The 104,122-nt window shown below is 36.9% G+C and overlaps 10 protein-coding genes, 1 long non-coding RNA gene, 1 other non-coding gene and 1 pseudogene across 16 annotated transcripts; 7 read left to right on the forward strand and 6 right to left on the reverse strand.

Annotated features, from left to right (window-relative positions):
• Window positions 1-13,519: 13,519 nt before the first annotated feature.
• On the forward strand, window positions 13,520-16,524 carry LOC147569539 (sulfate transporter 1.3-like; annotated as a pseudogene). The gene is made up of 11 exons (XR_015231307.1): window positions 13,520-13,718; window positions 13,810-13,984; window positions 14,159-14,224; window positions 14,303-14,416; window positions 14,503-14,619; window positions 14,706-14,819; window positions 14,935-15,221; window positions 15,313-15,503; window positions 15,620-15,705; window positions 15,802-15,878; window positions 16,060-16,524. The product of XR_015231307.1 is annotated as a sulfate transporter 1.3-like (transcript).
• Window positions 16,525-17,615: 1,091 nt separating this feature from the next.
• LOC147569540 (uncharacterized) lies at window positions 17,616-21,837 on the reverse strand. Of its 2 annotated transcripts, XR_015231309.1 has the most exons (6): window positions 21,534-21,607; window positions 21,195-21,451; window positions 21,022-21,094; window positions 18,059-18,307; window positions 17,911-17,966; window positions 17,616-17,836 (listed from the first exon to the last, which is right to left on the reverse strand). It is a non-coding gene; the product is annotated as an uncharacterized LOC147569540 (long non-coding RNA). The 2 variants fall into 2 exon arrangements; XR_015231308.1 differs by having other exon boundaries at window positions 17,911-18,307; window positions 21,534-21,837.
• A 13,706-nt stretch (window positions 21,838-35,543) lies between these two features.
• On the reverse strand, window positions 35,544-36,308 carry LOC147569541 (18.1 kDa class I heat shock protein-like). The gene has a single exon (XM_086656026.1). The coding sequence runs from the start codon at window positions 36,204-36,206 to the stop codon at window positions 35,727-35,729; it is 480 nt and encodes a 159-aa protein (XP_086512152.1). The 5' UTR covers window positions 36,207-36,308; the 3' UTR covers window positions 35,544-35,726.
• Window positions 36,309-37,402: 1,094 nt separating this feature from the next.
• On the forward strand, window positions 37,403-38,396 carry LOC147569542 (17.8 kDa class I heat shock protein-like). Its single transcript, XM_086656025.1, has one exon. It carries the CDS (start codon window positions 37,669-37,671, stop codon window positions 38,152-38,154), a length of 486 nt encoding a protein of 161 aa, XP_086512151.1. The 5' UTR covers window positions 37,403-37,668; the 3' UTR covers window positions 38,155-38,396.
• A 4,122-nt stretch (window positions 38,397-42,518) lies between these two features.
• Window positions 42,519-62,491, forward strand: LOC147569543 (sulfate transporter 1.3-like). 3 transcript variants are annotated; one of them, XM_086656024.1, is made up of 14 exons: window positions 42,519-42,837; window positions 58,837-59,218; window positions 59,318-59,366; window positions 59,461-59,668; window positions 59,760-59,934; window positions 60,105-60,170; window positions 60,249-60,362; window positions 60,444-60,560; window positions 60,647-60,773; window positions 60,889-61,175; window positions 61,267-61,457; window positions 61,571-61,656; window positions 61,753-61,829; window positions 61,967-62,491. In XM_086656024.1, exons 2-14 carry the CDS (start codon window positions 58,877-58,879, stop codon window positions 62,108-62,110), a joined length of 1,983 nt encoding a protein of 660 aa, XP_086512150.1. In that variant the 5' UTR covers window positions 42,519-42,837; window positions 58,837-58,876; the 3' UTR covers window positions 62,111-62,491. The 3 variants fall into 3 exon arrangements, with proteins under 3 accessions (XP_086512150.1, XP_086512148.1, XP_086512149.1); XM_086656022.1 differs by lacking the exon at window positions 42,519-42,837 and adding an exon at window positions 43,305-43,454; XM_086656023.1 differs by lacking the exon at window positions 42,519-42,837 and adding an exon at window positions 57,342-57,427.
• LOC147569544 (uncharacterized) lies at window positions 52,500-53,216 on the reverse strand. The gene has a single exon (XM_086663002.1). The coding sequence runs from the start codon at window positions 53,214-53,216 to the stop codon at window positions 52,500-52,502; it is 717 nt and encodes a 238-aa protein (XP_086519128.1).
• On the reverse strand, window positions 53,990-55,898 carry LOC147569545 (uncharacterized). Its single transcript, XM_086663015.1, has 7 exons — window positions 55,847-55,898; window positions 55,591-55,707; window positions 55,079-55,195; window positions 54,825-54,905; window positions 54,584-54,664; window positions 54,237-54,465; window positions 53,990-54,067 (listed from the first exon to the last, which is right to left on the reverse strand). The coding sequence occupies exons 2-7, from the start codon at window positions 55,704-55,706 to the stop codon at window positions 53,990-53,992; spliced, it is 702 nt and encodes a 233-aa protein (XP_086519141.1). The 5' UTR covers window position 55,707; window positions 55,847-55,898.
• Window positions 62,492-69,098: 6,607 nt separating the features above from the next.
• Window positions 69,099-70,898, reverse strand: LOC147569546 (non-specific lipid transfer protein GPI-anchored 29-like). Its single transcript, XM_086656027.1, has 3 exons — window positions 70,451-70,898; window positions 70,287-70,310; window positions 69,099-69,478 (listed from the first exon to the last, which is right to left on the reverse strand). Exons 1-3 carry the CDS (start codon window positions 70,791-70,793, stop codon window positions 69,279-69,281), a joined length of 567 nt encoding a protein of 188 aa, XP_086512153.1. The 5' UTR covers window positions 70,794-70,898; the 3' UTR covers window positions 69,099-69,278.
• A 4,583-nt stretch (window positions 70,899-75,481) lies between these two features.
• On the reverse strand, window positions 75,482-78,017 carry LOC147569547 (uncharacterized). The gene is made up of 4 exons (XM_086656028.1): window positions 77,569-78,017; window positions 77,419-77,479; window positions 77,152-77,296; window positions 75,482-75,919 (listed from the first exon to the last, which is right to left on the reverse strand). Exons 1-4 carry the CDS (start codon window positions 77,828-77,830, stop codon window positions 75,665-75,667), a joined length of 723 nt encoding a protein of 240 aa, XP_086512154.1. The 5' UTR covers window positions 77,831-78,017; the 3' UTR covers window positions 75,482-75,664.
• A 4,346-nt stretch (window positions 78,018-82,363) lies between these two features.
• On the forward strand, window positions 82,364-84,558 carry LOC147569548 (major pollen allergen Lol p 11-like). The gene is made up of 2 exons (XM_086656029.1): window positions 82,364-82,847; window positions 83,965-84,558. Exons 1-2 carry the CDS (start codon window positions 82,688-82,690, stop codon window positions 84,306-84,308), a joined length of 504 nt encoding a protein of 167 aa, XP_086512155.1. The 5' UTR covers window positions 82,364-82,687; the 3' UTR covers window positions 84,309-84,558.
• Window positions 84,559-86,095: 1,537 nt separating this feature from the next.
• On the forward strand, window positions 86,096-90,056 carry LOC147569549 (2,3-bisphosphoglycerate-dependent phosphoglycerate mutase 1-like). The gene is made up of 9 exons (XM_086656030.1): window positions 86,096-86,487; window positions 87,172-87,437; window positions 87,548-87,771; window positions 88,298-88,416; window positions 88,505-88,661; window positions 88,779-88,880; window positions 88,963-89,082; window positions 89,592-89,657; window positions 89,773-90,056. The coding sequence occupies exons 2-8, from the start codon at window positions 87,173-87,175 to the stop codon at window positions 89,634-89,636; spliced, it is 1,032 nt and encodes a 343-aa protein (XP_086512156.1). The 5' UTR covers window positions 86,096-86,487; window position 87,172; the 3' UTR covers window positions 89,637-89,657; window positions 89,773-90,056.
• Window positions 90,057-90,983: 927 nt separating this feature from the next.
• On the forward strand, window positions 90,984-91,107 carry LOC147569550 (U6atac minor spliceosomal RNA). Its single transcript, XR_015231657.1, has one exon. It is a non-coding gene; the product is annotated as a U6atac minor spliceosomal RNA (small nuclear RNA).
• Window positions 91,108-92,199: 1,092 nt separating this feature from the next.
• LOC147569551 (uncharacterized) lies at window positions 92,200-95,655 on the forward strand. The gene is made up of 4 exons (XM_086656031.1): window positions 92,200-93,142; window positions 93,966-94,564; window positions 95,040-95,126; window positions 95,275-95,655. Exons 1-4 carry the CDS (start codon window positions 92,891-92,893, stop codon window positions 95,516-95,518), a joined length of 1,182 nt encoding a protein of 393 aa, XP_086512157.1. The 5' UTR covers window positions 92,200-92,890; the 3' UTR covers window positions 95,519-95,655.
• Window positions 95,656-104,122: the final 8,467 nt, after the last annotated feature.

Genomic DNA, 104,122 nt, shown 5'->3' on the forward strand with positions numbered 1-104,122 from the left:
TCCTTCATCAAAGCCACCTTCCTAAAACTTTTTGGCCAGAAGCATTTGACACCGCCTGTTTTCTAATCAATAGACTACCCACAATGGTTTTAAAGAATGCTTGTCCTTTCTTTCTTTTATTTAATCATCAACCTGACTACCATTTTCTTTGTGTCTTTGGGTGTAAATATTACCCCCTCCTAACCCCATATCGAAAGAACAAGCTTGAATATAAAAGTACTCCATGTATTTTTATAGGATATAGTGATTCACATAAAGGTTATCTTTGCTTTGAACCAAAAACTTCACGCACTTATGTTAGCCGTGATGTCGTCTTTGACGAAGCCCTTTTCCCGTTTTCACTCCCACAAGATCAAGAAATTTCTGATGAAATTAAAGCTAGCAAGAGTGCTAAATGGAGGGAAACTATGTCCGCTGAGTTTGATGCTCTTCTTCGTAATCAAACCTGGACTTTGGTTCCTCCACACCCTTCTATGAATATTGTTAGCAATAAATGGGTTTATAGAATTAAATCCAAAATTGATGGGACTATTGATCGTTATAAGGCCCGGTTGGTGACCAAAGGGTTTTCTCAACAAAATGGTCTTGATTATGATGAAACTTTTTCTCCGATAGTTAAACCTGTTACTATACGTTTGGTTTTGAGTTTGGCAGTCTCTTCTAACTGGTTAATCAAGCAACTTGATGTTAAAAACGCATTCCTTCATGGTCTTCTTGGCAAGGAAGTCTTTATGACTCAACCAACCGGATTTGTCGATCCCCAATTTTAAAATCATGTTTGTCGTCTTAATAAAGCCTTATATGGGCTAAAACGAACCCATCATGCCTGGTTCAATCAGTTTACTTCTTATTTGAGTGAAATTGGCTTTCAAGGATCCAAATAGGACACCTCTCTATTTATTTTTCAGACTTCGTCAATCACTACTATGTTACTTTTATATGTTGGCGATATCATAATTACAGGTTTCGACCCTCCTCACTTTGATTATTTTATTTCTCGATTGCACTCGACATTTGCTATGACTGATCTGGGTGACATTCATTATTTCTTGGGTATGGAGGTTAATCATTCCAAATCAGGTTTACATCTAACTCAGACTCGGTATACCTTGGATTTACTAAATTAATTGGACTTGGCCCAGTCCAAGCCTGTCTCTACTCCCTCACCTTGTGGAAAGAAGATGTCTTTAGCTGATGGCAGCCCAATTTCTGATGTTACCTTATACCGCTCTCTTGTTGGAGCCCTTCGGTATTTATCACTTACCCGACCTGATATCACTTACTCGGTCAATCAGGTATGCCAATTTTTGCATGCCCCAAGTGATATCCATTTTGCTGCCATTAAGAGGATTTTCCGTTACCTAAAAGATACTCTTGGTCGTGGTCTCTTTTTCTTTACGGTTACGCCTCCTAATAATCTAGCTCTCCATCATCAACTATTTGCTTATTCGGACGCTGATTGGGGTGGTGATTCAGACACTCGTCGTTCCATATTTGGTGGTTGCGTTATCTTGGCCCTTACCTTATTTCTTGGTTCTCCAAGAAACTACCAATCGTATCCCGATCTAGTACGTGTAGGGATTTAAACCCTTATACTAGTATTTATAGCGGAAATAAGACATCTAATGTCTACACTAGTATTCCCAGGATCACATGCAAAACTAGTAATTAAACTAATGGAGATAGTAGATTACCTTAATCGCTTTTCCCTCGAACTAGTTGAATTGATTGAAGAAGACCAAGAGCTTCAAGTGTAGCTCCTCTACTTGGGACACGAGCAATCAATTTGATCTCCCACCTTGTTGTATAGCTAGCACACCAATGGTGGTTGGATAGAAGAACACCTTCTTCTTTGACTAGATTGATAGTAATGGGAATTAGCTCACTTTCTCCTCTCTACTTGATGTGGTAGAGTAAGAAAGCTTAGAGAGAAATTCCACACCTTATTCTCTGCCCTAAGAGTGTTTATATAGAACCCTAATAAGAATCCACCTCCCTTTAGGTTTCCCAAAACACCCTTTAGAATAAGATTTAGGGAAATAGTCGAAAATAGCAACTATTGGTATTTTCTCAATTCCCTAAGGATATGACGTCCAAACCCAGCCAAAATTGGCAGATTTAATGTTCATAACATAAGGAAACGTCCCTCCAAAAATCAGCCCAATCCGGGCCCTAGAAGTGCCCGAATCGGCTAAGGCCCAAAAATCCTGTTTTTGGCCTTTTTGTACTATCTTTGCCTAATTCTTTTTTAGGCCTATGAGATATGTTTATGGGACACTCCCATGATTATATCTCACTCCCACTAGTCATATCCTAGATCAATTTGTCACTCTTATGTGTAACCCGTTGTAGGATCCGATCGAAGTTAGCCGCGAATTACTTCGTAATTCGACGATCGTAGTTGGTCTCTAGCTACAACTCTACGATCCCTAAATCAATCGGACTTGATGATCTTCCACATCAATTATCCTATCCGACAAATTGTTCGCATTGTCACCTTGGTCGAAGGACATCTCCTTCAACTCCTTCAGACTCCCACTTGGACTTAGAACAAGTGCAATGCCTCGATTCCCGTGTCAATTTAGTATCCCATCTGATACGTCACGTCATTCAGACTTTCTTGATATCCGAGTACAACTGTAAAAGACAAACGATTAACTTTTAATCCGTTTGAGCGCGGCCACGCATTTTCAGTTGCTACTCATCAAGTGGCCTTGAGACACTTTGTACCTAATGTGATTAGGGTGACACAATCCATTCTTGCGCTCCCACTTAACTTCATGTCTATCCTGTCCTTCCCATTATCCGTCTTTATAACCTCCTTTTACGGCGCGGCGTTTGACGGAACCAAAGTCGGACATTCCTTTCATAAGATGAGTGGAGCACTCATGTTTTGAGGAATCTCTCCAATTGTCTTTATGAGAAGTATTGACGTTCATCACGAGTGATGTACTTCTCATTTGAGGGTTATCCAGTGCATAAACCTTTTACACACCCACGTAGTCGAATAGAATATACTATTCCTATAGCCCATGAAACTGCGCTATCCCATCGACTCCCGTGCTAGTCTTCGTGAGTCATTGTTGTCCATGCAATGACCTGGACCGGGTTTTGATAATAAATATTCCAAGTTCACTTAATAGGGTTTCATTCATCAGATCACGTATCTGACAAACCTATTCGGAACGTTTTATTATCGATGGACTGTCGTTTAAATACTAAACCAAATTTAGACGACTTGTGAAATAACTCTATTATTTCCGATAACGAGAGTTGTAAATCTGAGCCTCTTCCGTAAAACTCTTTTACCCACTCAGTTTTACTCGTCGAGGTTTATTCCAAATTTACCTCATGCCTTAGACTGTGTATGAGTCTCATACTATGTCTTAGGTGACAGTTTAGTTTGACTACGTATGTAGTCCGTTTTAAACTTTGCTAATTATCAATTAATTTGAAGATTGCTTACTTCAACCTTGATAATTTCTAGTAACTTTTACTAGAGTTAAGGCTTTTAATTCTTTATGTAGTATTTGCAACAGTTCCCGGCTTAAAACACTTTTAGCCTACTTTCCTTCCATGTTTGGAAGTTTGCTACGATGACATGTTCAACTTTTGTACTACTTCATCCTTTAGCCTTCTAGGATGTTCTATGTAGTGTTTCGGTTTTCAAATCCGAATTTGGATATTCAAATGCTAATCATATCCAATATGATTGACTTTATGTATTCGAACATAAATCTCATTCTCATGCTTGTTTGCTACATCGGTGTCTTTTAAAACTCCGATTTAGCAACGCTCTTAGTCATGAGTTTTGGGTCGAAATTCTTTTAGACTTTCCGAGTCTTAGATTTTCTGTTTCGGATCTCAAGCATCTCAGCGTACTGAGTCTCTCTAATCCTATCATCCTTTTGATCTATGCTTATAGATCTTCAGATGCCCAAAATGGCATTTTATCCTTTTGTGTGTGGTCCTTTATTGAGTCAGTTCGTTACTGTTATACAATATCTTATGTCGTACTCAATCTTTTGTATGTACTCAGCATACGGACCCGGAAGGTTTGTTTCTCCCACTTACCTTTTTGAAACTCGTGATTCAAGATTTTCTTCATTCCTCAGGAATCAAACTTCTTTGATTGCCTTTTTGAATCGAAGATTCTAACTCTTGCGTGCTTTTAATCCGTTGATAGATTTCTGAAGCATGCTTATGGACATAACTTGATTAGAAGAATCTCATTCTTCTTGTCTAGTTTCGGGAAACATGAATGTTTCCATCCTTCTCAGTTTTCTATTTTGGAAAACCAATTTAGGTCTTCTGTTGACTTAAATTATCAAGCTTCATGTCTTGACGAGATATGGATTCCACGATGATTTTGGCTTCTTAGCAAAAATCTAGAGTCAGTTTCCGTTTCTGCGCAGGTCTTTTATCTCTTCAGAAATAACCTTTATTTTCTGAGTCTTTAAGATTTTATTTTGACCTTTCTAGGGCTTTTGAACAACAACTTGGAGTTATCTCAACTACTTTGAGATATTCCTTTACAGACACTTTCACTCGCTTTGAGAGTTCTCCTGCGAATGACATTCGCTTTTGTGCGGTGGGTTTACAAGATCATATCTTTAACCTTTCCTTTTCCGAGGAGCCGCAGTTTGTTGCTCTTGGTCGAATTTAATCGTCTTGTACAAGTTTTCATGATTGTTCTTCATGACTCTTCATGATTTTCTCATGATTGAATTAAATCGACTTGTACTTTTCTCCCACTTATTCTTGTAATAATTAGTGTTTTTCTCCCAGACTACTAGGTGCGCTAATTATTAGAAGAATACTATCATGAGCAACAAACACTTTGTTCTCTTGATTGGTTATGGAAGAAGCCCAAATTTCTTTCAAAAAGAAATTGCGTCAGATATTAGCTAGTTTTTGTAACGCTGTTACAAGTTTTAGCCTTTAAACGGACTTTGGTAAGTATGAAAACGATCGTTTCTAGAATATATCCCAAGGTATTCGGAAGACTAGCTTAAACCCATCATTTGATCGAATTATGCATAACAATGTTCGATTACTCCCACTGAATCCACCATCCCTCAGATGTGTTCCATGGAGCGAGTTGGGAAACGTTTTCTCAACTCCTTTGATGGTTATTTAGTATTTGACTCAAGTTTTTATCACTCCAATCTAATCGGATGACTTAAACTCTCTTGTCAAAATGATTCTTTTACTTCGGTTTGTACTTTGTTTGAACCTTTCAAACATTCCGACTTATACTTTATGATTTGTACGTTTCCATACTTCATGAAGTTGTCAGAGTACGTATTTGAAGTTTCTCTCGTTAGCTTCTGCAAGTAAACTTATAGGTCTGCATAACACTGTATGAGGCCTAATAGATTACCAGTCTCTATGCCTTTTGAAAAGGGTGACTTAGTCAATTCAGTCCTTAAGACCTAATTGACAATGCTGAAGTTTAATGAGTTTGAATCTCTTGATTTTAGCCATTATCAATGTTAACCTTCAGTTAATTTTACCACTGGTTTAAAACATCATGTGTTTCTAGAAGAACAAAATAATTACTATTAAGTTCTAAGCTAGATCAGTGTCTAAAAGAAGACTTTGATCCCTTTCAGCATCCCTAGCATTACTGCTTCTGCTCCCTCTTGGATCGTTACTTCTTTTAGTCAAGTATGTAATTCCCTTAAGCTCCCACTGAGCCGCTCATCTGGTCTTAAATACCTGATGAAGGAATTTTACGATACTTGTTTTTAACTTTGTTAGCAAGGATACGGAACCGGAATTCATAATTTCATTCCTTGTGTCCTCCAGGTGCTAAAGGTAGTTTCCTTTTAAATGGTATAGCCATTGTTTTAGAAACATTCACAGTAATGAGGAATACTCTTGATCATGTACTCGGCAAGTGCTTTTCTTTGATCAAATGTTTGTCTCACTTAACTGATCCTTTTGCCCTTTTGAATCTCAAGATCTCTTTCGTAGATTCTTTGTACCAAATCTCAAGAACCTTTCTTAGACTGGATATTCCCGTATGTTCTGCTCAGTTTGTTTGTAACAACCTGAGTGACTCATCTAAGGTCTTTATCAATCTTTGTTCAATCGAAATTGAATTGGGTGATAGATGTATTCTGTTGTCTTCCCTTAGGATGACTTTCAGATTGCCTTGGAGGTCTCGTACCTCTCCATTTATGACTTCTGTAGGAATTTCTTCCTTAGTTTGTCTTAATGGTTATGCTAGCATTCATTACTCTTCCAAAGAGAATGTTATACGATTGCTTGCAAATGGCTTTTGACCTTCTCTTGTATGAGTCAACATTGGGATTGGGTATTCTAGTGACCTTCCTTTTGAATCTGAGAACTATTCTCGGATTCATTCTAGGAAGTGGATCAGCACCTCCCATAGGTGTGATTCAATGTTGAAATCGTTTGTGTCATCTTAAAACTACATAAAGAAATGGCAAAGTTTTAAAACTCGTTATCGTTTTTGAAAAACTTAGTTTTCCCACATTATTCAATAAAAATCGTCCCCGATTGAATAAGTGATTCCAAGACCCCAGTTCTTCGGAGTAAAGCGGACGAAGGCCCTACCCTTTGACTCCGTCGTTCCGGGTGAGTGAACTACTTCACTGATCATACCTTATGACTCTTGGTTGATAGATTTCATTAATGAATGACTAATCTATCCTTTTGCCTCGAGTATCCAAGACTCTCTTGCTGATCTCGTTGAGTAGAACCATTTAGACGTGTAGGCCTCTTCTATAGACCTACCCGCATTGTCCCAAGGTAGAGGAGGTACTCTGCGAAGGCCGACCCACCTTCCTCGAACAAGGGCGCAACGAGTGTCTTAATCTGGATAGGCGATTACTCAAGATTACGTTTTGGGGACTTTTACGCTAGTCTGGCGTTTGTTATAGTGAACTATTTAGCCTAACTAACACCCACGACATAAAGCGTAAAAAGTAAGTAAATGTGCGCGAGAAAGTAAATCAAGCAGATATGGATCCTAGTATGGCCCCTAACCTAGAAGATCTAATCTCCTTTGGTTTTCTTCTTGTTTCGCCTTTTAGTTCGTCTTAGATCGCCATCTTTGAACCTCCATTGATTTCTCCCACTCGACTTTGAATTTCATCCTCGAGTTTCTTCAATGGACTTATAGACCCTTAAACTCTAATTACAAGACTCTAACGATTCGCAGATCGTATAAACTTGAAATTAAAATTAATTACAAAGCATGCACCCATCCGTGCTTAAAACAAGAATAAAGAAATAAATCTATGGCCATACTAGTTTCCCGCATTCTCATCACATGCAATTATATAATATATCAAGGCTAAGAACTATATATGCATGATTATCTTGGGAGATACTTTTGTTGACATCACATGTCACATTACGGACCTTAAGTCTAAATTTGAAGAATTCAACTAATGGTGCGTTCCGATTTTATCTTTTATGATTTCTAAAATCAACTTTAAGAAAAACTCCGTTTTGGGCTCGAGAAAGCCCGGGTCAATTTCGGAAAAAATATTGGTTCGATTCTTAATGATTTCATAAATCAATTTAAAGAGAAATCCGTTTTGGCCTTCTGGATGGCCCGGATTGATTTTGGAATTATTTGGTTGGAATCGGAAGAAATTTTGGCAAAAACTCCCACTCGAATGATGGTCCCTTTTTGTGGTCCGAAAAGCCTCGAAAAAGCCCGGGTCAAGTCCTAGACAAGTCCCGGCCCAAGCCCACAAAAGGGCTCGGACAAGGTCCGGACATAGCACGGCCCATAGGCCGGCATGTCCTGGCCGAGGCCTATCAAGGCCTGGTCTCGTCCTGGCCGGAGCCAGGACGCTAGTCCATGCACCGAACGCGTCCTAGACGTGTCTGGTGCTGGACCGGACCAGCACTAGGTGTCTCGGACTAGTCCGAGACACCCAGAACCTCCCAGACGCGTCTCCAAGACACGTCTGGTCGAGAGCTCTGGACGCGTCTCAGACGCGTCCAGGAAGCTACCAGTGCAGCTTCTGGTCGCGTTCTAGACGCTTCAGAGCTGCTCTGGACGCGTCTCCAAGACGCGTCCAGATGCTTCCATTACAGCTGGTGGTCGAGTCCTAGACTCGACCTGGACGAGTCTCCAAGACGCGTCCCAGCTGCTCTGGACGCGTCCTAGACGCGACCAGTGGCAATCTGGTTGCAGCTGCTGGACGCGTCTCCTGGACGTGTCTCAGCAGCTGCTCTGGACGCGTCCAGTGGACGCGACCAGCAGCTTCCTGGCCGGACACTAGGGTTTCTAAAACCCTAGTTTCCAAAATTTTTTTTTTTTTTTGTTGTGCAAATCTTATTTGCTAACTTCCAATTTTAAAACTCTTTCTAAATTTTGAAATCTTTTAGAACACTTCTAAAATTTTACAAAACTTGTAGAAACTTTTAAAATTTCCAAATTTTGTTTTGAGAGTTTCCTAAAACTCAAAACACTTCTTTTAGAACACTTCTAAAATTCCAAAATTTTGTTTTTCAAAAGTTTCCAAAACTTAAAAACAACTCTTAATCAAACCAATTTTGGATCAAAGTCTAGGTTTTTGAAATTTTTCAAAGAACAATTTTGAAATCAATTTTGAAAAATCTTTGAATCCAATTCAAAATTAATCAAATTTTATGTTTAAAATCTTTTTAAACATAACTATCAATTTAATCAAGCATGGATTAGTTTGAAATTCAATCAAATTGAGACTTTTAAAAGACTTTTAATCATCAATTTGATTCTCAATTTGAAATTCATTGAGTCCCATTCAATAATATCAAATTGTGAGTTTAAATAATTTTAAAACACTTTTAAAATACTTTTATAAATTCAATTTATCAAACTTATTAATCATATCTAATATGAACTAGTTCGATTCTTAGCAAAAACTAGTTCATTGCAAGAGGCTCTGACGCCACTGTAGGGATTTAAACCCTTATACTAGTATTTATAGCGGAAATAAGACATCTAATGTCGACACTAGTATTCCCAGGATCACATGCAAAACTAGTAATTAAACTAATGGAGATAGTAGATTACCTTAATCGCTTTTCCCTCGAACTAGTTGAATTGATTGAAGAAGACCAAGAGCTTCAAGTGTAGCTCCTCTACTTGGGACACGAGCAATCAATTTGATCTCCCACCTTGTTGTATAGCTAGCACACCAATGGTGGTTGGATAGAAGAACACCTTCTTCTTTGACTAGATTGATAGTAATGGGAATTAGCTCACTTTCTCCTCTCTACTTGATGTGGTAGAGTAAGAAAGCTTAGAGAGAAATTCCACACCTTATTCTCTGCCCTAAGAGTGTTTATATAGAACCCTAATAAGAATCCACCTCCCTTTAGGTTTCCCAAAACACCCTTTAGAATAAGATTTAGGGAAATAGTCGAAAATAGCAACTATTGGTATTTTCTCAATTCCCTAAGGATATGACGTCCAAACCCAGCCAAAATTGGCATATTTAATGTTCATAACATAAGGAAACGTCCCTCCAAAAATCAGCCCAATCCGGGCCCTAGAAGTGCCCGAATCGGCTAAGGCCCAAAAACCCTGTTTTTGGCCTTTTTGTACTATCTTTGCCTAATTCATTTTTGGGTTAATTCCGTTTTGGCCCCCGATTTGTGACCAACTGGCCGTTTTAGCCCCCATAAGTGTCCGGCAGTTCGTTTTGGCTCCAAAAATTTCCTAATTGGCCCCAAATTTTTTCCAACCTCCCAATTCTACCCCCATGGCATTTCTGTAATTTATTTTTTTTCTTTTTCTTTGTCCACCTCATATAACAATTATTACATCACCTCTGTCCACCTCACCTCTGTCCACCTCACCCTTCTTCTCCGGCGAAAGGTGGCCGGCCGGAATAAAAATTCCGGCCGGCCACCTTTAAAAAAAAAAAAAAAATTTCTCTTTCTTTCTCTCTCTTACTCTTCTTCTTCTTCTCTCTCTCTTACTCTTCTTCTTCTTCTTCTTTCTCTCTCTTTTCTTCTTCTTCTTTCTCTCTCTTTTCTTCTTCTTCTTTCTCTCTCTTTTCTTCTTCTTCTTCTTTCTCTCTCTCTTCCTCTTCTTTACTCTCTCCCTCTCTCTTTACAAGTCCGGCGAAGGGGAGGACCCCCTTCGCCGGACGTCTGGTTTCCAGACCTTCACGGTCTGGAAACCAGATTTTGAAGGCCTGGAAACCAGGCCGTGAAGGTCTGGTTTCCAGACCTTCGTCTGGATCTGGAACTTCAGATCCAGACGAATCTGGAAATGGAACTCCAGATTCGTCTGGATCTGGAGTTCCAGATCCAGACGAAGGTCTGGAAACCAGACCTTCACGGTCTGGAAACCAGACCTTCACGGTCTGGTTTCCAGGCCTTCAAAGTCTGGTTTCCAGACGAAGGTCTGGAAACCAGACCTTCACGGTCTGGTTTCCAGACCGTCACGGTCTGGAAACCAGACGTCCGGCGAAGGGGGTCCTCCCCTTCGCCGGACTTGTAAAGAGAGAGGGAGAGAGTAAAGAAGAGGAAGAGAGAGAGAAAGAAGAAGAAGAAGAAAAGAGAGAGGAAGAAGAAGAGTAAGAGAGAGAAAGAGAAATTTTTTTTTTTTAAAGGTGGCCGGCCGGAATTTTTTTTCCGGCCGACAACCTTTCGCCGGAGAAGAAGGGTGAGGTGGAGAGGAGGTGGTGAGATGGAGGAGAGATAAGGTGAAGTGGATGATAAAGAAAGGGGTGATGTGGCTTTTTTTTGTTTTTATCCTTTTTCAGAAATAATTCTGTTTTGGCCCCCGAGGATAATTTCGTCAAAAATTTGACCCTTGGGGCCAAAACGAACTGCCGGACACTTATGGGGGCTAAAACGGCCAGTTGGTCACAAATCGGGGGCCAAAACGGAATTAACCCTTCATTTTTAGGCCTATGAGATATGTTTATGGGACACTCCCATGATTATATCTCACTCCCGCTAGTCATATCCTAGATCAATTTGTCACTCTTATGTGTAACCCGTTGTAGGATCCGATCGAAGTTAGCCGCGAATTACTTCGTAATTCGACGATCGTAGTTGGTCTCTAGCTACAACTCTACGATCCCTAAATCAATCGGACTTGATGATCTTCCACATCAATTATCCTATCAGACAAATTGTTCGCATTGTCACCTTGGTCAAAGGACATCTCCTTCAACTCCTTCAGTACGGAGGTTGAGTATCGCTCTATGACCATCACTATTGTTGAAGTTGCTTGGATTTAGAATCTATTACGAGATTTAGGTGTTTGCACAAAGATGGTTCCTCACCTTCATTACGACAACATCAGTGCCACTTACTTAGCTCATAATCCAGTACTAAACTCTCGAACTAAACACATGGAACTTGATTATCATTTCGTTCGGGAGCGAGTGGCTCGGTCTTCTCTCCGTGTTACGTACATTCCAACTATCGATCAGACGGTGGATATCTTCACCAAATGTCTTGTGAAGTCGAGACATCAATATTTGTGTTCCAAGCTCTCACTTTTGGATACACCCGTTCGGCTTGAGGGGGGGTGATAAGACCAAATATCTCATATTGTTCATATTTTATCACAATCTTATATTTTCGATATTGCAATATTATATTTTTGATATTGCATCTTGTATATCTGTTAAGAATTATATTGTTGTCATGTAATACCGTTACCAATAATATATAAATTCACATTGATTTGCCTAAGAAAAGCAACCGAGACTTCTCAATTTTTCATTCCATACCTTCAGCTTGAGTGAGGGTAATGGAGTATGAATACTAAATTTATAATTGAAGTTGGACCACTCATGGCTACAGCAGTCTCACTTGATCAGTTATCGCTAGGGTTGTTATGTTAGTTGAGGTTGGATGGTTGTTTGTCCACTTGTATAGCATAGGATAATAATCACATTTGGTGGTTATTGTTAGTTAGAGTTGGTTATAATTTGTAATTGATCTCTCTATATAAACACTTGTAATCTGTTCATAATGGGAATTGATTTCACTACCTATTATTCATCAACATCTTGCATTTGCTAATTACATATACATAGTATTTGTTAGAATAGTTAGTACCACATTGTCCAATTAATAAAACTTTTCTCTTGTATTACTCCTTATAATGATCTTATGTAATTATGAAAATCAATACAAATCATTACAATTCTCTGTTGCTTTGTAAGAATAGAGAAATGTATTGCTTTATATTGATTTTCTAGCTATTACATAAGTTCTTTATAAAGAGTTACACCAGAGAGAAGTTTTATCAATTGGACAATGTGGGACTAACTATTCTAACATTCCCCCACGAACGAATGACTTTTGCTAGTGAAAAATTCATGAGTTTGCTAAATAAAAAAATTTAGATTTTGGACTTGGAGGCATCATTGTGAGGTTGCTAAGTTGTTGTTCTTTGTTGTTTTTCTTTTCTCCATTTGAAGAAAAGTTGGCGTCATTGCCAGGTATTTTCTCTATTTAAAGAGAAAGCGGACAATTATAATCCATTGTCCGGTTGTGGGCGGAGATATACTCTTTGCTTTCAATAGCTCTCACACATGATTATTATTCCATATAGAACGCAAACCCTTGATATTATGATTTTATCCTTTATCAAACACTAGCAATCACCATTCCTGATCTTTCCCACTTCAATTCTTCTTTATAATCATCTCTTATCTCCTCTTCTTTTGATCTTATGAAAACTAAGGAACAATAGTTTGAGAGTTCTCAACTTGAATACAAGAAGTATGAGCAAATCAACGAAGAGAATGAACTATTTTGCCATTAAAGAGCCCACAAACGTGTTCACAAAAACATCAAAAGAAACCCCTCTTTGAGAATAAGCTACATTTCTTGCACACATTTTACCAAACACTTGATGTGCATACTTTGGTAAATCAAAAAATTGGAAAACTAAAGTCTATGAACAAAAAAGATCTATGAACTCTTTTCCCCTCTCTAATAGCTTTCCAATTTTTCTTTGTTTAGACATCTCAAATAGAGCTTCATTTATATAACTATTGATCCATATAGATTTCATGTTGTGGAGAACTTGAGGCATATGAAATGCTTAGATCTTTCAAGAGATTATCTTAAGATGTCTTCAACAAATCACTCTTGTTTGATCTTTCTTCTTCTTGTGAATCTTCATCATTTTCAAATACTATTGAGAAAAGTATTGAAGAATGATTAGATAACAATAGAAGAGAATAACTCTGTATTGAAAAAAAACCCTAAACTTGAAACATAAAAGCTAAAAACCGATAAAAGTTTGGCGGATGGTAGCCATTAATGGAACTACCGCCGCAGGTAAGCGGAAGACTCTATTGACTAACCCAAGAAAGAAACCTAGAAGCTCTTATACTATGTAATAATAGATAAATGTATTGCGTTGTATTGATTTCCTAGCTATTACATAAGTTCTTTATAAAGAGTTACACAAGAGAAAAGTTTTATCAATTGGATAATGTGGGACTAACTATTCTAACAGTATTCTAATCGCCTATCTTGTTCGAGTAATGTTACAGTCTCTAGTTTTGTTCCGCCATTGATATATGCCTTTATGGGGAGTTCCAGAGATATTGCTATTGGACCAGTAGCCGTTGTATCTCTCTTGTTCAGAACTCTACTTCGTAACGAGATGATCCAGAAAAACATAAATTTGAGTACCAAAGACTAGCATTTACGGCTACATTTTTTGCCGGGATTACTCAATTCTCACTTGGGTTTCTTAGGTAATTGAGCTTTATAGATCGTATCTCCTAGTTTGTGGTTCTTGGTTTGTTGTGTCGATTTTATCTGAATCTTGGTTGGTTTTGGTTTCAGATTAGGATTCTTGATTGATTTCTTATCACATGCTGCAATTGTTGGGTTTATGGCTGGTGCTGCAGTCGCAATTGCCCTTCAACAACTTAAAGGATTACTTGGTATCGACAAGTTCACTAAAAAGAGCGATATTGTTTCTGCTATGCACTCAGTTTGGGGTTCGGTACATCATGGGGTAAGCATATTAGTTTCATAAACGTCTAAATCTGACTCATCCGTATCCGTCAACTCTCTTCACTTCGAAGATAATAGTAGTCTCGTGTAAAACCGAGCCAGATAGCTATCCCTCAACTCAGACTAAAGTAAGTTTAAAATGGCTCTAAACTCTCAAGTCTCTTTAATTGTGCAGTGGAACTGGCATACTGTACTGATAGGTTTGTCGTTCTTGGTGTTCTTGGTCTTGGCAAAGTACATAGTAAGTCTCATTTGTTCTCAACTCCCTTCAACTTTGATGGATCCGATATCTTGATTTTGATGTATACTTTGGAACCAGGGGAAGAAAAACAAGAAACTCTTTTGGGTGCCTGCAATTGCTCGTTTGATCTCTGTTATCGTCTCTACCTTTTTTGTATATATCCCTCGTGCCGATAAGGAAGGTGTTCAAATTGTAAGTGAATCTTTTGTAGAACACTTGTTCGAAATCAAAGAGAAATATGAACCAGGATAAAGTAATGAAACTTTTATTATATGAAGGTCAAACATATAGAGAAAGGTATAGATCCTTCATCAGTGAGACTAATTTACTTCAGTGGTGAATATCTCACTGTGGGTATTAGGGTTGGAGTCGTGGCTGGTATGATCGCTTTAACGGTAAGCTAATTTCGCATTAAGTTTTCATAATACATAATCAAGAGGTTGTTTCTTTACTCTGATGGCTTTCGGTTTGAGTTCATTAGGAAGCGGTAGCTATCGGACGAACATTTGCAGCCATGAAAGATTAAACAAAGAAATGGTGGCATTAGGAACAATGAATGTTGTTGGTTCAATGACATCTTGTTATGTTGCTACTGGTAAGAACACTACCACATTATGTAGCTTGGGCTAAGGACTCGGGCCTGGCTCGTTGTCCAGGCCCGAGCCTAACGATAGAGTCACTTAACTAAAAACTCGTCGCTTTCATTTCAGGTTCCTTCTCTCGCTCTGCCGTGAATTTCATGACCGGCTGCCAAACTGCTATGTTCAACATTGTTATGTCTTGTGTTGTTGTTCTAACTCTGTTTGTTCTAACACCCCTCTTTAAGTATACACCAAACGCCATTCTTTCTTCTATAATTATCTCATCCGTCATTGGTCTAATCGACTTTGAGACAGCAATTCTTATTTGGAAGATCGATAAATTTGATTTTGTTGCTTGCTTGGGAGCTTTTCTCGGTGTGGTTTTTGCTTCTGTTGAGATAGGTCTTTTAATAGCGGTAAGCATCGCTATTACAATAATCTCAAATTGATTTTCGAATCTAATCCAAAGAATTTATATCACTAAGAGCAAACTATTTGAAAGAACAGGTCACGATATCGTTCGCTAAAATCCTCCTACAAGTAACAAGACCAAGAACAGCATTACTCGGGAAAATCCCGAGGACAACTGTTTACAGGAACATAGAGCAATATCCAGAGGCGACAAAGGTCCCAGGTGTTTTGATCGTGAGAGTAGACTCGGCAATTTATTTTTCGAACTCCAACTATATTAAGGAAAGGTGTTGTTTCTTGAATCCTTTCAAATTTATTTTCATCTCAAATCGATTTGGTTATCTCTTGAAGCTAGCTTATGATTTAATATAAGGAATGGCATTTAAAGAAACTTATGTTGCAGGATCTTGAGGTGGTTGACTGATGAAGAAGAACTTATAAAAGCAAAAGATCTTCCAAGAATCGAATTCTTAATAGTTGAAATGTCACGTAAGTAAACCCACTTAGTTCGATGTTCATTTATATGTTTGACAAGTTCTGTTCTTGTTCGGTATGATTCTTACCACCTATTTATTTTTGTTGTAGCTGTTACTGACATCGATACCAGTGGCATCCATGCACTCGAGGATTTGTTTAAGAGCTTAAAAAAGCGAGACATTGAGGTACATTGACTATTACCCGTCGAAATAATATCATTTTTTAGGCGAGTCTCTTTGAAATTTCTGAACAGCCAATTCATGTAAGAAGGTTGTAGAAGTAGACACAAGTTACCCATCTATGCATACAGATTTTTCCTATTTCGTGTTCGTCTAATATTTATAATGAAAATATTTTCTTTTTCAGCTTATTCTAGCAAATCCCGGACCAGCAGTGATTGACAAGCTTCATGCATCGAATTTAGTTGACATGATTGGGCAAGACAAGATCTTCCTTACAGTAGGAGAGGCTGTTCTAACCTGCAATCCAAATACACTCGATGACTTATAAAACATCCAAAATGTTTCACCATCTTCATCTTTTCCACGGCGCTAACACGTACAGTTGTAGAACACAACTTGCAGAGAGACGGAATCACAGTTTAATGGAGTTTTTATACATAATGCAGTAAAAGAACAAATGGGTATCTTGTAGAGTAAAAAGTTGCAACAATGGTTGGGTATTCTTTCCCTTTTGTTGTATAGTAAAAAAGTCATAGAATGTTGCTTACTTCAACAACTATTTTTGCATTCTTCATTTATGTAATCTCTTACTTTTGTTATTATGTAACGTTTCCAGTCATTAAATCAAGAGATAAAAAGATAAAAAAAAGTTTGTTCGATTTAATGTTTCTTGTTCTAGACGGATATGTAGTGAAAGAAGTATGTGAGTCCAACCCTAGGTTCGAACTGACTTGATCCCTAACTAGGTGTATCCGTGTATGACTGGGCCAACTAGATGTCGATTCATACCAAGTGTTTTTACAAAATTTTCTTCTTACTTTCCTGACTAACACTTAACATCATAGCTCACATGAGTTGTTTCTCAAAAATATGCAGCTATATGCTCGTAGTACTCGTAGACACTTAACATAATAGTCTGAGGAATTAGATTACTTTATTTATATCTAAGTTCAATATTCTTAAATTTACACTTCCATGGGATCGAACCAGGGACCTCTGCATTGCAAATTATATGCATTGAGCAACTGGTCTACCAATGGTAGGCAAGAGCAAGTTGTGAACTTTTGTTTCTCGACGACAAAATGAGAATCCTTCAAGATATCTTACAACATGCTCATAGTGAAAATGCTGTTAGTTCGCATATCAGTACTTTTCCTTTCTTCTTCCATTACTTCGGTTGGCCTTCTCTCTCGTTCTAGACTTCTTATTGGTAGCCTTTTGAAGGGTAAGTTGTCATTTATATGAAGCTCATCCATGGATCAGTTTGGGCATGGATGATTCAATAGCAGTGTGTTTGGTTTTCACAAGCAACCGTGGGAATAGACAATGAGTGCAGTGTTGCACCAGAAGCCGAAGCGCTACAAGACGCCACCTAATGTATAAATACAAGATATTAACAAAATTTAAAGACTCCATTACAGAAATATATACGTTTAACCGTCAACAAAAAAATGAATAAAATGACAAAGTTGATAACATTCTCTTTGACAACTCATTCTTTTATCTTCTAATAATTACCAGGAGAAACTTTTTGTGATAACTTCAGTAGGTAATGATATAAATGAATTTTCGACTCCTATAACAGAAATTGATCTTCCAAATTTCCAAAGAACTCATACTTTTTAGTTACCACGTGCAAAGTAATATCGATGTCCTCAATTTCCTAAATGTTAAAATGGTAGAATGTCCGGTGAAGAGCATTGAAACTAAACACATATATATAACAACAGAGAATGTCACTGCAAGTCTGCAACTAGAGTGTGTATATATATATGTATAACCCAAAATCTTAGAAAACAATCACCCAAAATGGGTTTCTACAAAAATTGAGGATGGCAAGTTCATGTAATGTATTTTTACATCCTCAAGCACGCACCAATATCATCCAATTTGGCTCTAACTTTACTTGGTGGAACCACTGCCTAAGCGAAGTTGCTTTTGAACTCATTCTTCATAATACTCTGCAGAAAATAATGGAAGAATGATTGTGCTAATGTACAAACAATGGAAAGTTAACTCAGAGGGGATCAATTACCTTCAAACTTGATGTGGGTGTGCTGAACATTATCTCTTCTTCTTTTAGCTCCATAACTGCAATCGACGAGAGAAAATAATAATTAGCTTGAGAATTTTTTTTCCCATTTTCCTTTTTTCTTCAAGTAATTCCGAGTGGAAGAGTTTACCTTTCCCGAGGCACATTTAACCTTTCCCTGTTTAATGAAGGAAGATTGCAAGTTGACAAGTAATGTTTCGTAGGCCAGCAACAACTTTTTCAACTTGTACAAGCAAACATGGAAATACTGTCATTGATGGGTTAACAATATCTTCTTTCTTCCGGGTTGTTAGGAGGTTAATAAAAAAATTGTCGGTAAGTGCAACCATTGCACCAAAAGCCAAAGCTTAACATAAGCCCATTGCCTCTTCCATATCAACTGCCAAACATAACGTAATTGTAAGCACAAAATCTAATAAGTGGACCGTATGACTAGAGTCTGGGGAGAACCCAACCAAGTTAGCAACGACTACAATTGAGACAGGCCAGTCTAACTTCTGACTAGGGCAAGCCTAAGCTGCGTGAGAGAACATACTCGAGACAAAAGCTTAGACTAATTACAATGTATTTTAGATTCCATAAGATTACCCATCTAAGAGGGTGCTTGATTTTTGCACTCTAAACAGTATTAAGTGCCGGTCACTAGTTTTAAGGTGTTAGTTATTCACTCAACAAGTGACAATTTTTTGTAAGTGCAAAATTATTGGAGTGAGAACTAATAATTTTGCACTTACTTTGTCACCACTATAAAAGGCTACTTAGTTCTTAATCTACCAGGTTGAGTTATAACAAAGGGCTCAGACCTTCAGACACACACACACACACACACATATTTGGCAAGAATGTTTTCGTTAGACTTTTAGCTCATTTCAAATCTCAATGAAATCTCACACAAGGATCACAAACCAACGTTGGTCTCTCATGGTACGTAAGAGATTTACACATCGATCTGACGGTCTGGACATTTAGAATTTTTGTATATATAAACTAACTAGGGTCAACAAAACAAATGACAGAATCTTGGGCCATTACAGTCTCTGCCCTAAGCACAAATAAGGTTTACAATGTGAACATCAAATCGTCCCATGCCGAAGTGAACTCATAAGGGCTCTACGGATAAAGTAGATCATATTATTACTGTTGGTTGGTCTATTCATAAAAGCCGTTGTGTCTCTTGAGTTCCAAGTACTCCAAGAAATAGCGTGGAGAGTAGCTTTGCAAAATTATATGAATTAACCCCATTGTAACTAAAGATCTTCAACAATTTGGGCAAGGCCCAAGTTATTCCCAACGGCCTACGAAGAGCAGGATTCATACAGGCAAAGTTCAAAACTTTTCAAAGACTTTGTGTGTAATTGAGAGGCTTTGATGTCAGTAACTTTTTTTATTTACTTACAGGTTCCTTTGTGGACATATCATGTAAATACCTTTTTCATTTTAATAATCCATTTAAAGTTTCCAAAAAAGGAAGAGTGGCCAAATGCCAAAAGACATTCTGAGTTGCATCTATAAGGGGTGCGCCAATACCTATTCAAGCTGTCCAAACTTCCTAGGCACGGGTCTACGTAAGCTTGCACACCTCCCTCGGAGCTTCTTGTGTTTGATACAAGGACACTGAGTGGGGCAAGAAGTATACAATCTCAGTCACTGAAATTTCGTCTAAAGGAAACGTTCCACACAACTGTGCCATAGTATTCGAAAAACGGCACATCCTTGTAATTTTCCATATTCAAAGGGATAGGGAATTCAATGCACAAAGGCCTAGCCGTGCACCATTCGTGTTTTTAGAACATTAAATCTCTCTACTTTGTCAAGAGTGTGTGGTTCATCAATTTGAGATCTTTGATACCCAATCCTCCAAGAGGCGTTGGTTCGCAGATCTGCTCCGAAACCACCCTATGCAATCTCTTGGCTCCCTCCTGCGCCCACAAAAAAGTTTTATGACTCTTCTGCAGCAACAGCTTGTAAGGAAGGAACGAGTAGACATGTCTTCAATGATTAGCATTGTGTTGTAGCTATTCCTTCACCATTTACAGAAAGATGGAGTATGGAACTTGCAGAATGAACAAACCAAATAGCGAACTGCTGTAGCGTCTTTGCGTGTTGATGACGAACACATGAAAGTGTTTGGAAATCGTGTGAGAAAGATTCTTATGTCATCAGGGTCAACAACGTTTATGAAGATTGTCAACAAATGGAATACAACTCTTATAGGTAGTGCTATCTGTTCATGATTATATTCACCTTAATGAATACCCCTGGAACGCATCTCATATAAAAATGGTCCTAGAATTTTTATTTATTTATCAGTTATAGAAAGTGCTGATGGTTTTTGGTATCCTTGTTGGCAGGCCTACTGACCTATTTCCGTGAAGCCATTGTACATATACCCAGGAACTGCTAGATTTGCTGGTTAAATGTGAGAATAAGATTCAAACCCATATCAAGATTGGGCTGAACTCTTCCAAGCAGGTAAACACCTTTATTACTATGAGAGACTGTACCGAAAAATCTTAAGGTTGCAACCATTGTGCTAAAGTTTCTGGTAAATCGTTTTCTGCAGATTTTCCTCCTGTCATATTTTACACACCGAAGAAATTGGAGGACTCGGCATGTTATCGATGGGTCACATATTGATCCCATAGAGTGACCTCAGATACAGCCAACAAACGGGCGTTGGTATGACTCATTTTAGAAATGGTATGAGTCACGAAGAAGACCAGCGAATCCCTAATCAGAGTTTGGATTTCGCAGTCAGGGTCTTAAACTATTCATTTCCATTAGTTCAAACTTGAGGACTGAAAATCTGTTTTCAGGGAACTATTATGAACCTACATAGTTTTCGAAAATTATGAACCTACATAGATTCAAATTTTCATATTTACTTGAAGTACAAAAGAAACAAGACTGGTGAAGGAACATCTAGGAAGACGAAGACTCCAATTTAATGTATAGTACCAAGACGGTCTCAAATTTTCTATTAAAAGATCGATACAGAACACATTGTTCGACAAGAAATTCGCCAGGACAAACAAGAATGAAATAGAGATAGCACTACATCAAATGAAAAACTCAAAAGTATCATTCATATACCTTCTTTTCCTCTTCCAGCAGTTCTTGGCCAATATGCAGTAGCTATACAACCTATACCTATCTTCGAAAATGTCTGAAAAGGAAATTGAAGTGAAACTTCAAGAAATTGAATTTTTGTTAAGAAAAAAGTACTAAAATATAATAAGAGATTGAAAAAAAGGAAAGAAAATTACCATTCTTAGTCTTTTGGACCTTCTTTCCACTGTTTAATCATGTCTTTGTTGATTTTAATCAATTTGGTAACAGTTACCTCCAAATTGATTGCATGCTTCATCAGAAAATACAACCATTTAATCCATTTCCATATTATTTGAAAAGGAATCTTATGGATGATGCCAAAGACAGAATGTGATTGTTGTTCCGAAATTGGAATTGGATCGTCAGGCCTAACTTCAAGAATGTTTTCGTCACTGTCTTTGACATTTTCAGACTATATCCATAATTATGAACAAATCAGTTAAACAGAAAGTTTAAATCAAAGAAAACAATTGAAAACAGATAAAAGTTCTTACCTCTAATAGCGATTCATTTTCTGCCATGAAATCGGAGAGAGATTGATACGCTGAGAGAGAGAGAGATTTCTTGATAGAAATTGAGAGAGATTGCCAGATAGAAATTGAGAGAGAGACTGAGATCGCGAGCGCTAGGGTTTTGAAATTGGTTGGGGGTTTTTGAGATTGAGATTCCGTTACGGTAGTTCAACAAAAAAAAAAAAAAAATTCCGTTACGGTTATTAAGCTTCGGTAGTTCTGTTAGGACTTTGGTATAGGGACTTTTTTTTTTTTGATGAAGGTTGGTATAGGGACTTGTTTAGGTGTATTGGGATGTGAATTCCAAAGGGTCTTTTCGTGCGATTAATAATGTAGATATTGGTCAAGACGTGGTGGTCCACGCGGTTAACGTCTTCCATGTATCAATGTGTTGTAATGATTTTTGTTAGGAGTGGGAATCGGTCTGGGAAAGGTCGGTCAGGTTCATATCATTCGTCGAGTGGTGTCGGTTGGGGAAACTCTCTGTCCATTCGAGTTCTCAGACTTAATCGAAAGGTTTCTCAGTCAAGATGTGGTTGTCCAAATTATATTTCGAAATATTTTTTCGGTTGAAATGACAAAAATATTTATATTTTCATGCCTACCGAAAATTTCCATCGGAACTGAAATTTAGTTACGTTTTTGTTACCCTTTTTCAAAGGGCACCTCCAACAACGTGTATATATATATATATATATATATATATAGTTACGCTATACCAATAAGACACCATATAATTACAAATAGGGTTGGGGACACCTCTAAAAGCATTTTCGTTTAGGCGTTACGCCCCAAAATTCATTTTTCGTTCAAATAGTCGTGAAGTAGTTATCGTGCGAATCACATGCTCGATCTCTTACCAAAATACCCCCGTCCTAACTTTTAGTATATGACTCCCATTCATTTAACTATATTAGGACTACACCCCCAACCAAAATACTTTGTCCATTCGAATAGTTTATCCCGAGCCGATACCTTCCCATCTCACGATTGGTTGAATCACCCTAGTTACATGTCGAACCACTAACTCCGAGGTTCGCCCATAGACTGGGTCATGCTCACCCCCTAGCCAGAGGCCAGAGCTAGATCCAATCCACGAGTGACACCCCTTGGTTCACGCTTGTTACGTTCTCTGTCTCATAAGTCTAAGGTTCGACAATAGATTGGGTCATACTTTCCCCGAGCTAGAGCCAATCAACGAGTGACTATGGCCGAGGTGTCACTTGTACTCCGATGATAGTGTGGATCGTGTCTTTACTAGTCCGAGGTAGTTGTACCCAAGAATTACTTGTATGGGTCAAGTTCAAGTTATAATATCCACCAAACAGAACCCAAAAAAAGAATGGAAGAACAACTAGTAGTAGTAGTACCCAAAAATGGTGTAATTGGTTTCTAAAAGTCTCTATTTTATAATTGTTTCTCACAAAAATCTGATCTTGAATCTTTTAGTCATGTTTTAAGGAGTTGGTGTCCATTTCTTAGACATGGGTTTCAAAGAAAACATGAAATCTTATAAGGTTGTGCTAGAGAAGAATTGAAATCTAGAATAGAAGTTGAAGAAATTGAAGAAGAAGGAGAAGGTATCAAAGAAAAAGAAATCGAGGAAGGAATTCATCCATGTTAAATCGGTTTTCAGATTTTCCTTCAACAACTAACCAAGATTCAGAGCAAAAAACAGAACCCAAGTTGACCATGAAGAAGAGCAAAAACAAGAAATTGGTGAACTCCAGATTGAAACCAGAACCCATTTGCTTAGATTCAGCAGATCCACAAACTGAAGAAAAATCTGAATTTTATAGTGAAAATTTTAATATTAGAAACATCACTTATTCCACAAGAAGAAGAAGATACTACAGGTTGTGAAGTTGATGGTTGAGATGAAGAAGATACATGAGAAATAGGTGGTTGTGAAACTCCAAGTGGTATTTTGGTTGGAGGTGTAGTCCTAACATAGCTAAATAAATGGGGTTCATATACTAAAAATTAGAACGGGGGTATTTTGGTCAGTAGGCGAGCATGTGATTCGCACGACCACTACTTCACGACTATTTGAACGGGAAATGAGCTTTGGGGTTAACGTCTAAACGAAAATGTTTTTAGGGGTGTCCCCCTAATATAGCTAAATAAATGGGAGTCTTGGCTATATTAGGGGAGTCTGTTTGGTGTCCATTTCTTAGACATGGGTTTCGAAGAAAAGATGAAATCTTAGAAGGTTGTGCTAGAGAAGAATTGAAATCTAGAATAGAAGTAGAAGAAATTGAAGAAGAAGGAGAAGCAATCAAAGAAAAAGAAATCAAGGAAGGAATTCATCCATGTTAAATCGGTTTTCAGATTTTCCTTCAACAACTAACCAAGATTCAGAGCAAAAAACAGAACCCAAGTTGACCATGAAGAAGAGCAAAAACAAGAAATTGGTGACCTCTAGATTGAAACCAGAACCCATTTGCTTAGATTCAGCAAATCCACAAACTGAAGAAAAATCTGAATTTTATAGTGAAAATTTTAATATTGGAAACATCACTTATTCAACAAGAAGAAGAAGATACTACAGGTTGTGAAGTTGATGGTTGAGATGAAGAAAATACATGAGAAATAGGTGGTTGTGAAACTCCAAGTGGTATTTTGGTTGGAGGTGTAGTCCTAACATAGCTAAATAAATGGGGTTCATATACTAAAAATTAGAACGGGGGTATTTTGGTCAGTAGGCGAGCATGTGATTCGCACGACCACTACTTCACGACTATTTGAACGGAAAATGAGCTTTGGGGTTAACGTCTAAACGAAAATGTTTTTAGGGGTGTCCCCCTAATATAGCTAAATAAATGGGAGTCTTGGCCTAAAACCCCTAATTAATATAATATAGGTGTTAGTGTTAGCGCATTCCCTTTCTTGGTGGGTCAGTTGAGCTCGAGAGGGGCAGTTGGTCGTCTACTAGCCGACAAGGAAACTAAAGCTTCACACGGGTCCACTCGCAACTTACATGACTAAGTTCCAACTAGGTGTTGAGTTGAAAAGAGAAAATCCGCTATTAAGAAGACTTTAAACTGTTCCAATAGAAAGGAGCAATTCAAATGCGCCAAAGATAACTCCCTGTGTCTCGTTCCCACCCTTATTATTGGGGGATCGAATAGCGATTTGCGCTTCGCGTTTTAGATGCCTACAAACTACAACTGAACCTGTAAGCGACGCAGGGCAGGATGGACGATAAAAGTCGCGAGAAGGAGACAAACATAGGGGGGACGGGGGACCTGTTTCTATTGCCTTCCCTTTCTACTTCTAAAATCTAAAATGGGTCGTCCGTGGGACAACAAGCCAAGACCCGATTTGTTGATAACCTCCCACATTTTTGTTGAGGTGCCTCAATGGAGGACTTACTCTAATCAATTCAATTTGACCAAAACAATTTATAGTTGCCATTCACAAAGATTGTCCAGGAGAGCAAGCATACTCCTAGGTGTCGTTTGACAATACTAAAATAAGTAACTTTTTTGCTTATTTAAGTAGAAAAGTAAGAAAGTTAGTTTGGTAACGTGAAAATTTCTGACTTCATTTAAGTTAAAATTTGACTTTCTCTTGAAGTTAAAATTTTTAGCTTTTGACTTTAAAGTAAAGTAACTTATATACAACTCATACATAAATTTTACTTGACGAAATTTTTTTTCTTCGTCTACCTTTGCTTCACCACCACAACTAAACTTCTACCATTCCATTGTACCTTCACCACCACCACCTCAACAATTGCACCTCCAACCACCATCATACCTCAACCACCACCACCATACCTCAACCACTACCTTCGCACCTCCACCATCACCACCATACCTCCATCACTAACACCACTACCATACACCTCCATCACACCACACCTCAACTACAACCACATTTGTACCTCCACCATCACCGTACCTTCACCACCACCACCATACCTTCATCACTACCACCCACATATTTTATCCAACATCACCACCACTATACCACCACCACTACCACCACCAAATCTCCATCATTACCATCTACATATCTTATCCACCACCATACCTCTGTCACTACCAGTCACATACCTTATCCACCACCAGCATATGTCCACCGGCAGCACCACTACCACCGTATCTCAACCACCACACCACCACCAACACCATACTTCCACCACCATCACCATCATCATACCTCCACCACTACAATCACCATAGCTTTACCGCCACTGCCACCATCGTTCCTCTGCGACCACCATCATACCTCAATCACCACCAAACCCCATAACCATAACTTCAAGGCACCGCCACCACCACTACCACCAATATCACCACCACTTCGTATACAAGAATATTCGTGGAAATCATAAATAAATTCATTAAAATCAAGTATCTCTATGAGTAAACGAAAAATAAAATTATCAAAAGTAAATGGGATTACCAAACTAACTTTTTGATTTTTTTACTTATAAGTAACATTTTTGCCAAATATACTTTTGAAACCTTTTTACTTTTTTAAAGTAAAAGAACTTCTACTACAAGCAAAAGTACTTATACTTTTGGTTGCCAAACGACACCTTAGATTGGTTCTAGTCTGAGGTCTGGCTGAGGCCTCGGTCTAGATAGTCCAATACCGTCTGAAATTTTTCATATCATATAAACTCCATTATTAATTACAAATCATTTTAAAACCACTCTAGATGAATGACTGCCTTTAGTGAGATTACATTTAACAACTTCGCACATTACCTATAAAATCTCCCTCTTTGTGTCATTTCAACTAAATTGAGAAGTTGAACTAATGAACTACAATAAGAGTGGGGTCGAAGGATTGTGATAAGTGACCTCAATAGCCTTCTATAGTGAGGTTAGCTACTATTCACGTGGTAGCTGAGAAGATGAAAATGGAGTGTTACAAGGTAATACTTAACTCTTGTTTCGGTCAATTCAGTGATGTTCGAGGCACACGCTGAACAATTAAAAAAAAATTCAATGATGTGTTTGGGGCACCTAAAAGAGATGAGTAGTACTAGTGGGCCCCCATGTTGAGATAGTTATGGGGCACCTAAAGAGATGAGTAGTTCTCATCGAAAAAAACAGATGAGTAGTACTAGTAGGCCCCCATGTAGAGATAGTTATGGGATAGTTATGCGATGGTTTTTCATTTACGACCAGTTTCCATTGGACCCTCACCTTTTGTGAAACGGCCGTTCTACCATATGCCCTACGGGCACAAAAACACATGAAAATTTAGTAAATTCTTCATACGTTTAACAATTACAGTTCAGGTCTCTTATTTAATTGTAAATATTTCACAAAAATTAACTTTAAAATAAAAAGAATTTAGTCATATGTATTGTGAGAACACAAGATAGAACATCCTTTATGAAATTATAGTTTCACATATTTTACCAACTTTACTCTATCTCGTCTTCTATCTTTCATCTAATTCAACTTGCAAAAACAACGTAGTCTTTTTGGAGAATCTAGTGTAACCTTTTATTCACTAAGTTTCCATCCATTAACTGTTAATTTTTTTCACTTTCCAAGAGTGTTCTCTTTGCAGCTGTTTTCCTTTTCTCTATTGTTCTTCTGTCCAAACCTTTTTTTCTCTATCTTCATCACATCTCAACTTCATGGTTTCCCTTTACGTTCTCTATCTTCATCACATCTCAACTTCATGGTTTCCCTTTACGTTGAGATGTTACAATGACTGTTGATCGGTTTATCTATGAAAGCCGTTTTGTTTCTTGAGTTCCCAATACGGCAATACCCCAATGTAACTAAAGATCTTCAACAATTTGGGGTAAGACCCAAGTTACTCCTAAGAAGAGACCGTGATGGCAGTCAAGGAGCATAAATTTTTTTTCAAAGTAAGGAGCAAAACTCATACAGGCAAAGTTCAAAACACATTCTGAATTGTAACTACAAAGGATGCACCAAAGCCTCCTATTCAAGCTGCCCAGCATAGGAATCTTCCTAGGCACAGCAGCCCACCGAGAAAGTAATCATTAGATGAAGGTACTTGTATCGGCTTATCCTCCGACTGCTCAAAGTAAGTTCATAATATGTTCAATTCATTCTGAAATAGGGCTCGAACCTCCTAAAATCATATACATGTGAATAGTTTTAATAGAATTTTAATGGATTCGTGCAGCTATAGTGACATGGTAGCTAAATGGATGGGGCCTTCCTAGTCTTTGCTAGACTTTTGGGAAGTTGTCATTGATATGAAGCTCATCCATTGATCAGTTTGAACATCGTCTTTGCTAGACTTTTGGGAAGTTGTCATTGATATGAAGCTCATCCATTGATCAGTTTGAACATGCTTCAATAGCAGAGTGAGTTTGGACAAGCAAGCATGGAAATATACAGTAAGTGCGGTGTTGCATGAAAAGCTGAAGCGCTACAAGAGGCCACCTGCTGATTTAAGGCAGACTAGTCTAACTTAAGATCACGGCAAACATAAGTTGCGTGAACCGTGAACCCTAATTTTTTTTTTTAACTAAAATCACAAAAAAACCTAATGTATAAATACAAGATATTAACAAAATTTAAAGACTTCATTGGAGACCCAATATATAAAATTACTCATTGTTTGTATGACTTACAAGAGATATAAAAATAAACTACATGCCACTGTAAATAAATAATCAAACAATCTGTAGGTTGATTGGGTGAAAGGGATCCCAAAATTCAAGGAAGCCGAAGAGAATATTACCAACCCTAGCTATGAAGTTTGGGGTTGTGTTTCCACAGAGTTCATCTTCTAGTTGTTTTTGTTGTCTTTGGAGCTGATGTGCTTGCAATTTGTGATTTAGAACGCGTCTAGTTTTCATCATAATGTTGAATTTAATTTGCATAATTTGTCTAGTTTCACGAGCATGTTTGGGAAGAAGGTCTTTGTTTAGGTTTGAAGTAGGAATGTGCTTCAAACATGCCCATGCCATACGGCCTATGTGTTCTTGGGTAATCAAGGAATCCCTAATCTCATGAACCATCTCAGAATAATTGGCGGTGCCGTATTCTTTAGTGAAGAAGGTATCAGGATTCTCTGTTAGATATCTATCAATTTCTATTAATCTCTCTATCATACCTTGAGTTCGTAATACGGCTTGTTTGTACTTACCAAACATGAATTCCGCTGAGTATCCTTGCAGTGATTCTGCCATTGAAGAGAGATCGAAAAGATAACAGCTAGCAGAGAGATAAATCGAGGATGAGGGTTGATATTAGGGCTTTCTTATTTAGGGATTTATAAATTATAGTCTGAAGAAGGAAACATGTAATTTGAGTCCGAAACGGAATCCTAGGTTAACAAAGATAAATTAGTGGGTTATTCCGCATATAGTCCCTAATCTATCACTAGTTTATCGCCTACCCCCTAACTTTAACCTCATTCAATACAATTATCTTTTCTTAGGGCAAGTCCCAAATATGAATTCATTGAAACATTTCAATTTTGAAAGACAGAAAAACTAAATAAAGGACTAATTAATTGCAAGTAGAAGAAGAGAATTGAAGAGAAAAAATCGACTGAATTGGAATGGCGGTATGTTATGGACAAAACTCAATTGGGAAGTTGAACTAATAAACTACAATAAGAGAGGGGTGGGGGGGGGGGGGGGGGGGGGGGGGGGGATTGTGAGAAGTGACTTCAATGGCCTTCTATGGTGAGGTTAGCTACTATACACGAGGTAAGTGAGAAGATGAAAATGGGGTGTTACAAGGTAATATTTAACTCTCTTTTTTTTTTCTTAAGATCAATATTTAACAAAAAAAATATTTAACTCTTGTTTTGGTCAATTTAGTGATGTGTTTGGGGCACCTAAAAGTGATGAGTAGTACATGTAGGCTAATCCCCATGTTGAGATAGTTATGGGATAGTTTTTCATTTATGACTAGTTCCCGTTGGACTCTCTGCTTTTGTGAAACGGTCCTTCTACCATATGTCCTACGCGCACAAAAACACATACAAAGTTACTAAGTTTTTTATACGTTTAACAATTACAGTTCAGATCTCTTCGTTAATCGCAAATATTTCGAAAAGATTAACTTAAAACTAAAAAGAATTTACTCTCGAGGACACAAGATAGAACGTCCTTTATGAAATTATAGTTTCACATATTTTACCAACTTCCCTCACTGTGAAATTTGTAACTAGGGCTAGCCCCAGCTTTCCCCTATCTCGTCTTGTATCTTTCGTCTAATTCAACTTGCAAAAATAACCTAGGGTTAATCTCTAGCTTGGTGTTGTTTATGACAATCTTCCCACTAAACCCTTTTATTTTTGGATTTTTGAGGGAGAGGACCAAAAAAAGGGGTGCATATGTGGGTAAGATCCAGGGTTATCCGGATATAAGGTTTAGGTCCAAATATTAATGGTTTTGGTGGGCCCGAGATAAAGGTACAGCAGGGAATTGTGCCTAACTAGTTTAATACCCCTAATACCCTTTTTATCTTTATCTTCTTTACATCTCTCTTTCTCCAAAAAATTTATACAGCTCTAATTTTCTTTAAAACATCTCTCTCTCTCTCTCTCTCTAAAAATCTCTTTTTCTCTCTCTCTCTATAAAACATTTCTACACACTTTTTTTTTGGATCTTTCCTATCTCGGTAGAAACCCTAAATCCAGCAGAGATCTGGAAGCAACAAATCTGGATTTAGGGTTTAAAATACAAAATGTTGGCTCTCTTTTCTACATGGATATAGTGAAGAATGATGTTTTTGAAAGAAAAAATTAACGGTGAAGAAATCAAACCTAAGGTTATTGTTTCTGGAATAATTTGATTTTTTGGACAGGTTTTGGTGAAAGCTTAATGGTGAAGAAATATTGAAAAAAATCTGACGTTGAATTTTTTTGGAAAAGTCAGATTCAGTGAAAATTTAATGAGGAATAAATCATTTTCTTGAACAGGGATTCATGGGTTTGGGAGAAATTCATCTTTGGGTTCAGAAACAAAGCTTCTAGTGAATATAGTGAACAATGAAAATTTGATTTACATTTAATGGTGAAGAAATCAGATCTGGAGTTATCCTTAACTTGATCTGCTTTAACTATATTTGCTTTTTTACTTCACAAATTTGTTCTGGGAATATTAAAATGTTGAGTGCATAGAATGGTGCACTGAACATCTCCAGGTTCTCTTAGATATTGTCCCAATTTTTGTTATATTTAACGTCATAGATATACGTTTACGTGTTGGAATGTAGTGTAAATTCCTCAGTTCCCGTCACATTTTACCGTTCGCAATCCGTTCCCACGATTCGTTGTTATGTGGAAGTTCACTGTACTTTTTTTAGTTTCATTCGTCTTATATTTCTATCTTTTTTCTTATTTTGTGAAGGTTGCAACGTGAAATATTTTTCTTGAACATAGCTTATAGTGAAGAATGAAGATTTGATAAACATTTAATAGTGAAGAAATCAGATCTGGAGTTATCCTTAACTTGATCTGGTTTGACTATTTTATTTTTCTAGTGTCTAGTACATAACCAAATATCTCGTACTTTCGAACATGTCCCGTACATTCACAAATGTCCTGTACATTTTAAAATTCATGGTTCATGTTAAGAAGGCAGAGTACATAAAAAGTTATACTATGCCCAGTACATGAAAATCAGATTCAGTGAAAATTTAATGTACAATACAAAGAAAAATGTCCCATAAATTTCCTTTGAAAGTAATTTACGTTTTGGAAGGAATGTCTTATAAACTCTCCATCATATAAGGAGAAAATGTTTGAGAGAAGGAAAGAAGTTAAGATTGGAGAGAGAAAATATATTTAAAAAAAATATAGAGATAGAATCAAATCAATGGGAAACTACCAAAAAATATATGGAAACAAACTAATGAAAAACTACCAAGAATGAGAAAAAATTCTCTTTGTACAGTTTGTTATCAAGACGTAATTGTTACTAAACCAGAAAAAAATTTAGAAGTAATATCTATTACATATTTCCAAAAAAGAAAAGAACTTTTAGATTTTAAGAAAAAACTATCCTTAAAGTTTCCCGGTGGACAAGAAAATTTTCGGTACACAAGAAAATTCCCGGTATCTAACATCTTAAAGTTTTCTTCGAATATTTTTCTAGTGTCTAGTACATAACCAAATGTCCCGTACAATCGAACATGTCTAGTACATTCACAAATGTCCTGTACATTTAAAAATTTCTGGTTCATGTTAAGAAGGCAGAGTACATAAAAAGTTATAATATGCCCAGTACATAAAATAATTTCCGGTACACAAGAAAATTTCTAGTACAAAAAGTGTCTAATACATAACTAAATGAGTGGTACATAAAACAATTCCTGGAGCACAAAAATATTCCCAGAACAAAAATTTCTCGTACATAACCATATGCCTAGTACAGGAAAAAAATTCCTAGTACACAAGAAAAATCCCAATACAAAGTGTCTAGTACATAACCAGATGGTCATTACATAAAATAATTCCCGCTAAACAAGAAAATTCCCGGTGCAAAAGACAATTCCTGGTACAAAAGTGTCCAGTAAATAAAAAAATGTACAGTACAAAGAAAAATGTCCCATAAATTTTCTTTGAAAGTAATTTACGTTTTGGAAGGAATGTCCTATAAACTCTCCATCATATAAGGATAAAATGTTTGAAAGAAGGAAAGAAGTTAAGATTGGAGAGAGAAAATATATTTTAAAAAAATATAGAGATAGAATCAAATCAATGGGAAACTACCAAAAATATATGAAAACAAACTAATGAAAAACTACCAAGAATGAGAAAAATTTCTCTTTGTACAGTTTGTTATCAAAACGTAATTGTTACTAAACCAGAAAAAAATTTAGAAGTAATATCTATTACATATTTCCAAAAAAGAAAAGAACTTTCAGATTTTAAGAAAAAACTATACTTAAAACAAAAGAAAAAAAATCACAAAGATATAAAGTATTTGAAGAGGAAGAGAAAATATTTGTAGAAAGAGAAAAAAATTAGTTTAGATTTGTGAGAGAGAGAGAGATGGAGAGGATGGCATTAATGTAGAGAGAGAAACGTGGAGGACATAGTGTAGAGAGAGAAACGTGAAACACGAGATTTATTAATGGCATTTCTGTAATTTCGGGTGGCAATCTATGTAAATAAGAATAAAAATTTGGTTATTGTTGTAATTTCCTCCAATTGTGTGACTAGTGGACCTGCCCCTCATTCTTTGTGGGCAGTGGGCCTGCTTCTTGTTTGGGAGAAACAAACGGACCTTTTGCCCAACCCCTCTTTGTTTTATGAAGTAGGCATGCATGTCAGAGAAGGATCAGAAATCACGCTAGCTCCTCCTGTCCCGTCACTTCTTATGTCTTTTTCCTTTTTCATTTTTTATAATAATAATAAAAAGAAAAGTGTTTGTTTGGTAATTGGTAGTCTTTCTTCTTCTTCTTCTTCTTCTTCTTCTTCTTCTTCTTCTTCTTCTTCTTCTTCTTCTTCTTCTTCTTCTTCTTCTTCTTCTTCTTCTTCTTCTTCTTCTTCTTCTTCTTCTTCTTCTTCTTCTTCTTCTTCTTCTTCTTCTTCTTCTTCTTCTTCTTCTTCTTCTTCTTCTTCTTCTTCTTCTTCTTCTTCTTCTTCTTCTTCTTCTTCTTCTTCTTCTTCTTCTTCTTCTTCTTCTTCTTCTTCTTCTTCTTCTTCTTCTTCTTCTTCTTCTTCTTCTTCTTCTTCTTCTTCTTCTTCTTCTTCTTCTTCTTCTTCTTCTTCTTCTTCTTCTTCTTCTTCTTCTTCTTCTTCTTCTTCTTCTTCTTCTATCTTCTTTTTAAGTAACATGGCTAGCTAGCTACCTAGCATTTCATCAAAAAAACCTAGCTACCTAGCTGTCTGACTCACTCCTCATCCAACACAAACAAATAATACCAACACAAACTAAGTTTCCTTCTTTTCAATAAAAAAAAATTGGTTTAAAGAAAATTCCATTAGACAAAACGAAATCCCAAAGGATTACTTGGGTTGTCAATCACTAATAATTTTCTTTAAAATTAATATGATCATTTTGGGTGTAATCAACATTTGGGCCCACATATACTTTCATTTTTTTTTTTTTTTTTTTTTTTTTTGAATAAACCTTTCCTTCATCAAAGAACAATGTCCACAATTAGTAACATTACATCAAGGATTACATAATAATTGAACTTGAAAGGGGCAAAAACACATGTTGCCGATATTTTGGACTTATGTTGAATGTGCTAAGTCAAAACGCGTCAGTGGTGCTTGCTCTTCTGGTGAATTGAATGGTAATTGAAGGCCTAGATTCTCTTAACGCTTGGTTTCATTCCCTTATCTCCGAGGGATGTTGTATATGCTGTCTGAGGAAGAAAATACCAAATCTTTGGAGTCAGACTTCAAAATATCTCTTGAATTCCTTGATCCTATTTTAAATCTAACCCCAAACTCCACCGAATTTTGGAGTTCAATAGAAAAGAAAAGAGATTCTAAGAATTACAAGATAGCAACAATAAAGCAACAATAAAGTAACAAAACCCTAAAGGTTACGAATCAAGGACCCTAAAGGTCACGAATTAAGGATCATATAAGATCAACAATAATAAAATTATACTAAATAAGTAGTAATATGACGATACTAGAATGAATGCCATCCGACACAGAGATTATGATGTCGATTCTCTTCTCGTGATTTTATTCTTGAAACACAGATCTTCGTTATTTTTCATACACAATATGTGCCTCTTTTGATAGATCTATTTTCTCTCTCTAGGAGTACAATCTCAATTCTCAATTAGAGAGATTTACCACAATCTTCTAAAGTTCATCTTCATCTTCGTTCAACACTGATGCAAAAATCGATTCTCTTTTACTGGATCTAACCTTTGATGGAGAGTTGTCGATTTGGAACTTATTTATGTTGAATCATGAAGTTTAAAGTGAATATTAACTGAGAAGATGTATAGAAATGGAAGACCAGGGATAGATTTTGGAGTCGGTTTGAGGAATTGTAGGGAGAAAATCAAAGATTCAAACGAAAAACCGCCAATAACTGCTCCGGGAGAGGAATTAGGAGGTTGCGCCACCAACCCCTAAAATCCCTCCTCTGCAGAGGCTTATGTTGTTGTTTCAGATTCATAATAACATGGACTTGGGCTTTATTGTTGTAGTGGCACGCAGGAGTATGATTAACTCATTTACGACTGAGTTAATGGAGGACGCCTCTATTACAACGCCATGGTTTTTACGTTTCCCTTCCAAGGTGTGGAGCTTTAGTAATTGGGCCTTATGAAAGCGTAAGCCCATTACCAAGAAGAGGTCGTAACTGGATATAGGTATTTAGGGTAGGGGAAATTTTAAATGCACTTACCATTTTTCTTATTTACACTGACATGTAAGGTAATTTATTTTGAAGTCAAAGGAGATTTGAGTGTGGCAGGTAGAAATATATAACATTTATTATCTTAGGGAAGTAAGCGGCCTTATCGCTGTTAATGGCGTTCTTCTCACCATATAAGCCACCACACGAAATTTACCTGTAAGGAGGCGACTATTAGAGATCCTATCAACACCTATTGTCTTTCGTTGAGAAGTTTATAGGCACACCACACTTGTTATAGTTGGAAATCTCCCACCCTATTGAAATAGGGTTTTTAGAGGGGCAAGGCCCACCCCTAAATTCATATCCTTCTCTGTTTGATCTGTTATTTTGCTTTAATTTTCTGTGTAAAATGACTTGATGCCCAGCCCAATCTCGGCCAGTGTATATGTCTAGACAGTTTTACATTTTCTCAAAACCACGACCGGAGACATACTTCAGTTGCGATTCGGCCAGTCATTACAACTGTTTTTTTGTTCACTTTAATTGACAAAGAAGAGAGTGCAGGAGGAGTCGGGGGTTTGACCAGGTAACATAGGCACTCATAATTTGGTAAGACCAAGTTTGCCAAATACTATCTCTATTTTTTCAGATTATCTATAAGGTCAAAATTTGCTGATAAACATAATAGTAATACTCATCTCATGAACAAGGCAAAACAAGTGTGGCGTGCCTATAAACTTCTCAGAGAAACACACAAGTTTTTATTTTTAGTAACACCAACAAAATTTAGTGCATATGATTCATATCACACACTCAACCAACCACTCATAAAATTAACAAACACACACTCACAATACTTAACACATAACATAGAAACACACAAGATTATACTATATGAAAAATACTAGTAATTTGCTACTAGTTCTTCAGCCACTGATCTGAATGGCCTTGGGTTGGGGCTTCTTGATCTCCTCCTTAGGAATAGTGATCGTGAGAACACCATTATCCATTGTTGCTTTTACCTCTTCAACTTTTGCATTCTCTGGTAGAGAAAACTTCCTTATAAATTTCCCATGACTTCTCTCAACTCTATGCCACTTATCATTCTTATCTTCCTTGTCTTCATTTCTTTCCCCACTTATCTGAATAATTTTTCCATCTTCTACCTCCAATTTAACTTCTTCTTTCTTTAGTCCAGGAAGATCTGCTTTTATTATATGAGCTTCTTCTGTTTCTTTCCAATCAATACTAATAATACTCCCAATTGGTGGTGGTGGTTGTGGGTTTCTAATCATAACACTTAATGAACGGAGAGGATCCCATATCTCATTTGCAAATGGGTCTAGTAATAAGGAGGTGCTACTCATATTTGTTGAGTTACCAAACAAACTTGGGATTAGAGACATTCTTTTCAATTACTACTTGCTATAGGTAGTAGTAGTCTCATTGAAATCAAATATTTATAGTGTTCTTCTTCTTGAGGCTGGGGGATCTTGAAGTTTCGGGGGTCTTCTTTCTCTTACGTTGTGTGTTTCTTACTAGTGATATTTTATTGATCGAATTATAAGATGAGTCTGGAAAAAGAGAAGTTGATATGGGACCCATTGATAACACTTTTCCTTATCCAGAAACAACATGAAGATGGATTTTTTTGTGCCCCCCATCTGTGTGAGAGAAGGGTGCCTCTACAGGCACCTAACCCTTTTACTTTTGGCCCATCACTCTCTTCCCACTTTATGTGGGTCTCCTACTACTACTCCGTTCGAGGTTCACGGATTAGAACTGCCCGATTCTTAGTCTGTGTTGTTCTAGTCCAGTACGAATTAGGCTCAATTTCTTAGATTCAGAAAGAGAAAGAGGGCCAAGAGCAAAATGAAAGGATGCCTACCGATGCACCCTTGAGAGAAATAGAGGTGGTGTTAGTAGCGAGTATTGTGAAAATGAATTTTAGGTTTTCTTTTTTTTTTTTGAGAATTCGACTACGGTCTACGTTAGTCGTTACAAGGCATTGATGCATCATGGAGATGTAATGAGCACGATAACCGCCTAATTTAAACTGAGAATGAAAGAGGCCTAAAGACCGACAACGATAAGGCCTAAAGCCCGACAAATTATTACATTATTTATAGCCTAAATTACATAAGATAAATCTTGATGGCAACTGCTTCCACCGAAACTTGATCTCGCGACCTCATGGTCTTAAAAGGGGTGCCCAACCGTTACACCAAAGGATGGTGGACAAAATGCATTTTAGGTTGAATTATTAAACCAGGGCAAAAGATTCTAAAAGTAAATTACGATCCCACCGATCTTTTATCCGAATGACTCGTAGTGACTAAGTTAAAATCTCTTTGTCTCTTAACAAAAAAAAAAAAAAAAAGTTAAAATCTCTTTGTGCACTTCTCATTTCTCTTACAACTTCACAAAAAAAAAAAAAAAAAAAAAAAAAGGGAATGTATGGGTTTTAAAGGTGTGGGTCAAAAGATGTTATTTCTATCTAGGAGGAAAGTAGTAGAAGCTTGGAGTGAGATTAAATTGACATCTGAACCGTCCAAACTTTGATCAAATAAGGTTACCCCTTTGATGAATAGAAATAAGAGGTGTATCTTCTACACACAGTCTTCTTTCTTCTCGAACAATCTCGATTTTTTTTAAAGGAACAATCTCGATTTTTACATAGCTGCTAAACTAGGCACCCTCTCCTTGTTCTTCTATAAATTAGAGATCTGAGAGCAGAAAGAAACATCTCATCATCAAATAGCACAATACTACTCCCTAGAGTTCATCCAAAGCAACATCGAGTTTCTTCCCCAAAACCCTTAAAATTGTATTACTATCCTGTTTTAGCTACCTAGCAAAACCCTAGAAATGTCGATCATTCCAAGCTTTTTGGGCACCAGAAGAACAAACATCTTCGACCCTTTCTCCCTTGACGTCTGGGATCCTTTCCAGGACTTCCCTTTCTCCAACACTTCCCTCTCTGTTCCAAACTCTGAGATTTCGAAAGAAACTTCTCAATTGGCGAATACCCGTATCGATTGGAAGGAAACCCCAGAAGCCCATGTATTCAGAGCAGACATTCCTGGGATCAACAAGGAAGAAGTGAAGGTAGAGGTCGAAGAAGGGAGGGTACTTAAGATAAGTGGAGAGAGAAACAGAGAGAAAGAAGAGAAGAATGATAAGTGGCATAGAGTAGAACGTAGCAGTGGGAAATTTCTGAGGAAATTCAGATTGCCTGAGAACACGAAAGTTGATGAAGTGAAGGCGAGTATGGAGAATGGAGTTCTTACTGTGACTGTTCCAAAGGCAGAGGTGAAGAAACCAGAAGTTAAGGCCATTGATATCTCTGGTTGAGACTTTAAATAAACCCTCTCTATCTATTCTGAGGCAGACTCTATATGTGTGCGTGTGTGTGTGTTCTTCTTAATTCTCTGGTTTACCTAGTTTTTGTGTATGTTTGAGTGGAACCTTGAAAGGTAGTGGAGCAGTAATAAAGGTTGTGTAGATGTGAGTATAATGTTGAGTTTAAGTTTTTACGGTCTTACATCAATAGGTCGTGTGCTCCTATGGCTTTAAGTCTATTTCTTTTCATGTTTTGAAGTAAAATCTATTTCATTTCATGGAATGACATCATGTTTTCACACTTTGAAAGGGTTTGTTAGAATGATTTTGCTCGTACGTAGCCCGACTATGAGTTTCCCTCTGCGTTGAGGTAAAATCTGTTTCACAGAATGAGAGAACATCATGATTTCCCACGAACCTTCATAAAATAAATAAGGGGCATATTTCATACTTCGAGAGGGTACGAAAGAATGATTTTGCTCGCAGCCGTGCAATTTGGGACCTGAATATGGAATGAGACTCCAATTCAAACAAACTTAAAGTTTAAATTTTTATCTTTTTCAAGTTAGTTCAGACATTAAGCTAGTCAGGTCAACACAATCTAATCTAAAGGGTAGGTAGTTTGGTTGATGATTATCGAGATTACCCCAAATGCTAAAAGGTCATAATCGAGAGATTTGATTTAGTGCATAGAACTATTTGATTGATAAATAAACGTAACTATTGATTTGATGTCTTTTGTATACTACTATTATTTATGAAAAATATATGATGTGCATGAGAGATGGTGGAGATTTAATGTATAAATCAAGAGTTAATTCCTATATGGCCCCCTACTTTGTGACCAGCTTCCTTTATGGCCCCTTTTTTTTCGTAAATTCAAATATGGCCCCCTATTTTCATGGAAATGTCCTAACTATCCTTCCTTTAAATCTTTTTTTCAAAATAAAATAAAAAAAAACAAACATAATTCCACCTCACTTCCCTCTCCACCACTTATCTCTCTCCACCTCACATCTCTCCACCTCACCTCTCTTCCCAAATCATCTTTCTCTCTCCAACTCACCTCTCTCTCTCTCCAACTCACCTCTCTCTCTCTCCAACTCACCTCTCTCTCTCTCCACCTCACTCTATCTTCTCCGATGAAGGTCGCCGGCCGGAATATTTTCCGGCCGGCGACCTTCATCGGAGAAGATAGTGTGAGGTGGAGAGAGAAAAATGTGAGTTGGAGAGAGAGAAAGATGATTTGGAAAGAGAGGTGAGGTGGAGAGAGATAAGTGGTGGAGAGAGATAAGTGGTGGAGAGGGAAGTGAGGTGGAATTATGTTTGTTTTTTTTATTTTATTTTGAAAAAAGATTTAAAGGAAGGGTAGTTAGGACATTTCCATGAAAATAGGGGGCCATATTTGAATTTACGAAAAAAAGGGGGCCATAAAGGAAGCTGGTCACAAAGTAGGGGGCCATATAGGAATTAACTCATAAATCAATTCCTCCAAACAAATCAAAACAATCTCATATATAATAGAAAAAAATCATAAAAAAACCCGTAACTTTTTCCCCTGTCCTTTGTTACTTTTCTTTTTATCTCATAGTTTCACTTGTTATCGGTGATGCCCTTCTTCAACGACAATTCGTTTCTCCCTATGTTATTTCTCCAGTCTCCATGAGTCACTACTACAACATTACTTCGTCAACAAGTCTATAGTTCTTCGTATCCTCTTCCAAAAAATAGAATTGGGGCATGCCTGTGTGGTTGGGATAGTGGTGGGCCGTGGGTGTAAGGTCAATTTCCTTCTATTTTGAAGTCGTTAGGTGACTTGGTCAAATGACAGTCAATGTCTCAATAAAACCCATCGTATATTACCAAAATATCCTCTCTTTTTGTACTTCACACTATGGGTGCTTCTAAAGGCACCGGGCCAAAAGACTGTTAGCATCCGGAAATTTTATTGACATTCAATGGCCATTGATCCGAGTTCTCTATAAGCACCAGTTTTTAATGTTGGTGACGTTCACCTTCGTTTGCTTCTTCTATCTTCTTCTTCCAAAACAAAAGGAATCCCAATTAATTTTTCAAAAGGTTTCTCTCTATCACCATCCATGATCATCAAACTCATGACATTCAATTTGTACTGTTTTTAGTTTGTTTCAGTTTCCTCTCATGTCAAAAAGTAGAAAACTTCACCTTCTTATAACTGAACTAGAAACAAACTATCTTACCACTACAAGACTAACAACAACAAATTCTCCTGACTCTCAATCTGATGAACTCCAAGAAGAAGATAAACAAAAAGAGGAGGAAGAAGTTTTTGTGATTCATGAACTGTGGGCTAAGAATCATATATTTTGGTTTGCAGGTTAGGTGTGTGTACTGAAGTATCAACTGTTGCTATTTATTCATCTTTTCTTTCTTCCTTCTAAATCCAAGTCAGAGATGCTCACAGAGAAGAAGGGGATAATTGTGGCAAGGAACATATTTTATAATGTATACAGAAAAACTGTAAGAAAAAAAGAGAAGCTTCTTCCTCCCATTTGACTTGAAACATATTATTATTTAAATGCATACTTAAACTTGTACATTCTTTATATATTCCTGAATTTATTATGGAGGGGATTTCTTATGCTAAAATCTTGTGAGAAAAAATTCAGATTATTGATAGATGTATGGAGGGGATTTCTTATGCTAAAATCATTGAAAGAGCTATAATTTCTTATGCTAAGAAATCAATTCCAGGTTTATCGCGTTCGAATAGAAAACAATCATCAACAACTTCTTCTTCAACCGTTGGGATTTCTGGTTGGTTTTGTGAGAGATGGATGGAGGGGTTAGGGTTAACTGAGAAGGGACCGGTGCCTACATAGTTGGTTGGTGCTAATAGAGAAATGAGCGGTTGGGTCTGGTGCTAATAGAGATGGATGTTAACAGCCTTTTGGTCCGGTGCCTTTAGAAGCACCCTCACACTATTTGTTGTACATTCTACGGTCTTCATCGTATACAGCTATAACATAATCAGCATCCGTTGGATTAACTTGACATACTACTGTATATAGCTTTGTCGTACTACTTACTCCTTGTAGTAGTACACGTTTGACATTTAACTATCCTAAGAGACCTCCTCCTCCTCGTTATATCCATCCATCCAACTCTCAATTTGTAACCGACTCATTGTTTTGGCCTTCTTGGAGATGATAGTTTAACCTCTTTTTAGGATTAATTCCGTTTTAGCTCCCAATTTGTGACCGACTCATTGTTTTGGCCTCCATAAGTGTATGGAAGATCGATTTCGCGCTCCCAATGGCCAAATTCTTTACGAAATTATTCTTGGGGGCCAAAATGGAATTATTTCTGAAAAAAAAAATTAAAGGCATAAAAGCCACATCATGTCTTTCTTTCTCCTCCACTTCACCTTATCTCTCCTCCATCTCACCACCTCCTCTCCACCTCACCTTTCTTCTACGACGAATGGTCGCCGGTCGGAATAAAAAATTCGGGCCGGCCACCTTTAAACTAAAAGAAAAAAAAAGGGAGAATTTGACATACACCCCACTATTATATGAATATTAGGACTACACCCCCACTTTTTCAAAACTTTTGATATACACCCCCATTTGGACGGAAACCGTCAACTCAGAGTTAAGTTGGGTGTGTGCGAAACACACGCGCCAACCATGACAATTTTACCCTTTTGTAGTTGTTGAAATATTTTGAGCGATTTTGACATACACCCCCACTATTATATGAATTTTTGGACTACACCCCAATTTTTTTGAAAAAAACAAAAATTTTCAATTTGCCCTCCAACGATCATCTTTTACCTTTTGTCTTATAAACTTATTTATCTTAGACAAGCTAAAAGGTCAAAGCGAAAGAACTATTTAAGATATCAAACTATAGAAAAGATGGGAGGAACTATTTGGGATATCAAGCGAAAGAACTTATTTATCTTATATGGGAGGAACTTATTTATCTTATTTGACATATAAGATAAATAAGTTCTTTCGCTTTGATCTTTTAGCTTGTCTAAGATAAATAAGTTTATAAGAAAAGAGGTAAAAGATGATCGTTGGAGGGCAAATTGAAAAATTTTGTTTTTTCAAAAAATGGGGGTGTGGTCCAAAAATTCATATAATAGTGGGGGTGTATGTCAAAATCGCTCAAAATATTTCAACAACTACAAAAGGGTAAAATCGTCATGGTTGGCGCGTGTGTTTCACACACATCCAACTTAACTCTGAGTTGACGGTTTCCGTCCAGGTGGGGGTGTATATCAAAAAATTTCAAAAAGTGGGGGTGTAGTCCTAATATTCATATAATAGTGGGGGTGTATGTCAAATTCTCTTTTTCCTTTCTCTCTCTCTTTCTCTTTCTCTTCTTCTTCCTTTCTCTATCCTTTCTCTCTCTAAAACCTCCGGCGAATGGGTTTCCTTCGCCTGAGGTCTACTTCAACAGACCTTCGAAGGTTACTCCGAAGGACTTGAGGGGAGACAGTGATGGCAGACAAGGAGCAGAATTCATACAGGCAAAGTTCAAAACACATTCTGAATTGTAACTACAAAGGATGCACCAACCCCTCATATGCAAGCTGCCCAACAACATAGGAATCTTCCTAGGCACGGCAGCCCAAATAAAGAGATTCACCGAGGAAGTATCATTAGATGAATGTACCTATATCGGCTTATCCTCCCACTGCTCCAAGTAAGTTCATCATATGTTCAAGTCATTCTGAAATAGGGCTTGAACCTCCTCAAATCATATATTGTACATGTGAATAGTTTTAATAGAATTTTAATGGATTCGTGCAGCTATAGTGACATGGTAGCTAAATGGACGGGGCCTTCCTAGTCTTTGCTAGCCTTTTGGGAAGTTGTAAGTTGTCATTGATATGAAGCTCATCCATTGATCAGTTTGAACATGCTTCAATAGCAGAGTGAGTTTGGACTCAAGTTTTCACAAGCACGCGGTGGAAATATACAATGAGTGCAGTGTTGCATGAAAAGCTGAAGCGCTACAAGAGCCCAACTGCTGACTTAAGGCAGACTCGTCTAACTTAAGATAACGGCAAGCTTAAGTTGCGCGAACCCTAATTCTTTTTTTTTTTCAACTAAAATCACAAAAAAAACCTAATGTATAAATACAAGATATTAACAAAATTTAAAGACTTCATTGGAGACTCAGTATATACAATTACTCATTGTTTGTATCACTTACAAGAGATATAAAAATCAAACAACCTGTACGCTTATTGGGTGAAAGGGATCCCAAAATTCAAGGAAGCCAAAAAGAACATTCCCACCCCTAGCTATGAAGTTTGGGTTTGTGTTTCCACAGAGTTCATCTTCTAATTGTTGTTGTTGTCTTTGGAGCTGGTGTGCTTGCAATTTGTGATTTAGAACACGTCTAGTTTTCATCATAATATTGAATTTAATTTGCATAATTTGTCTAGTTTCACGAGCATGTTTAGGAAGGTCTTTGTTTATGTTTGAAGTAGGAATGTGCTTCAAACATGCCCATGCCATACGGCCTATGTGTTCTTGGGTAATCAAGGAATCCCTAATCTCATGCACCATCTCAGAATAAGTGGTGGTGCCGTACCCTTAGATTATTCAATTCTTTTCTGTTTAGGAAGAAGGTCTTTATTTAGGGGGGGTAGTGGAGCGGGACTTTCACAGACTTTCATAGACAAAATGTCCCGTAGACATTTCAAGACATTTCGGATGAGTTATTATAGACAACATGTGTTCATAGACATTTTCAAGACATTGAGAGTTTGTAGACAAAATGTCTTTATAGACATTTCAAGACATTTGATCCATAGACAAAATGTCCTGGGGACATTTTAAGATCTTGAGTCCATTGACAAAATGTGTAATGCATATTATATTTGTGCTAATCAAAAATATATTTTTCGACTTTTGTAGACATCTGTGAATATTTGTGGACATTGATGGACATTTGGTAGACATTTATTATTTTAATATTATTATTATTATTTAATCACATGAAATAATATATTAATACTAACATTTCAAAAATATATTTTTCGACTTTCGTAAACATCTGTGAATATTTGTGGACATTGATGGACATTTGGTAGATATTTATTATTTTAATATTATTATTATTTTTTAATTACATGAAATAATATATTTATACTAACATTTCAAAAATATATTTTTCGACTTTCGTAGACATCTGTAAATATTGTGGACATTGATGGACATTTGGTAGACATTTACTATTTTAATATTATTATTATTGTTTAATCACATGAAATAATATGTTTATACTAACATTTCAAAAATATATTTTTCGACTTTCGTAGACATCTGTGAATATTTGTGGACATTGATGGACATTTGGTAGACATTTATTATTTTAATATTATTACTATTGTTTAATCACATGAAATAATATATTTATACTAACATTTCAAAAATATATTTTTCGACTTTCGTAGACATCTGTGAATATTTGTGGACATTGATGGACATTTGGTAGACATTTATTATTTTAATATTATTATTGTTGTTTGATCACATGATGGACTTCAAATGTCTCTTGTTTTTTGAAAGACATTTTGGCTTCCAAATTTGTCCCAAATCCTTCACAAATTCATCAAACTATGAAGTCCACCAAAGTCTGGGACATATTTTGTCTACAATCGAATGCCTCGGACTTTCATAGACTCTCAAATGTCTGGATTTGAATGCCTCAGACTTTCGTGGACTCTCAAATGTCTGGATTTGAATGCCTCAGACTTTCGCGGACTCTCAAGAGTCCGCGAAAATCTTGCTCCACTACCCCCCCCCCCCCCCCCCTTAGGTTTGAAGTAGGAATGTGCTTCAAACATGCCCGCTAAGTAATTTTTTTTAGAGGCCTTGGGCAAACGGCCCAAAATCATGGGAAGAATGAGGACCGGGCCCAAGGCAGTCCGGAATTATGGATCAGGTCCAAATTGTCAGCCCCTTGAAAGTGGAAAACTAAAAAACCTTCGATTTCATTGATATTACGGATCTGCCATTCAAAAAAAAGCGCGAAATTGACGAACTTTTTGGCCAAAGTCTGACGTCAAGTCAGGTTTCGAATGACTCCTCCGCCCCAACGTCACTTCGTCATTACCTCGAGCCCACGCCTTTCAGTTTTGGAAACCGCTCAATCTCTCTCTCTCCATTACTCCTGATTATTCCTCATTCTTCGTCCATTACCCAAAAGAAACCGCTCACTCTCTCTCTCTAAAAACCAGTTCAAAAACTCAAGCTGTTCTTCATTCCTTCGAAATCTGAAGCTGTTCTTCATTCCTTCGAACGACTCAAGTTGTTCAAACACTCAAGCTGTTCTTCATTCCTTCGAAATCAGTAAAAGAAAAACTCTGAAAGAAAAACTCTGAAGCTGTTCTTCATAAAAGGTAAGTTTTCTTTAACAAAAAGAAAAAGGATTTTTGAGGGAAAAACCCTAAATCTAAAGAAAAACCCTAAATCTGACGAAAAACCCTAAATATTCCTTCGAAATCTGTTACAAATTTAACTTGGATCCTTACTGTTTGCAGATGGTGAAGAAAATCACAAAAACAACCTCACCAAAAAAAATCGCTACAGAGCCAGCAACCACAAGGTCGAGATCCGTGAAACAAAATAAGATGAAAGAAAAACAACCAACCAGGAGTAGTCCGAGGGGGAAGACGAAGGTACAAAAGTCCACACTCTTTTTAATTTCATGTACACGATCCAGTGATCTAGAAACTTTTTAGTTTCCATGCACAATTTCGTTTTACTTTTTCACAAAGCTTTGAAATATTTTACTGTCCTTTGGTCGAAACAGTAACCATGGTGGATGAAGTCAGTGAATTGTCAAATCTGCAGGTAAATGGGGTGTGAAAACAGAGAAATTCAGATAAAGATTTGATGCATCTTACTTCATTTCTCTGTTTTCACACCCCATTAACCTGCAGATTTCACAAATCACTGACTTCATCCTACCTTTTTTAGTTTCATGTACATGATCCAGATGTCTAGAAACTTTTTAGTTCCCATGCACAAAGCTTTGGTCAAGATCACTGTCAGTTTTATAACGTCCGTTTTGTAGTTTACTCTTAATAGATAGTTTACTGTCAGTTTTATAGTTTACTCTAAGTTTATTTGTTCCAAAAAAGACAAAGCATACCTTACTGTACAGTAGACATTACATAATGCACTGTCAGTTTTATAGTTTACTGTAAACTGATATGTTTCAAAACAAGCAAAGCATGGCATACTGTACACTATACATTACATAATGCACTGAAAGTTTTATAATTTACTGTAAATTGATTTCTTCCAAAAAACACAAAGCATAGCATATGATAAACAATACATTACAGTAAGCAATGTCAGTTTTATAGTTTACTGACAATTGATTTCTTCCAACACTCACAAAGCATATGATACTGTACACCATACATTACATAATGCACTGTCAGTTTTATAGTTTACTGTCGGTTTTTAAATTTACTGTAAACTTTTTTGTTCCCGCAGGAAGCTGAACCAAAAATTGTGAAGAATACAAAAGGAAAGAGGAAAGCATCCCAAGAACCGGAGGGTCCTCAACGGAAACAAAAGAAGCCAACAAAACCTCAAGGAGAGGGAAGTGAACAGGGGGGAAAAGAGATGAAAAATCGACCCGACAAACTGAATAGCAAACTCTCAAAGGCATACAAGTGGTCCCTTCGTAAAATTTGGGACCAAATGAAGACCACTTATTTTAAGTTGAGTGACAGACAGAAGGAGTTGTTGGATGAGACTCCTTTCAAATACCTGTTGAGAGCCTTCAATGAAAACAAGCTCGATATGGCAAATCCAGTTCGACCCAACAAAGCTATCTTCGAAATCCTCAGCCTTTACAATACAAAGACTGAAAGATTCACACTTGCAGGCAAAGAGCTTCAACTGACAGCAGAGGATGTGGCCCTCATCCTGGGCTTGCCAATGGAGGGGGAAATGGAAGATGTGATACCCAAAACCAAGGTATTAAGGCAACCACAGATTGACTTCTGTATGAAATATTTCGGAGAAATACCTGGTTATGTGACATGTCACTCGGTATCCGAGGCTCTAAACAAAGCCGTAGACGATGTAGATGTGGATGATATGGACATTGTTAAGCTGGTAATCTTATCCCTATCTGCTAATCTACTCTTTGCTTCGAGTACTGGTTACTCCATTCCCCCGATCTTCCTCAACTGCTTGGAATCAATGGAAACAATAAAAAAAGTATCGTGGGCAAGAGCAGTGCACGCGTACATGATGGACAGGATCAGTTGGCACCCACACGATCCAATCAAAGCTTCTGGATGCCTAATTGTCCTTCCTGTAAGTATTATTTTCTTCACGACACTTGGTATATTCAGTGACATTTTATTGGTTATGTAATTGTTTTTATCTCTGAGTAGATCTGGTTCTGCGAGCATACTCTATGCTACGATAGAATAAGCAAGGTGAAGGATGAAGTGCCTCGATTGGTGAGATGGTCTCTGCAAGAAATTGATAAGACATTCGACGACAAACTTCAAAATCTTATTGAGGACCAGGTATCATCTAATAGTTGAAACATATAAACTGTAGTAACAAATTTACAGTCTGTGTTTTAATGTATCAACAGGTTTATAATGTGCTGTCAGTGTGGTAATTAAGCGTCAGTTTTCTAATGTCTTGTCAGTTGTCTAATTTTCAGTAAGTTGTGTTACTTTCTGATGTATTTTTTAAAATCTTGCAGGTATATGAAAGAAGAATCTGGCCAGAAAATGATGTTGAAAGTAGAATTTTGTCAGAAGGAGAAAATCCAAAGAGCTTAACCAATTTGTTGAAGAGAATAGAGAACCAAGAAAGAGAAATCTTTCTTTTGAGACAGGAGCTGGCAAAAGCATGCGAGGAAAGAGACTCAGCTTTAAAAGCTTATTCAGATGTGCTGCAATCACAAGATAGAATGGAAACAACAACATATGAAGGGGGTCCAAGTCGAGAACAGCTAGAACCTGAGGGGGAACAAACTGGGCAAGCAGAAAGGGAGGAAGAACGAGAAGAAAATGTAAGTGAGAGTGATGGGAGGGAAGAGCAGGATAAAGGACAGGAAAATCTAGAAGTGGAGAAGGAACAAGAAAGAAGTGCAACTGAAAGTGGTGAAACTGAAAAACAAGAAGAGGGTCAGGATAAAAGTGAGACAGGAAAGGATGAGGAGAGGAATAAAGAAGGAAGTGAAACTGAAAGTGAGAGTGGAGAAGAAGAAGAAGAGGAGATAGAGAAAAATGAGGGGAACCAGGAAGGTAAGAGTGATAGTGAAAGTGAAAGTAGTGAAGAAGAAGAGGCAGTGAGAGGAGTAGAGAAAAAAGAGGTTAATAAGGCAGGTGAAAGTCAGATAAGTGAGAGTGACAGTGAGAGTAGTGAAGAAGAAGAGACAGTGAGAGTAGTGGAGAAAAGTGAAAGTGAGAGTAGTGAAGAAGAAGAGACAGTGAGAGTAGTGGAGAAAAGTGAAATTACTAAGGCCGGAAAAAGTCAGATAAGTGAGAGTGACACCGACAGTGAGAGTAGTGAAGAAGAACAGATGCAGATAGATGAGGGTAAGAAGGAAAGTGACAGTGAGAGTAGTGAAGAAGAAGAGACAGTGAGAGTAGTGGAGAAAAAAGAGATTAATAAGGCAGGAAAAATTCAGAAAAGTGAGAGTCAGACAGACAGTGATAGTAGTGAAGAAGAACAGATGCAGATAGATGAGGGTAAGAAGGAAACTGAAATAAAAGGAAAAAATGGAGAAGAAAGTAGTGAAAGTGATGAAGACAAGACTGAAAGTGAAGAAGAAACAGTGAAAGACGGTGAAGCAGAAAACAGTGACAGTGAAACAGATGATGATGATGAATCGTCCGAGTCAGAGGATCATGCAAAGAAGCAAAAGCATGCCGGCAAAGGAAAAGGCAATCTCTAATTTCCGATTACAGTCAAACTCATTTCAATCAAAGTTAAATAGTACTAAAGAGTAGTTAAGGATAGGATGTTTCATGACATGTTTAGTGTTAGTGGTTATCGTATTAAAATGGCTTGAACAAAGGTACTTTATGACATATTAGGTGGTTCCCTTTTAGTCAAGGTTTTTATGAGCTTATGTTTACTTTAACAGAACTTTAATTCATGTTATTCTGCATATCGTTTAACTAAATGTTACTAAACGGGTACCGGGATTGAGAAAACTTATCGGGAACTTTGCCATGCATCCTCAGTTTTTTTTTTACCAGTAAATTTGAGGATAACAATGACATATATTAATTCCCGATTACATAAAAACAGAGAAATACAAAGAGGACGGAGAGGATGAGAGAGATGACCTTGGGGGCAGGGACGTTAATCTATCGAGCGACGATGACTCCTGGCTTCAGAGAATTCATAAAAGAGAGGAAACACTCAAACTACAACAAAAAGATCAATTGTTAAAAGGTAAGATTCGCATATTTTTGTTTCAAATAGATGAAGTTTATGTTATTATAGTGATTATAAAATATTTAACAAACCTAAGCTCTAACATTGTATTAAATAGATGTAGAAAGTGAAGAGAAGGGCAGTACAATCAGCAACAACCAACTTACGCCACCAAGCTTTGATCTGGGAATTGACTGCACACAAATAGTGGTTTGGACACCACCAGAAGAGGGGATCAGCAAACATAATACTTCCGATATTCTGCAGACACCACCTAATTCTGATTTTGCAGATATAATCAAAATGGGCAAAGAGTCAGTCCAGGAAGTGCTAAAGAAAACTGTTTCCCCTCCAAAGAGGGTGGCAAGCAAAGGAGAATCAGGGTCAAAGCCTCTTCAGAACTCTCTTATAAGAAGGGTGAAGCAAAACCCACGTGTGCGGAAAGCGACTTTCAAGGCAGATAAGGGAAAGGAAATTGTGGATGTGGAACCCATGAATTTGAACAAAGAAGACAAAGAGAGCTCAGGGAACTGGAAAATAGGTGGGCTTTGGCCTTATGTGCTTCAGAAAGAAAGACCTCTACTGCTAGAGTTCTGCCAGAAAGGCTGGAAAAAGTAAGTTTCTTGTAAATATTTTAATTTATTACACATTTGAATGTGTCACGTACATTATTGAATGTCTTGTAAATTTTGAAATGTACGGTACAGACTGGAGGTGTGGAAGAAAGATAATGAACACCGTCTAACTGGAAAAGAGTTAGATGATCTAATGATGTATAGGGAGTGCGACTCTCAAATCATCGATTGGTTTGCAGACCACCTCCACAGCAGGCCAGATAACAAAAGCAAAGAGATCATATTCTTGTCAGCCTTGATCTACGTAAGATTGCTTCGAACTTTTTGTATTGTGTTACTGTCAAATATTTCTTAAAATGTATTATTGGTAATTTGCAGACGTTGATCAACCAGAAACGGCACCCCGATACAATAACTGCAAATTTGCAGACCAGAATTAAGGAGCAGTTTATCAAAGGCCATACCTCAGTGTTGTGTGTTCCAATTAACACACCATACACCAATGATGCATACTATGGTTACCACTGGACGCTTCTGGTGTATAGGTTCCATGAAAATGATTGGATATACTATAATTCACTAATCAATGATCCACAGCTCGCTCAAACGTGCAACAAGAATGCAAGGGAGTTTGCAATAGTCCTTGCAGGTGTGTTAAATGAATTGAACTGCGGACGAAAACGACTGAAGAAAAAGATCCCATTTTTAAGGGAAGAAGAATGTCCACAGCAAGGGAAAGAGTAAGTCCCATTCACTTTCCATTTTATAATGTCCGTTTTGTAGTTTACTGTCAGTTATAGAGTTTACTATAATATGATTTGTTCCAAAACAGTCAAAGCATACCTTACTGTACACTAGACATTACAGAATGCACTGTCAATTTTATAGTTTACTGTAAATTGATTTGTTCCAAAACACACAAAGCATAACTTACTGTCCAGTAGACATTACATAATGCACTAGCAGTTTTATAACTTACCGTACTCTAGACATTGAGTTGTTCTCTTCTTTACTTCTTCTAATGGCTACAACTTGGTATAATGAAAAATTTGTTTTTATCCTGCAGACCGGACTGCGGTCTTTTCGTAATGCTGCATCTGGAAAGAATATTCATACACAGTCAAGACTTTCGCATGCCAGACAGTTGCACGCAGCCCGAACAATTTACCGACAGAGCTAGAAGAATGAGAACGGAGGTGACGTACAAAATTTTAAGGGAGTCACAAAAGGCTTGGAGTAAGATGATGTAAAAGGACAGCTGATAATTGTAAAAAATGTTGTACAAATGTTATTAACTACTGTTGTACTGAAAAATACTTCTGTTTTGTATTATGTTTTGTATTATGCCAGAGCGGATAACTAAGTTAAGGTTTTTAATTTCAAAAACTTCGACCAAAGGTATTTTAGTTAGATAATGTATTGTCAGTTTTATACTTTACTGTCAATGTTTCTGTTCAAATGCACATTCAACTTACATCACAGGTAGAAGGCATTACATAATCTACTGCCAGTTTACTAATGTACAGTCAGTTTTATAATGTACTCCCCGTTTGGTGGTGGACATCAAACTTTTTGAAGGGTAAAAACTTGTACAACTTAGACTCATTCATTATGTACAATTTCGACCAAAGGACACAAGATGTGAAAGGTACTGTATGTGCTTAGAAAATATCAAATGCACATACAACTTACATCACAGGTACAAGGCATTACATAATCTACTGCCAGTTTAATAATGTACAGTCAGTTTTATAATGTACTGCCGTTTGGTGGTGGACATCAAACTTTTTGAAGGGTAAAAACTTGTACAACTTAGACTCATTCATTATGTACAATTTCGACCAAAGGACACAAGATGTGAAAGGTACTCAATGCTTAGAAAATATCAAATGCACATACAACTTACATTACAGGTACAAGGCATTACATAATCTACTTCCAGTTTTACAATGTACAGTCAGTTTTACAATGTACTGCCCGTTTGGTGGTGGACATCAAACTTTTTGAAGGGTAAAAACTTGTACAACTTAGACTCATTCATTATGTACAATTTCGACCAAAGGACACAAGATGTGAAAGGTACTCAATGCTTAGAAAATATCAAATGCACATACAACTTACATTACAGGTACAAGGCATTACATAATCTACTTCCAGTTTTACAATGTAAAGTCAGTTTTACAATGTACTGCCCGTTTGGTGGTGGACATCAAACTTTTTGAAATGTATTCTACATACAACAGTAGACAACAAAAAGAAACTTACATTTCAAAAGGAAGTGCTAACAAAATACTGGACACTTGAAGAAGTGCTAAACAAAATCATCCACATGAGTGCTAACCCATCACTATATTGGTTCGTTACAAGATGCACGATTATGGGTCGTCAGTTGATTACATCTGCCACACACCCTCTGTCTTTTGGGAAAATACCCGGCACTTTCAATTCGAGTGGTACGAGGTCTACCCGGACGTCGCTTTGTGAGAGGAGGAAGAATCATCGTGTCTGGGTCATATGATTTAGGCTCATCAAACGTAGGTACAGGCTTAACGGGATGACTGTACGTCTTACAATAGGCTTCGGTAGTGAAATTGGAATCAAAAAATGAAGAGGCATCGCCACCGTTCATTTTTATACACAGAATCGCATGCTCGCATGGTATGCCTTCTACTTGCCACTTGCGACAAGTGCAGGTCCGTAGCGCCAAATCAACTGAATGGGAGGGCATAGACAATACCTCGTATTGAGCTTCACCGGACTGGACGCACGTCCAACTACAAGCCACTTTGTAACGCAGTTGCATTTCTTTATCTACCTTCGGGCATAAGAAAGTAGACCAACTAGATGACTCCACTCGCCTCTCGTTCATCATATTCATGATCTTCATTCGCAGCATATCGAGCATGACTGTTACTGGCATAACTCTCTCGTCTCGGATCCATGAATTGAAGGACTCAGACAAGGAAGAGCAAATTAAACCGTACCTTTTCCCTGGAAAGAAGGCATCTGCCCAATGAACAGGGTCGACTGAGTTCAAAAAAGCTTCAGCTCCAGCCCCACCCATTACACAAATCTCCCCAGTGTATTTGCTAAAGTCCGAGGCAGTAAGTGCACGAGCCGCTTTGAACATCAATGACTGAAAATAATCTGACTTCTTGGCACCATTTCTAACTCGTAAATTCAAGTTGTTCCGCAAATGCCACACGCAGTAGGAGTGGTTGGCCGATGGGAATACATTCCGAACACCATTTAATATACCGTTATGCCTATCAGACATAAAAGTAAGTGATTCACCAATATCTATACACTTCTTCAAGTTCCCAAAAAACCAGAGCCAGTTGTGATCGTTTTCTACATCAACAACAGCATAGGCAAGAATGAAAAAACCTGCGTACAACACAATGATTGAGTATATACATTACTGTTTCTTGTAAATGTAAGCATGTCTCGGGAACTAACTAATGAACAGACAACTATATGGTTTTCGGACAATTACACAATGTACAGGGACAGTTTCAAGAGAAATAGAATAATTACCGTCGTTTCCATTCTTCGCAACTGCAGCAAGAATACATCCATTATACTTTGTTTTAGCAAACGTACCATCAACAAATATCAGAGGTCTACAATGCTTGTAACCTTCTATGCATGCTCCAAGAGCAATGAAAATTCTTACAAAACGATGCGACTCTTCATCAACTTCCAGATCGATATGACTGTTAGGATTAGATCGTGACAGAGCATCAACATACCAGGAGAGTTTTGCATAGGAATCAGCTTCATCACCAAATCCTATACAAATTGCCGCATTTCGAGCATGATATGAGTAGTAGTAACTCAGTTTAATACCATAATCTTTTTTGAAGGAACTAACAATATCCTTCGTGCTCTTGGTAGGGTTTTCTCTAATGTCTTCTGCAATCAATAAACTAACAGCTTCAGTCGATAGTCGAGGTTTCCGTACACCAGTGATGAAGTCTTCACAGGTGTGAACGGGGTTGTAGGCTTTCAGGATAAACATAGATCTCGACTTAAGAGGAGCAACCGCGTGTATTTTCCACTTGCACTTTGTACTTTTGCAAACACAGGTGACACGATCGCGGTCATTCTTCACAAACACATAATTGTAACCGTGTTTGATTGAGTATCGACTGAGAGCCTGGCGAAATGCAATCACACCGCCAGGAAATTCTTGACCCTCATGGGTGAATACTTCAGGCCAACTCTCAGACCGGAGAGGTTCTCTTCTGACAAGAGCAGTGGAACCATCACCATGGTTAGAAGGCGGGGGTAAGAAGAAATCACTGGGCGACCTACAAAAATACACAAAGTTTAAAACCAGGAACGGAAAAACTAACCTTACATTTAATTGGGAACCAGACTTTTTACAACTCCCAGTCAAAAAAAGGTATAACACACCAAGTACCGTACCGATTCAACTCTTGTGGAATCATTGAAGTGTATGATCGAGGCACAATTGAAGAATTAGGCATGACAAAACCACATTCCAACCTGCATAAGTTAACGAAATATATAGATATATAGGAAAAGGGAACTGAATAATGTACCGTCAACTATCAAACGACAAGGAAACAGGCGAACGGATCAGGAACTTAAATTTGTACAAAATACTTGACCAATATAATTGAAAATATAAGGAATGAAAATGTACCGATTCATTGCTTCTGTACTCATTGAGGGTGATGATCTTGACAAATTTGAAGCATTCGAAGGGAAGAATTCAAGTTCAAACCTGAATAATTACAGGAATAAGGTGAAGAGGTGAAGGAACATGTACAGAGGTGAAGGACACATGTACAGAAAACTGACCAAGTACAACACACCTTGTATAACTACGTGGGAACTACAACATGTACAACCAACTATAAAGCACAACTGGAATTACATACTGACTAATAAATATACCTATTCATTAAGGGTGGTGATCTTGAAGTACTTGATGGGTAGGGACTGCAGAATTCACGATCTGCTTCACGAATGGAATCTTCATTTGACTGGGACGCCATTTCTTCTCTGCTCATTCTGCATAAGAGAAGGTCGGGAACTTTAGAATGTTCTGTAAACTATCAAACCACGAGGGAACTAAATAACGGACAAGGAACGTAATAATGTACACTACAGTTGAACAATAAAAACGAAAGTATAAGGAATGAAAATATACCGATTCATTATGGGTGGTGATCTTGAGATACTTGATGGGTGGAGACTGAAGAATTGACGTTCTGGTTCACGAATGGACTCTTCATTACACTGGGACGACATTTCTTCTCTGTTCATTCTGCACAAGAGAATGTCGGGAACTTTAGAATGTTCCGTAAACTATCCAAAGACGAGGGAACGGGCTAACGGATAAGAAACGTAAAAATGTACGGTATAGTTGAACAATAAAAACGAAAGTATAAGGAATGAAAATATACCGATTCATTAAGGGTGGTGATCTTGAGATACTTGATGGGTGGAGACTGAAGAATTGACGTTCTGGTTCACGAATGGACTCTTCATTTGACTGGGACGACATTTCTTCTCTGTTCATTCTGCATAAGAGAAAGTCGGGAACTTTAGAATGTTCTGTAAACTATCCAACGAAGAAAAAACGGGTTAACGGATAAGGAACGGGAAAATGTACGGTATAGTTGAACAATAAAAACGAAAGTATAAGGAATGAAAATATACCGATTCAAAGTTGACGTGTTAAGATTAGAGATATGCAATCCGACCTGCAAAAGTTAACTAAACGAAAGTACAGACATATTGCAAAACGGGAACTGAACAATGTACGGTAAACTTGGCCACTGTATATAAACATGTACAGAAAACTGACCAAGAACAAACACTATATAACTAAGTAGAAACTAAAAAATGTACAATCAACTATAAAACAAAAAGGAAACTGTATACTGACTAGTAAATATACAAATTCATTAAGGGTGGTGTCTTGAAGTACTTGATTGGTGGGCAATGAACTAGTGTTACAGTAAATCATTAGTTTCGAAGGAGTTGTTCAAAGGATCCTAATATTCATCATTTTGGTGACCTTCTGTTGGAAGTACATCCATCAACTTGAAATTACTTCATTCAATGCAAGTAGATGAGTTTAAATGTTTTTGTTCTTGTTTAAGGAGTATTCAGGGCATAAACATGAAAGGGACAGTCAAGCAAAACAAATATGAATGAAATGTAGTGTCTAACTGTTTGTCTTTAAAGAGCAGTGGACCAAAAGAAACATTAAATGATAACATTGAAGGCTAAAAGATGAGATTTAAGAACATTAAAATGATAACATTAAATGATACCATTCAAGGCTAGAAGATGAGTTTAAATGCTTTTGTTTTTGTTTTTGTTTTTGTTTTTATTTTTGTTTTTGTTTGGGTCTAAGGAGTATTCATGGCAGAAGATGAGTGAGGCAAAACACTAGAGTTCCCTTCAAGCCAGGAAGATGATGAACATTAAAATCACTAACCTGATGTGGAAGAACAGTAACAGTTGGTCTTTCAAAAGATGATGAGCTTCTGTCTATAAATAGAGCTAGAAACAGTTGATAGATTTTGAGCGGGACAGAAAATTTCAACCCAAAAATTTGGATGAAAAAATGGCGCCATTACAGGAGAGAGAACAGAGGATAGAGAGAGAAAGAAGAAAATAAAGGAGAGATTTGGGCGGGGAGATAAGGGAAGGAAATCAGATTAGAGAGGGAAGGAAATAAAATTGGAGATATTTTCTCCTCATTTAATGCTCCGGATTTGACAATTTCGGCTCATTAATTGCCATGTCAATCGCCCATTAAGGCAGGTAAGGGAGAACCAGGCAGGGCAAAACGGGAAGGGAATAACCCTTAGAAACAGGAATTGTCAGATGGATCTGACATTTTGGACCTCTCCCGCAATTCGGACATGGGCTGGGGCGGAAGCTAATTTACCGGGCTAATTTTGGTCCTCTCCCTCAAAAATCCTTTTTTTTATTCAACTTCTTTTTTTCCAGTTTGGTGATGCAGGGCTAAACTTTATGTCCCATCACTTGTTTTAGATTATTCAATTCTTTTCTGTTTTCCTTTCCAATTTGAGCGGTCGATCATAGATGTCAATCTAATTGGGTCGTCATTACTTGCAGTTCAAAGTCACTAGAAAAAGTGAAGTCTTAAAAAGATATAAACATCAACTTGTCAACTAAATTTTTTATCGTTTTCATACTTACTAATAAGCTATCTTGACTGTGTGTTATGGAAAAATCATGGAGATTCATAATTTAGAGTTTATGGTGCGTTTGGTTGCAGGATTCATGAATCCACGGATTCATGAGTCCTTGGGATTCATGATTTCACGGATTCATGAATCCAAATGGTTTCTTTTGGTTTGTTTGGTAACCAATAAGAATTCTAAGATTCTTGATTTAAAATCCTTTGGTTTGTTTGTCTATTATATTTGGATTCTTACAAAATAAGATTCTAATTAAAATAATATCATTCAAATTCATGAATAATATCCAAAAACAAAATCTCATCCAAATATTGTCTCTGAGTAACTGAAATTTCATGAAAACTATTTTTTCCGGTAACTGAAATTTTATGAAACCTATTTTTTTCACGAAAATTTCAAAAATAGTTATTTCTTTCTACGAAATAATTATTTTAAAAATATTATTTTTTTCAAAATCATTATTTTTTTCCAAATCATTATTTTTTTCAAAAATTATTATTATTTTCAAAAAATAGTTATTCCTTCTACAAAATAATTATTTTTCAAAAATCAATATTCTTCAAAAATAATGATTTTTGAAAAAAAAAATAGTGATTTTTGAAAAAATAATGATTTTTGAAAAATTATTAATATTTAAAAAACTACTGATTTTTTTAAAAAATAATGATTTTTGAAAAAAAATGATTTTTGAAAAATATAATGAATTTTTTTAGAAAATAATGTTTTTTTAAAAAATAATGATTTTTAAAAGAAATATAATAATTTTAAAAAAAAAATAGTGATTTTTTAAGAAAATAATGATTTTTTAAGAAAATAATGCTTTTTAAGAAAAATAATGATTTTTGAAAAAAAAAAAATTTTGAAAAAAATAATGATTTTTGAAAAAATTAATATTTTTTAAAAAAATAATGATTTTTGAAAAAATAATTATTTTTTTAAAAGGAAATAAATTTTTATTGATTTTAAGTTTGAAATTTAGGTTTATTAATCCAAAATCCTAGCAAATTCTAAGGGGTAGGGTGGGATTTTGGTCCAATACAAATTTTGGAATTAAGAGTCCTATGATTCTTGGTAGTCAAACAGACCAAGGATTCATGATTCCTACCAAATCCCACTTTTGATAGGAATCCTAGTTAGGAATCCTGCAACCAAACGCACCATTAATGTAATTCTTCTATACCTATTTGGGTGGTTTCTATATAAGAATTGTATTTCTAGTTATCTCATAAGACAACCTTATGATACAATTCTCTACTTAGAAGAAAGTATAGTTTTTTTTTCTTGTTTTCATGGGATCATTACACTTATCATGAATTTATCGACACGAATTTAGTGGGTATAAAATTATATATGCTTGTTATAGACAGAACCTGTCACTTAACTTGGAGTTACATGATTAAATGGGACTCTGGAATCAGCATTTGGTATCTTTTGCTCACAATCATCTGTTTTTTGTTGCTTAATCTTCAGGTAAATATCAAACACTTTGATATAAAGTTTCGATATTTAAATGGGTCATTCGGTTCATTCCACCGACAATGAACATGACACTAACGAGACAGAAATGCCAAACATGTCGTTTCAAAGGCATGTCGGAAACGAACAATATGTTCATAAGGTGGGAGTACCGCCGAAGCAAAATTTATGGAAGCAATTAACAAATACAATCAAGGAAACATTTTTCTCGGATGATCCTTTTCGCCCTTTCAAGGATCAAACAAAATCAAGAAAGTTCGTACTCGGAATTCAAGCCATCTTTCCAATTCTTGAGTGGGGAAGACACTACAATTTTTCTAAATTTAAAGGAGATTTGATTGCTGGACTCACCATTGCAAGTCTTTGTATACCACAAGTAAGTACCACTTCGAAAGTGAAAAATAAATATGAAGTTGGGTACTAAGTTTCTTTGATCATCACAATTCTCTAAACTTTTCTCTTTCATCTAAAACAGGACATCGGTTATGCCAAGCTTGCAAATTTGGATCCACAGTTTGGGTTATGTAAGTTTCTATCATTCATCAACATCTTGCATTCACTAATTAAAAATATATTTATAGTATTCTAATCGCTTATGTTGTTCGAGTAATGTTACAGACTCTAGTTTTGTTCCACCATTGATATATGCCTTCATGGGAAGTTCAAGAGATATTGCCATTGGACCAGTAGCCGTTGTATCTCTCTTGTTGGGAACTCTACTTCGTAACGAGATTGATCCTGAAAAACATAAATTAGAGTACCAAAGACTAGCATTTACGGCTACATTTTTTGCGGGGATTACTCAATTGTCACTTGGGTTTCTTAGGTAATTGAGCTTTACAGATCATATCTTCTGGTTTATGGTTCCAGGTTTGTTGTGTCGATTTTATCTGAATCTTGGTTGGTTTTGGTTTTAGACTAGGCTTCTTGATTGATTTCTTATCACATGCCGCAATTGTTGGGTTTATGGCTGGTGCTGCAGTCACAATCGCCCTTCAACAACTTAAAGGATTACTTGGTATCGACAAGTTCACCAAAAAGAGCGATATTGTTTCTGTTATGCACTCAGTTTGGGGTTGGGTACATCATGGGGTAAGCATATTAATTTCATAAACATCTAAATCTGACTCATCTGAATCTGTTAACTCTCTTCGCTTTGAAGATAATAGTAGTCTAGTGTAAAACCGAGTCAGCTATCCCTCAACTCAGACTAAAGTAAGTTTAGAATGCTTCCGAACTCTCAACTGTCTTTGATTTTGCAGTGGAACTGGCATACTGTACTGATAGGTTTGTCGTTCTTGGTGTTCTTGATCTTGGCAAAGTACATAGTAAGTCTCATTTGTTCTCAACTCTCTTCAACTTTGATGAATTCAATATCTTGATTTTGATGTATATCTTGGAAACAGGGGAAGAAAAACAAGAAACTCTTTTGGGTGCCTGCAATTGCTCCTTTGATCTCTGTTATCGTCTCTACCTTTTTTGTATATATCACTCGTGCCGATAAGGAAGGTGTTCAAATTGTAAGTGAATCTTTTCTAGAACACTTGTTGGAAATCGAAGAGAAAAACCAGGATAATTAATGAAAATTTTATTATATCAAGGTCAAACATATAGAGAAAGGTATGAATCCTTCATCAGTGAGACTAATTTACTTCAGTGGTGAATATCTAACTGTGGGTATTAGGGTCGGAGTCGTGGCTGGTATGATCGCTTTAACGGTAAGCTAATTCTGCATTCAGTTTTCATAATACATAATGAAGAGGTTGTTTCTTTAGTCTAATCATTTTTTGTTTGAGTTCATTAGGAAGCTGTAGCTATCGGACGAACATTTGCAGCCATGAAAGATTATCAACTAGATGGAAACAAAGAAATGGTGGCATTAGGAACAATGAATGTTGTTGGTTCAATGACATCTTGTTATGTTGCTACTGGTAAGAACACTACCACATTATGTAGCTTGGGCTCAGGACTCGGGTCTGGCTCCTCGTCCAGGCCTGAGCCTAACGATAGAGTCACTTAACTAAAAACTCGTCGCTTTTATTTCAGGTTCCTTCTCTCGCTCTGCCGTGAATTTCATGTCCGGCTGCCAAACTGCTATGTCCAACATTGTTATGTCTTGTGTTGTTGTTCTAACTCTGTTAGTTCTAACACCCCTCTTTAAGTATACACCAAATGCCATTTTGTCTTCTATAATTATCTCGGCCGTCATTGGTCTAATCGACTTCGAGGCAGCAATTCTTATTTGGAAGATCGATAAATTTGATTTTGTTGCTTGCTTGGGAGCTTTTTTCGGTGTGGTTTTCGCTTCTGTTGAGATAGGGCTTTTAATAGCGGTAAGCATCGCTATTACAATAATCTCAAATTCTTTTTCTAATCTGACCCAAAGAAGTTATATCACAAAGACCAAACTATTGGAAAGAACAGGTCTCGATATCATTCGCTAAACTCCTCCTACAAGTAACAAGACCAAGAACCGCAGTACTCGGGAAAATCCCGAGAACGACAGTTTACAGGAACATAGAGCAATATCCGGAGGCGACAAAGGTCCCAGGCGTTTTGATCGTGAGGGTAGACTCAGCAATTTATTTTTCGAACTCCAACTATATTAGGGAAAGGTAGTGTTTCTAGAATCCTTGTAACTCTATTTCCATCTCAAATCGATTTGGTTGATCTCTTGAAGCTTATGATTTAATAGAAGGGATAGCATTTAAAGAAACTTTTGTTGCAGGATCTTGAGGTGGTTGACTGATGAACAAGAACTTATAAAAGCAAAAGATCTTCCAAGAATTGAGTTCTTAATCGTTGAAATGTCGCGTAAGTAACCCAACTTAGTTCGATGTTCGTTTATATGTTTAAGATGTTTTGTTCTTGTTAGATATGATTCGTACCGACTATTTATGCTTGTTGTAGCTGTTACTGACATCGATACTAGTGGCATTCAAGCACTCGAGGATTTGTTTAAAAGCTTAAGAAAGCGAGACATTGAGGTACGTTCACTATTAACCATCGAAATAATATCATTTTTTAGGCGGGTTGTACTAGACACAAGTTGCCCATCTGTTTAAACAAATTTTTCATATCTCATGTCCGGCAAATATTTATAGATGATAATACTTTTCCACAGCTTGTTCTAGCAAATCCCGGACCGGAAGTGATTGGCAAGCTTCACACATCAAATTTAGTTGACATGATTGGTCAAGACAAGATATTTCTTACAGTAGGAGAGGCTGTTCTAACCTGCAATCCAAATACACTCGATGACTTCTAAGAGATTCAAAGTGTTTTCACCATCTTCATCTTCTCCACGGCTCTAACATGTCCGAAAGAACACAACTTGAAGAGAGATGGAATCACAGTTTAATGAAGTTCTTATACATAATTCAATAAATGAGTAAGTAGGTAAGTTGTGGGGTGTAATGCTGCAGAAATTATTAGGTATTCTTTCTCTTTTGTTGTATCACTATTGTATGTAAATTTTGATCTTCTCAAAAAGATGTCAATATGTTGTTGTTGAGATAGTGTAATCTCTCGTAAAGTTTGGCTTTTATTGTCATCTTATAACAAGCTAGTAGCATTCGGAAGTTTGGTTTACATTGTCATCTTATAACAAGCTAGTGGCATTCGGTTCATAAGGACATGATGTATCTGATATCTCCACCTTTTACTGTTTTACTAGATAAAAAGTCGCATTTCACCATTTTTGCTCCTTAAGCCTCATCTGCTTTTTGAGATAGGAAGATGTTCGTTCTCTCTCTCTCTCTCTATGGTGCAAGAAGTTTTAGAAGTATTCTTCAAGAGAAAAACAATTTATATGGAGTGATGCTGTAAAAGAGAGAGTGGGATATAGAGAGGAACTGTGAGAGAGATGGAGATATAGATTGTGTGTGAGTGAGAGAGAGAGAGATAGACAGTGAGAAAGGGGGACAGTGAGTGAGAGAGATAGACAGTGTGGGAGAGAAAGCGAGAGAGGTGGACTGTGAGAGGGCGAGAGAGCTAGAGAGAGTGAGAAAGAGGAAGAGAGAGAACAACATGAAAGAGAGGGGGAGAAGTTAGAGAGGAGGAAGAAAAAAAGAACAGAAAATGGTGGTGGTGATGGTGGTCGGAGATGCTGGTCGGAATCGAAGAAGAAGTTTGTTTCTCTGGAAAATCTTCTCGTCGGCCCATATACTGCATAGTCCCATCTTCCAGCAACCCGGATAATATTCTCTAGTCTCGTCGGCCCATATATTGCATAATCCCATCTTCCAGCAACGGGCTTAGTTCCAGCAACCATTGCTTGCCCTAGAGGGATTTAATGTCTTCTCTGTCATACTGTGCAATTTATTTACGTTCTTTCTTTTGCTGACTGTTATAACTAAAAGTCGCGGAAGCTATCGAACCTATCTAGAAATTGATCCGATTATGAAGATTAATCGAAAAGCTAAGTCAAAATCAAATATGCGAACAGAATTTAACGAGGTTCGGCTTTAAAGCCTACGTCCTCGGGCGAACAAGAAATCTTTATTGAAGGATAGATGAAGACGACTAACACAACCCGCAAGTTCGTCCCAAGATGGTACCGTATAGAAATTAACCTTCTATACTAAATCTTCGACGACCGAGAAATTTAACACCGCTCAAAAACTATGAACAAAAAACTCTCTTACTTGCTCTCTCTCTCTAGCTCTCTAAAGAAGAGTTGTTGTTGCTTGTGTTGGTGTGTTGTTGATGTTGATCAATCCCCTATTTATATTATTATGAGGCGGTAGGAATTGAACCAAAATTGGAAACCAATTTGGTATGCATCCACCGACCTCAATTTTGGAAAGCTTAGCTTGGCGGTTTCTATCCAATTTAGAAACCAAATTGAATAGCTTTTAGAAACCAAAACCGCCTCTCACCTCTTCACCAAACCGCCTCTCACAATTCTCCACCTCGTACACAATTTGATATACTTCAAATTTTGGACGAACACCAGGATACTCCTTGTAAGATATATCTGCTTCTTGTAACTTCATCTGACTGCACCATATGACCATGGCTGCCTACGTACCCTTTTATAGGATCAAGCCCACCGTAGTTCTACCAATCCTTCACATAAAGATTACCTTGTCGCCATTACGCCCTTTCAGGCAACTTAACACGAGCCGATTTGCAGCAATTCCAGACAATGCTGAAACTTGCTACATGTCACCACTTTAGTCAACATGTCCGCGGGATTCTCATCTGTGTGTACCTTCATGAGAGAAACATCACCTTCCTCTATGACATCTCGTACAAAGTGATACCTGACATCGATATGCTTAGTGCGAGCATGATGAACCTGATTCTTCGCCAAGTGGATCGCACTTTGACTATCACACCATACCTCTACGCACTCCTGCTTAATCCCTAGATCATCCAGAAGACCCCACAACCACAATGCTTCCTTCACACCCTCGGCCATAGCCATATACTCGGCCTCCGTAGTAGATAACGCAACTGTAGATTGTAACATCGATCGCCAACTAACTGGAGCACCATGTACCCTAAATACATAACCAGTAGTAGATCGTCTTCTATCTAGATCGCCAGCATAATCTGAGTCAACATAACCGCTTACCTGACATGTGTCTCCACCAAAGCACAAACCCGTATCAACAGTACCCTTCAAGTACCTCAAGACCCACTTCACAGCTTCCCAATGTGTCTTCCCCGGGTTTGCCATAAACCTACTAACCACACTGACCGCCTGTGAAATATCTGGACGAGTGCACACCATAGCGTACATCAAACTGCCAACTGCACTAGCATACGGTACACGATCCATATGATCCTTCTCCACCGTAGTAGTGGGAGATTGTTTTCCCGAGAGCCTGAAGTGTGGTGCCAAAGGTGTTGACACCGCCTTCGCATTCTGCATCCCGAACCGAGAAACTACTCGTTCGATGTAGCCTTTCTGATTCAAGTACAGTTTCTTACTTGACCGCTCTCTCTTAATCTCCATTCCCAGTATCTTCTTTGCAGCGCCCATGTCTTTCATCTCAAACTCTTGACTGAGTTGAGATTTCAACTTATCTATCTCCACCATGCTTCGAGAAGCAATAAGCATGTCATCCACATACAAAAGGAGATAAATAAAGTCACCTTCGCGAAGCTTTTTGATGTATACACAACAATCATAGTCACTTCTGCGAAAACCATGCTTTAGCATGAAAAAATCAAATCGTTTGTACCATTGGCGAGGGGATTGTTTTAATCCGTAAAGAGATTTCCTCAAACGACATACTTGATTTTCTTTTCCCTCAACCTTGTATCCCTCAGGTTGAGCCATATAAATTTCTTCTTCCAAATCTCCGTGCAAGAAGGCAGTTTTAACATCGAGTTGTTCCAGCTCAAGATCACCGTGAGCAACAATACTCAATAGCACCCGAATAGAAGTATGTTTCACGACCGGTGAGAAAATCTCATTGTAGTCGACCCCTTCTTTCTGTGCATAACCCTTGGCCACTAGTCTTGCCTTATACCTTGTACCCTTGATCTCGGAAGAATCCTCTTTCTTCTTGTACACCCATTTACAACCAATAACAGACTTACCTTCGGGCAATGGGACAACCTCCCATGTCTGGTTCTTGTGAAGAGACTCCATCTCTTCTTGCATAGCAACCAACCAACTCTCTCTTTCCGCCGCGGTGATAGCTTGTTTGAAGGTGACCGGCTCGTCGTCTTCCACCGAGAGTGCATATTCAACAAGATTTGCCTGCCCATAATGCCTAAGAGGTTTGTCTGACCCTAACCTCTGTACCGGCTTATATAACCGTTTCGGCCTAGTGTGTACCGAAACATCCTGCTGTTGTTGTTGTAAAACTTGTGTACCTTCCCCTTGAACCTCCTCATGATCGGGTTCATCAATTTTCTCATCCTGAGTATTATCCTGATGCTCCACCTGATCATGATTCCTAGAAACCCGTTGGTCTTCGGCTTCTACTTCCACTACTTGAGCTTTAGTAGACCCAACATCACCACAACTAGGCACCGTAGCTTTCGCCATAGCTACAATAGATGACTCATCAAACACCACATCTCTGCTGATTACAAACTTCTTGTCTTCCGTACACCATAGCCGATAACCCTTGACTCCTGTAGCATATCCTAAGAAAATTGCCTTCTTTGCTCTATTGTCAAGTTTGTTACCTTTAACATGGTAATAGGCCGTACAACCGAAAACCTTAAGTCTCCCGTAATCTGCATGTTCACCTGACCACACCTCGTAAGGTATGCCGCCATCTAAAGAAGAATGTGGAGACCTGTTCACAATATAACAAGCTGTAGCAACAGATTCTGCCCACCATTCTACGCCTAGTCCCGAATTGGAGCGCATACATCTAGCCTTCTCAAGTAGTGTACGGTTCAATCTCTCTGCGACTCCATTCTGCTGAGGTGTGTTTACTACTGTCCAGTGCCTCACAATGCCTTCCTGATTACAAAACTCCTTGAATGCCCCATCCGTGTACTCGGTCCCATTATCCGACCTTAACGTCTTCAGCTTTCGACCAGTTTTGTTCTCAACCATTGCTTTCCACACCAGGAATGTGTTGAATACCTCATTCTTATGCTTCAGAAAATAAAGCCAGACAAATCTCGAATGATCATCAACGAACGTAACAAAATACCTGGAACCACCCTTGGAAGGTAACTTTGCCGGTCCCCAGACATCGGTGTGTACGTAGTCTAATACCTCTTTGCTCCTGTGCTTGCTTGTAGAGAACGTCACCCTGTGTGCCTTCCCGAACACACAATGCTCACAAAACTCCATGCAAGGCTTCTTCATGTCCTTCAACAAACCTTTCCCGCACATCAAAGATAGACCTTTTTCTGACATATGCCCAAGGCGCATATGCCAAAGCCTCGTACTAGCCGTTGGATCCCTTCCACTGATTCCTACTGCTACATCTCCCGTAACTGTTGTCCCCAAAAGTTTGTATAAATTACCGTAACGAGTACCTCTCATTACCACCAAAGAACCCTTAACGACTCTTATGGAGCCATTCTCTATAATTATCTTACAACCGTTCCGCTCCAACACACCAAGGGAAATTAGATTTTTCCGCAAATCGGGTATGTGTCTTACGTCCGTCAATGTTCTCACCACTCCATCGTGCATCTTGATCCGTATTGTTCCGAGTCCCACAGTTTTACATATACTATCATCACCCAGTATAACTGTACCACCATCTATACTCCTATAGGTAGTAAACATCTCCCTATTTGGGCACATATGGTGTGACGCCCCTGAATCAAGCATCCACTTATCGAAGATCTTCTCAGACACCTCTGTCACCGAGAAACATTCGTCCGCCTCTTCTGACACATATCCCGCCTCTTGCATCTCTTGTTTCTCCTTGTAGCCTTCGTTCTTTTGCTTCAACTTTCTCTTTGGACAAGCCGCTTTAAAGTGGCCAAGCTCACCACAACTAAAGCACGTTTTCTTGAAAGAGCCTCTAGATTTGGATCTAGATTTCCCGCCCTTTCCCTTTCCCCTTTCATTACTCCTCCCCCTCGTTACAAACAACCCTTGTGCTTGTTCTTTGTCTACTCCACCCGACGCCATACTGCTAGTAGCAACCTTACGAAGGTCATCCGCTAATAGCGAATTTCTCGTCTCTTCCATGCTTAGACTATCACCAACAAGCATCAAAGTTTGAACAAGGTTTTCATAGGATTTTGGCAATGAAAGTAACAATATGAGGGCTTGGTCCTCATCCTCAACCTTAACATCAATATCCTTCAAATCTGAGATAATCCTGTCAAACCTATTCACATATTCCTGAATAGAAGAACCCTCTTCCATTCTACATGTGAATAATTTGGATTTTAAGTAGACCCGATTCGTTAAAGTTTTCGTCATGAAACTGCTTTCTAGCTTTAACCACACACCCGCCGCCGTTGTTTCTCCGTCTACTAGGAACGCCACGTCCCTCTCAAGACACAACATAATGGTAGCCCGTGCTTCGAGATCTAACTCCTCCCAATCCTCATCTGACATATCTCCTGGTTTCTTTCCCGTCAACGTCTTGTGTAATTTCTGCGAGATTAACAGATTCTTCATCTGCATCTGCCAATAAGAAAAATCGTTTTTCCCATTGAACTTCTCTATCTCATATTTCCCTGCTTTGACCGTACCACTTCTCGATCCCATCTTCTCTTCGTTCAATTTCAACAAGGCTCTGGTACCAATTGTTATAACTAAAAGTCGCGGAAGCTATCGAACCTATCTAGAAATTGATCCGATTATGAAGATTAATCGAAAAGCTAAGTCAAAATCAAATATGCGAACAGAATTTAACGAGGTTCGGCTTTAAAGCCTACGTCCTCGGGCGAACAAGAAATCTTTATTGAAGGATAGATGAAGACGACTAACACAACCCGCAAGTTCGTCCCAAGATGGTACCGTATAGAAATTAACCTTCTATACTAAATCTTCGACGACCGAGAAATTTAACACCGCTCAAAAACTATGAACAAAAAACTCTCTTACTTGCTCTCTCTCTCTAGCTCTCTAAAGAAGAGTTGTTGTTGCTTGTGTTGGTGTGTTGTTGATGTTGATCAATCCCCTATTTATATTATTATGAGGCGGTAGGAATTGAACCAAAATTGGAAACCAATTTGGTATGCATCCACCGACCTCAATTTTGGAAAGCTTAGCTTGGCGGTTTCTATCCAATTTAGAAACCAAATTGAATAGCTTTTAGAAACCAAAACCGCCTCTCACCTCTTCACCAAACCGCCTCTCACACTGACTTAGAACGATATTTGTACTTGTGCATTGTGAACGACCCTATTTACCAGGTGACTTACCAGACATGACCTCTCTTCTAACTTCTAAGTGAATACTGGTGGCATAACTCGGAACTATGTTACATGTGAACCTTTGCAGTTTCCTTGGAGTATTGAGTTTCTACTTCTCATACCTACACTGCTATGAGTTGATTGGTGCACCGGTAGAATTTCTCTTAGCTTGGAAAGCTTTTACTACGACTTTGAGCTACCCATTCAGGATGGACTGCCAAAGTTCCAAAGTAGGGGAATAAAAAAAGTTGTTCAACAATGTTTTTGTATTTCTTCATTAATGTAATCTCATACGTTGTTATTACATAACGTTGCAGATGTTATTGGGTATTCTTTCATTTCTCTTGTATCACTCAGTTTTATTTAAATTCGGACTCCTTGTTCATGTACTATGGACTGCTTATATAATAAGCTTCAGGAACAAAATCATACTTAATTTACAACAGAAAAAATTAAAGAGCACTCTTATATATAACAAACCTGGAAAACAGAGTATATGATGTATCTAAAAACAAAAACTAAGTCATTAATCAGATTCATCCCCGCAACCAACCCCTAACATACGTATAAATATATATAGAGAGAGAAGAGACTAATAAGACTAACTAATATCCACCTAGATTCGAAATTTAGTACGAGTAAGAGAAGCAGGAAGCAACAACCAGACTAGCAAATAAGGTTAGGAACGAAACAGTCGAAGCAGATGATGCATGAGATTGGGCTGGAGCTGGAGATGGTGTTCCGTTTCCTGATTCCGGTGCTGGTGCTGGTGTTGGAGAACCTTGTTTGGATGATGTTGGAGACGGAGATGGTGCTTGCGGATATTGAGCTGAAAAAACAGAAAAAAGGAATAGATCAAACATAAAAGAACATGTAATCTTATTATATCACAGTTTATCAAGAATCCCACATTGACAGGGAACTGCAAAACCTATAAGATTTCAAACAACAATCGGCGATCATTACGTTTTGACATGGTAGGGACACTTGTTCAGCCCTAAAACCCTTAATGCAGGACTTCATGGACTAAATACACAAAAGAGGTACTTAAGTCGGTGTTCCTCTTCGAGTTCACCAATGAAGTTAATTACAAACAGACTAACCATAATCAAACCAAAGGAGATAAAATCTATCTTAAATTAGACCCAATATACATGCAGGATCCAATCAAACTAAATTCAATTAACTAAGAAATTGATTGAAGAACATGAATACTAACATTAACTCTTAGATGGTAGAGTCAAATGGGGGTTTGAACTCACAACATGGACTTGGAATTCAAGTCAAACTGTAAGTATTTTAGAGCAATACCATCCAAAATCAGGCCAAAAATCCAAAGAAAGATCCAATTTCCGATATACATGAAACAATGCAGGGGAAAATTTTGATATCTAACAACCCTTTCAAGATCTCAAAATAAGTCTAATGGCTTTGAGTACAAAATTAAAGAAATGTGCTTAGGGTTTCAAACTGATGAAACCCTTTTTGATTGAAGAACATAAAGGATCAATCTTTGCATGTATTACTTAAGCAGTTCAAGTAAAAAAAACCCAGTTTAATAAGATCAAAACTAGGTGATTCCAATCAAAGGAATAGACAAAGAATGATTTTTTAGAGAGAGAAAAAAGTATGCATACCTGGAGCAGAGCCAGCAGCAGAAACTGCAGAAACAAAAAAAAAACCCATTACCAAAATCAATGAGCTTCCAAAAAACAATGAAATCAAAACAAACAGAAAGACCCAAAATCATGAAAAAGAATGTAGAGAGAGAAAAAGAAGTTAAAGAGATGAAATTACTCACGTCCACATTTAGAGATAGAAGGAGCATGAACACCACAAACAGAAGGAAGAGTTAAAGCTTTAGTGACATTCAAAACAATACCCAATTGACTACTACTTTTAAAAGCTTCACAAAGACATTGAGCATCAGTTTTCACCACAGTTTTCAATCCACTACAACACCCACCTTCTGGTTTTGTGTAGTTACTTCCATTAGTAACAAAACTTAAACAATCAGCCATACTGAATACTATTGTTGAACAATCTTTTGATGGAGTTGGTGCATTTGTTTCAGAAGAAACACTTTTTACTCCAACTAAAGCAAACACTGTTAAGACACATAGAATCAAACTGAGCTTCACCATTGTTTGTTAATGGGTAGAGAGAGAAAAAGAGATTGAAATAGTCTTGAGAGAAAGGGTATGATGAAGAACAGAAGAAGAAGAAGCCCAAAAGTTATCAAGGGGAGAGGGGTTTTAATAGAAAAGGAAACATGAAGAGTCCAAATTTCGCAATCTACTAAACTGCGCCGGGTGCGCATCGAATCTCTTTCTCTCTCTAGAAAAGCCACCCATGTGACTTACACGTGTCAATCTATCCCCAGCCTTTCGGTTTCTGGGTTCCCTTGGATTCTTTTGAAGAAGTGATTTGGTGTTATCCAGGAGTGGGATTGTGGCCTGAAAATCTGGAACCCGCCCACGACCGTCCGAAAGGTCCGTGACCGTTCGATGTCCGAATCAATCCGTACCCGCCCGATGGAAAGAGTTTAAGCGGACGGACGCGGGCATAGGTCTTACCCGATGTTCCGACAGGAACCCGTCCGCTTATATAGTCCGTCCGACCAAATCCGTCCATACCCGTCCGTTTATCCTACCCGTTATACCCGCCCGCCTATATGGTTGATTTTAAGCCTCTAGATTTGTAGGGTTAGCTACCATCGTTAGATTTCAAGAGTAAAAATATATAATCCTAGAAACAGTGGCGGACCCAGGATTTTTATATTGTGGGGGCACTTTTAGTTATAAAAAATTAAATTATTCAAAAATCCAGATTTAATGTTCAAGCCTGCTTTTTGTATCTTATAATTACGCCGCCGTCCAACTCGACTAGCGCCAACTTGAGAGTTGCATTCACTATAGTTTTAATATAAATAATTAATTTTATATCATATGGATTTTATAAAAAAAAAATATTTTGTGTCAACTTTATTTCAAAAGAAAGAGAAACATTATGTCTTGAAAAATGATTAGCGCAACTTATGTTTGTAAAAAAGTTAAAATATAAAATATAACAATATTTGTACAATTAGTCTTATATAAATTCGCATTTTACACAAAAATTAAATGCGTAAATTTTAATTCAAAAGAAAGAGAATCCGATATGTCTTGAATAATTATCACCGCATCTTATATTCGTAAAAATGTATAAAAAAAAAGAGAGAAAATAGATGAGATCTTGAAAAAATAGTCAAAATATATAAAGAAGACGTACGTTGGAAAATGACTCTAACAAAATCAATGGGTGTCAACATTGAGTTAATATAGAAAGAAACTTATAGAATTAACTAATTTATAAGTAGGGGTTGAAAGGAAAAAAGTAACAGGGTTAAACAACAATTGTGGACAAAAGAAAGGGCATAATCAAATTTAACTAAAGAATCTTAATATGAAAGAACCTAACTTAAAAATGAGGATGGTGGGAGTTGAACCCGAGTTGCACACACGGACAAATCTAACTCAGCCCATCACACTAAAACCTTGTTGCTGCGCAAATAATGGTTTTTAGTTTTATATACTAATTCTTTCTACTTAATATTAGAATTTAACTTTGGGCCGTGGGGGCACGTGCCCCCACGGGTCCCTACATGGGTCCGACCCTGCCTAGAAATCACTTTTCTTAATCTTGTCTTCGTCTCACTCTCTATAAAAATCTCAATTTCTCATTAGTAACCCAAGAATCCATAATACACCGATCGTAATCCATAAGAAGAATAGAACCGATCTTAATCCATGAGAAATCTCAATGATTATTAGTATTAATTTTGTAGTCATTCACTTTTTGGAATTGTAAAGTGGAAGTTTCGAAAGTTGTATTTAGCTACTAAACAATTTTATTTTCGAATAAAAAATTCTTTATTTGATCATTAGTGACGGTGCCCGACCGACCGATATCCGGTTTGCCCGACTATCAAAACGGTCACGGACGGGCACTTTGTTGAGAAAAATCTGAAATATCCGTCCGTTTTGTCCGGATGCCCGAGGGGACACTTAAGACTTGTGCCCGTTCCGCCCGGACCGGTTGAGTTAGTGTCCGTTTCCACCCCGTCCAGACCGTTTCCCACCTCTAGTGTCATCACACATTTATCTTGTTACCTAAAATCAAGGCCGTTTTTTCAAAATATTCCAATCCTAAATTAACAGTTAAGTCTTGAAAATTATTGTTTTTTTTATTAGTATTATTAATTTGAAAATGATTTGTTTAGATTATTGGGAAATTTAAATTGGAATATTATTAGGGATCTTGAGAGAAATATTTTCCGTGATAGCATCTATCTCTGAGTTTGTATGACATTAGTATTAAATGACTTCAATTATGAATGAGAAATTTCGACAAATGTTTGTTTTCATGCTCATAGTCTTCGGTCAAGTGGCGGTATCTTTGTGTTTGTACGACATTATTGTTCAATGAATCAAGTTATGAAGGAGAAATTTTGACAAATGTTTGTTTTCATGCTCATAGTCTTCATCACGCGGTCGTGATTGAGGTTTCAAAACTTATAACTCAAAATTTGGCGGATACTAGGAAATTATGTCCAAACCTGAATAATATTGTAAAAATAAATAATTTCGTAAAAGTACAGTTTTTACTCTTGAAATGAAATTTCTCTCCCAAATCAACATGACAAACATTTTTGAAATTTTCTTAAACAGATCTCCGTTTGGTCTCAACAAATTTGTAAAATTCTGAACAAATTCGTTTTGTTCAAAATATTTTGCATTTCTTCTTTTTTTCATTTGACAAACACAATGACTGACACTAATATTTTGGCTAATACATTAGTATGTTGTCAAAGAATATAATTATACATGTTGTAAACATTTTATAAAAAGTCAAGGCAATTATATATGTTGTTAACATTTATAACAAGTTTTGACATTATTGTATATGTTGTCAACAGCTTATAACAATATATTATCAACATAGAAGGGTAAAAGTTCAACAAAAAAAAAACATAGAAGGGTAAAAAAAAGATTATAGAAGAAAAAATAAGATTGTCTTGTTTACAACATAATTATATATGTTGAAAATAGTTTAAAAAGTGGTGTACTCATTTTTCAAGACCCAGACGTCAACTTAGGGACTAATTTATAAGAATTGAGGGGTGGTTAAATGTAAGTTTGGATTTGATAACGTCTAATGTTGATGGCAAAAATGTAAACTACATCAACTAGACATGAATTTATATCAGCTTATCAGATGTAATAGATCATGTCATACACAAAATTTGAGACGCGGCGACATTTTGAAATGCACTAACATCAAATTTATATATGAGAAATTCTATTAATCCCTCCATTTTGGTCCCTCCCCCAACCTTCCGTGGACGTGGCAACATATCACTTGAGTGTGGAGCAATTAGACAAAGAATTGTGAGAAAATATAATCAAGTGATATGTTGTCACATCGGCAGAGGGCTGGAGGGAGCCTAAAATGGAGGGATTAATAGAACTTTTGATTATATATTGTGCATCAACTTTTATGCACATGTGACATTTTCTTTGCCCCATTGTTTCTTGACATGCCTGTTATTTTTCTTTTTTTTGGATGAGAAGCCTGGTATTTTTCTTGTGATATTAAACTTCTCTTTTATTGTTACTTGTGTTTTTCTTTTAATCTTCCCCCACTTTGATTTTTGTACAAATAAAAAGCTATTTCATGAAAACAAAAGTAACATTTTTTTTTTTTGGTGAAGATGGGAATAACATACTTACTTGATTAGGCAAAATTATTTTGGCAAGCGATGAACAAAGACACTCACTTGTAACTGCATGTCATAATCTTATATGCCTTTTGAAGTCCTTGAGTATGTGGTAGTAAAACCTTAAACCATCTCTCGAACTAATTTTTTGATTGCGTATTAAAGCAATGCAATACTATCCAATTTTGTCAGTAACAACTTTGATCATTTAAACGTATTAGATAAATAATTCATTTTGTAGAAGTTTTTTTCTCTCATCTAATAACCTCTTTCCATTTTAGTCTGTTGTAGAGTGAAACGTTCTAGAGTTTATTCCCCACTATAGACTAAAATCACTGTCATTTGCAACTAAGCATAAGTGCATAACTAATGAGGGTTTTATAGGGGCCACGATCTCACATACTCCTACTTTTCTAGATAATATCCTCTTTTACTTTGGCATAGACAGGGGGATTTCTAAGTTTGAAGTACCACTAGAATCTAATACTTGAAGAAGTGCAAATTTTGGACTTCTCCTCCACTGGTTATTTGAAAACTTTTACCCACGATTGAAACGGTCGCCTGAAGTAAAAGAAGAAAAAGGTTATCTTTTCTCCTTTGTTTTAACATGTTCTATATTTTACACTACGTTGGAAAAGTCGACAAGGGGACTAGTCGACGGACTCGGGACTAGGCTTAGTCGCTACTAGTCGTATTTACACGGGAATTTACTCGGAATTCCACGGAACTAGGGTTTTGATACCTAGTCGAGTCGGCAAGATGGGGACTGAGGAGTAGTCGGGGAGTACTCGGGGATTAATCCCGACTTTTTCTTCATAGATTTTACACTTCATTCTAGAGGATTTGTAGTAGACTTAGATAAAGAGGGGAGCGCGAAAGAGACGAACTAATTCATGGATGATGGGCAAGGCAGTAGTTATAAGAATCTTTTCTAAGCTGTAGAATGGGCTAAAAACTTCTGATATTTCGCAAACCCAATCAGCTAACAGGGTCAGTCAGGTGCCAAACTCTTCAATCCTTTGCCATTTGCCGATACCATCAACTAGGGTTTTTTACATCCCAAACAGGAAGAAGTTTGAGAGAGGGAGAGAGAGACTTCCATTTTATTACATAATCTCAATCTTGAAATCTCACAGATAATTTGCCATAGTTCTTTGTTCTAAATAATATTTATCAGGAAACAAGAAGACGACTAAATGAAGATGCTCAGATACAATTCATAAGCTGAATCGAAAAAAATAAATAAGAAGAGCAGCATCACTCACTGGCACCAGTAGCCATCAGGAACTCGCCTTCACATACAACTTCACCTCCAACATATGCTTTCCCTTCCATCTTTGCTATTCCAAAACGTTTCTGTAATTTTATTAGGGTCATTCTCATAACCAATGTGTCTCCAGCAATTACTGGTTTTCGAAACCTAACTTTGTCAATTCCAGCAAAGAAGAAGTTTTGACGAGAGCCACCCACTTCTGGTTGCAACATCACCAACCCTCCAACCTGAGCCATGGCCTGGGATCCAACCAACAAATGAATTCAGTGTACAAGAACAACACACTGGTTCCAAATGTTTTCTCACCAAAATCATCAAATATGAGAAAAATTGACATTGGTAATGTTGTCTTCTTGGATTGGTATATACTTCATCCACATATTTGTGACTTGTGAGAATAATGCACATGGACAGAGGGTAATCTCATAACCAAATATTATATCTAGCTCCACTCCTCTCACCGACAAATGGTTTTGAGTAGGATGTCTACAAACTTAAGATGGTACCAAACTAGGGTCACACGTAACAATGCACAATGACAACACCTGCTCCACGTCACCCACCAAACAAGTACATGTGTAGGCTCACAACACCATGCATGAGGAGATGTGTGAGAATGGTCGCACATGAACAGAGTGTACTTTCATAATCAAGAATAAGATATCTAGGTCCTCTCTAACCATTGCCTATTTGTTTTGAGTTGGATTTCACAAACTTAAAAAGAATATCTTAAGGCAGAAACAATTATCCATGCTTTTTGGTTTCCTTAGAAGGTTTATATAAAGGGAGTATATAGGATGTGCGAACAGGTTAGCTCTCAGAGAAACAATCAAAGGTACTACAAGAATTGGTTAGAACTTAGAAGTCACTTTATCGTTTCATTGAATATCAAATAGAAGAGAGAAAACTTGCAATTTACTAGTACATATTTCAGCTCCGTACTTTATCGGAAACACTTGGTTTTCTAACACCGCAACTATTAAATAAAGAATATAAACTTCAAAACTTATGTTTTAACCTACGTAATAACATCTAGTATCACTATTCAGTTTTTGGAGCTTCCAGCTCGAAAACAACCCACAAAAAGTAGAGAGGTGCGAAATATTATTTACTTGATTACGAGTTACGAATTCTTCTCTTTTATCTATTTGGGAGTTGGGACTAGTTCAAACATATACCACAACACGCGGAGTTCTTTTAAACAAAAACGTGTCTTTGTGCAGAGTGACGTGGAGCTCATGCGCTTGTTGTGCCTATCAAGTTGGCGCATATTTGAATCCATTTTAAGGTCGATATGGGACTACTCTCACATGTTTGTCTAATTCTCCTAAACTGAATTAAGTTGAAACAAGGTAAAGACATGGCAACATTGAAAAGCTAAGATTGAATTCAGACCAAGTTTTTGCCTAAATGCCCATTTTAAACTACAGTCTCAAAGACTAAAGAAAAGAAGATGTAACAAATGAATTACCTCAACCATGAGAACTCCAGGCATAATTGGTCTCTCTGGGAAATGGCCGGGAAAGAAATTATCATTAATGGTAACATTCTTAATTGCAACAACTGAAACACCAGCATTGTACTCAATCACTCTATCAACCAGAAGAAATGGAAACCTAAAACATCAAAATACAATAAAAGATTAAACCTTTACTACCCAAATACAATTAGCTATGAATCAAACCTAATTTGAATGAAAAATGCATCAAATTTAGAACCAAAATGACTCAAAACTCACCTATGGGGCAAAACCTCACGGATCTCGTTTATATCAAACACAGTTGGAAATGCTGGAAACCCTGAAACAGAAAAAAACCCTAGTTTTGATCGAAATGTAGAGAATTTAATAAGAGTACAATAAGCAATGAAGTTCTCGAACAGAACTTACTCTTTTCGATTGGAATGTCTTTGGCTGATTCCCCTGTTTCATTTACAGCACAACAAGTAACGAATTTGGTTTTGTTCTTGAATGATTCAAGAAAAGGTGGACTAGATCTAGGGTTAGAAACAGATAATCTAAAAGAGAAGATCCTCGTTTGATGAGCAGGTGAAGTAGAAGGTAGTAGGAAGTGATGGATGGAAGATTGAGAAGGGGAAGAATTGGAGGAGAGAGGAGAGGTGAAGTGATTGGTTAGGGAAGTGATTTCCATTTCTAGAAAGAGAAAATGAAGAGAGGAGAGAGAGAGAGAGAGAAGATGGTGAGAATTACAGTGACAGAGGAACGGGTTGCTGGGACGACGAAGTTAACGAGGGAAGAACGAAGAAGGGGGGTAGATGAGATGACCAATGAGGTGTTTTAAGAATGACATTACGACGTTAATTTATTTACCTGCACCTACGAGTGGATTTGGGCCGGTGAGCCCGCCGATATAATTTAGCTAAGAACAACCCTAATTTGTAGGAGCTGGGCTCCCAATGAATGTTAGGAGTTCCTGATTTTTCCAATTCCAATTTCATTACCTCAATAGGAGCTCCCAATCTTGCAATTAAAATGTATTAAAATTTAGTACACTTTGGTTACCCAAGTGGTTAATACTGTTGTCATAAACTCTAAAATCCTAGAGGTCTCAGCTTCGATTCTCAAAGAAGATGGAATCCATGGTTATTGAATTTAGGTTATTAAGATATATATGGAGAAATAAGTTTGTCGGGTTTTAGACTCTATCTTGTTGGGCTTTGGGTCCCTTAAAATATTAGTTCAACTTAGGCAGTTATCGTGCTTATCACATCTTGGTGATGTGTCAATGCCTTGTAATGACTAACGTAGATCATAGATCATTTCTAAAAAAAAATACATTAAACTGTACGACAATTAATGTTGATTTATTGTCGAATTCCATTTAAATATTTTTGCACCAATTTCTTAAGAAGAACAAGTTGTAAGGAGTCGTGTTTGAAGTTTCTTTGTTCATCAAATATATCCATATTTGCGTCCACTTAACTTCTAGATTTTTGAGTTGCAACGATATCAAATATTGAATAAGTATATCTTTATTCTTCTCCATTGCTTCTTTCTTATCCCAAAATTTAGATGTCACAAAGGGTGCATAATTTCCCCACTTTTGACTTTATTTTTTTCCTTACTTGTTTTTCTTCCAAGTGGTCTTTGTTGGGTACTTACAGATTGTGAACCTTCTTCCGAGTAGGTAGAAGGTTTTCTTTTGTTTAATGGAAATTAGGATAAGCTTGATGACTGGTGTTTTTTTAAGATTTTATAACAATGATCGAACTTAAAAGTTTTGTCGCCATTGTTTTGTTTAAACAATTCATGTGCGGACTTCAACTGCAAAATAAAATATTAAAAATTCATGATGATTTAAAAAATAAACAACAAAGCCACGAGTCTAAAAAATGAAATATTAAAAGTAATTATCTGACCATCGTCGTTTTCTCCAATTTTTGGTTTCTTTGTAACATGATCAAATAACCACAAAATTTCGAGCATTGCTTGTTAATCTCAACCCTTGAAATAAGACCAAGAGATGTAATTTTGGTCACTAAAGAGGATGATATATATTAGTAAGCTCAACTGTAGCTAAGAGGCCAAAAACTGTTCTTATTTCTTAATTTCACCTCACAGGGGCCTATTGTAGCATCTCTTATATGTTGTTTTTCTGCTATATTTCGAATTTGTCACTCCTTTGTCTTATCGATTCTTAGTTTGTATCAAAAAAAGAGTAGTCATTCTTTAAACAAACTGATAATATGTTCCTTCGGATACGGCATAAAGAAAAACAAAGAATGAGTCGAGAAGAGACTGAATTATTTTCCTTTAAACATTTTACACCTAGGTAAAAATACCAATTATAGGGTGTGTCTCTCAGGATTCAATGATTTTCTTTGATAATTGTGATGATACTTCACAGTGTTGAAACATGTAAACTTCTAACTACAACTGACTTCTACTTTTTATACAACTAATTGTTGTTCCTCTGATTATCAATCGATAAGTCGAGTTCTCTCTGTCTTGGCTTGATTCAGACAGAGTTTCCTTTCTCTAACTCATAGAGAGATAAACTATTAAGAAATAATGATTTATCAATATTCCTTCTTTCGGACTAACCGAGATAGGTGTTAGTGTAGTCGAGGCAAGAATGAATTCTCTTTCCTTAAGACATTTTACACCCCCGTAATAGTACCAAACGTTAGGGTGTATGCCTTCGGGATACAACGACTTTCCTTTCAGAGTTTTAAGATGGTACTTCTTTATTCTGAAAGCGGACGAACCTTTGTAAGTATTATGAGCTCTTGGACTAATACAGATGATCTTCTATTTGTTTCGGAAATTCAAATATCACTTGAAACTTCTTCCTTCCTTTTTCTAGATATTCTAGTCTAACCAGAACTTCTAGAGATACTTCCTAATTAGATATTCTAGGCAAACCAGAACTTCTAATTGTTAGAAGGGAAGAGAAGAAGAAAGTGAATTGAATTGATGTTCTAGACGACCTATGATTATCACTCCACTCAAAACTTCTTTCTTCCTTTTCTAGATATTCTAGTCTAACCAGAACTTCTAGAAATACACCCTTAATTAGATATTCTAGGCAAACCAGAACTTCTAATTGTTAGGAGAGAAGATAAGAAGAGAAGAGAATGAATTGATTGAAAAATGAAGTGGGTTTGGTTGGTTTATATAGGAGTTGAATGGGTGCATAGTGTCTGTTGGGTTAAAAGATGTATCCATTCGAAAGGAGGGACTAAACAGAAAGAATAACTGAATATTGGAGTCGGTTGGACCCTGGGACGTCGGATCTGGCTAGAAAACTCGGGTGGAACGCCCACCGTTAGATCAGTCCCGAAATGTGCCCACAGATTTGGATGCGCGTGGTATTCGCTCAAACGACCCCTGATCTAACTTGTCCCGTTTGACGTTTCAGACCCTGACTTAACCGTTTTTTCACCCAAACTTCAAACTCGAATTTCTCATTCATCCGGAATCGGATTCGAGTAATTCTTTGCTCTAAATTTAAGAGCTCGACGAGACGAACGCAATGGCGCGTTCTGTTTCTGAGTTTGACGAGTCGGGTCGAGCCAAAATTGGCTCCGATTCCAACAATAATATGTTGTTGACTTGAACAACAAACACTCGTGAAATTTTCTTGCCTTGGATTGTAGACACACCAAAATGCATCCATGAATCCAGACTAGTATTCAAGACACAGTTACATTGTTTTTTTTTATTTTGTAAGAAATAATAAGAGGAAAACAAATTGAATGATTGAACTTCATGAGTTCATCGCATATTACAGACACTGAATGGGTGAGTTATTTGAATTGCATCTGGTTGACCATATGGACCCGAAGATGTGACCTTTCAAGTCACATTTCATGATGTGGGGTGAACTTGCCTTCCATTGCACCCTCTTAATTGTGCCGTCGAATGGTAAAGGAACTCTTTGGCGGAATCAATCAATCTGTTAGATTAGCAACTCCTCACCCCTCTTATTTGGATCGATCCAGATCTACAAAATATTAAGTGCCCAAGTGTACTTCTCATCACAAAAAAAAGTGCCCAAGTGTATTACTAAAATCGCCTAAACACCCATACACGCACGCCACATGGAGTTTGTATAACACGACACAGAATACTCTATCATTCACCATCCTATCACTAGGAGTTGTAGAACTTTAAGTCTAAATTAGAATTTCAAGTCTAAATTCAAAAGTTCGACGAGACGAACACAATAAACAAGAAGAATCCTTATTTTAACATCTTTTAAGTCTCTCAGGTCTCAAAACATAGAAAAGGAATCCTAACTAAAGGTCAATTTCAACATTGTAAACCATGTAGGATTGAAGTTGATCAGGCAACGAGCTCCAAGTAATAGAATCAAATGCTTGATAAGTACAAGTTATTTAAGCATTGTTATCACCATTTCACTTCATAAAATAATAGCCACTGCCATTTCCGGTTTTGTAGCCTACACTTCCTCATGCCTTAAAATTCCCAAACTTCATCAAATAGATCAATAACTATGAGTACGCATATTAAAATAAGCGACTTTTTTGGATCTCATTTCCAATCTACAAAACTAAACTAATACAAGTCCACTCTTCATACTATTAACTACTTATTCTCTTGATTTAATTGGAGTCTAAAGTTTTTATTGTCAATTTATGACTTAGAATTTTCTTCATTCGTAAGTGTAAAATATAGAAATCTAAGTGAAAAAACCTCTTTAATGGGCTAGACTGTGAGAATGAAGATATAGGTTCTTTCACTAGAATCATAGTCTATAGCCTACTTCAATATGAATAGTTTTATTCCAAATCGTGTTACATATCTGAATTTGAATCGTGTAAATTGAGACAATCTAGATTTCAGATGACTTAGCAAAAGAACACCATTATTGCATAATGCAAAAAAAAAAAAAACACCATTATTGCAAATAACAAATGAAACTGTACGGGCCAACTTTCGAAGTTTAAGTGATATGTTCTCTTTAACGTTTAAAATCTGACAATTCTAAAATCCGTTACTGGAAACTAGTGATAGCAACACACACACTATGTTCATTGTCGTGGGATTAACTTATAAGGAAAGGAAAATGACATTACAAAATTCTAAACAATTCTCTCTCACTAAATCTTATCCGGTCACATCATTCGGTCGGATGCACCTAAGAGGCCCATGGAGCATAGCAACAAAAAGGGGAATCATGTGACAGCTAGTAACCATTCTAGTACAAAGTAGTGATTAATGACATGTTTAAAATTTGCAAGTATCCGCGTTGAAAAAAGGTGAGGAACAATCCCACGAAAGAAGATCCAAAATTAATTGTAACCCACCCCATCCATCAAGGACGCGTCTTTGTCGTTCACTTCCCATGTGAGTAATCACCGACTTCCGCCAGCTCTTCGAATTCCCTCCCCCCCTTTTCATTTTCCCTATAAACCTCTCACCAAATCCCACCCTTCTCTCTCAACTCCATCAATCTCACTTTCTCTCTCTCTCACTACAAACCCAGAATCACCATCCTCTCTCTTTCTCTCTAACTACAACAATGGCCAGGTTCTTGATTCTGTTGGCTCTCTGTGTTCTTCCTGCTCTTGTTAGCGCATCTGGTCGTTCTCTTGTTGAAGAAAAATACACTGTTATTGGACGTGTTTACTGTGATATCTGTGGTCTTGGTTATGAAAATGCCAAAAGTACTTACATTGAAGGTAATTTGTCTTGAAACTGTTTCCATCTCAAATTGAAATTCTTGAGTTACCCATTTTTAGATTTTACTCAATCTTTTATGGGTTCCTATTAGTTTGGTTTTATTTGATTTAATTCTTTGGTGCGTCAATTTAAACCCTAGATATAATGTTTTTGTGTGTTTTTGGGTGGTTGATACAGTATATGGAATTCTTATTTGATTCCCCTAATCCCAACCTCAAAATAAGATAACCCTTACTTGGAATTTTGAAATTTCTGTTAGAGTAGTCTCTGTTTATAGTAGTCCACTAAAAACTTGATCTTCTTATCAGTCTAATCAGTTGGGTGATTATAAGTGATGAACCATTTAAAAGGAGTTGTTTATTAGTAGTTTCTGGTTCTTGAAATATTATTTCATTAGTTTAAGAAAAAAAACATTAACCTTTTAATGGATCAATACAGATATTAACAAGCTAGTAATCATGGTCAAATTGTATTTAATAATTGAGCTTGATGTTATATAGTAGTAGATGACTTATACATCTGTAAGTTTGGATTATGTGTTTCTTTCATGGGAAGTAGATATTTCTAGTCTGAGGAAATGCTTTCTCATTTTAAAGTGAAACTAACAATATCAAAATTACCAAAACTTTATATTGGATCCATGGAAGAATGTGAGTCAACTGATCGATCATCTTATACATGGTCTGGGATCCATTTACATACGAAACAGAGATTATATAGTGGGCCATGAAACCCTTTTGAGATTTACTCAAGAGTTGCTTGCTAACAAATATGAGCTTCTAATCATTTCTGAATGTCATGATTCTCAATCTTGCATTGTACGAGTCAACCGATCTGGTCACATTCAATGACTTGACGTGCTTAATCCATACATTTTTTTTATCCTTCACCATTGCCCCCGGAAGAAGTCAGTCATTCAATCTGATGAGTGTTTATAAGTTAACGGGTATCATCTTCCTGTCATGGACTGAAACCCTCTTACCGCTCGAAGGTTTCATCATAGAGCAGATTCTTGCTACTAATTCCATTGCTTGGATGATTTTGAGATCTATCTTGAACCCTAATGAGGGAGAGACAGAGAGAGATTGTTGATTTAGATTTTGTGGTGATCTGCAGGTGCTGAGGTGAAGATTGAATGCAAGTACAACGGCAAGCCCACATTCACCAGCAAGGTAGCAAAGACCGACAAAGATGGAAGTTACGAGATAGAAGTGAAAAGAAACTGCAAGGAAGAGCTATGTCACGCTGTACTCGTAAGCAGCCCTCAAAAGGACTGCAACAAAATTCAAGAAGGGCGTGAGAAAGCCACCGTCATTCTTACCGACAACAATGGAATCAGATCAAGCAAACGTTACGCCAACAACTTGGGGTGTGTGAAGGAACACGCAATCACAACTAACGGATATTCAGAATCAGGATGCGCTGAACTTGCCGCTCTCTACAAGCAGGAAGATGTCTAAATCCAGCCAAGTTCCATAAACAATATTTTAAGTTTATAATTTAGTTCGGGTCTTTCTTAGTTTTTGATGAATTATCAGAGGAAAATTGTTTGGTTGGGTTATGCAGTTAGGGTGATGAATTGTAATGGGTTGTTGCTATTGTTTGTCTGAGTTTTATTCTGAACTCAAAAAATAAGCTCATATATATGTAACTTTACTTGGACAGAGTCACTACTTGTGGCTCATCAATTGATTTGTTGTTCTTGCCCCACTTCTACTTGTTTCTTTTACTTGATTTTTCTAGTGTGCTAGGTTTGCTTTCGGCTTTTCTACTGGTTGTGTTGAGGCTGGCACGGGCTGTGACATACCCGTGAAACGCCAACTCCGGCCTGTCCCGGCATCAATAGACGACTATGAGCTGGTTTGGTTTGATTTGATTTCTAGGGTTGTTGGCAAGGAGGTGTGTGTATAGTGAGTTGTGATGTTACAAAAAGGAAATCATGTGGGGTAAGCAATTATTTGTTGACTTGGAAAAGCTACTTTGCTTTGATGTATTTGCTGTGACACACTTTTTATATTGTGGGTACATGTGGTTGGCCTCTACATTTAATGAAAGGTTGTTGTTTGACTTTTTATTGCCTCCCCCATTAAGACTAGCTAGGGTTTGTAATATTCAAGATTTGCTAGATTCTCTAGGATCCTAATGTATCTTTTCCACCCAATGTATTACTATATGATTGAAGTTAAATTAGTGTATTATAGCTATGTTATAATCAAAATTTTCATTCCATGGGTTCCAATAGGTTTTTTAGCTTGTTCGTCCAACTTTATTGGTCTAGGGTCGCTCTCCTGTGACTTAGAAAGTCAAAATTTGGGGCCGCTTGCCGTTTTCTTTTAAATTATACAGAGAGTTCAATAGGCGCCCACATTACTCGTGTAGGCACCTTTCCACAACCAACATGTTTGAGGGATTCATGCGTAAATGAGGTGCCTGACATGGGTCACCTTTAGAATTTACCTTACCGTATTTATTTATCTTTGCAAACCATAACGAAGTTTAGATTTATGTTAATGATAAACCAAAGTATCTGAGACATAACAAAATTGTCTTCTTGAAAAGATGTATCCCATGGCAGTGATACGAATATAAACATTCATCCACTCTTGTTTTTTTTGTTAAAATTATGTAGGAACCATTTTTCTTAAAAATGAATTATTGTGCCTTCACATGGCAGGGGATACAAATATGAACACATCTGGATTCATTTTCCATGTGAGGTGACCATTAAACTAGCTTCACCGACCTAGCTCACAAACACATAGTGCACATGCCTAATATAATGAACTACTAAAACCATCTAACTAATTTGACTCACCATAACCTCTTACACTCTGAGATCACAACTCCCTCTCCCTTTCTCTCTCTTTCTCAATTCTAACCTTGGAGGGAAGGAACTAAAAGTGCATCAAATTCATCCATATACAATCAATTTGACAAGGTTAGGGTTGACACTAGTTCTTATGTAACAATTAACCCAAGGTTTTGAAGATATCTTTCGAGTTGGAGTTAGGACCGACTAAAAGTTTGCATCGAAATTATTTGTTCCACTAAATGAGTTGAAGGAGAGTTATGCTTATTAGAGTTTTACTTTTGAGAAAAAATAAAAATGGAATATCCCATGTAAAAAATGCTTGTGTAGCTCAATGGGACAAGCATTTATTTTGGTGGTGAGAAACAGAATAATGGAATATCCCATACAAAAAAACCCAAAATTTATAAATTACACCATCTTAAGCTTCATCAAAATATTGAAATAGTGAATTATGAACCATTAGATATTACTAATCTGTACTCACGTGAAAATCGAGGAAATAAGGAGTCAGGTAACGTCCACACCTACCGCAGGCAGATTGAGCCAAGTTTGGCGACTCCGCCCAAAATCTATAAACGCCACTTTTCTCCCTGTCTTTGTCTTCATCTCTCTCTCTACCCTTCTTCTGTTTTAGAGAGAGAAAAGAACTGAAACCGTCCCCTCTTTCTTCTTTTACATAAAAGAAATCGATCTCTTCAAGAAATTTTATTTCTAAATCTTGTGTGACCTTCTTTGTCACCCCATTTAATTTCTTCCATCATCTTTCTCATCTACCCTTTTCTTGAAATCTCTTGGGTCCTGCATTTCTTTACTGCCCATTTAAAAAGGTAAGCATCTTTCTTTATGAAGATTAAATTTTCTTCCTTGGGTTCTTTTTATTTTGATGAATGATGTTGTGATTATGTGATAATTCCTTTTCTTTTAGTAGATTCTAGGTAATAATGTTTATGGATATTGTTTATATTTTGAAATTGTAATCCTGCTTGTTGATTTCATGGTTCAAATCTATTCTGTGTTTCTTGATTTGATTGTGTTTCTTGATATTGGATCTTAGATGGGTTTTCTGATTTCCTTTTAAAAGTTCATGAATACCAATTGATTGTTTATTTGAAATGTCTGGTAGATTGGTCTGAAAATGCATTTAGGTTTATGAAGTTGGAATTTTAGGAGGACTTTACTACTTTAGTGACTTTGCCCTTTTGGGTGTGCATGAATTTGGCAATCTCTTGGTTATTATGATCTAATTAGGGATTTCTCATGGTAGTGACAATTTGCAGAATAATGTATAAAACAATGTGATATAAATAAAACCCAACTTTAAGTAATCATTTTCTTCATCTTCTCTTAACTTGAGTGTCTTATGATTTGATGGATTGAATGAAATATGCGAATGTTAGTGTATTGGGGGGAAAGCGCATGACTATTGTAGTATACTTTTGAGGAAACAGTAGAACTTATTTGTTTAATATACTTCATGAGATTGTTCTCTTCAAATTGTAATTTGTTTTCAGAATGGCTACTGCCACATTTCATCAAACTATTGGGACCGGTCGGGTACATGAATGCTGCAGTGGTGTGGGTTCAAGGAAGGGATTTGAGATTATTTCAGTGAAGTCTGTTTCGAAAAACGTTGGGTTCGACGTGGGCTTGTTGGGAAGAGGTAGATTTCATTCTAGTTCACGTAGTGTAGTTCAAGCCTCGAGCTCTCATTCTTCAGTGGCTAATCTTGTCTCATCACCATCAATCAACGACAATGGTGAACCTCGTAAGAAATCAAGTAAGTTCATTTTATTTTAAGAGATTACAAAATTTGGTTTGTCCTGACATATTTTGGAAAGATTACTTAAAGCAATTCTTTGTCTTGGTTTTGTTCGATGGAAAATTCAGATGAAGCTGCTCTAATTTTGATTAGGCATGGTGAGTCTTTGTGGAATGAGAAAAACCTCTTCACAGGTTGTGTTGATGTTCCTTTGACTAAGAAGGGAGTGGAAGAGGCAATTGAAGCTGGTAAGAGAATTAGCAATATACCAGTAGACATGATTTACACGTCTTCGCTGATCCGTGCACAGATGACCGCAATGCTTGCCATGACCCAGCATCGCCGAAAGAAGGTATTTTATATTCTGAGATGTATATGCTTTACCTTGGAACAAATTACGTTTTTGCTAATAGACCCACACTGGCTCTGCCTTAGTTTCAGAATTTGATTGTTACTTCACAATTATATTTAGGTTCGCAATTTACATCATGAGACTCCCTAGATTAAGCTTACTTGTTTAAATTCAAGTGTTGCTTCATTGAAAGTACATAGAATTATGAAAATATCAATAAATGGACCTAGGAAAGTCTCATGACCAAGAATATAATGTCGGTGACCTCTCCACTCATTGGCAATTGGTTTTGGGGTGGTAGTCTACAAACTTAAGGGTATCATCACTAGGTTCAAACATGATAGGCCCCACACGAGAGGGACCGTGTGAGAACAACCCACATGGGCAAAGGGAAGTCTCATGACCAAGAATTTTTATATCTTATGCATCTCCACTCATTTTCAATAGGTTCGAGTTGGACTCGTAAACATAAAAAGAGTAGTTTTCGTACTGATAACTGATTCACTCTTTTCATTTATTCTTTCAGGTTCCCATCTTTATGCATGATGAGAACGAGCAGGCGAGAACATGGAGTCAGATTTACAGTGAAGAAACCAAGAAACAATCAATTCCTGTGGTCACAGCTTGGCAGTTGAATGAACGAATGTAATTACTTTTCACGTTTTAGTTAGGTAATTAGGTTTACATATTCCCCGTTATTGTGTTCAGTATAACTAACTACTTTTTTATATAGGTATGGAGAGTTACAGGGTCTCAACAAGCAAGAAACTGCAGATATATATGGAAAGGAGCAAGTCCATGAATGGCGGCGAAGTTATGATATCCCTCCCCCTAATGGCGAGAGCCTCGAAATGTGTGCTGAAAGAGCTGTTGCTTATTTTAGAGAGCAAGTAAACATAGTTTTGCTCTTGTTTTTTGTTATTTATTTATTTTTATTTTTATTTATTTTTCTGATCGTAGCTTAATGACACTGACTTATCATCGAATATGTTTTTCATTCTTGGCAGATTGAACCCCAACTTCTATCTGGGAAGAATGTTATGATTGCTGCTCATGGGAACTCGTTGAGGTCCATTATTATGTATCTCGACAAATTAACCTCCGAAGAGGTATAATATTTGTACTTTATTTGTTTATCTTGATTGGTAATACAATACACCCGTTTATTTATCTTGATAAGAAAATTTGCAGGTTATTAGCTTAGAGCTATCTACAGGGATTCCCATGCTTTACATTTTTAAAGAAGGAAAATTTCTTCGGAGGGGAAGTCCCGTAGGACCTACAGAGGCTGGTGTTTATGCTTATACTAGGGTACACAGTTTCTACCCTAAACATACTACATTCTGTTCTACTCTCTCTCTCTCTCTCTCTCTCTCTCTCAAGTTTGTTTGTGTACTTGTGTTCGAAAGAATTGAACATATACAGTTCATACACCTGACATACATAGAGACAAGTGAACTGCAGATATCCTTGGTACATCAAGTGATAATCTTGGTACCTATCAACTTGTTTTCTGAATTTTAATAAACTAGAAGATAGTGAGTGAGATTCTCGAATCACTATTTCTAATCTTTCGAAATCGTACTCTCTATTGTGTTATGAAAATTTCATACTATTCCTGTGGCCTGCTACTATACTTCATTTGGATTTAGTAACTAGGCCAATTGTGTTTTTTCATCTTCTCTTATGGGCTCTTTACTTAATGAATCGAAGTTCCTTAAATGTTGTTTGGTTTACTCCAATTTGATAAATCGGAAAAAAGATGAATTTGACAGATTGGAAAATATTACTAATAATAGCTGTTGTTTTTCTGCGTGCAGAAATTGGCTATATACAGGCAGAAGTTGGATGATATGCTGCACTAGTTTGTCTTTTTCAAAAAACAGGTATGATCCACAGTCCACTACACACACTCACACACACAACACACAGACATATTACTATATATTAGCTTTTCGTTGAATCATCTGGTTCCTGAAGTTATCGTTTTTGGTTTTGTAGATCACATCTGTAATCTGCTGAAACCTAGTCGCAGCTCTTTCAATTCTACTAGCCTAGTCGGTGTCGTAATGAACTATGTAGAAATTAGCTCCCTTCAGTGTTGCAGTTTGAATCTCACTTGGGTATACAAGAAAGCTAGATATTATTTGGTTTTACATTTTTGTATGGTTGATCTAAGTTTGAGTCGTTTTTGTTGCCGGGTTGTCAGTGGTTTATTAGAGTTGTGAAACTTGTTAGTTTTGTAATAGATGGTTGATAATGAAAATTCAGAAATTACATACTTATGTTCTGTTAGTAAATTCATGTGTATGTTGGTGAATGCTTCTTGTTGTCATCTTTGGAGCGTCTTAATCTGACGCTCCAAAGATGTCATCTTTTATACTTGAAGTACCTTGACTTATCCTTCTTCTCAAGTCTTCCCGTATGATCGTATGCCATGTTATCCACAAGTTCCCTCTAACGTTTCAAGCTTGGAAGTTCTTTTTCTTGTAGTTGAACTTGTATATCTAATACATCTTCATTTACTTCTCTTTGCACCTCGGATCCCATCCTTCCTTTAGAATAAAGACCGGACTCACGTCCTCCCCCACTCTTTAGAAGAACAAAAACGATCCTATGCCCGACCTCGGCCGGGGTACTTGGACGGGCAAGATCTAGTGACTAGATCTTGCCCGTCCAAGTACCCCGACCAGGATTCGGCCGGGATATTGGCTGGGCTCTTGGAAGAAAGTTCTGATACCACAATCCACATAATTCATCGGCGTGGAAGTAAGATTATTAAACTAAGTCTAGGTTTAATATCTAGAAAGCATGATGTGGAAACATAGAGATGAAAGTTATCACAACCTTAGGTCTTCACTGATTCATAGGTTGTTAAATATACACGATAGTAAGTTTATTTATACATTATACATTTTATGTTGAGGGAGTCCAAGTTGAACTAAAACTTTATTATTAACTTATCATAACTTATCTCACCTTTTTCTTTCTCTAAACAAAAGGTAATTAATCGCGAGGGAAAGTGAGATCGCTCTATTGTCACTTCTCTTTCTTCTTCTTATTGTAATTGTTCCATATTAATCCAAAGTCTAATTTCTCTTCCAAGCAATCCTTTACCAAAACCACCTAATAACTCAACTGGTCTTAGTCCCACATTGGCCAATTTGTTGAGAATTTGACATAATTTATTAGAAGCTTGAACCTCAAATGATGTGTTCGTTGAAAGGAGAGACGGTTGGCATCTCCCCTGACAGGGACGGGAACTGCTTTCGAGCATACCTGTTACCACACATGGTTAAGGCTTCCCACTTCGGTGGATCTTTACCCCAATTTTTTTTCCATTTTCCCCTCCACACCTCTGATAATTTAGGGTTCTTATCAATCATATCCATCCAAGAATCCTGTAATCATTACAACTCACACAGACGCATAAACCCTAGAGAGAGAAAGATGAGAGCTACCCAGACACCCAAGTTGTTGGTTCCTTCTTTAAGACAGATTTGTGCATTGAGAAAAAATCCATGAGTTCAAGATTTCATACTATTCCTGTAGCCCTGCAACTATACTTCATTTGGATTTAGTAACTAGGGCCAATTGTGTTTTTTATCCTCTCTTATGGGACCTATAATTAATGAAACGAAGTTCCCCCAAGTGTTGTTTGGTTCACTTCAATTTGATAGATCCAAAAAAAAAAAGATTAATTTGACAGATGGGAAAAGACAACTAATAATAATCGTTGTTTTTCTGAGTGCAGAAATTGGCTCTATACAAGCAAAAGTAGGATGAACGATGTAGAAATTAGCTTTTCGTTGAATCATTTGTTTCCTGAGTTAGCCTTTGTGGTTTTGTATATCACACCTGTAATCTACTGAAACCTAGTCGCAGCTCTTTCAATTCTACTAGCCTAGTCAGTGTCGTGATGAACTATGTAGAAATTAGCTCCATTCAGTGTTGCAGTTGGAATCTCGCTTGGGTATACAAGAAAGCTAGATATTGTTTGTTTTTACATTTTTGTATGGTTAATCTAAGTCCTTTTTTTTTTTTGAAATGTGGTTGATCTAAGTGTTGAGTGGTTTTTGTTGCTGGGTTGTCAGTGGTTTATTAGAGTTGCGAAACTTCTTAGTTTTGTAATAGATGATGATTGATAGTGAAAATTCAGAACTTATATACTTATGTTCTGTTTTTTTTTTTGAAACATTACTAATGTTCTTTTGTTTGCTTATTGTTGTCATTCGACTTAGGTGGTCTTTGTTTTTTTTTACTCTCTGAATGTGCATCCGAATCTGAGTTTGTCCAATCTCTACATGTTCACTAGTCTAACCCTTTTTTCGTGTCTTAATATTCATATGGATCATTTTCTTAGAAAAGACATTCGACATCTTTATCTTTGTTACTACTATAAAGAAATGAGTGTTTTCATTATTTTGTGGGTAAGCAAAATATGTTTAGGGTTGCGAGGGGAATTCTTTGTTCATACCTTCTCTATCTAAGTATCACTATTTTAACTATCAATTAAAATGTTTAAACAGAATTCAAATTCCGATTTATCTAGTTTGAATTCTCCAATCCATCTAGTTTGACACAAATTTGAATTTAAAGGACCAGAGATGAAACCCATCTACAAAACTTAGAATGAGACATAAACATCATGAAGAAATAAATCAGTCTGATCTCGTAACAAGATAACCTAACAATAATCGGTCACGGGATGAATGATAATCTAAACTCTTAACATAATAATCTAAAAATGTTATTCTAAAGTATAAAAAAGACAGGTAGTTTTCATCTTGGAGATGAACAATGGTCAGCTCACAATCAGCCAATAATTCATTTTATTAGGTTAAATCCAACAGTTGACTTCCCCTATCTTTGGGCATTTTGAGAGTTACAAAAGACAAAATTACCCTTGATTTCTCAAGTACCATCACAATTGAGGAAAGATGGCAGTGTGTGTTCATTTAGGTCATCATCATCATCTCAACAATGGCGAAATCCACAAATAAATTAAGAACCCTAGATTATTTCCCTCTGAACTCGAATGGGTCCACCTTGTTTTTCTCTTCCTTGTTCTTCTTTGTGTTAATAGAGATCAGAGGAGTTATATTGAAGTATCTGAAAGATGGTTGCTTTGAAATCATTGTTACCACTGATCTTTGTTGCTGCTCTGGTTATTTTTGAAGAGAGAATTTCGATTCCTACTTGTAAGATAGTTTCTCATGATGATCTTGATAAAGAATTCAGTACTACTAGTAGTAGTAGTGATTCTGAAGATCTTAAAGTTATGATGGTAGCTAATTTGCTTTTGATGGGATCTGAAGCTGGTTATATCAATAGTTATTTCAGATATTCTTACATGGCCAAATTCTTCAGGGTATGGGTTTCTCTCTGTCTCTCTAGATATGTATGAATTACAACTAAACTAGACCTCAAATGTTCAATTTGTTTTCATGAGGATTAGGGTTTTCATATTTTCTATTCATTTCATGAGTTTATTTTAGGGTTCATAAGAAAATCAAGGTGATTTTAGTTCATTCATTGTGGTATAGTGTAAACCCTTGTTAATTTTTCTATATGAAGCAGCTAAATTCAATCCAATTACCAAAGACTTTTTTTTTCCCTCAATTTGAAGTCTTGGGTAAGACTTTTAGGCCAGGTTTTCAACTTAAGATTACAATATTTTAGGTGGGGTTCAAGTACCAAAATGTGGGATATAACTTTCAATTGATCAATTCATTAGATACTTGCCCACAAGCTCTAAGATGATCAATGCGAAAAGTACTTCTGGATCACAAACCTTTTGTTCTCTATAACCTTGAAGATGTAGTCTAATTCTACTCACATTAACCCCAAGATAACTCGTGTGTTCTTAATTACGTTTATTCTTCGATCTATTGAAGTTTTATGAAAATTTCCTAGATAGGGTAATTAGTCCCACTCGTGTAGTCCTTGCTGATTTGCTGCCGTAATGGAGGGAACTTTTAAAGAAGTTCGATTGCTCTTTTATTAAGTATTGTTTCGTATCGCTTGATATGCTCATCATATAGTTTGATGGTTTCTTTTGTTCGTTAATATGGCACTTCTTAAGCTGCATTTATTCTATTATTATGATTCATATATATATATAGATATATATATTGTGTGATTTTAACGAAACCTAATAGTTTGGACATCTTTGATACTTTTGTATGACCCAGAAATCATTCGACAGATTGAAGCCTGATATGCTAATAGTTTTAGGAGATATTTCGGCACAAGGGTCAGAGTTAACAAACAATAAATGGTTATCCGTTCTTCAACAGTTCCAGTTGATGTTAGGTCCGTTTATTGGTCTTCCGTTGCATATTGTCCTCGGTGATAGGGATGTTGGAGAATGCAGAAAAATAAATGAAAAATCTGTTGCTCGAATATCTAGTAGTTTGCCAGGTCTAGATTCTGCTGGTTGTGGGGTATTTGAAGTGACCAATACCAGCTTTGTTTCGCTTAATTCCGTGACATTACTTTGTGGCAACAATGATTTAAGATTTAGTGTCGAAAAAGTTATAGAGAAAGAAAGTTTGGATGCACAAATTCGTTATAAGGGTTCGGTAGAAGGAATAAATGTGGATAATAAGTTGGAAGACAAGTTTGGCAACTTGAGGTGGAGAGGAACTTCCATATCATCTGGTTCTGGTCCTGTACTCTTACTCCATTTTCCGTTGCATCGAACTACAAATATCAATACCGAAGATATAAATGCTTTCAAGGAAACCCAATCAACAAATCCATTTGTGATCTCAGAGGTTTCCAATAAGAGGTAGGATTTCTCTAATCTCAAAATTACGCCTTTCTGTCATGGAATTTAATGCTCTCAAAAGTTGCAAGTAATCTTAATGAAGCCCATCCTTTTTAATACTCTCATTATGGGTTCGACACGTTCTTAGATAGATGTACTAGTATACTGTTACCTTAGTTGAAATTACTTTTGGGCCCGCTGCCTCTGAGATCATTTAATTGCCTTAGCATGTTAAAGTTTCAATTCTAGTGAGAGTCAGGTGAAATCTAGTCTGTTAAAATCCCAATGTTAAGTTTGTGAACATCCAACTCAAAACTAATTGGCAATGGGTGGAGAGACCCTGGATATCGTATTCTTGTTCATGAGAGTATCCTTTGTCCATGTTGGACGTTTTTTGCACCCAGATTTCGATTTTTTATTGTAGCCTCTTAACAAATAACTTCTGAAGCCTCTCACGAATTCATGATCTTCCCCTGACTAATTTTGTTTCCTGCAGAGGATTTGCTGGGCCAGGTCCGTACGAATTGTTTCAGACGGTTCCCCCTAATGCAACTGAATACATATTTCAGGCTCTTAAACCAAGGTAGTTAGATTTCTCCTGTACAAACATCACATGGCATAATCTTTTACCGAGGCATTTCTCCTCTTTAAATTTGTTCTTTTACTCACAAACTCCTTGCGCTTAAATGCTATGATCGATTTATCGAAACAAAACTATGTTCGTTTTGCAGGATAATATTCAGTGCACATACCCATGAATTCTGTGACTACATACACAGAGACGGAACTCGAGAGATAACAGTTCCAGCCATGACATGGGATTTAAGGGACGAGCCAGGTTTTGTCGTTGCAACTTTCGCCAGAAACAGAACAGTTACTGTCAGTAAGTGCTCTCTTGCCCGAGAATCTCATATACTAATGGCATACATTTCTGTTCTAGTTCTGTTAATATCAACAATGCTAATAGTTCTTTGATCACTGTTAAATTCATTGATAGAGGTAATTATCCTCTTACCCAGTGTGCATTTTAACATTTCTTCTGTAATTTTGCTGTACTTGTATTTCTTACACACAATTGTTCATGAGATCGATCAACAAAACATGACTTCTTATATGCTTTTCTTACATTTTTTTTTATCGAAACCTAATAATCTGAAAATGTTCTTTAGTCAGATATTGTTGGATCGGATTACTCAGAACAATAAAACATACACTAATCCTTTTTCTTGAGAAATTGACTACGATCTACGTTAGTCGTTACAAGGCATTGATATATCATGAAGATGTGATGAGCACGATAACCGTCTAATTTAAACCATGAATGAAAGAGACCTAAAGCCCAACAACATGAAAGAGACCTAAAGTCCAACAACATGAAAGAGGCCTAAAGTAAACAAATTTATTTACCTTATTTATAGCCTAAATTACATGGGATAAATCTTGATGGCAAACTGCTTCTATCGAGACTTGATCCCACAATTTCATTGGCTAAAAGGGGTGTCCAACCACTACACCAATGGCTGGTGGACACATTAATCTTCTAATTGTTCCTATGGGGTTATTTCATCCAAAACTGCCAAGTGACTCAAAGTCTGTGGCTCACCACGGCCGAATGCTAGGTGACCCAAGGTCTGAGGCTCTCCACGGCTGAATGCTAAGTGACCCAAAGTCTGTGGCTCACCACGGCCGAAAGGTGATTGGTAGGTCTCAACTGGTCGGGCCATGAGGAGAGAGAAATGGCGTGATTAATTGGGATCGGGCAAATACGGTATAGCATTTTCACTACCAAACATTATGTTGACAGTCGTGTCATTGGATTTTGAAAGTAGCTGGTTGAAGAAGTGATGGTTTTCCAGAATGATCGGAAATTTGGAAGCCCGGTACATTTGGGTTTGGTCTTGGACTTTGTTTGGAGTTGGACTTGGACATGGGCTTCGACATGGACTTGGAGTTTGACTTTATCTTGTGGGTTTAAAAGTTGGGTGGATGTCAACTTAACTTGTAATTCAAGTGAGCTAGGTGCGTGACTAACTGGATGAAGCCAGACACGCTTAGAGTAGCACATTGTGAAGCCCACAAATTTTGATGTTGAAGGCTTCGCTTGGCATCTTGACCAAATGGACGGCCTATAGAGTGTCCAAATATTTTTTTTTCTCCAAGTTGTCCTTGGGTTTTTGCTGCCTATAGAAATAAGTTGGGGACCTTGCTAATGGGACTTAAATGTTCTTCCTATAATTGGTAATTAACCATGTCCTTTAGAATTAGTTTAGCCAATTTTAATTAATCCAATTTGTCTAGGGAGAGAGAGATATTCATACAAGAAAAGCAACTTCCAAACCTTTTGATATATTTCTTTCAAAAATAAGATTTGAACTTCAGTCTATATACATGTTATTACCCAACTAACGGAGTGCTACAATGACAAGATCCTTGACAAGATGAGTCATATTCACTAAAAGACAAAATTTTTTTAAAATTTGACTTTGATTTGGACTGTTCTTTTACCGGATTGACTCATCGTATCAAAGATCTTGTCAAAGATTTTTCGTACACTTAGACATTTCTTATTGATTTTACAGATCCAAATATAATTTCAGAAAAAACATAATTTAATTTGGCGAGGATTCGAATAAGGAAAAGTAAAATGATGGAAAGATCAAATCCCATAGATGTTGAGAGAGAATAGAGAAGAGAGAGAGGCGTGTCAAACAAAGAGAAGAAAGAAGGGTTGGTTAAAAGCAGTTGATGCTTGCTTTCGGTTATTTGGTTCTATGCTGATGGAGAATCTCTCTAATTTCTCTAGTCAAATATCAGGCAATGCATGTCATTCAAATATAATATTATACCAAAAGAGTGAGTGAAATAGATTTAGAGAGAGAAAGGGTGGTGGGGATGATACGATTAACCTTTCCTATCACATATTATTCCCTCTATACTTATTGTACTAGCTCCATAATTTTTGTTTAGGAGTAATATTAGTGAACAACAAAAACTAGACGGATTGTTGACATAAATTCTGTGCGGTTTGCCGTAATCCATTGTTTGGTGGATGAGAATCACCGAAAACACGAATCGCAGAAATCCACATAAGATTTTTGTCTAGAACCTGCCTGTTTTTTCTTATTCCCTAGCAATTTTGTTTGCGAATACACTTTCGTCTCGCCTTCTACCTAAAGCGAAATATTCTAAGGGTCATTTTCGTTAATTTTGTCCAACAATTATTCAATGGTTGTCTTTTTCTCCAAAGTGTTTAAAAGTACTTTAGTTCCACTTCAGTTTAACTTTTACCTTCGTTGTCTTCATCTCCTACTAACGGTTATTCGTGATAACTCGACTTGAAAACAATTGACCGTTATAACAACTACTTCTATATTAACGAACCACGTATTTCTATATTATTGTGGGGTCAAATCAAAACCATGGCATTAATATTGATATATTTAATAAAATAAACAAAGGTATTGACAATCAACTAAAAAGTTCTTTTTGCCGACTAGGCATTGCTCTGTAAAGAACCTCTCACTTCTTAACTTCCCATCATCAACTGTTTCAGTTGATTTTCTCAACAAAAAAAAAACTGTTTCAGTTGATATGTAGTTGTGATTGAGTGAGTAAGGTGTTGTTTGTTTTTTTCGTATGTCTGAATCTGAATTAGCTGAATCTGAATTGGCTGAACTGAATTGGCTGAATCTAAATTGACTGAATTATTTTCCAAGTTAGATGTTTGTTTTCCAAATTTGAATAGCTAGGTCTGAATTAGTGTTTTGACATTTTTACCCTATTAGATATTTTAGATAAAAAAACTAATTTCAAAAAACCCTAAATTCTTTCTCTCTCTTATATAAAAAGATAAAATAAAAGCCCTAAATCCACCCTCTCATCTTCCTCTTCCTGCATCTCTCTGCTCTCTCCCTCTCCCGATCTCTCTCTCCCCCAATCTCTCTCCCGATCTCTCTCTCCCCCAATCTCTCTCTCTCTCTTTTTCTTTAACAATAACCAAAAATCCAGCTCTCTCAGTCCCTCTCTTTAACAACAGTTGAAGATCCGTCGAGATCTTGCTCACAGTCCCTCTCTTTCTCTAACCAAAGATCCGACGAAATTTCTCTCTATTTCTCACTCCAATGATCAACGAAGTTTGATATTTTCTAGTTGTGGTTTCCTGAGGTTGTGGCGGTGTTGTCTGGTGGTGGATTTATGGTGGTGTAATGGTGTTGGCCGGTGGTGGTGGATTTATGGTGGTGTAATGGTGTTGGCCGGTGGTGGTGGATTTATGGTGGTGTAATGGTGTTGGCCGGTGGTGGTTTTATAATGGTGGTGTTGTCTGGTGGTGGATTTATGGTGGTGTAATGGTGTTGGCCGGTGGTGCTGGATTTATGGTGGTGTAATGGTGTTGGCCGGTGGTGGTGGATTTATGGTGGTGTAATGGTGTTGGCCGGTGGTGGTTTTATAATGGTGGTGTTGTCTGGTGGTGATGTTTGTGGTCAGTTCAGGTGGTGGTCTTTGTGGTGGTGGTCTTTGTGGTGGTGGTCTTTGTGGTGGTGGTCTTTGTAGTCTGGCTCTGGTGGTGGTGTTTGTGGTGGTAGTGTTTGTGATCTGGTGGTAGGTGGTGGCGGTTGTGGTCGGTGTAAGTAGAAGTGGCGGTGGTGAAATGTTAAATCTAAAGAGAAGATTTTCTTTAATTCATTGGGGGGTATAATCGTCATTTGAAGCATTTCAGAAATTACTATTGGTTTCAGACTGGTTTTGAAGTCTGAAATTTTTGGGTCTCTTTTCAGTTATTTCAGACATCTAAAAAATTCAGCCAAATTTTCAGATCTTACCAAATTAAAAAAACAAACATCTGAAATCTGAATCTGATGCCAATTCAGATTTCAGATCTGAGATATATAAAAAACAAACAGCACCTAAGTTAAAAAAAAAAAAAAACAATCTTTTTCTCTTTCTTGTTTAAAGAACAAAAAAGTAGACTCTATCCAAGAAATCCAAAACTTCATCTTGATTAACTTTTTCTTTTGAGTGGATCAAAAATGGTTTCAATCATAAACATAGGTAAAATAAAATAAGAGATAAGGAACCATAAAAGAAGACTTATAGATAAGTGTCATCTGTGTTTTTAACATTAGGCTTTCATGAGGAAAGACTAAGAAAATCTTATCTTTGAGTTGCTTCATTTGATATGGTTGACAAGATATCATCATAATAATCTAGTAACAAAGTAAAAGCAACTAAATAAGTAAAAAAAAAAAGATCCTTCTACCCCTTTGTTTGATCGAGAAAAACACCTAATTTAAATATCCAATATATATTTGTTTCACTTCGAGTAAAGTACTCAGACATGATGCATGGAATTGACTCAAATGCACACTTAAGAGTCGTTAGCAAAGCTCCCTCTTTTGGAGCTTCTAATTTTGATTTGCTTTTGTTTACAGTTGTAAATGGAAAAGCAAGTAGTTCGGTAAATAACTCTCGCTAGATTCCGTAGACAGAATAATATTTCACGGGAGTGACATTCTGTTTATGGACCAAATTCTACAATGAAATAGGTTGGTACAGGAAAGTAAGAAAGGGGTGTGTTCAAGGTGCTACAACACGAGACCCCCCTCAAACAACAAGAAATGATCGAAGAAACAAGGGTCCTCTTAAATAACTAACTTATGTATGAATCTTTGAAGGTCAAAGTCATTGCAAGAATTTCTCTGTAGATTAATTGATAAACACCTTGTTTTATAAAGCCAAAAGCTCAATGCTCTTTTTTTTTATGAAAGAGCTCAATGCTCTTTACTTCCACTTCCCTTCCAAATAATCAACTACAAGTACTTTAATTGGTATGTTTATAGGGCAATGGTTATAGAATTAGAAATTTAATATTTGTTGTTTTCATTACTTCTTTTTTACATTATGATTCTGAAATGTGTTATTTAGATCTAAAATTGAGTTTCTTTTGTAAAGGAATGTAATTCCATTAGTAAGTCGTGGTCTCTCAAGTACTTTGAAACACCTTAATTATTATGATCATATAAAATCATCTAAATTATACATAAAAAAGAGAATCTTCTCTAATCCAAAGCTGAAATCTCTACTATATTACGTATAACAATGATTATAATTTATATTATCGCAGGGTTCCAAACAAAATTTTGCAGCGGGCCTCTATTTTCTCAGTCGCATTGGGCGAGCATGTATATCACAATATAAAGTGACCCTCATTGGTAGGAGTTAATGACCCCAACGCTTTTAACTGTTAAAGTTGACGGAGTCCATCGTTCAATTACGACATTTCGTGAAGAAATTTTTTTTATTGACACAACAGTTATACAACAAATTCGATTTTCTAGACAATCTTTTATTGAATAGATTTTGAAACTACAACTATATAAGATACATTCTGTTGAAGTGTTTTGAAAAAGCAAATAGTATTAATTATAATCAACTTTCATAAGTTACCAGCTAGGAATCTAGGTCGAAAACTGACTCGGAAGGCCACAATCGTCGGATTGGACTCGCTCTTTTTTAGAGAGAAAAGATTGAATCCAAACAGTCTACTTTCTATCCCCATCAAAGTAGACCCCTTCTTTTCCACAACAAAAAAGTTTTAACGTGATTAGTGTCGAAATAGCTTGAGTACCCCCAAATTCACTGGTTCAACCCAACCCTACCAACTCTGTATACTTTATTATATATTGGTAAACAAACATAGAAAAAAGAAATAAAGAGGATGTGAGTGAAAAGATAGGTGTAAAATCAAATAAATCGTTACAAAAACACAAAGCTTTCACTTTTGGCTTCAATCTCATGTTTCAATAGGTCCTTTGAGGTTTAACAATATTGAATTAAGCACAAATAAGTAAAGGTGGAAGTGACTAAGAACGTCTAGTTAGTCACACGTATAAAACACGTCGAAATATCTCAGTTGTACGTGTTGATCACCTGGACGGTAGGTCCTTGTTGACTCATCAAGCATTATCAAAGACATAAACTGAAACAGTGCTCTCACATACTAAATGGATTTCCACAACTTTCAGATTATAATTTTCAAAAGTTGATTTTAAGGAGATATTTAAGATTTCTTCGTAGCATGTGACAACAACTCTTGATTTCTTCTAATAAAAAGAAGTTGAATCTTGCTTTGTACTTAATGACTTATTGTAACATTATTGTAGTAATATATTCGCAACCAGTGGCGTATCCAGGATTTACTTTGAGGGGGTCTAAAAAATTTGTTTGAAATTCAGTTCAAAGTACATTAGAAAATACTAAAATTAGTTAGGAAAATTCGACCAATTTTAGAAATTCTAAAAACCTATACTAACATCACAAAAAGAGGTTGTGGGGTTTGAACCCACGGAATACTATATGTTCCTGCCTCACAGTTCGAACAGAATAATAAAAAGATATAGACGTGTGTGAGCAGTTTTGAACCCGGGACCACAAGAGTGGTAAAACAACCTTTCAACCGTTGGGCTAACCAAGATTATTGTTATTGGTAGCAACCTACAACTACTTAGACTGTTAAGACGTTTTTTTTTCGTTTTTTTTTATCAAATATCGTATACTAAATTGGAAAAGTTTAGGGGGGGGGGGGGGGGGGGGTCTATAGACTCCCCTGGACCCTTCATAAATCCGCCACTGTACGCAACTATAATGTAAGGCTTGAAACTCCAAGCTAACTACAGTTCAAAATTAATATCGCGTAAGTTTCGGGAATTTAAGCCGACTACATCAGTCATCAAGTCATATCACCGTGGCTTACACAAATTCAACAACATATATTATTCTTTAAGAAATGCTAAATTATCTGACTTTTGAGATCGAACAAACCCCGGAAGGAGATGTGGTATACCCCAATTGATTAGGTCATGAGGTGATAGAAATGACACGGTCAATTGGATTGGCCACATCACCTTCAGGTTTATTCTTCCACCATCTTTTAGTGTAGCGGTTTGACACTCCCCTCTTAAACCCATGAGATGGTGGGACCGGATTTCGGTGGACGTAGTTTATCATCGAAATTTATCCTACGCGGTTAAGGCAATAAATAAGGTATATCCAAGTATAAATGAGCTTTCATGCTTTCACGTCCGCTATGATGCTCCTAAGATGTTTTAATTGGCGGTTGTGGTGCTCATAGGTGTATGTGTTTACTTCTCTAATCAATTCAAACTTGTTTTAAAAGCTGAAAACATATGTATTGAATACGAACACTTGTTTTAAAATCTTAATCCAAAAGCATGCAAAGCAACTAAAATTGCATAGCTAATTATTCCAGTTTTCAGATTCAGTTTTATAAAAAAAACAAACGTCACCTGAATTTATGATGTAGTGCATATTATAATTATGATGTATCGATGTCATAAAATGTAACGACTTTTGGAGTCCAATCTCAAAAAAAATTACTTAACATTTTTGTTATTTTCTCATATATATATATATATATATATATATATATATATATATATATATATATATATATATATGATAAGACCACCAGTTGGTTAGTGCATCTAGTACGTCATGCGAAAGTCGTAAGTTCGATACAATGGTATCGATGCATCAATGCCTTACACCACGGTATACCACCAGTTGGTTAGTGCATCTAGTACGTCGTGCGAAAGTCGTAAGTTCGATACAATGGTATCGATGCACCAGTGCCTTACACCAGCTACCGTGGTTACTACATCGTGTCGATGTATCAATGCTTTGAAATGTAGTCAAATGTACATGTACATACACACATATATATGTGTGTGTGTATGACACGTGGCAACGTTTAGATCGAGGTGATCCTCAAAAAGTAAAGGCCCACGGTGGAATCCAACTCAAACACATGAGTGGCCGTGTCAGTGTTTTGATCCGTTGACAACAGAATGACACTTGTTTACTACCACAAAACAAGGCCCCACAAATCTCACATCCTTAAACCAATCATAAACCGCCACGCCGTCGCCCTAACTTTAGTCACTGTAGTAAGCACGTTACGGTCGGCGCGATACAACTCCGACATCAAACATGACCAGTGTCCCCACCTAGTCATGCACACGTGGATTTAATAGAAGACACGTATACAAGAGTTAGTAAAACACTGACAAATGATGTTTCTTGCTGGGTAGCCATCTTACACGTAGGTCTTACAAACTAGTATACTAGATCTGATTAGAAACAAAGTACTCCTAACAAATCTAGGGAGAGAAAGTCGTATTTTGAATGTTGAAAATTCTTTAATTAAAAGTGATTAATTAGCTTTAATTAAATACTAATACAAAGTACATATATATACAGTGAACTCAGTAGATCAAGAAGAGAAATTACTTAATGTAAATTGATTATGTTATTAGTCAGGAAAAAGCGGAAGTCTGAAATTACACTTTAATCGAGAAAATAATCTATGAATATTGTGCCTGTTGTTTTGACCGAAATTGAGAAATTCCATGTGCCGGATTTTGAAATGTGACGACTTCAAAAGGGAATCTTGTGCTTTTTCGTGAAAGTTTATATTATTGATTCAAAAGAACAAAAAAGCCCTAATTCAAAATTAACCAAATTGGCACTTAAAAGAATAGATTTATTTCATGTCTCTAATGG

Source organism: Eschscholzia californica, unplaced genomic scaffold, assembly GCF_041429995.1.
Source record: "Eschscholzia californica isolate CP2 unplaced genomic scaffold, dmEscCali1.0.p SCAF_1, whole genome shotgun sequence".
Lineage (NCBI taxonomy): Eukaryota > Viridiplantae > Streptophyta > Magnoliopsida > Ranunculales > Papaveraceae > Eschscholzia > Eschscholzia californica.

Bases quoted from the DNA above. Each gene is read 5' to 3' on its own strand.
- LOC147569541 (XM_086656026.1), bottom strand. From the start codon at position 36,206: ATGTCTCTAATCCCAAGTTTGTTTGGTAACTCAACAAATATGAGTAGC.
- LOC147569542 (XM_086656025.1), top strand. From the start codon at position 37,669: ATGTCGATCATTCCAAGCTTTTTGGGCACCAGAAGAACAAACATCTTC.
- LOC147569544 (XM_086663002.1), bottom strand. From the start codon at position 53,216: ATGGGTGGGGCTGGAGCTGAAGCTTTTTTGAACTCAGTCGACCCTGTT.
- LOC147569545 (XM_086663015.1), bottom strand. From the start codon at position 55,706: ATGAACAGAGAAGAAATGTCGTCCCAGTCAAATGAAGAGTCCATTCGT. The intron at 54,665-54,824 runs GTACATTTTCAT...TAACTTATGCAG, and splicing joins AGTACAGAAGCAATGAATCG to GTTGGAATGTGGTTTTGTCA. The intron at 54,466-54,583 runs GTACGGTACTTG...GTATTTTTGTAG, and splicing joins ATTCCACAAGAGTTGAATCG to GTCGCCCAGTGATTTCTTCT.
- LOC147569543 (XM_086656024.1), top strand. From the start codon at position 58,877: ATGGGTCATTCGGTTCATTCCACCGACAATGAACATGACACTAACGAG. The intron at 60,171-60,248 runs GTAAGTCTCATT...TCTTGGAAACAG, and splicing joins TGATCTTGGCAAAGTACATA to GGGAAGAAAAACAAGAAACT. The intron at 60,774-60,888 runs GTAAGAACACTA...CTTTTATTTCAG, and splicing joins ATCTTGTTATGTTGCTACTG to GTTCCTTCTCTCGCTCTGCC.
- LOC147569546 (XM_086656027.1), bottom strand. From the start codon at position 70,793: ATGGTGAAGCTCAGTTTGATTCTATGTGTCTTAACAGTGTTTGCTTTA. The intron at 70,311-70,450 runs GTGAGTAATTTC...TTGTTTCTGCAG, and splicing joins TTCTATCTCTAAATGTGGAC to TTTCTGCTGCTGGCTCTGCT. The intron at 69,479-70,286 runs GTATGCATACTT...CTGTTTTTTCAG, and splicing joins TGCTGCTGGCTCTGCTCCAG to CTCAATATCCGCAAGCACCA.
- LOC147569547 (XM_086656028.1), bottom strand. From the start codon at position 77,830: ATGGAAATCACTTCCCTAACCAATCACTTCACCTCTCCTCTCTCCTCC. The intron at 77,297-77,418 runs GTGAGTTTTGAG...TTGATGTTTTAG, and splicing joins CGTGAGGTTTTGCCCCATAG to GTTTCCATTTCTTCTGGTTG. The intron at 75,920-77,151 runs GTAATTCATTTG...GTTGGATCCCAG, and splicing joins CTGGAGTTCTCATGGTTGAG to GCCATGGCTCAGGTTGGAGG.
- LOC147569548 (XM_086656029.1), top strand. From the start codon at position 82,688: ATGGCCAGGTTCTTGATTCTGTTGGCTCTCTGTGTTCTTCCTGCTCTT. The intron at 82,848-83,964 runs GTAATTTGTCTT...GGTGATCTGCAG, and splicing joins CAAAAGTACTTACATTGAAG to GTGCTGAGGTGAAGATTGAA.
- LOC147569549 (XM_086656030.1), top strand. From the start codon at position 87,173: ATGGCTACTGCCACATTTCATCAAACTATTGGGACCGGTCGGGTACAT. The intron at 87,438-87,547 runs GTAAGTTCATTT...TGGAAAATTCAG, and splicing joins TGAACCTCGTAAGAAATCAA to ATGAAGCTGCTCTAATTTTG. The intron at 88,417-88,504 runs GTAATTACTTTT...TTTTTTATATAG, and splicing joins TGGCAGTTGAATGAACGAAT to GTATGGAGAGTTACAGGGTC.
- LOC147569551 (XM_086656031.1), top strand. From the start codon at position 92,891: ATGGTTGCTTTGAAATCATTGTTACCACTGATCTTTGTTGCTGCTCTG. The intron at 93,143-93,965 runs GTATGGGTTTCT...TGTATGACCCAG, and splicing joins ACATGGCCAAATTCTTCAGG to AAATCATTCGACAGATTGAA. The intron at 95,127-95,274 runs GTAGTTAGATTT...TTCGTTTTGCAG, and splicing joins TTTCAGGCTCTTAAACCAAG to GATAATATTCAGTGCACATA.